The sequence below is a fragment of the Pogoniulus pusillus genome, chromosome 19 (genome assembly GCF_015220805.1).
Source record: "Pogoniulus pusillus isolate bPogPus1 chromosome 19, bPogPus1.pri, whole genome shotgun sequence".
Lineage (NCBI taxonomy): Eukaryota > Metazoa > Chordata > Aves > Piciformes > Lybiidae > Pogoniulus > Pogoniulus pusillus.
Genome location: NC_087282.1, coordinates 3004 through 144744, shown reverse-complemented (window position 1 = coordinate 144744; position 141741 = coordinate 3004). Strand labels below are relative to the sequence as shown.

General features: G+C 51.9%; 1 protein-coding gene and 4 long non-coding RNA genes across 12 annotated transcripts in view; 3 read left to right on the top strand and 2 right to left on the bottom strand.

The window, feature by feature from the left end:
- LOC135183756 (uncharacterized) overlaps positions 1–46447 on the bottom strand; it is a 46791-nt gene extending 344 nt beyond the window's left edge. The window contains exons 1-3 of the long non-coding RNA XR_010305699.1: positions 46209–46447; positions 40255–40433; positions 1–416 (exon numbers count right to left, since the gene is read on the bottom strand). The exon at positions 1–416 is cut by the window's left edge and continues 344 nt beyond it. This is a non-coding gene — a long non-coding RNA (uncharacterized LOC135183756). The remainder of the gene's footprint in view (positions 417–40254; positions 40434–46208) is intronic.
- Positions 46448–56232: 9785 nt separating this feature from the next.
- LOC135183753 (uncharacterized) lies at positions 56233–82115 on the top strand. Of its 7 annotated transcripts, none has more exons than XR_010305694.1 (9): positions 56233–56575; positions 77001–77156; positions 77632–77735; positions 78192–78337; positions 78462–79572; positions 79661–79727; positions 79932–80044; positions 80937–81066; positions 81854–82115. It is a non-coding gene; the product is annotated as an uncharacterized LOC135183753 (long non-coding RNA). The 7 variants fall into 7 exon arrangements; XR_010305693.1 differs by having other exon boundaries at positions 79644–79727; XR_010305692.1 differs by lacking the exon at positions 79661–79727 and having other exon boundaries at positions 56234–56575; positions 78197–78337.
- Positions 82116–84572: 2457 nt separating this feature from the next.
- LOC135183755 (uncharacterized) lies at positions 84573–86370 on the top strand. 2 transcript variants are annotated; one of them, XR_010305697.1, is made up of 3 exons: positions 84573–84820; positions 84998–85185; positions 85286–86370. It is a non-coding gene; the product is annotated as an uncharacterized LOC135183755 (long non-coding RNA). The 2 variants fall into 2 exon arrangements; XR_010305698.1 differs by having other exon boundaries at positions 84574–84820; positions 84998–85156.
- A 9149-nt stretch (positions 86371–95519) lies between these two features.
- LOC135184130 (uncharacterized) lies at positions 95520–126121 on the bottom strand. The gene is made up of 8 exons (XM_064159719.1): positions 126084–126121; positions 97701–98023; positions 97315–97457; positions 96723–96826; positions 96121–96266; positions 95818–95996; positions 95676–95721; positions 95520–95524 (listed from the first exon to the last, which is right to left on the bottom strand). The coding sequence occupies exons 1-8, from the start codon at positions 126119–126121 to the stop codon at positions 95520–95522; spliced, it is 984 nt and encodes a 327-aa protein (XP_064015789.1).
- Positions 126122–127253: 1132 nt separating this feature from the next.
- The window catches only part of LOC135183754 (uncharacterized), a 17429-nt gene continuing 2941 nt past the window's right edge, over positions 127254–141741 (top strand). Inside the window, exons 1-3 of the long non-coding RNA XR_010305696.1 lie at positions 127254–127601; positions 128287–128463; positions 140060–140238. This is a non-coding gene — a long non-coding RNA (uncharacterized LOC135183754). The remainder of the gene's footprint in view (positions 127602–128286; positions 128464–140059; positions 140239–141741) is intronic.

Here is a 141741-nt window from a genome sequence, read left to right as displayed (position 1 = left end):
ACAGTTTAGTGATCGCAATGAATTAAAATAGATAGCAGTCTTTTGGGCAACTGCTGAAGGAGTAACTTTGTCAGCTACTTATGGTAGGTGATACACAATGAAAATGTCAAAGATCTTTACCCTCTGCTCTAATACAGAACACCAGCTTTGATGTTCAGTACACACAAACATAAACAAAGTGAACATTCAGACACTAAAACAAAAGATGTGGGATATTCTCTAACGATCTTGGCAGTTAAAAATCTGTAGAACACTTTGAATACTAAGAGAAATAAGATACATATGAAAATCTTCCGCTTTGCAGTGCTGGGAAGCAGATCCATGTTCTGTACTTCATTACATCCCAACAGGAACTTAAGCCATGAGCGAGAAAAGGGTGGCACCCATCACACACCAGCTGGAGCCATCGCCTCACCCTACCACGGCAGAGAAAAGAGCCTGAAAACCTGTGCTTCCAACGTACTCATGCAGTGACCTGTACACTCCCAGGTCAGGGCAGGATTAAGGTATGTGCATACATATATTTGAAATAGACACTCTGCATCTCTGGTTCTGGACTCTAAGTTTCAGACAGGACAGACACAGAGGGGCTAACACAGGCATCTGACTAACATCAGAACACAAGAAAAACAATAATGCTGGAGCAAGAATGGCCAGAGGCAACAAAAAGCACTGGCTCCACATGCCACAAGGAAAGCTGCTTGCCTCACTGCCCATTTCGAAGCTGCAGCTCTTCTCTGCTGAAAGAGACCACGAAACAGTGTAAAAAACACTGCATGTTAGGCATTTTACACTCAGCCTTTAATTTTAGCATGTTACTGTGTTAAGCAGAACAATGGAAAACACACAATTAAATGCTCACTGTATTTAAAGAGCTCCAGAAAGATCCATTACCTTTGCATGGATAAGAAGGTACTACTGATTTTAACAGTGGTATTCGAATTCCATTTAAGCAATGAAATGCACTGTTTCTTTTATCAGAAAGAGTAATGCCTTCTACTGCTGCAACCCAATCCTGAACACTGTTCAAGGGTAGAGACTTGTGGCTTGTCTAGGACAGCCAAATCTCTCTGACATCCATCTTTCCAACTGAATGGGGCTTAAATCAGATTTCTTTTTCAGCACTCCTACAAAGAGACTGGGCAGAAACAGTGCATCTCCAAAAGAGAGAAGCATGTCAGCAGTTCAGAATATGGGCCAGACCTCATCAAAGATAAAGGAAAATCACTTTCATAGATTCACAGGCCATGCCAACTACCTTCCAAGGAAGTTCACTGGTATCCAAAATATCTCAAAGAAAAAACCCTTGCTGGACTCCTGATCAAGCCAAGCACCTCTTTACACATTACCAAACATTTTCTTCCAGATGGCAGGCAATTGAAACAGGAGATTTTATGTAATACCTGGCTTTTAAACCGTTCCAAACCATGGTTTGATAAGAACTTAAAAGCACAAGAAAAGAGATTATTCACAGTTTAAGAGAACAGAACTAGGCCTGAAAAGAAAATGTGACACAAATACAGGATTGTTTGCAGCATTTCTTTAGTGTCTGCTGACAGCCTGCTTGATTACAGCACTTTTCTTCAGCCAGGACACAGCCACACTCCCAAACGGTTGCGTGCCTCTAATCAATCCATTTTGTGCTCCCCAAGAGAAGAAAAATGGGTGTGAAGTTGGGCTGCAGATTTTTATTAACCTCCACATCACAAACAGGAAAAAAAGCAAAAATATTTGAACTGATAATACTCAACTCCCCGTGTAGATCACACCATCAGAAAAGAAGACTGCAGAGAGAATCCAAAACTTCTAAAATTACCTTGGAAACCCAGATAAAGAATTCCATAAGAGAAACAATTTTCACTTTGCCTAGAATACTGCCCCCTAAGGGAATGGCAACTGGGAAGCACAATTCATAACATCCTACTTAGAATTTGTTGAGACAAAGGTAGCTTTCAAGTGTGGACATCTCAGCACTGTAGGCAAAAATTTACCCCCAAAAGCTCTATTCAGACAGCCAACTACAGCTGAGTCAGGAATTCCTGAGGTGAAAATACAGACAGAAGATTCTGTGACACAGTGGTCTAGGGGACAGGGCACTGTCAGTGATGCCAGGATTCACATCTGATGTTAAAATTGTCTACACACTGTACTTGTCTTTTCAGATATACCCCTATCACCTTCCCTCACAATTAAGATGAATTCCCAATTAGATTTTTATGTAGGCAGTGGAAATGTGCTACTGCAGCTGACAAACTCAGGTACTGGGTACTCATAAGAAGGAGGCAGCACTACACCATGCTCTTCACTACAGCATCTTGGCAGACGTGCACCTTCAGCTGAAGAACCTTCACACCTGTGCAGAATGCTTTTCTCAAGCTCTTCACATGCTCTGAATCCTTCATCTTGGACAATCAGCTGCCATGAGTTACAATTTTCTTACTTGCTGTCTAACAAATCTACATACTATGGGGTTTGTAATTGTCCAGATACATTACATCTTGACTGTGTGCCTGTAAGCAAGCCTGTTGTCAGAAGCACACACAGCACTGTATGTATGCAGCTGGCTTGATGTAAAAAATGAAAAATCAATGTAATGTGCCCCTACTGGAGGCACCTGCAGGTAACATCCAATACAACTGATTAAGTTCTACAAAACAGAAAGTCAATTAAACAGAAAAGGGACATCACAGTACAGCTCCACATTAAATGCTGCGGTAAAGCAAATGGAAGAAATCGTATTTGAGGGTGGCAGAGCACTGGACCACACTGCCCACCGAGGCTGTGGAGTCTCTGGAAGCCCACCTGGAGGTGCCTCTGGGTGATTTAACCTTGGTGATCGTGATCCTGCCCTAGCAGGGGGACTAGATGATCTTCAGAGGTCCCCTCTAACCCCTATCGTTCTGTGATAAAAGCTTACATAGGAGTAGTGGAGGAGGGTAGTAATCTGTATCAATATCAAGATTTATTTTTGCCCCGAAAAGAGTAGAAAAAGACATACACTGTGTACTTATTTTAATTATGCTAAACACTGAAAGAACAACCTTATACGTCACAGCACATCTTTGACACACTTTAATATCAGCCACGTATCCATGGAGTTCCACTGAGACTGAACAATCTGCTACCACTCTATTCCTAGATAATCACAATTTCAAAGATTTCATGACACTTAAGCAACGTAACCAAAACATTATCTAAAACAAAATTAAAATACAGTAAAATTAGCACCACGCACTCTTTAATGTGGCACTTCCTGCAGTCTCTGCAATGCTGGGACTCCATTTTGGTGAATGTTTCCATATAGACTACATGTACAACCCTAAAATTGTAACTGCCATTTTAAAAGGAAGAATGTGATGAAGAAACAAAAGCAAGGGGAGGGAGAAAAAAAATCTTATTTTAATTAGGTCTTGCAGAAGAAATACTATCCTGAATATATCTCTATGAAACAACTACTTCTCAGCTTCCTTTTTCCTGTCTGTCCCTTAAAAGCACGCACCAAACAGAGTCCCATCAGAATAACCTAGTTTGCATAGGAGATGAGCCCAGTAACAACAAATGCCTCTCATTAGCTAGGAACACTTTCAAGAGAGTAAAAAGGTCACAGGTGTTTGCAAACAAGACTATGTTACAGGCTTCTCCAAAAATACAAGATACAACGTCTAGAAATGGTGTTTTTCATTTTGCCATTATCAAAGAAAACTTCAGACAGGAATAAACTTCGGCACACCTCAAAATAAACTCCAAGGCAGCAGGAGCCGAAGAGTCACTTCTGGGTTGTGCAGTTCCCCTGGTGTCTGTGTGACTGCCATGCTGCGTCAGCCTGAGCTTACCTGCGGGGTGATTTACTGAGCTGGAACAGGCTATGTCTAGCTTCCTTCCATCTCTTCTGTAGCTGGGTACTCTTGATTGCTCCCTTCAAGATGCACCCAATCCCGTGGCCACAGAGGGCATTTTTCTGGTGACATTCCTCCATGCAGATTCTTTATTGAAGTTACACACAAAGGGCAAGCACGAGACTGGGACTGATGGTCAATGCACATGGTAGACTCCTGCTACTGAAGCCATGACACAGACTGACAGCTCCAATTCATAACCACTTCTTACCTTCATCTTATTGGCATCCTCTATCACACATCTATTATGCTTTTTAGCTGGGAAACTACTTTAGCCATAGCTTGAAGATGGACCAGAAACCAGTTGATTTGTATCTCCTTGTTTTGAAGCATCCCCATTTGATTTCTGTATTCTGAATGTTTCCTGCTTTGACCAACTATATTCTACAACAGCCTTTCAGAGGTCAGAACAAAAGGCAGAAGAGCTGTAGTCTTGCACAGACTGGACACTGGTAACTGGGTCATAGAAATCCTGTCTGGCCAGTTGCTTGTTCCATTGCAGTCTTGAGCAATCTAAGTAATTACTTGCGCAGATGAGATGAACATTTCACCCTCCTGAACATTAACTTGCGCAGCTGGAAACCACTCTGGCTTTTAACAGAGCAGTTCACAACCACAGACAAACCCTACCATGTGTCAGAACGATGTTGGTGCAGAGCACACCAGAGAATCAATGAAACTGCATTTTTGTGGAGGTCTGGTGCAGCCTCTTGTGTGTGAATGTTGCCACCACCACTGTTCAGGACATAGCATTTGAGTATAAAATAGTTATATTATAAGGCTTCACAATGCTTATTTAGTACCTTGAAATTTGGGATAAAATACGTTCTTTTAACAAACAAACCAACCATTCAAATTGCTTTTGTGTTTAAACTCTGTAAGGAAAGACAGAAAGCACAATTCTATGACACACACATCACTTATTGGAGGAGACCATAAATGGCAATTCCCACATGGTTTTGAGAGCAAGCTGCCTAATGAATAGCAAAGATCTCCTTAAAGGAGGAGAGTCCTGTCTAGCTGTCCTCAGGCACCACTCCTCGCTATGTGGCTATCTCCTTTGCAGTTGCCACCACTCCATCCTCTGAAAGCACAGCAGCGCTTGTCAGCAGCCTAGGTGCAATGTCAGAGATTAGCTGAACTGCGCCCATTGGAGTTAATGGAGTTACCTTCTAAATCCCTACACGCTGCCTGTCAGGGTTTTCTTAAGCAATAACATGCTTGCAAGCTTCCAGTTGTGAAAGGTTTAAAGTAGATGGTCAAGCTTTTTCTTGACAAAATGAAGACTGATATTTCAAACGTCTGCCTGACATTTATTTCCAACAAACGGAATTTTCAAGGGCTTAGTCCAAACAGGATAAGAACAGATTGCATCTTCCAGTAATTTGATGGAGAACTTTACCATAAGAGTAAGACACAGACTATGAGGAACGTTTCCCCGGGTTTCGGCATCCCACACGCACACATGTATCAAGTCCTACTGACACTTTAGCTGCTGTGCACAAAAGAAGCTAGCAGCAGACTTCAGATGAATTAGCTTACTGCCTTCTTGATGAGGAAGAACAAGGGATCTTACCTCTTGGTGTGCATCTACAGAAATTACACTTTCCCTGCTAACTGTAAATCTCTCCTAGCCACATCTAGCAAGTCCATCTGCTTTTACTAAATTTGACTAGGAAATCTTTCTGTGCACGTCATAATTACATATTGATCTTGAATGTATTCTGGCATATACAGATTTTTAACTAGATCTCTGTGGGGCAATCTCTTTATGATAATTAGCAGTTTGGAGAGCTCTGAAATAGTCTCATTACGATAGCAAGGACAACAGACTTTTCAGAACATGTACAGTTGTTTTTTTTCCCCTGTGTTTCAATAAAGGAGTTATCAACACAGTAAACACAGAAGAGAACAAGAAATTGTGTCTATGGCAACCATATTATTTCTCTCTGCTTTGTATATCTATGGCTTTCCAGTAGATTCTAGAATTGACACTTATTTTTCCCGTACCTGAGTCAAATCATATCTCTGAACTATAACAGCATTTCAGAATTGCTACTCACTACAACACTGGGGCTGTGAATTCTCATTCAAAAAGGAACCATTTTTTTCAGGAAGAAAAAAAATTAAAGTCAATCTCTAGTGAGCTAATCACTTCCTAGGAAGTTCCTACTACTGTTGCTGCCAGGCACCAAACTCTGTTACTTACAGCAAACTATTGCAAGAGGGAAAGAAATAAAGCATGGAGTCATTCACTAATCTCCACTGAAAGGTGGGGGGGGGAGGAAGGAAAGACATGACACAAGGTTCTGAGGATGAGCCTGCAAAGATAAGAAACCTGCAATATAGTACTTTAGTGTTGCGGGTTGAAAGCCTAATTGACTGTATCCAGTTCTACTGTTTTAACACTGGGTCTTGAAGTTCTTTAAGCAATGAATTTGCCTCAACAACAGGCATCAGACTCTGGGTTCCCTATGTACATTCTTCCTCCCATGTTCATGCTTAGCTCTACAGACCACAGGGGATGAAATCACATGTGAAATATAACAGACTTAATCTGTGCCGACAGCACTGAGGTCATGCAGATCCAAAGCATTTTTAACATTCTGGAGTTATGCCCACAGATCAACCAGGCAGGGCAGGTGCTACAGGTTCCAGTGCTTCCTGGACAGAACATACCCATTTATACCCACTGCATAACATGCCTGTGGATTTCAGCCTCTGCGGGTTTGGGAGTCGTTACTTTGAAGGAAATAAAGCAACAGCTCTGTATGAACTGTGTTTTTTGAGAAGACAAAATTGCATTGTCTATGTTTCCTCCTAATACACACCTAAGCTCTAAATTTGGTTGTTTGGTTGGTTTTTGTTCCTGTTGGTGGGTATTTTTTGCTTGGTTGGGGAGATTTTTTGGATTTTGTTTGTTTGATTGAGGTGGGTTTACTGGGGTTTTGTTGTAGTTTTTTGATGTAGTGGAGGTTGTCTTTGTTTTTTTCCCATTAACCAGAAAAATGCTCAGTAGTATCTAAACTAAAAGTGATCTGTTCTGGATTCCGTGGGTAAAAAGCTGTCTTTAAGTAAGATCCAGTTTTACTACTGTAGATGCATTTTAGCAGCATATAACAAAGTAATTTTAAGTCTTAAAAATGTTAGTTTTTTCGCAGCTCAGGCTTCATTCATACTTGTCGCAAGAGACTTCCAGCACTGGCATTTAGGATTATGAAAAGAACAATCTGACATAATCAGTAAGACACATTTAAAAGAAGTGTATGTAGGGTACTGCAGGAATGCAAGAATGCATTCTTTTCATGCAGTAATTCAACATCATAAAGCTGCCAACCTGCCATGGGGGCTCTTAACTTGTCATATGTTTGCAATCTATTTTTGGAGAGGTACCGATTTCTAACACTCACTTTCTCCAAGGAATTTTCTAGGGACCACACCAGTACTTTTCCCTGCTCACACTACCAGCTGAGCACAGCTGAACCCCAATTTAGATCTGACATTATAAAAATATGAGAGCCTTTCTGGTGCTTTCAGTTAATGAGTGCTTAAAGGAGAGTATAGGGCAGGAGTTGATGACCTTACCATCTTTCACCACCTCCATTTTGTGTCTTTTCTCTCCCATTAGAAACTCTTTGTCACCTCAGTGTTTTAAAACAAGCCTTCTTTTTTTTGGCCCCTAAATCATACAGAGAATTTTACTATTATAAAGTCTCCTCAGAATTCCCAATACTTCATTAAAAATGACAGTTTAAACCGTTTTAATACTGCACTCCAATCCCCTGTTTACCTCCCTCCTCTCCCAGGTACTGTTTTAAAACATGTTCCTTAATCTAAGATTCCTTTTACATTCCTTAACGAGAAACAGACTGGTCTCTTATCTGTCTTCCACATAAATGGATTAAGTCTCACATGAAGAGAGATCCCCAGGTATGAGCTGGGACTGGAGTGGGAATGAGACTCACCTGCTCCTGACAGCCCAGGCACCAACCTTGTGTTGACTTCCAGTGCAAAGACCCTTTTAACATGTTGCATCTTTTATTCAGCAACTCATTTTCTGCTAAGTATTAAAAGTCAGTAGGGTGTGAGGATTTGTTCCAAGGCTTGCTGCGATATTACTTACACAAAGGAGATGCAGATCATTTCTGCTGAGTAAAGTCATTGAGGATGTCTGAAATTCAAATGCATCTTCCCCCCACCCAGCACACAGAGGTCATGGTGTTTTCTTTATCCTTCTTTCATTGCTTACCCCCAATTCTAGTTTGAGTTGTTTTTCCTCTATGATTTTTATTCTTTCTGCTGTAGCTTCAAAAAATAATCACTGGTAAAAGTATTCACAATAATTTACCTATCTCCAAGAAAATGATGTTTCATCATAACTGGTTTAAGTTTATATTACTATTCTACATACTATTTTCAGGTCAAAATGAACAAGGCTGAGGTATGTTTTCAAGATGAACCACTACCATTTTGGGTAGTTCAGCTTTAGATCAGACCTCTCAAATATGTCGCATACATCTATGTGCAGTGTCTCCATTTCTTTGATGGACGGCTCCGAGAGTAAGACAGCACAATCAGCACCTGTATAGGTAATGACCTCATGTAGTGGCAGATCGATTGGCACAATAAAATCCAAACTTCTTCCAAAGTATATTTGTGGAACTTCTTTCTCACCGATTAAGAAACTGCAAGTTTCCACATTTCTGAGTGGAATCCTATGTGATCATTTTCTCTCTTGAGAATATTCACACTAATGAACAAATCCTCTGTAACAGATTCTACCAGCTCTCACTGACTCACTGCTTTGCAAACTCAGCTGCAAAGGACCCCTCTCTCTTCTACACTATTGGCTCCATTTCAGGTAAACAAAACCCAAGTCTCTTGTGGCCCTGAAAGAGAACCATGTTCAAAGTAGCAAGACTGAAACATCATATGTAAGAATTCTGGTATTATGAATTACACCTGCTTAGACACTAACAAGTCTCACCAGATGCAGGGATCTTTCCATAGCAAGATATGTTGCATTTAAAAAAAAAAGGCAATTTGCAAACATAATGGTAAAAATCCAGACTGACATGAATATTTCACAATACTACATAGCAGCTAAGCAAATTAAACATGACATATCAATTTATTCAATTTATCAGTGTTTTAGTCATTAGTCCTCTTTTCCTGTCAAGCACAGTAATAATGCCAGTGCTAACAGTCAGATTAGAATCAATTACCCTGGTCCTATACTGGCTACTGGAAAATGCAGAGTAAGGAAAATTATCAAAAGGCATCCTTCTGCTCAACCGAATACAGAACAATCTACACATGGAAGATGTACAAGTTAACAGACTCTTACCTGTAAAGCAACTCTTCAACAGATGTCTTGTAACAGAAGTATCACCCGAGTTGCACCATGCTGGCATTCCAGTTTGGTACAGCACACTGCACTATACACACAATACACTAACGCAGCTGCAATGCACACCCATGCCTAACTCACTAAAAATTGTGGCTTGGGCATTCTCCAGGGAGGTGGAATACATGGCTGTGCATGCCCCTGGCTGGACTCAATCTGACCCTACACCCTTCACTTCCTGGAAATCCGTTTTACCTGGTTCCCCATTGTACTGCTGCACTGCACACAAGGCAGTAAGCACCACCACGATGTGCCAGTTCCTTCCAAGACCTGCTGACCTTAGCAGCTGGCAGCTGTAAGGGCAGGAAGAAGAAATAAAGACCTAATCACATCATTATTCTAATATTGCTAGTGCCTTCTCATAGCACTGGAAGTGCCACAAAGGCACAGCAGAAACAGTATGTGGAGGGAAAGCAAGGAGGCATCGCAAAAAGACTAGGGTGATTGAAAAGGCAGTTAGGCACTGAGTAGGCAGAAATTAAAAAAGGGAAAAAGGAAGAGAGTGATCAGAGGAAGAGAAAAAGCAGCTTTAAGTAGTAGTTCCACCAGCATCAAACAGATTGGTAACTGCTGAACTTGGCAATCACAGAAGACTCAGCTGGAATCACCATTCCCTCACCCTTTAGTCTGAAAGCAAAGCATAGCACAGTCCACCATGGGCTGCAGGACAACATAAAATATGTCCCAGCCCTGCAGTAAGCCCTAGCTGTCCAAAGTCCTAATCCAGATGTACCCAGCCACATGTGTAAAAAACAATGCATTATTTTCCAGAAGCCCTAGATTTTGCTTGGAAAGAATACAACCACACTAACATGGCACTGCTAGCAAGCTGGAATTTTGAGTCAGATAAACTTAGAATCACAGAATCAAGCAGGTTGGAAGAGACCTCCAAGAACACCCAGTCCAACCTAGCACCCAGCCCTGGCCAATCAACTAGAGCATGGCACTAAGTGTCCTGTCCAGGCTTTTCTCGAAAACCTCCAGGCACAGTGACTCCACCACCTCCCTGGGCAGCCCATTCCAATGCCAAGCACTCTCTCTGCCAACAACTTCCTACTAACATCCAGCCTAGACCTCCCCTGGCACAGCTTGAGACTCTGTCCCCTTCTTCTGTTGCTGGTTGTCTGGCAAAAGAGACCAACCCCACCTGGCTACAGTCTCCCTTCAGGTAGCTGCAGACAGCAATGAGGTCACCCCTGAGCCTCCTCTTCTGCAGGCTTAACAACCCCAGCTCCCTCAGCCTCTCCTCATAGGGTTTGTGTTCAGGCCCCTCACCAGTCTTGCTGCTCTTCTCTGGACACCTTCCAGCACCTCAACATCTCTCTTGAATTGAGGAGCCCAGAACTGGACACAGCACTCAAGGTGTGGTCTGACCAGTGCTGAGCACAGGGGAAGAATAATCTCCCATGTCCTGCTGGCCACACTGCTCCTGATACAGGCCAGGATTCAATTGGCTCTCTTGGCCACCTGAGCACACTGCTGGCTCATCTTCAGCCTATTATCTACCAGCACCCCCAGGTCCCTTTCTTCCTGTCTGCTCTCAGCCACTCTATCCCCACCCTGTAGTGCTGCTTGGGGTTGCTGTGGCCAAAGTGCAGAACCCCACACTTGGCCTCGTTCAATCTCATCCCATTGGCCTCTGCCCACCCATCCAGCCTGGCAAAGTCCCTCTGCACCTGCAGCAATGCCTTTGGTGTTGGAAGTCACCTACAGCTCCAGGCTCTGGTTACTTGTATTGTCTTAAGTCTCTTGCCAAATGTTGTCCAGTCAGCCAGAATAATTCTTCTACTGTAGATGCTAAGTTTCTAAGCTCAGGAAAGCAATAGGATATATCTTTTGATTTTTTTCTTCTCGACTACTGTTGTGACTCTTCACTCAAACAACAGTGGCAGGAGGGTTGGACTTGATGAGCTCTTTGGGTCCCTTCCAACCCCTAACATCCTGTGATCCTATGAAATCCCATGGAAATTGCCACGTGCCATAAGCTTGCCTGAAATACAGATTCTAGTGAAAAAAAAAAACACCCAAAGACTAGGATCCATTCCTTGAGCAAGCTGACAACACACACACACGTTAGTGTTCCTTAACGTAGTAGATTAGAAAGAATTTCAGTCTGAAGCATATACATTAACTGATGAGCTTAAAAACAACCTTGAAAAATAATCACAAGTTCCATTTTTCTTGTGTTGTCTGATCAGTAAAAAGCATCTTTAAAAATTTATCTCTTATTGCTGCGATGAAGAAAACATGCCTTCGGTGATACCTGATTGCTCCTCCGTTGATAATTATTTGTTCAAACAAACCCAATTTACTTTCAATCCTCTGCTGCCGCCTGCTGCCAAACAACAGGGTGAGAAGCACCAAGCTGGCGCCAGGCACAAGCCAAAGCGAACGCTTTACCCCATGACACGAGGTGCATGACCGTGCTCTTGCGGCGGGGTGACTGGGTCTGATGTATTTCACCTCTCCCTGCAGCCTTCCAGTGTAAGAAGGGTGAGACACACGCTGAAGGTTAACATCCCCCAGTTTCTAAATCTTCAATGCCTAAAGAGATTTCTCCCTAGGGGAGCAGGAAAAAAAAAAAGGAATGGGTTGATTCTATGATTCTATACATCTAATCTGACTGTTACACTTCATTCAGCTTTACCTTTAACACACCTGTAAGCAGCTATAGTGTCCTGGCAGTGTTACCCAGAAATACCTGCAGATGTCACCAAGAAGCATGCAAGGAAAGCAAATCAGCTACAGCACAGTGTAGATCTGAGCTATGAATACCTGTTAGAAATGACACCTCCTAGGTTGGAAGCTTTGCTCTGTAAGACTATATCCACTTCCAGTTTTCCTTTTACTGCCTAAATTAAACTTTCACTAACTCACATGACATTGTTTTCCAGGTCTAAGTGAACTCTTAACACAGAAATGGAAACAAATAAGATGATGAACTCAGTTTTAAGATCAGCAACAGTTCTGATAGCTGCATCTTGCCTCTACTAACATAGTACAAGCACGAAGCCTTACCTTACCTAAGGTGATGACTGTCATTACCACTACTACTGTTATCAGAGGAGGCTCTATCAAAGGCCAGCATAGCTGCAGCACTTGAGCAAGCATCAGCAAATAAAACTGTAAAGTACCAGTGCTTGGGTTTGACAGAAACGGGAGAGGGCTGCTTTGCTTCTGAGGTTTAAAGGTAGTCTCTGTAGACAGGCCAGCAGCAAGAAGTGTGCTGACAGGAGATACAGGGGTAAGGGCACGTGGCCTCCATTACATTAAAATTATAAACTACACGAAGCACATAAAAATACTTCGTGCTGTTAAAATACAGTAGCATCTTCCCTGACTGTGGATGTCACCTTTTAATCCTTTCTGATGCACTGCAAAGTCCGTGGCTGTTTCAGCAGATCACAGAATCACTGAACGGTATGGATTGGAAGGGACCTCCAGAGGCCATTCAGTCCAACCCCACTGCCAGAGCAGAATCACCCAGGAGAGATCACACAGGAACACATCCAGGCAGGTTTTGAAATCTCCACAGAAGACTCCACAACCTCTCTGGGGAGCCTGCTCCAGGGCTCTGTCACCCTCACCATAGAGAAGTGTCTCCTTATCCTGAAATGGAACCTCCTGGGTTTTAGCTTGTACCTGTTGTTCCTATCCCTGGGCACCACCAAAGAGTCTGGCACCTTCATCTTGACATGCACCCCTCAGATATTTATAGCTGTTGATCAAGTACCCTCCCAGCCTTCTCTTCTGCAGACTAAACAGTCCCAGGTCTCTCAGTCTCTCCTCACAGCAGTGATTTCAAGTCCCCAGGTCATCCTCATAGCCTCCTTTGGACTCTCCACCCAATCCCTGTCTCTCTTGAACTGGGGAGACGAAAAATGGACACAACATTCCAGGTGTGGTCTCATCAGGGTAGAAGAGAGGGGAAGAAGAACCTCCCCAGACATGCTGGACACTTTCCTTGCTTCTCTCCAGGACGTCATTGGCCCTCTTGGCCACAGGGGAACATTGAAGAATTTGCTGTCCCCCAGGACTCCAAGGCCTTTCTCCATGGAGCTGCTTTCCAGCAGAAAGCAGCAGGATGACCCCTAGTCTGTACTGCTGCCTGGTGCTGTTTTTTCCCATCTGCAGGACTCTGCACTTGTCCTTATTGGACTTCACGAGGTTCCACTTCTCTCAGTATTCCAGCCTGTCTAGATCTCCTTGGATGGCAGCACAGCCTGACAGAGTGCCAGCCACCCCCACCAGCTTTGAGCCATCATCTGAACAATGACCCAGCTGACTCACACTCAGCGCAGCTGCTGTAAGTTGCTCACGAAGGCAATTTCATTTACTCCTTCAGGACTACTCAAAGGTACAATCATTATGCCCCATAATGGCACAGGTAAGTCTCCACCAATGTTTTAACTGAATGCTGATATAATCTGTCATCGGACTGTGTTTATTTATTTGTTCCTGCATAGGGACAGAGACAAGTTTCATCCCTAATCCATTTTATGACCTGCATCATAAACAGAACTGCACTACTGTGCAGTTCGTCGCCGTCCCTGGAGCTGTTCAAGGCAGGACTGGACGTAGCACTTGGTGCCATGGTCTAGCCTTGAGCTCTGTGGTAAAGGGTTGGACTTGATGATCTATGAGGTCTCTTCCAACCTTGGTGATACTGTGATACTGCCCACTATGAGCACCCAGTCTGTGCAGTGGAAATACAGCAGGACTGCTAACTAACAAATACACAGCAGTAACCCCGTAAAAGTATCAGCAACCCCTTCACTTGTCATCAATTTAGCACCTGCTCTCTCAAGGCACATTTAGTATTACAGTATTCCCCAGAAAACTAGTTTTGTTACTGTGAAAGAGACACTTCACATTCTTCATTCAACCATTCTACTACACAGACAGAATAACTGCAACAAAACCAGGACTGAGTGCACAAGGTGCATTCAGGTGCAGATTTAAGAAGTAAATTTACCCATGAGGAAGCATTATCCTCTCTAGGCTTGCAGAGCTGTACTATTACTCAAATAATCAGAACTGGTAGCATGGACATAAATTAGGGAAGTTTTTTTACTTTGACATTTTAAAGACCATTACAAATATGATTGATGGCTTCAGAAATGAAATAAGTATTCCTTCCTTGGTATGAGGGAGCTGAAGAGGCTCATGTCCATGAGATACATTCATGATAGTAATTTTTGAGAGTGCCTAAGGTAGACTTTAAATATTATTTTATGAGCTGTATGCAATTTGGTTTAGACAAAACTCAATGAATTAAAATAGTTTGTAAATAGAAACATTTTCCAGGATGGACTAAAATCCACCCAAAATCCAAAGGTAAAAAAAGGAGAAGGAGGTGGGAGGAGCTAGGGGAAGACTCAGGCAACCAAGGAAAAAAAAAGTTAAGCTATTCTCCCTATCTTTGAAACAATGATAATTAGGACCAGCTAACACGACCACAGACAAAAGACAACAGTAAAATCTGCCACTGGCCTAATGATGAAGTGTGTGAGAAAAGCCATTAGACTTTATCTCAATTAGGCCCATTAATATCACACCAGTCTACTATGCCCTACAGCTTTCCAGAAAACAAAAAATTAAAGAATCACAGGGATAGCTTCAAAGCTTTTGTGGTCATATAAAAATGCTAGGGAAGAAAGAATGGAGAGATGAGTTTCACTGCTTCAAAAGAAAAGACAGGAAATAGAACAGTCCTCCCGTATATGGAATGCCTCCTGATTGTAAGGAATTCTAGGCCATGTGTTTGCCTCCTATAAACCAAATTTTCTTTTCTTAATGAAGCATTAAGGCAGCCTTTGACAGTCAGACCTGTCCTTGAAGCAAATGAACTAGGAAAAATGTGCAGCAGCATTATTAGCACTTTTCATTTAAATGGAAAAGTGAGGAAAAAAATAATTCGAACTCACTCTGTTCTGCATGATACCAACACACTAACAAATATCTCCACTACAATGCCTTGGACATCCCTGGAAACTTCTTCTGTTACTGTCTTCACAACTGTCAAAGAATTTGATTCACACTGCATAGTTTTCAGTTATAGTATTATTGAGGTGACCCATTTATCCCACCAGAAACCCTGTGAAAGATGACAAAATATTCTTCATAGTATATAAAACAATGCCCCTGATGGTACAGAGGAATCTAAACACAGTCTGCCCAATCAGTTCTCCTCAGCTTCTTGTAACAGTGAAAGTAAGCACAGTGGACATCTAATCACAACCTGAAATACTGAACATCTCAAATAAAAGGGATACAGTATGTCTGATACATAATGAGTTATGCTAAGTAAAGTACAAACATTAATCTCTTAACCTTAATTGCAGACAGAAGATTCAGTGGTACAGCTTTTAACAAATGGTTAACTGGATGGGAAAATAAAATATTTTCTGCCAAACTCGGCTGCACTGACCTTAGAGCTTAAAAGCTTCCATGAATTATTTGGCTTTGGTAATCCCATTTATGCAGAAGTTGCACCACTGTAATACTTAAGCAAAAATGCACTATAATCAGAAATGCATCTCAAGCATCGTCCTATCAAGTCTTTCAACATTCATCCTTCAGCACATATTCATGGTTTGAAGTCTCATTCTAACAATGAAAGAATAAACCCATTTTTAAAGTAACACCGTTTCCTTCTACTTCTTGTCAGAGCAGTGTACTTCTAAAATAAAAAAAACCCTAAAGTTCAATGAAATTGCCTGGCAGGTTGGAAGTTTGAGATCTTTGAGACAATATGGCCATACTTTAATAACAAATAGTAAAAAAAAATTAATGGGGAATTTAATTATTACCACTGGAGAACAACCTATAGATGAAAGTAAAGCATTTCAGCAGGAAAACCTCTTTTTGTGTTTTGCGTCTTCCAGCAAAAGCACTGGGTAGTACAGGCTACAACAGGGGATGTCAGACCAGCCAGTTACAGAAACACATCCCATTACTGCAGCTCCGCCTCGTCACAATACTGCTCCTATCACGGACGGGAGCCACAACCACACCTCTCTGCCGCTGCTTCAAGGAACAAACAGCAAACTACTTATCCACTTAGACTGGTCCAGTGCAACAAGTAAAATCTGAGAGACGCAAAAGAGTGCAAGTGACATGAACTCCCTGCCACAGGCAGAGCAAATACGTGCACACCGGTAAACGGAGTTATTTGGTTGGGAAGTAACTGGCCAAGGCAGGAATTATAAAAACAGAATTATTTTTATTTTCCAAAAAGCCCTGCCCCCAAAACTATAGACAAAACTGGTAGGGTTTTATTTACAGGTTCTAATTTGGTCAGGAATCTTCACAAGGATGCTTATGGACAATTTTAGTAATTTAGGAAAGTCAGAAAATAGAAAAGGCTAAGCTACAACACAGCTTTACCCTACTTACAAATCAGAGGTCCTAGGGAACGGCAGATCTTACTCATGCAGGTGAAGTAGGAGTTTAGAGACAGGCCCTGCTGAATCTCTGCCCCACAACAAAAAGCTCATTTAAATCAGGAACAGGGCACACTGTTTGCACAAACCAACTCCAAGTAAGCAAGATTCTTGTTGGAACATGCAGTGTTTCTATAACATCAACCAGTCACACTTAGCGCACATTTCACACCTTGTAAGAAAACACTAAATAAAATAAAGAGCCTTTCTGGTGCTTACTTGAAAGCAAGTGTTGTGAATTCCTGTAAAAAGTAAGTGCCAGCTGTAAATCTATTTGGAGACTTCGTCCCTGGTGGTAAATCATCATGCAAGGTGTGTGTGGCAGATGGCCCTTGTAATGAGTAAACTAACCAGTCTGTTGGCTCCTTAAGTTTCCAAATAGTACAGGTGGCAAAAGCCCCACATTTGTAAAATCTGCTCTGGCAGTCTTTTCCCCTGTCAGCAAAGCTACTTGTGAATGCTTCTCACTTGGTAATGTACTTGTGAAACAAATCTGCTGGACTGGAAAGACAGACTGGTTTATTAGTCAACGAATGGGAGAGGTTAGAACTCACATAATGTGGAAAAGCTGGAACCACACACTGGGCTTCAAACACTTATTTTCAGAAGCACAGAGAGAGATAAGTTGATTTTTGACAGAGAACACTATGCAATTCAGCTGATGAACAGCAGAACGATAAAAAATGAACTCTACAGCAGCAGTTACCCCATTCCCTCCATCTCAAAGGTTGCTAGGAAATGAGAAATGATCTTCTTAATTTGATTTGCTTAATTTGCTCTAGCAGAATAGGTAAAATCCCCAGCAGCTGAAATTACATATAATGATAGAGCTAGGTAGGATGGTGTGAAAAAGGATTCAGTTAATCCCAATTGTGTGATAAATAGCAGCAGTCACATGGAGCCACGGAGTAATGTCCCTTTCAACCAGAGAAAGGAACTTACTGCTTGAAAATCAGTTCCATGGTGACAGCAAATACACACTTCTGATTCCTGAGCCACACAGCAATTAATGAGGACTGGAGCAATGTGACTCTTATATACATCATCTCCCTCTTTCTTTAAAGTATAAAGTTTGTGAGAAGCAAAATATTTGTCTGGAAACTCTTCTTATCACTTTACAGAAATCCCAGACTAAATATTTTCTGCACCAGTTCAGCAGCACTGGTGACAATACAAAGAGTCATTTGGCAGAACTGGCAACAGGCAAAAGGAATGAATTTCACTGGAGAGGAAGATGTTCTGCATTCTGCCATCTGCATGAGATCTACTAGCATCATTAGCAGACTATGGCACTTTCTCTGTAAAGGAAAAAATAACCTTCCAGAAAAAAATATTATACATCCATCTCTTCATGAATCTCTTTTCATTTGTTTAATACTCTTACAAACTACAGCAATTTCTCCCTACACTAAAATAGATGTGATTTACGTACAGAGTGCATAAACACAAATGGTTATGTACCCACACAATGCTAGACACTGGTTAGAAATGAAAAGCAGCGATTGCATAGGCATAAAGAACACCTAAGCAATGGAAGCTGCCTTGCGATTCTTGTGGAAGTTTGATAGAAAGGCTGTCCTGAAGTCACACAGCCAAGCCACTGCATACAGACAGGCTACAGTGCCTCTATCAGACACAGCACCAACCAATTTTCAGCCTGCAAACACCAGTGCTCTGCATCTGACCCTGCCTTTCCTCAAGAAGCCAGGGACCAAGTACTGCGTGGAGACTTACTGCTCTTGCAAATACAGGTTGTGCCGGGGGAGATATAAGCTGTATGTAAGGAAGATGTTCTTCACAGAGAGAGCGATTGGCATTGGAATGGGTTGCCCAGGGAGGTGGTGGAGCTGCCATCTCTGGAAGCATTCAAAAAAAGCCTGGATGGGGCACTTGGTGTCATGGTCTGGTCGGTTGGACAGGGCTAGGTGCTAGGTTGGACTGGATGAGCTTGGAGGTCTCTTCCAACCTGCTTGATTCTATGATTCATAGCACTTTCACTTCAGTATCTTATACAGAGCTTCAGAAGCTGTCACTTGGTCCCTGTTCCTTGGAGATATATCCTTCCCACATTTAGCCAAGAGACTGGAATCTTATTTTACTCATTTAACACCTCAGGGCAGCATGCCTGTCTGAAAGCAGAGAGGCAAGTCCTGTGGAGGTATCAGAAGGCAGGTAAAGGATACAGAGATGCCATTGACTAGCTCATGACTAAGAAGGACACGTATCAATTCTATGATTTTTTAAGTCACAGCTTATACTGCGCTAGAGAGAAGATTGTGAGTCTAGTTCTTCTATTTTAAAATATGCAAGGAGTGGAAAGCAAATAGAAGGGGCAGGCAGGCATTGATTGCCAGATAGCACTTTGCTGTATTTGAAGATTACCAGGATGTGCCTGTAGTGTCTAATGGGAGACTGCAAGCAGAAAGAAGACAGGAGAATGACAATCTACAAACAATAGGATTAAAGTGCTCTGTGCAGTTAGGACTATAAAATATTTCAATAATCCTTTCAAAGTTGTAATGGAGAAAGAAGTAATTAGATTTCTTAGAGAATCAGAGTGTCTGGAAATGGTATCACTTTCAAAAATGCTATTAAACTTAATGAGCACACAGGTTTGTCAGGAGGGGAGAGGGTTATGTATTTCTTTTTAATCATCTCGGAATACAATTCTCCCCGAGAAAAAAAGCCCAGAACGTTGGTTGTATTGTGTTGTTGATTGCAAGTATAAAGCTAAGCTTTCTACACTCACCACAGAAATTTACAGTAGATTAATGCTTCCAGGCACTACTGTGCCAGACTTAACATCCACTGAGAAACAGTCCCTGTTCCAAGGAGAACGGATTGAAAGTGGGAGTGAGGAAGCTCCATAGGTCAGTCGCAAGTGAGGAACAGAAACAGATTTAATCTGATCTGACTTCTTAGGGTAAAGCTCCATGAAACAACATCAGAATCAGAACAGGCTGTGTTGCTCATTATTAACAATGAGGGAAAGGCAGATAGGGAGAGTTACAACTATGCATATTTACAGTGGTGAGCTGTTAGATCAACTAACCAACTTGCAGATCTTTAAACTCAGTGAGGAGCACATTACAATGTACACAGGAGCCGGAGTAGGAGTTGTTAGGGAATTTCTGAGCCATATCTTATGTAGCAAAATCTCTTTTTAGTAAGTCCAAAGGCAGGTAATAGTTCAGTTGATGTCACCATGCTCCTGACAAACGTCAACCCATTACCGTCTAGTTGCTATCATAGAATGGTTTAGGTTGGAAGGGACCTCAAAGCTCATCCAGTTCTAACTCCCCGCCATAGGCAGGGACACCTCCCACTAGAACAGGTCACTCAAGGCCTCATCCAATCTGGCCTTGAACACCTTCAAGGAGGGAGCATCCACAGCCTCCCTTGGCAACCTGTGCCAGTGTCTCACCAACCTTACTGTAAAGAACTTCTTCCTAACATCCAGTTTCAATCTCCTCTCTGCCAGTTTAAACCCATTCCTCCTCATCCTGCCATTACAAAACTTTGTCCCTCCTCAGCCTCCTGTAGCCCCCTTCAGATATTGAAAGGCCACTACAAGGTTGTTCTGGAAGGCTAACAGGCCTATGAGATGCCCTGACTTGCCCCACCCTTCTGCTGACGGGGAAAGCAAGGCCAGGAGGAAAAGAAAGGCTTGGGCCATTATATCCCCTCCCAAAGTGATAAAACAGGTACCCACAAGGGTTTAGGTAGTTGTTGGTGTCTTGACCAAATAAGGGTGAGCAAGCCCTGGTTTCACCTAATATGGTCAGTTTTGCAAATGCCATTTTGATTGGTGAATCAATGTGGCCAAAGGAGCCTTTGCATTCAGGCAAATAATATAAACTGAGCTAAGTTGCAAGCAGTTGAGCTGCCTCTGCCTGGCTGCCTCTGCCTCTCAGAGCTGCCTCCACCTCACTGCTTTTGGACAACATGTTCTGCTCTGCCTCATGCTTCAGGCTGAACAATGACTACAGTGACACCACGCTAAGGGGTTGTAGTTCATATGACGTGCTTTATGACCCAATACAGTTAAACAAATATTAAACAAAATGACTGATCAAAATAATATTTTGGCAAATGCAAGAGGACATATAATCAGAATGATTCATTATTAGACTTCTAATGACCTGTAATTTGAATGAATCGTTTATACACTTCAAATTATTTATGACTCAGTGCAAAACTGCTCTAAATACTTGGTCGGTTTGTATAAATGACCACAAGTCATGTCAAACACACACTAAAAAAAACATATTCTATAGCTATAAACTTACTCGAGCGCAACAAGAAGTGTTCGGTTTGACATTTTTCTGTCTTTGAAACAAAGCAGAATTCCAGGTAATTGTTACGTGCCAAAACATTTTAGGGTCTGACAACACCACAAGGAGAAAGTAATGACAAAGAAGATTTTGCTGAAGAAAGGGCTGGCAGACAATGGAACGGATCCCAACAGCACAGCAGGAAGAGTAGGGAAGATGGCAGTCAAAACTGAGAAGGAAAACATTCAAAGTAAAAAGAATGTAATTTCATTATGGCAATATTAGAGTAACTTAGCATCCCTGCTAAGCAGCAGAGACTTACTCAAATAAAACCACTAGACTTCCAAAATAATGAAAAAATAATTATTTTTAAAATTTTAGAAAGTACATAGAATATGCTCCTAAATTCCAGACAGTACCATCTGGAAAAGCAGTAAGAAAATCACTTGGGAATATGTTACGGTCTGACATTTTTTTTTCCCCCCAAGAATTGAACTAAAGATTTTCTCTAAGCAGAACCGAAGAAGTGGTTTTGGGGGCACAGCAGCATATGCTCATTGGAGAATATGAGAGCATTTCTGGAAAAAAAAACAGTTAAATCGCTATCTTCTCAGAGGCCTGAGGGAAAAAAAAGCAAAGAGCCACCATTGCCAACAAAAACAAAACAAAACAAAACAAAAACCCCTAAACACTATCAAAACATTGTATCAGCACAGTACCTTCCCCTCCTCTGAGCTCAACTGACTACTACTTACTTCATGAGATCTGCTTCAAAGCTCTGTAAATTAGCTCAAGCTCAACAATAACAAAATCCAAGCAGGATCTTACCTATCATCCTAGGTAATTTCTTATGAATGCTGCTGTCCCAGGTTGAGGCGATAGGGTTAAAAAAATTTCCTGGGACTAGAAGATTGTTATTCAATCCCATAATTCTGCTATCTCTTTATAGGCTGACAACAAGGTCAGTTCGTTCTCCTTTCCTCCTCCTCCTGCCCTGAGTGTGTGGGGGGAGCCAGTTTATGGGGAACATGTGAGCAGTAGGCCTCTTGGGTGGCGGAGGCTTTGGGGAGGGGGAGGATTGGAGCACTGCGGAATGTAGATTTAGTTTTTGGGAATGGGGGAAACTTCAAGGGGGTTTGCCATTGTAATTGCTCTGTAATGTCTATCGCTGTATTCTCTCTCCAAATAGAATTCTGTATTTTCTCTCCAATTTGATTTTGAGAGTTTAATCTCTCTCGTGCTCTCTAAAAAAAAACCAAAACAACCCATGACAGCTGCTCAGCTAAAGCTCTTCACCCACAAGTGTAATAGATGGGTTTCTAGAAACTCATTCTCCCAATGCATGTGCTGTTGCTTTGGAAGATACAGAATCAGTATCTAATTCGTCTCAGGGATGGCTTTGATGGGTCCTGTGAACTGAGACAAAGCTTGCTCGATACCGTTAGGCAAAAGACTGAAAAACCACCAGCATAAAAACAAGTTCCACAAATTACACAAAGCAACTGCAAATCATGAAGACTGAATCCACACTTGTCTAATATTAAATCAAATAGCTCTGAAGATTTTTATCCTGAACGAATCAGAACAATACATTTTTGACTATACTAGGTTACACAGTGAAATAAATTACTACTGTTCTACTGCACTGAAAGTCTAGATGTAATAAAAAAAGTAGCTAATTAACCCATTTATCACAGACACCAACAGGCCAATGGTTTTTGTAATTATCAAGACAATTCAATTTTTGCTTTAGTGTGCATGCTTGTTTGCCCAACTCGATTGGAGATCATCAAAATTACTTACAATACACTGTCTAGCAAGGCATGACAAAATTAGTCTGCTACAACCAATTAATTGAACCTAATAAAGCTTTTAAATTATTTTTGTTTATTGTCATTCCTTTGGGGTTAACGATGTAGCCCCTTTCTTGGCTAGGAGGAATAATTAATATTTTCTTAAAAGAAAATTAGATTTTCAGTGTGTTAAGATACACCAATGACTCTCCCTAATGGGTAAATAGTAAATTATTCTTGAAAGCCAGCACTTAAAACATTAATTTATTTCTCTAATAATGCCCTCTGCCTACATACAGTTGTATGTCTATACTGACAGCATATAGGCAGGATCACATATTATTAAGGATGACTGCCAAACTGCTCCTCAACAAATATGTACTAATTAAAATTAATATTCAGAAATCAATCCCTGTTGTCTTTCCTAACAGAGACCTATCCGACCATCGCTCTGTGAATACAGCTCTATAAAGTTTCATGCCACACTACTTTATTGTAGTTGATTAGCCACAGTCAAAAATAGCTGATAAGTTAATTGCTCTAATAGCAATGTCAATGGAATTAATGTTCAGATATTCAAATGAATTCATGCCTGGAAATTCTAACAGAGTTGCTCAACTCCCTTCTTCTTTCTTAATATTAAGAAAACAATGTATTTACCGGTGTGAATTGTTTTTAATTGTTCACTAATGTCAGCAAAACTCCTACTCTCTACCCCTTAACATTTACTTTCACCTGAAGAACTTTCAGTTTTAGAAGGAGTAGTGTAGTTGCAAATGCAAGACTGCATTTAGAGGCAACATGTATTGATTCAGAAAGAACTGTTGTGGGCACCTTCATACGTACTTCAAAATACTTCAACAAGGGGCAAATGTTCAAAAAGGGATTATCTTCAACAAAACTTCTTCAGTTAGTGTCCAACAGAAACTTCTGATGGAGTGAGTCACCCACATTCAGCTTGATGTCCTCTGAGGATGATAGAATTGGGCAGTCACAAATTATACACCTGGGCAAAGAATTACTTTTATAGCCTTTTAACCCTTTTTTCCTGTGCCTTACAGTGACAAAGCACCACCTGCCAACTCAACATCCTGCACAGCAGGAAAAATACGCTGTACCTTTTTCTTGGCTTGATTTTATTTGCTGCCCTGTTAGGCTTAAACTGGACTGAAAACCATCAATAGGTTCAATTTTAATAACAAACACAGAAGTTAAAACAAAAAATCGTGTTTCTCCCTTAAGACTACAATCCTGTGAGGCAAGATCACAGATTTACTCTGGTCAGCCATAGCAGACTATGCAGAATACAGCATCGTACCTTGACAGCAGGAAGAAGAGCATCAAAACTGTATTTTATGAACTATGACAATAATGCCACATGCAGCAACCACTGGAATGTGGTCATTTCAGTGTTTCTAATGGAAATCTTTTCCAATCCAATGCACCCTGTGATTCCAAACGTCTCTGTTTCTGAACTGTATTGATGTGACCTTACACTTGGAGTATAGTCATGCAGCCCACACTGCATTTTCACTTTGGATATAGACATGCATCAACCCCAGGCAGTGAGTAAAAACTGACGGTTCACCAGCCAAAAGGCACCTGGAGCATGTGCACACAGAGTGTGGAACCTCCCTGAATCGTGACACATCTGGGGCAGGCACACTGTACCAGGAAGTTGCGTTTAAATCAAAAGCAGACCTGTGGCCTGATTTTCTGTTCACACATAAGCTTGAGGAGCTGGAATGCCACCATCACAGCTTTGGCTTTTTTCCTGAATATGGACACTTGAGTGACTGACAAACAACATGGCAAATGCTCTTTTTACAGCATTCAGATCAGCCTCACCCTCCCTCAAGAACTCCTGTTGGCTCAGTTGAGTGAGAACAGAAATGATGACTGGTGTCAGAAAATAGCACACTGGTTTAATCATGAGTCTAGACAAAACTAAGCATTGGGTTTAACTTGGCTAACCACTATGGAACTTTCAACTCTCTTACAAACAGCTCCACACTTCTTCGACCAGCTGCCCCATCCAGTGCCAACACACACTGCCCAGATGTGGAGATGCACTGGGCTCACAGATCAGCCCACGGATATGAGTAAGAAAAGACATTTTACCTTTTTATTGCATTCACACATGCCCTTTCACCCACATATTAGGATCAATACCAGGTTAGAAACGGTGCTGTGAGTTCTTCAAAGACTATGCCAGCAACTAGATGACATCAACATTTCTGTGAAGTTAAAGCTACAGATTTTAAGACTCTTATGCTATGCACTAAAAAGACAACAAGGAAATTGCATTCCCCAAATACAGAATGAATAAGTAGATATATTTACAGCTGTGCAGCTACTTTCCTGAAGACCAGACATGGTAATCCTACTTTTTCCATTCAGAAGCCACTGTTAAATCTACGTATTAGGACCTGGTGTTCATTATCTACTAAGCAAGCCTCCTCTTCAGATTAACTTTCCATTCAGAGTGATTCACTAATGCAGTATTAGTTATTTTTCAGATTCACATTGAGACTCCTAGGTCTAATTCATCATGCCCTCACACCTCCTACAAACCAGATGATAACAAGAATTTTCAGGAAATAAGAAATAACAGAGATGCTGAAAAAAAATTGAACATTTAAGGCTCCTATCGCAAGTTCAGTTTGTAACTTGCAATATAACTACATTATCATTTTATCGCAGCAATATCCTGTTACCTAACTACTGCTTTATTTGTATACTATTAAATGTTATAATTTATGGCTTGAAATATCGATTCTTGCTCACAAGACTTTTCTCCTTCAGTAAATCCCACCTAGGATAACTGTGTCATCAGCAAATGTCATCTTCAGTAAAACGATTCTGCTGTTTTCCACCAACCACTCAAAATGTTGCATAATGGGCTATCCCTTACCACTGAAACAACCCAAAATGACTTATCACAGTATGGTTCAGCAAGAGTTCAGTAATAAACAGAACTACTTGAAAGGAGCCCAGTTTTTAGAAAACAGACTCAAAGAATGTGAAAAAGGTAAGTCTGCCACAAAATTCTGATTTGAAAACTAAATACTTCTTCATTGAAATGAAGACCAAATCAATTTAACTACAAAACAAAACTTCACACTGTTGTTTTGAAGGCATTTGACAAAATTCCACACTCATCATGGCAAGAAAATATCGTGGCAATAGTTTTCCAGTGAAGAACCATTTCACTGTGCTTCTACTGGTTTTGTATTTTAGCTTCTCAAATTCTTCTGCAATCATTGGAGCGTAGCCTGGTTAAACTTTGTGTTATCTGTAGACAGTTGGATTGCTCTTCTCTTAATGCATTTTGCCAAAGCCCTGCTAGAACAGAACGACTTGAAAGAATTCCTGGTAACTGACTAGGCACAGTCAGTTGTCAGCTCTCTCAGAACAGTTTCTTTCCATTAAACTTCCTTCAGAGACTGGTCTCAAAAATTCAAAGCTTGTGAAACAGAACAGAATCTGCATGGGGTTTGAGGTTTATTTTTCCCTTCCCAGAAGGAGGAGTGAAGTGAGAGAGGACTCTATTTGCTCTAACTGCAGAAATCCTACCAATAGCTGAACTTTCTGGAGACAGCTAATGCTCATGGCAAACTGACATCTCTTCTGTGACAATCTTCACCTACATCCCACTGCAACCTCCACGAAAAGACCCAGGTTATTTGCACTGGTCCAGACATGAGAGCCTTAGCTCACAGATTTTTGTTTACATTGCGAAAGTTAATAAAGACAATAAAAATCTCCAAGAGGCTGGAAATCGTTGTTCATACAGACTAACAGCTTCTAGGGCCTCCCTTACAAAGTTTTTCATACTACCCTACATCAGAGAGTGTGAGCAAAAAGGTAGCGATTATCTCTTCAGCAAAGTCCAGGGCACATTAAAGAAGCGTGATTCGTGACCCAACTGACAGCACAGAAGAGTGCATGTGGAATCACTTCTGCTGCTTGGGTTGTGGGCAAACAGTAGGACAGCTGTTCACTTGGAGGTGGGAAACCAATCTTCCTGGGTTTTTTGGGCTTTTTCTAAACTAGAAGGTAAGGTCTTTCATAGAAGCTGGGCTGAGGCTGTTGGATGTGGCTGCCACACTGGTGGGCCACAGAATTCTCTACCCTTCATCAGATGCCCAGCAGCAGAGTCCCCAACGGGCAATGCTAGCACAGGGTACCTTCACTGCCGTAACAACTTCAGAATAAATCCCACATTTCTGTACATTGCAGGATAAGATTAAATGCCCACAATAAACATTTTAAATGTAGACTTCCATAGCTATGATGGATTTGACTGCAACCAGACACCTTTAGAGCTTCCACTGTAACCCGTTACAATCCCAAAACATCTGAAGGCATGAAATTGGTTCTTACTGTCAGAAATCAAGCACCTTATTCATGTCACATTCACTGTTTTTCTTTAAACCCTATCTCAATTCATGGACTAGGGAGCAAACTGCCTTTTTTCCTTGCTGTACTTGAAAGGCCTGCATTTACACAGAAAAGCTTAAAAGCCTGACCATGAAAACAACAAAAATCATTTTTTAAAACAACTGTGATAATAGATACATAGTTCTATAGCTTTCAGTACTTGACATCAATAATCCTGGCAACTTCAACGTCACACTCTAACAAGAAAGCCATGAGTACAAATGATGCGATATTCTCAGCAAAACATTTGCAAAGTGTAAGGAAAGTCTCTGTGCAAGTGAGTTACTGCCTTGTACTAAGTATAACGAGAAATAAATTCAATAATTTGTTTCTTCCATTACAAAGATGTGCAGCAATGAGACACACTGCAGGCAAAAGCAAAGTTTAAGATCTCAATCAATAATGTGCTCCTGCTTTATTGCCTTTCACAAGATATAAAGTCACCTGAGTTATTATAAAATAAGAAATTACTGAGGCTGAAACCCAAAGCAACTTCAATTATACCTTTATTTAGTTATTCTTTCAGGTTCTATTAAAACATTATTGCTGCTTTATTGCCAGTAAAACGGTGTGTTTTCAAGTCTTTATAAGATGCCAAAGGGAGATCTGCATGGGAAACAAGCTGTTTGGTGTTTCCCCAAGAGATGTGTCAGTTATGCTGAGTTCAACAAAAAAAACACATCTGTATAGAGAAGTGTCTGTGCCAGTACATACACTGTGCTGTATTCATATTTAATATTTATAAATATTCATTTGGGAAATTTCCATGCAAATCTCATTAACAGTAGTCTGTTTTCTGTAAATAAGCTTTTAAAGTACAAATCACATTTGGAAGGTTATTACAGCTTTTAAAAGCCATTTTGGCTGCCGAGCCGAGAGAGTGAAAAGCTCCGCGGGGGTTGCTGCCGGGTTCGGTTTTGCTGCTCCGTTCTGCTGCTCTCCGTGGTTCTGAGACACGATAAGGTAAGCAGAGGGGACGGCTGGGCTGTGGTCTCGCGATACAGCGTGAGACTGTGACGGGGCTGGTGACGTCAGCCGCGGGAGATTTAAAATCCCGCCGCGTGCCGCGCCGGCCGCCATTTTGGCTGCCGAGCCGAGAGAGTGAAAAGCTCTGCGGGGATAGCCTGCCTACGGCTGGGAGATTTTTTTTTTTTTTTTTTTTTTTTTTTTTTTTTTTTCTTCCCTCTTTCTGACTGTCAGTATCTCTGTGCACTATGCCTGTCACTCGTGCTACAAAGGGCAGGAGGAGCGTGTGCACACAGACTGATGTGACCTGGGAAAACACAGGAGTCCAGGCCACTGGATGCAGGGAGTGCTACAGCCTCTCGCTTGCTGCTGAAGGGGAGGGGGAGAACGATTGCACCAGGTGTGAGCAGGTGAACTTCCTTCTCACCTTGGTGGCGGAACTGAAAGATGAAGTGGCCGAGCTGAAGGACGAAGTGTCCAGGCTCAGGTCAATAAGGGAGAATGAAAGGGAGCTGGATCTGTGGGTGCAGGCTCTGCAGATCCCCCCTGCTAAGGAATCTGCCCCTGGAAACAGTGAGGGATGGGTGCAGATCCCTGTCAGGGGAAGTAAGGGAAATCATCCCCGGCCCTCTCCTTCTCCTCCTCTGCCCTTGCGCAACAAGTATGAGGCGCTGCATGCAGAGGGTACAGAGGGTGAGAGCGATGAGGATCACCCCACTGAGACATTGCCTAGGGTGGAGCAGTCACCACCAACTGTAGTGACTAGCTCCACAAAAAACAAGAAAAAGAGAAGAGTTGTAGTTGTCGGGGACTCCATCTTGAGGGGGACAGAGGGACCCATTTGTCGTCCCGACCCGTCTCACAGGGAGGTCTGCTCCCTTCCTGGTGCCCGGGTTAGGGACATCACCAGGAGACTCCCAAACCTAATCCAGCCCTCTGATTATTACCCCTTGTTGGTAATACAGGCTGGCAGCGATGAAATTGAAAAGAAGGGGACCAGGGCAATTAAAAAGGAATTTAAAGCCCTGGGGAAATTGATAGATGGGGCGGGAGCACAGGTGGTGTTCTGCTCAGTTCCCTCTGTGGCAAGGGAGTTCACAGAGAGGAATAGCAGAACCTATGATATCAACAAATGGCTGAAGGGATGGTGTGAGCGGCGGCGTTTTGGGTTTTTTGATCATGGGGGAACTTTTACTGCGCCGGACCTGCTGGCTTGTGATGGGGTGCAGTTATCTAGGAAGGGCAGGAGAGTCCTGGCACTGGAGTTGGCAGGGCTCATTAGGCGGGCTTTAAACTAGGTCTGAAGGGGGTGGGTGAGGAAATTACTCTCTCTGAGAAGGAGAGAGATGGAAGGAAACTAAGGACAATTGAATCGAGAGCCCAGCTGAAGTGTATCTACACCAATGCACGCAGCTTGGGTAACAAACAGGAGGAATTGGAAGTCCTGGTCCACCAGGGGGACTACGATGTAGTTGCCATTTCAGAAACTTGGTGGGACGACAGACATGACTGGGCTGTTATACTGGAGGGATATAACCTTTTCAGGAGAGATAGGCAAGGGAGAAGAGGAGGAGGGGTGGCCCTGTATATATTAGAGAGTCACTCCATGCCATTGAGCTAGAAGTGAGGGATGAAGGGGTAGAGACCCTGTGGATTAAAATCAGAGGTAGGACTAATAAATCTGACATCCTGGTTGGAGTCTGTTACAGACCACCCAACCAGGATGAGGGAACAGATGAGATATTTTACAAACAGTTGGAGGCTGTCTCAAGATCTTCAGATCTTGTCCTTGTGGGTGACTTTAACCTGCCAGATATCTGCTGGGAACTTAATTCAGCAGAGAGGAGGCAGTCCAGGAGATTTCTGGAGTGCATGGAGGACAGCTTCATGACTCAACTGTTAAACGAGCCTACTAGGGGTCAAGCTCAGCTTGACCTGCTGCTCTCCAACAGAGAAGGGCTGGTAGGAGATGTGATAGTGGGAGGCTGCCTAGGGTGTAGCGACCACGAGTTAGTGGAGTTTTCAATATACAGGGAGGTAGGGAGGCACCTCAACAAAACCTACACCTTGGACTTTAGGAGGGCAAACTTCAATTTGCTCAAGGAACTTATTTCCAATGTCCCCTGGGCAGCAGTTCTTGAGAACAAAGGGGTCCAGGATGGTTGGACTTACTTTAAACAGGAGCTCTTGAAGGCACAGGAACTGGCAGTTCCCACATGCCGAAAGATGAGCCGCAGGGGGAGGCGACCAGCCTGGATGAGCAAAGAGCTCCTGAAGGAAGTGGGGGAGAAAAAGAGGGTGTATCGCCTCTGGAAGGAGGGGAAGGCTTCTCCTGATGTGTTTAAGGAGGTAGCCAGACTATGTAGGAGAAAAATTAGAGAGGCTAAGGCTCAGCTAGAACTTAGGCTGGCCACTTCCGTGAAATTTAACAAAAAACACTTTTATAAATTTATCAATGCTAAAAGGAAGGGCAAGAAGACCCTCCACTCCTTACTGGACCAGGAGGGGAACACTATAACTGATGATGAAGCAAAGGCAGAGGTCCTGAATGCCTTCTTTGCCTCAGTTTTCAACAGTAAGGAGAGAGGAGGAGGATGCAAATGGCCTCTTAAACTGGGGGATGGGGTCGGGGAGCAGTGTGTTCCCCTGGAAATTCATGAGGAATTAGTTCAGGACCTGCTGAGCCATCTGGACACCCACAAGTCCATGGGACCAGATGGGATCCATCCCAGGGTGCTGAGAGAGCTGGCAGCTGAGCTGGCCAAGCCACTCTCCATCATTTTCCAGCAGTCCTGGCTCACCGGAGAGGTTCCAGGAGACTGGAAAATGGCCAACGTGGTCCCCATCCACAAAAAGGGTCGGATGGAGGAACCTGGGAACTACAGACCCGTCAGCCTGACCTCAGTGCCAGGGAAACTGATGGAGCAGGTTCTCTTGGGGCCAATAACTGCGCACCTGAGGGATGGCAAAGATCTCAGGTCCAGCCAGCATGGGTTTAGGAAGGGCAGATCCTGCCTTTCTAACCTGATCTCCTTCTATGATCAGGTGACCCGCTTGGTGGATGTGGGGAGGCCTGTGGATGTGGTCTATCTGGACTTCAGCAAGGCCTTTGACACTGTCCCCCACAGCAAACTGCTGGCTAAGCTGTCAACCCGCGGCTTGGATGGTAACACTCTGTGCTGGGTTAGGAACTGGCTGGAGGGCCGGACCCAGAGAGTGGTGGTGAATGGTGCCACATCCAGCTGGCGGCCAGTCACTAGTGGTGTCCCTCAGGGATCAGTGCTGGGCCCCATCCTCTTTAACATCTTCATAGATGATCTGGATGAGGGCATCGAGTCAGTCATCAGCAAGTTTGCAGATGACACTAAGCTGGGGGCAGATGTGACTGAGCTGGAGGGCAGAAGGGCTCTGCAGCGGGACCTTGACTGCCTGCACAGATGGGCAGAGGCCAATGGGATGGGGTTCAATAGCTCAAAGTGCAGGGTGCTGCACTTTGGCCACAGCAACCCCATGCAGAGATACAGGCTGGGGTCGGAGTGGCTGGAGAGCAGCCAGACAGAGAGGGATCTGGGGGTACTGATTGATACCCGCCTGAACATGAGCCAGCAGTGTGCCCAGGTGGCCAAGAGAGCCAGTGGCATCCTGGCTTGTATCAGGAGTGGTGTGGTCAGCAGGAGCAGGGAGGTCATTCTGCCCCTGTACTCTGCACTGGTCAGACCACACCTCGAGTACTGCGTTCAGTTCTGGGCCCCCCAGTTTAGGAAGGACACTGAGATGCTTGAGCGTGTCCAGAGAAGGGCGACGAGGCTGGTGAGAGGCCTTGAGCACAAGCCCTACGAGGAGAGGCTTAGGGAGCTGGGGTTGTTTAGCCTGGAGAAGAGGAGGCTCAGGGGTGACCTTATTGCTGTCTACAACTACCTGAGGGGCGGTTGTGGCCAGGAGGAGGTTGCTCTCTTCTCTCAGGTGGCCAGCTCCAGAACAAGAGGACACAGCCTCAGGCTGCGCCAGGGGAAATTTCGGCTCGAGGTGAGGAGAAAGTTCTTCACTGAGAGAGTCATTAGGCACTGGAATGGGCTGCCTGGGGAGGTGGTGGAGTCGTCGTCCCTGGGGCAGTTCAAGGCAAGGTTGGATGTGGCACTTGGTGCCATGGTCTAGCCTTGGGCACTGTGGTAAAGGGTTGGACTTGATGATCTGTGAGGTCTCTTCCAACCTTGGTGATACTGTGATCTCAAGGATTCTTTACTTCTCAAAGGCAAAACTACATTTAAATGCCTACATTCATTGGCTAAATGTGCTACTAGGCACACACTTCAGGCTTTGATGGAGTTCCACTCACTTCTTATCTACAAGCCCCAAACCTGCCTCTCCAAAATGCTTCAGGACAATGGCAAGAACTAATGAACCTGAGCAGTGTATCCACCCTTGAATGCTTTATGCAGTACTTTGGGGGGTTCTGTTCTGTAAGCTAGGTTCTAAGGATCAAGAATTATTTTAATTCATAGTGAAATTCAGACAGACAGATCACAGAGGTATGTTACTGGGTATTGTAAAGACTTCAAGTCTCTTCTGCATATTCAGGGATATGGAGCATATGTCCCACAGCTCTATAAGGTATATAAAGAAACATTCGAGCAGAAGTATTGCTCTCCTTTTGATGTAATTTTTAAGCTAGCCTTTTAAGGCAGTTTATTTTCAACGTGGTTCATGTGGTTCCATGTTTATACTCATGCATTCATTCCAACTAACCAAAACCTTTCTCTTGAAAAACTGAGTACCACAATCCTCCTTCCAAATGAACCCAGACAAGTATAGTGGAAAACTGCTCCCAGCATATTTGAACAAAAATCCTATTTATTCTATAGCCAAGTTTTGTAAGTTCACTCCTGATCACAGAAGCATTTAAGGAGGTAACACGGCACTATATGACAGAAATACACCTTCACGGTTACAACGGGATGAGTATTCCCTGCTCTCTGGTGAAAGCCACTACCTATTAGAAACTAATAAACCACTCATACTTTGGAGATTTCATATTAAAAAAGCCTGAGTGTTTCCCAAAAATATGTCCTAGGAACAACCACAATGAAACCAAAACAAACAAAAAAAAAAACCCCACACCAATACCAAAGAAAAAACGTGTATTTGAAAACAAAACACTGACCCAGACTTTAAAACAAAAGCAACAGACGTATCAAGTCACTGCTTCTTGGTGTTGATGCTATTGTTTTACTTATATAGGAATCAGTTCTAACACAAAAGCAAACACCTGTTAATTCCAAATATTTGCTGAAACTGAAGAATTTATCACACAAGCTATGGCTGATGAGATAGCCACTGTTCCTAAAGAAAGCAGAATGTCTACTAAAGCCCTTTTCACTTTGATCGCAATGGGGAAATAAAAATACTGTGGCTTTTTTAATTACTTCTCTGAGTAATTGCCTTTAGGAGTGTGTATTAAAATCAAAATAATCTAAAAATATGTTTTCATAATGAAATAATTTGTGGTGAATTATGAACATCTGTCCACACACACACACAAAAAACACAGTGATGCAAAATGACTGTTGCACAGTCTGCCAGAGGAGAAAGCAGTTTAGGAGGGACATCGAAATGCTTAGGCGTGTCCAGAGAAGGGCGACGAGGCTGGGGAGAGGCCTCGAGCACAGTCCTACGAGGAGAGGCTGAGGGAGCTGGGATTGGTTAGCCTGGAGAAGAGGAGGCTCAGGGGTGACCTTATTGCTGTCTACAACTACCTGAGGGGTGGTTGTGGCCAGGAGGAGGTTGCTCTCTTCTCTCAGGTGGCCAGCAACAGAACAAGAGGACACAGCCTCAGGCTGCGCCAGGGGAGATTTAGGCTGGAGGTGAGAAAGTTCTTCCCTGAGAGAGTCATTGGACACTGGAATGGGCTGCCCGGGGAGGTGGTGGAGTCGCCGTCCCTGGGGCTGTTCAAGGCAGGACTGGACGTGGCACTTGGTGCCATGGTCTAGCCTTGAGCTCTGTGGTAAAGGGTTGGACTTGATGATCTGTGAGGTCTCTTCCAATCCTAATAATACTGTGATACTGTGAAAACCTTACAAAGTGTACGGCACGAGCTGCTGTGTTTCAGCAGTGATCATTTTGGCTAGGATTACTTGTGATTACTTACAAATGCTTGCTTGGTTGTGGCAGCCCTGGCTGCATCCTCCTCCTGACATTGTTACTTGAGACAACATATCTGCAGCCAGGTCTTGCCCATGCCGTCTACTGTAGTCCTGCTACAGGAGATAAGAGGAAGCCACCAGGAAACCTCTGTATAACAACTGCATAAGTGCTTTCCTTTATTAATCACAAGAAACTGCCAAAGTGCCTTGTGGCAAAAACTGGAAATGTCCAGACGAAAAATTTGGTTTTCGTGCAACTCGTCTTTCTCATCTGAAACCTGAGGTGCATTGTGATGTCTCTCTCGTGGCTGCACAGCCTCTTATGATTCAAAAGTCTCTGACACACTTTTAGAGTTGTAACATAGTATAGCATAAAATTACCTTATAAGGCCAGACACTGATTTGTGCCCTAACATCATAAAACCTATTGTTATATATACAAAATGGCAATTTTTCAAAAGTGAGAAGAATGACACAAAATGAAAGCTGTATTTCAGTGTGGCTCTCAAATAATATGGCATTGCTACTTACTTAAGCAGCACCTGACCAAGTTGACTAGACTGTTCCCCAAAGAGGCACAGTTCCTCAGGCATGGTCTGTAAAATAACTTTATATTGAGATCCAGAGTCAGTCCTGGAAAATACACTGGACTTAAACTTATATTGCAGTAGATGCACCAGTCGGAATCAGAGACAAGTGCAATTCATGTGGCCAACAGAGCCACACTGCAGGTGCAGCGCTCAGCTACAACAGAACACTCAGTTCTACAATCACAGAGGTTACAAATACCAAAATCCTTTGCAGACAAATCTCTGCTCCTACTTACCAATAGCTCAATGTCTCTCAGCTGTCTGTGAACAACTCTATAGGTCTTCTTCATTAATATGAGTTGTTAGATACTATCAATGAGAATTTCTACAGCTATATGAATTTCCTTAGCTGTTTGCCACTTCTATGTTAAATATTAGCTACCACCAATCCAGGTTATTCCTTGAATATGTCTTCCCACAACATTTTCCCTTTACAACAAAAATTAAATGAGCAAGAAATTCTTGCAACTCCTGATTACTATTGTTTGTAGAGAAAAGCTTAAGGAAGAAACATGAGCCTGAAATCACAATTACACACAGTTACAGCAGCCCAAGCTGTACAAAGTGCAAAAAATGCCCAAGTTCAAAAGCCTAAATGCACAATAAAACAGTATAAAAGTTTTAGGCTGCTTGCCTTATAAGAATCACCTATTTTAATGAAATAAGAATTGAGCGATTATTTTAATGATGAAGCAGCATCTCTGGCATGGATAAAAATGACATTTAGTCTCCAGCTTCGTGAGAACAATCGAGCAAACTTAGGCATGCAACCCAGCATTCTAACGAGCTGTAAACGACAGACAGTAAGTTTATAACAGCTAATAACAGTTTAAGTGATACATTTAGAACAAAAAAGCAAGGAAAAACATCCTGCATGTATTCTGTCACAAACGGTTTTGTTAGGTAGGCAAATGTGTCGCACCACCACCCTGTTTGCATTGGCTCAGGAAAGTAAAGAACACTGGGCCCATTTTAGCAATTCAGACCTGCTTTATTTTCCAAAAACCCGCTAGCTGTAATATCTAGAGAGAAATATGGCTAAAAACCCCAACAAACCATGACTAGGACTATCTATGTTTAATTTCTTGCTTGTGAAATTATAAAAGCACAGCACAGCGCTTTGCTGTATATTTACAGCTAATTAAGATTATGCACCTGAGCTAGGTTAGGCACTTGCTGAAATGAATGAAGGGCATTCTTCGGCACAGAAGGGTTCGCAGACTGAATCTCTGAGATCCAGAAATAGCACAAAAGCCCATCTGGGGTCTCGGACTGAGATTTATCAGACTGTATAGTCTCTCTGTTTCTGTGCAATTCTTGACTTCTCACAGCAAGAGGGAGAAGCAATCCTCAACTAAAATGAAATTTGAAATAGGCAAGCCATAGCAATGGAAGAAATGTTGGCCTCTTAAAGAGTTGCAGGTCTCATTTCCTGCTGTAGGGTATTTCTGGAACAAATGGACTTTACTTAGGGAGTTAGACATCTGGAAAAACACAGAATTTCAATGTACATGCTTTAGAGGCATGTCTCTCCAAGTCTACAGTGATGATGAGTAAAACATCACCAGTTTGGCTGTCCTCACACTCCCAACCATGGACACCAAATCACATTCAGCTGGCCTTCACCACTATTTAACACCAGAAGCAATCATTCCAGTTCAGCTGTGGACTGCTAGATCTATCTCTCTAACTTCATTACCAACATATAGAATATAGATAAACATTTAAACAGCAACTTCATTAATAGATCCACATATTCATATGAACCTATTGAATTAAGTGACTTTCCTTTGTGTATTTTCCTAGTGTGAAGAGATCTAGACCTCTACTGGCATTACAGACATTTAAATTCCTATGATGTTAAAAATAAAACATGCTTTTGTTGAACTTTGTGCTCAATGAATACATTTGCTCATTTAATGGCAAAAGGTGTCAAGCTAGACTGGAAAAGATCACAGCAGAAAACTCCATGTCCAGATACTACGTAAATAAAACATCTAGCTCAGAGTCTTTGAACTGAAATTAATTGCAGCCTGGAAGAACGATTTGCATTTGCTTTGCCTCTTTCCTTCTCTTCCATTTGTGCAGAACCACATCTAAGACAGGGCACTAGCTAGACAAACCTCTGGTCTCAGCCATTACGACTGTTCCTATGTTCTAGACTTTTCTTTGTTCCGTTTCAAAAGGTAAATGAAAGACTTAGATGGCCAAGCCTTGAACTCTAGGGACTAACACAACGTTTCGCACATAAATCTGGAGCAGTAATTTCCTGCTCGAGTAAGATAGAGACTGGACAACTTCCAAGGGCATCACGAATCACAGGATTGGTGTTTGGAAAGGACACTGAAAATCATCAGCTCAGAAATGGACTGAAGTGACAACCTAGCTCTAAGTAACGCATTCTGTATCTTCTTTATGCAGAGCCATGGTACCAGATGCAATCAATTGTTTCACAGACGTGAGACTACATGAGGTCATCTTTGAAAGTGAGCATAAATTGATGGATTCAACAGGCATTGTATAGGAAATGGCTACTGTACTGTATGAAAAATATGATGCAGAATAAAGACTTTAAATAGGCCAAAACTAAACATTTTTAATCAAATGGAGAATCAATGCAACTCAAGCATTAAATCACTCTCATTTTTTCCAATGGTAGTTTTCCTACCAAAGTAAATGGTTGTATTAGAAGCAAATCCTAGGAAAACTGTTTCAGTGTGATGATTGTGCTGCTGAAGTAAAAGAATAAAATGGTTCTTGCAATAAACTCCTGATGAAAGTAAGAAAGAATTTGTCTCTTGTAAGATCTGTGTCTTTCAAAATTCAGGTACAATGGGCATCTTTCAAAACAGTGGTGCACGAAAGTCTGTTTCACAGGATTGGAATATTCAGATCGTGTGGCTCAAATGATTATCAGATGTATATCCAACAGTTGAGAAGCAAAACCAAGTTCTCAGATCCAGTATACTCATAAGGAGATCTGCACCACAGGTGGACTGATTTCTTATAGCACAGGCCTAAATAAACACCCTTGAATGCTTTTCTCTGACGAAAAAAACCCAACCAAGGAAAAAAAAAGAAGAGAGGAAGAGAGTCAATGTCAGTCTGCCTGTCTTGTCGGTCTCATTATGTATTCATGTGGGTTTCAGCTGGATACATTTGAGAACACTATGTGAGCAACCTAAAACACACACAAAATTATCAAAATGTGTAAATGTTCACCAAAAAAATTCCCACCCAATCTTATTATAAGGTTACTAAACTGTTGTATGATTGGATACAATGTCCTTTTCCTGCCCTTCCTGCTCTGATATGAACTCTACTGTCTTCAACTAGAAAAGATCGTCTGTAAAGTTACAGGTCCTGTACTTCGATCTCGTATTCTCCAAGTAAGAAGTATCCACTGAATAATCGCACACATGCTCCATGTGTAAAACACTAGCAATGCAGTCAACCTTCACATCAAACGTATTCCTGGCTGGTGCCACTGCCACCTCTTCACAATTCCTGGTTTATTTTTGGTACTGGGTCTACTGAAGTAACAACTGTTTATCAAAGAAATCATAAGCAATAAATCTTAATGTCACTGGTTTTGTTCTGTCTCACCTTAACAGAGAAATATCAACTCACTGAAATTCATTATCCAGAAATCCTTGCCTACTGAAGCCACTTCAGCAAAAAAGCCAAACAAAATGAAAAAAGACAAGCAGTATTTGTCAAACAAGTTTTCAGATGCTTTATCACAGCAAGGTCAGTTCCAGTGAAGACACGTGCCCCAGTTGTATGCTTTGTATTTAGAAAGCCTGAAATCCATTTATATCAACACACAGCGCCATTTCCCATGAGCTGAGAACTAACAGCCCATGATGCTAGTCTTAGTATTTCTCACAAGGGGAGCATTCAGAAGGCAACAGCATTCACTTCATAGAAAATACTGTGATTAACACAGACTAAAACTTTCCATCATTTCTCTGCTTCAATATGGTCACGTTGTTGCAGTTCATTTCATTTTGTACTTTGAGTTTCCATTAATTAAAAAAACAAACTTTACAGCACAACACACCAAGAAAGTGTAATATGCAACTGGAAAATGAACACTTTCCAAAGAGTTATAAAATGCAGCCAGATAGCATTGAGTAATTTTTAAATAGCAACAGGCACAAGCAGGTCTGCAGAACACCCATTTACCTACTAGAAATGATTTTAAAGTCTCCTGCTAACTGGGGTGAAATTTGACCAAGTCACTGCCAGGTGTATTTCTTCAGACTGGTCTGAAGATTAGCCTCCATCTGATCACCTAGAGTACTTCAACGAGTTCATAGACTCCAAGTGGGCAAGCTGCTAGTGGTAGACACCAGGGAACACATATCCATAGAGACAGAAGCAGTGAAGAATTAATTAGACATGGATGAATGTTTCTCTTATAACTCCCATTTGCATTTTCAAATAATTTTGCACATGATGAATCTACAGCCCCTGCAGATCAGCATTTCATACTTAATGGATTAAGAATTTAGAGCAATCTAAAGGCTTATAATTAAGGTTAATAAGGTCCATGGTCTACTGCAGCCCCTCTCCTTCAAAGTAAATAACTGTGTTCATACTGATTTATACTACAGTTTTCATTTCACTAGTAAAAATAGCATCTTATAATCTATGCAAACATTCTTTTAAACCTGTAGGTTCTGCTAGCCACACCTGTATTATTTGAAACTCTGGATTTTAACCAATGAGAATTGGTTGAGACCTTCAGACACAGATTTTAATACATCTGTGTACAAAACACATTTGCTTTGATCTGAAGGAAGCCTGCATTTGGATGTAAACAGGTAATTTTGCTGACTAACATTGCAAATTAAAGATTTGATGGAATTCAAACTTAGTAATAAGGAACAAAAAGCACAAAGGCCTCCTAAACACTTGATCTAATAAGGCAAGCAAAATTAATTCAGTGTCTGGAAGCCCAATTATTCACAATCACCATACGCATTAGTTTCTTTCCTGGGACTCTTTCACAAGCAGGCTCCTGCCAGACCCTTGTGAACATGTGTCCCTTCCCAGCACTTTCTACTGAAGTTCAGAATAGTCTCATTCACTTTATTTTAGATTAGGTTTTCCCAAGAATCTCTCCTTGCAGCTCCAGAAGGCTTTGCAAGGACCGCAAGAGCTTTGGAGACGTGTTAGCTTGTGCAACAGAGGGTTAATTCTTGAGGATTTGGAAAGTTACACAGGAACAACTTCAGAAGGGCTACTAGCCCTGTCTTTATGATCAGTGCCATTACAAGCAGTCATTTACTGACCTGACAGGCAGGGTAGGTCTCAGGTTCCAACACAGTTGGCTTTGGCTGTGGTCTCTAGTGACTCATGTAGCTCAAGAGCTGTCAGCACTGGTTGTGACAATGGCTTCACAAGCTGGCATTTGGTGCCTGACAGCAAACAGCCTTCTTGGCAGTCGAGGTTGGGCAGCAGCCGTCTCCACCTGAGCACAAAGAAGGAGGGAGCTGAGAAGGAAACACAGAAAGATTCCCAACAAGCAGACCCCAAGCCCAGGAGCCCTTGCCTTGCAGCCCTCTCAACAAAGGCCTTGCCTCGCTGAGTGCCAGCTGAACAGCTCTGCCAGGCCTCTGGCACTTCACGAGGCAGAGCCAGAGCACCAACCAGCACAGACTGCAGGGATATTTCGCATAACTCTACCCGCACTGCTAAAATGTGGCTAAACTCTGGGTCACTGGACTCCAAAGCACCTTTGGGACAAACGAGCAAACCCCTGCTCCATACCTACACATTTATGTGTGCATGTATCTATCTGTCTCAACACAGTCATATTTATGGGGCGTTCCCTTTTCCCTCTAGTTAGATTTTGAGTTTATGAAGTGGAGGATACAGACAAACTATAACTTCCCTTCAGAAACAAGCCAACTGCAATCAGAAAGATCAGAAAGCTTATTTCAGATTACTATTCAAGTAAAATGCAAATCTACAAACTTACAATACACAACCAAGATTGTATTTGCAATGTATTTAAGCATTAGTGGAGGTTAAAGGTTAACTATGTTGTACTTACCAAACCTGTCAGTGTAATGAGCTAGCACCCTTTGAATATGCTTTACATTATGTTCTCCTTGGTTTGCAGCTTATAAAGCACAATACTATTAGCAGATCTGTTAATTTAAGAAGAATACCAGGGCTAATTATATCAGAATTGTTACATTGCTGAGAAAAGTTACCAAAGTCAGCAGTTGTTCTTTTCCACGCTCCCAGCAAATACCAGGATGGCATCTCCTGAGGAGCAATTAGCTTTGTCAGGGCAGCTGAATTCAAACACACAAAGATGTCGTTTTTCCGTATTAAGAAACATAATGAATAAAGAAATTGTAGCAAGTTGTCATAGACTACCAATTACTGTAGTAACAATCTATTTCTCCCAAAGCTCAGGGGAGGGTCTTCACAACATCGCGGTGGAAGAAGAAAACATTGTGCCGATTCTTAAAGCAAAAGGGAAGCCAAATGCCAGTGCCGTTACTGACCGGCTGAGCACGAATACAACAGAAACACAACATTGATTTATACGCTGCAAAAACTGGCATCAGACCAAAATCACTCACAGCCAAAGCTTTATACTTATTCTACATTCAAAGACACACAACAGCAGTGACTGGGGTGATGGCAAAATGTCTGTCACAACACCACATAAGCAAGCTCCATACTGAATCATAAAATACCAATGGTATTTCTTGCCAAGGAATAGCATCTTGTCTCTCCTCAGCAACATTCCTGTAAGGGTTCTAGTATGTTTTCTGTTTATGCAAAGCAAAGCTATACAGAAGCTTGAATGTGAAAAAGTTCTTATCTACCCAGGTAGTTCTTGCATGCTAACTACTGTGACATCCATCTGTCTAATACTAATAGTCTCTGATCCTGTTGCCAAGTCCTTATTAAAATCACAGTCATTAAGGCTATTAAAAATCCCAGGCAAATCCCTAAAAGATTTCTTACCAATCTAAAACAATGGAAGCAGTCTCCATCGCTGCACGATTCACTAGCAGTTAGGCAACACTGCAGCTTCACAAGTGGTCGCTCTTGCAACTAAGCCTTGCATAGAGGGTTTTCTTCTACTAACAGTACTATCATCAAGGACTGAGCAGAACTACATCTTTGGAAAAGTTGAAGCATTTATTCCACATTTCTCATCACTGATAACATCTCACAGCAAATTAAACTGATGCATGTTTATAGATAGCTGAGCACGGAAAATGACTGTAAACGACTGATAGTGTTGGTAGTATTTGTTGGTATCCATCTTTTACACAGATCATTCTTACCTGACACAGCTATGTTATCACAAACTCCAGGAAACATTACTATTGAGCTGTCAAATGTCAGTGCCTGCATTTGCAGCCCAGATTACTTAGCTGCTGGAAGCTGCAAATACACTCATTCAGTTACAGCCTTTCATAAATGCAAGGGAGAACCATGAAGGAATTATTCCATCTTTTGCATGCAGTAAAGTAGACAATTCCTGTTAGGGTACTCATCCTTTAGGATTACAGTTAATACAGAGAGAATTACTAACTCAGTGTAAGTAAGAAAATAGGTCTGGAATGGCTATCAAAAACAGAGAAGTATCAAATGACTTTTAAAGAACCATGGAAACTAGTTTTTAAAGAAACTCAAATAAATGCTACCACACTTTCATTTAAAATTATTTACCAAGTGTTTCAGATCTGCATTTTCATCTTTTTGGCAGCACTTGGGTTTTAATGCACTAAAGTACTGCTGCTAATTTAAATTACCTTTGAAGACGACAGTCCAGACTACAGCTTGAATGTCTGTTAGACATCAGTAATCCTAGATAGGATTCACTTGATCTCTATGTGGGCTTGGAGAAACAACCATGCTAAACAAGTCACTTGTTCACTGTGTCCTTTGCTGGAGAATCAAAAGCATGCTGAGCCAGGCCACATGCCACCCCAGTTTCTATAAACAGTTGTCAGCAAGAAGTAAAACTTCAGTTGTTTTAAAAGTTCATTTCTAGACTTGTTTGAAGATGGTTAGCTTATGAGCACTCACCAATTTGTCTTCTGTTATTCTCCCCACACTGGGCTCTTAGGCAGGGCACTAGGCAATTCAGTTCTTCCCCACAGCCCTCACAACTTTTTGCACGTCCATATGTTGTCCATGCAAGCTGACTCCAATAGCTAAGCACTGGGCCAGAGAAGCCATTTATTTGTGGCCTGCAGTCCAAAGGAATCAAGTATGCACATCCATCTAGAACTCACTTGGAGTTCTGCAGCAGAACAGGTACATAAACACTCAAGAACTGAAATTTGGTTTATTTCTGAAGGAATCAACATCCTGCAAATGAGTATCAGCCAAGAACAAATAAATACTTTCCTGAAGCAGAAAAATACACTCCAATGAAGGTGGTTCTGGTAATTAGTCTTTGGTCTCTCTCTCTCTCAAAACCAGGCTTCCTAACTTGTGTAGTTACCATTCTACATTACACTGGTAAGTTACTAGCAGGCAGGGGTGGAGTCTGTTGTGTTCACAAGACATTTCCTCTTTTATGAATGAACACTGCCTCTTTTTGATTACAAATATGATTCTACATCTTTAATCCTACATTACTTGTAGATAATTTATATTTCTCAAACAAGGACACCAGTAATTGGGAATGTCAGCAGATGGTTTCAGAGAAGCATATCAGATTCAAATCATAAACAAAAGAACACCAAAGAATATCCAGTTCCAAGAAACAGAAAGCTGACTGCCCTGAATGAAGTACACCATGCACACACGTTAACTATTCCACTGGCTTATACCATGACACACCTAACAACAGCCCTGCTTAGCTGCCTTAGAAAACACCAAACGGTGCTGTCAGACAAAAAAAGGAACGTGAACTAACCTCACCACTTTGTCTCTAAAAAGACAATACATTTTTTTCCCCACCAGCAAATGCTATTTGAAACAAAGGGCAAGATGCTAGATGTGATACTTGAAAACATCCTTTATCACAGAATGTCAGGAGCTGGAAGGGACCTTGAAATATCATCCAGTCCAACACCCCTGCAGAGCAGGATCTCCTATACCAGATCACACAGGAACATGCCCAGGCAGGCCTTGAGTATCTTCTGAGAGGGAGACTCCACAACTCCCCTGGGCAGCCTGTTCCAGTGTTTCGGCACCCTCACAGGGAAAACATTTTTCCTTATGTCTCCGTGGAACTTCCTATGCCACAACTTCCACTCACTGCCCCTTGTCCTGTCATTGGGCATCACCAAGCAGAGCCTGGCTCCATCCTCCTGGCACTCACCCTTTACATACTGACAAACATGAATGAGGTCACACACACATGATCACACAGAATGTCACGGGTTGGAAGGGTCCCAAAGAGATCACCGAGTCTGTTTGAGCCAGATTTCTAGCTCAGACATAAAAATTATTCAGAACAGAGAAACTTAGAAGCTCTGAGTGAAGAGGTGAACATTCTAGGCCTAGGCCACAGAATGGCAACAATCGATAAGTTAATATAATTTCACTGGAGTATCAAGTGCTTTATGTCTGGAAGCAGAGCTTGGACTTTCCCCTTGCTGCTTCTGCTGCACCCATTGCTATCTTTCCCCGCCAATGTTTTGGCTGCTGCTGCTTTTGCTGCTTTGCCACCGCTTGACCCCTTCCCCATCATCCTTAAGGTTATTATATTTCTGCAGTAGTTTCTTCTCCTTATACTGTTATATTTAAACAATAAGAAATACAATTTCATTTTCCCCTGACTTTCCAAAAATCCGTGTTAAAGTGAGTTTATTCTACTGGGAGAGTTAGGATCCATCCTAACCCAGGACAGAGTCCAACCCCCCTGCCAGTGCAGGACCATACAGTCTAGCCCAAGTCACACAGGAACACATCCAGACAGGTCTTGAAAGTCCCCAGAGAAAGAGACTCTGGGGAGAGTCTTTCTGAGGAGCCTGTTCCAGTGTTCTGTGACTCTTACAGTAAAGAAGTTTCCCCTTGAGTTGAGACGGAACCTCCTGCGCTGCGGCTTACATCAACTGCCCTTGTCCTATCCCAGGAAGCAAGTGAGCAGAACCTGTCCCCCCTTCTCCTGACACCCATCCCACAGTCACCCCATAGTCACTCTTCTCCAAGCAGCACAACTCCATCTCCCTCAGGCTCTTCTCCTAACAGAGATGTTCCATTCCCTTTGTCATCTTTGTGGCTCTGTGCTGGACTCCCAAGCAGTTCTGTGTCCCTCTTGAAATGGGGGGGGGGCCCAGAACTGGACACAGTACTCCAGATGCAGCCTTACCAGGGCAGAGTAGAGGGGCAGGAGAACCTCTCTTGACCTACTAACCACAGCCCTTCTGATCCACCCCAGAATGGCACTGCCCCTCCTGGCCCTGAGCGCACATAACTGGCTCATGGCCAACCTCCCTTCCACTAGGACCCCCAAATCCTTTTCCCCTTCGCTGACTTCCAACAGGTCAGTCCCCAAACTATCCTGATCCCTTGGGGCTGTTCTTTCCCAGGTGCCAGACTCTACCCTTGCTCTTGTTGAATTTCTTTCTGTTTCTCCCTGCCCACCCCTCCAGCCTGTCCCAGTCTGGCTGAATGGCAGCACAGCCTTCTGGTGTGGCAGCCACTCCACCCAGTTTGGTGTCATCAGCAGACTTGCTGACAGTGCCCTCTGTGCCCTCAGCCTGGTTGTTGATGAATATATTGCTCAGAACAGGTCGCAGTACTGACCCCTGAGGGACTCCACTAGTCATAGGCCCCAACTAGACTCCATCCCATTGACCACAACTCTGGCTTCTTTCCTTCAACCAGTTCCCATTCACCTCACTCCCTGATCCTCCAGACCGGTGTGGCCTGCAGTACAAAGCACAGACCTGCCGTTTGGACAGAAATGAAATCTCCTCCTACATTCAGAAATGGAATCTCCTTCTGCAGTTGTGTTTCCCCCTCCCTTTGAAAGTTTTTTTTAAAGAGAGACGACAGAGATTAAACTCTCAAATCAAATACAGAATTCTATTTAGAGAGAGAGAAACACAGCGACAGACATTACAAAGCAATTATCACGGCAACCCCCCTTGAAGTTTCCCCCATCCCCAAAACACTAAATCTACATTCCGCAGTGCTCCAATCCTCCCCAAAGCCTCCGCCACCCAAGAGGCCTACTGCTCACATGTTCCCCATAAACTGGCTCCCGCCACACACGCAGGGCAGGAGGAGGAGGAAAGGAGAACGAACTGACCTTGTTGTGACGTGGTGAATAGTCCTAAAGGGCGTAAAAATGGGCTTAAGCACGTCCTGTCTGCTTTACCTGCCCGTCTGCAGTGCAGCCAGAGGCGGGAAAACAGGACAAAAGAACCGCAGGCAGCTTCGTCTCTTTGCCTGCGAGGGGTTTCACGGGGACCGCGCCCCTGTGCCGCGGCAGGCGTATGCGCCCCATGCCATGGAAGACAACAGCCTGTGGGTTCTTCCATTTCTGTGTCTGGGTGATTGTGTGGTCAACGAGAGCATTAGCCTCGGCCATTACGCTGTAATTGGGGGTGAACAGGGAAAAGGTGCCGGTGTGTTCACTCACTCCTCGCTGCTCTGCCGCTCGCCCGCCCGCCGCCTCGGCCGCCTCGGCCGCCTCAGCCAGCAGCGGATTCTCACTGCGCGGCCCACGTGGAGTTTGCCACAGGACTTCTGCTGGATATTTTCCTGCCTATGTGTTGGGCCACAGACTTCAGGACTAGTGAGTAGTCTCCATGCTTTGTTCGAGTTGCTAAAGGATTTTAATCAGCCTCACAGCGGCGAATGGAGCCGCCGGGCTCTCTATCGAAGGCACTTTCTGAAACCAGTCAAAGTTCCACTGTGCGCAGACATTCTGTGACAAGTTCTGCTCACCGCATCCCAGACCTCGCGTGGAGAGCTGCAAATACGTTTGGGGGAATTATTTTGGGTATAGTAATAGATATTTCGTAACTTTCAAATCTGCCTCATTGCATTTCACCCCCAAACTCGGATTTCAACTAGCCCCGTTTACAACATGTGAGTCTATAAAGAGATAGCAGAATTATGGGATTGAATAACAACCTTCTAGTCCCCAGAAAATTTTTTGACCCTATAGCCTCAACCAGGGACAGCCTCCCTTGCAGACAGACCTTCTGCAAAGTCTTCACAGCACAACGCTTCATTTCCAAGACTCGTTCTCCCTACCCACAGTTAAATCCCACCCGCCAGTAAAGGTAGGGAGAACGAGTCTTGGCTCGGAGATACAGCTGCAAACATGCATTTTCATTGCTTAGGAATGCTAAAACCACAGAGAAAAGGCATAAAAGTCAGTTGCCCTAACTGTGGTCTGTTTCAATTTGTACTGTAGACTGTAAGAGTGGGACACTTTGACAAGACACTGTTCAGCCACAGATTCTACATTTACTCTGTAACAACAGAAAAAGAAAAAAACAATCCATTAAAGTATCCTCCAGGACATGCAGAGAAACCTACAGACTTAACATATCTAATAACTAAGACTCTCATACACTCATCAGAATCAATGCATGGCATTAAAAAAACTCACAAACACTTTGAAAAACTACAGAAGTTGTTAAAATGGCTTCTGTAGAAAACTTCAGGGCTCAGTATCATATTCCCAAACCTATGAAATTCCAAACATTTTATCTTAAGTTTGCATATAAAGTGCAAGTAAACATACTGCTGGGGTTTGCTTATTTCCTTATAAAATATGAAGTATTCAGGTCCTTGTTCAGAAATACTCTTAATTGTGAAGCACATTAATGGTCCTGCTATTCCACGGTGAATTCTTGTAGGTTGTGCAGAACGCATAACACTCCAAAACTGCAAAAATAAGAAATCATGTGTACATCTGCTTATAACAGAGAAGTACAAAATAGTTTTGACACAGTAAACCAACTTGTAGATTTAACTCTTCATAGTATTTAAAAGACATTCCAGCAAAATAAAAAAAAAAAGGAAAAAAACAATGAAATTGCATTACACTGTACTTAAAGCTCAACAGTACAAGATATTTAAACAAAGTTCCCACGACAGAGGAGTAGCTAGACAGATTATTCAGTACAGCATTGAATAAACTTTTAATAACTTCTTAAATGCATGCTTTGAGACATAATAAAATTACCTCCTGGCATTAGAAAGACATTTACCTGACGTGTAGATAATCGACAACTGCCTATTCCACAAAGACAGACATGTCTGCTATGGCTGATTCAGACTTATGCTTTCCCCCCCTTATCTATTACAAGAGTTATTCTAGCTGAATCCACTAAAGAAAAAAGTTATTTATCTGAAACATAATAGCGGTAAATTTCTAAATAACAAGATGGGGAAAAAATATATAGGCTGGATAGGTTGGGTGGGTTTGGGCTTTTTTGTCAGCTGGTTGAGAGGTCTTTGGTTGTTTTTCTGTTATGCCTAAGAGGTAGCACTGTGGTGCAATACAATAGAAATAACTCTTTGTAAATGTTTTTTCTGAAAATATTAATTAGCAAAAGAACATCTCCCTGACTCACTACACCTTAAGGTAGTAAATGTGTTTCCAAAGATACTGAACAAAACACATCAAAGCCTGAACCGTCCTGAATAGCAGGAGGTAACTCGAAAAAGTAACTATGATGAAGATCTGTTTTGTAGTCTGTACCCAGCACACAGAGATTAGGCTCTGCTTCTGTTCTGCCAACTTTGTCTGATGCAGCTATGAAAATGTGTCACACGTTCTCATGATAGCTCAGCTGCTCTATTTGATGTGTCAGGTTATCTGATGCAAAAATAGGAACGCAAAAACCTGCCTATGAAAGTTCCCACTCCTCCCTGCCTGCAAGTGTACCTTGCTCTGGGCTCTTTGTGATCAGCTTAACTCTCTAAAAAAAACAAACCCAGCAAAAATTTGCAAGGCTCTATGCTATTTTAGAAGTTGTCATCCCTCAGAATGGTCTAGCAAGCCCATTCTGGGAAAATGAAAAAGGTGGAATTGCCCAGCTGGCCTCAGAAAGCAGTAATTTTCCAATCGTTAGTTTTTATATCTACACATTGGGGAAAGAGTCTAGAATAATGGATTCATCTCTTCTCCAATTATTTCTTGTATTAATGACTGCTCTTAAAGGAAATGACAGGCAAGTGTCTTCAAATCTGCAATTGGCCAGCAAGCACTTAAAGAGTGAGGAGAACTGGAACAGCCAGGAAAGACAGCAAGAGTTGGGTAAAGGGAAGCAGCACTTGCTCGAGAACATTTGTCCACACAGTATTGTGTTCATGGAATTCTAACTACCACAGAAGGCTTTAAATTATTTTTCCTTATGATGGAAAAATATGAACGTTTACTTCTCTGAAATGTAACAAAATATGACACCAAGTTACTTCTCTGAAGACTCTCAAATAGTTTTTGACAGCATGTAAGAGAACTGCTATTTATTGCAAGGCCAAAGATACTGTCTACTTTGGCCTCCAACAGCAGAACACAACTCCTGAAGCTTTTTAAGGCTAAATACTCCATTTAACATAAAAAGTGAAGCGCCTGTTACAAGGTGCTTCAAGCACCATTAACATAAAACATCATCAGTCACTTAAAATAAAACCCATAAATGGAATCCAAAATCTTAATACCTTCTACTCAGTTGAGGGGTGGCAAAGCATTCTTCCGTCCCATCCAGTAGGTCCAAGTAATAGAAGTCTTCCAGCCTAACGTCATCACGTTGAAGTCCTAATTCACAACTGCTTTTAGTAAGCACTTAAATCTGTGGGACAGCTGCATCTACATGAGGAGTACGGTTCACTGGGGAAGCCAAATTCAGTCATAGAAGTGAGGAAAAAGAAAAGGCACATGTAATAAAACTGTAAGAGCCTTATTTGATGTCAGACACCATTCTACAAAACTTTCCTTGTTGTATATGGGTGCTCCAAAAAAGAAAAAACAACAAATACACACCTTGTTTGATTATGCTATTTGCAGCACTAACATACAGAGCTCTACAAAGCTTCTCCCTTCAGTATTTACCACAGCGTAAAGCATTTTATTCTGGAGTAGAGGCTGCAACATGACTCCCACTGTTGAGTTTCATGAAGGAAAACAATAGTTGTGATGCAATTTGCTGCTAAGATTATGATCACAGAGCTATTTATGTTTACTCCTGGTTCCATTTTTAACTTAACTCTCTTGAATATGCTATTACTGTCACTTTTTGCAACTATAAAAATCGTCCTTCTTTACTGACAGATCATTTTCATTAATTCCTTAATACTTTCCATCCCAAGAAGAGTCCCAGGGGAAGGCTTGTATAACATTGAAAGGGAGCCCTTAGCTTTAGAATATTGCTTGAAAACATACAGAATGTGTAGGTTTTATCTGGCTACTTAGCTATGTTAAAAAGATCATCAGCATTGAAGAAAATACATACAGATTTAGCAGGCTACAGTACCACTCAAACTGATGTTAAAATGCCAGATGACACAAGTAGCCCACACACTAAATGGATCAGCGGCTTGATAACAAGAAAATTGACTTCACTTTTTATCTAGAGTCCAAGAGCCTTCACCTTCAGTCTCATAATAGATGCTTGGAGAACTACTGGTTTTTTTCTTCCTTTCTTTTTAAAGGTCATCTGTTTTCTCCTTCCAGGTTCTAAAATCAGAAGGTAGGAAGTTGTATAGAGAAAACAGTGCAGGCTGGACAGAGATTGAGGAAGTAACACACACTACACAATGATGGAAATCACGCCAGTTCCCCTCTGTCTCCAGATCTCCTTTCTTAGCACAACACCTTAGATGCTATTCTTCACTCCCAGTTGGAATGGCTGTACTCCCCTCAGCTTCAGAGAATGGCAATATAGGTGCCAACAGTTATTTCACAGGGTCAATAACATAATTACACCATAGGGGTACTCCACTCATTGTGTTACATCCAGAAGACAATCTCTCAGACAAAGAAGTTGCTGCTGAGGGCAGGACCAAGCTCATTCTGTATTGATTAGAAAAGAAGGCAGGCCAGTAAGTACAACAGTCTTGGAGAGAAACATGTAATGTAACAGATGATGTATGATCATATTAAATCGCATTTACCACCTATTTATATCAATTATTTTAAGTTATATTTTCACTTTCAAATGCTGAGGTTTTCTTTCCCCTTGTCAATTTCTTTTAAATCTGATAGGACTTAAAGACTATTTTCTCTGCATTGGTTACGAGCTCTCATCAGCTTCCAAAGACAAATTACTGCTTTGGTTGGCACTGGTTACATCCTGATATAATTATTTCTACTATCTGGCAAGCACCAAAACTCAACTCTCCAGGCAGAGTTAAAATGAGGACTCTGCCAGTCCAGGAAAGAAAACAAAGTCACCTGGATCAAGAAATACACTACTTTATGAGAAAAAATTCCTATTCCTGACTGCAGAGCTAATCACCGGTTTGCTGTTTCCCATTAAAATCAGAAGGGAAACATCTTCTTCCTTTTAAAAGTGGCATACTACACATGCAGTGGTAGCACTAATGAAGACTAGGGCTTCTCTTACTGCTGCTACATGCTAAATCCTTTCAAACACTGATCAAAATGAAAAGAAAAAGGCTGAAGTTTAGTTTGCTAAACGTTTTCTGTGATTCACTCAGTTTCTTTCTTGTGCTCTAAGGAACGCAACTGGTGCTATGCACATTGTATTAAATGCAGGGAAGATAATACTACAGATTCAGTACAGGTTCTGCAGAAAATTCACGGCTCCAGGGAAATTTTAACAGTTGTTATAGATGCAGAGGTTACAGTGTGATCACCTAATGTTCAGCATTGTGGAAGAGGTAAATGTTAACAGTGAAACACAAGGCTATATCCTGACTGTTTTTACCTTCAGCATTGCTCTCTGGAAACAGAAGCTATTGTGTCTGTACACTGAACATCCGTTGGCAGAAACTGTGCATCCATCACACCACTAGGGCAGGAAAGTGATGCTTATATTGTCACCATTCTCCCTGTGTTTCAGCACATCCTTGCCACATTATTATGCTGGGACAGTTAGCTTTAATTCCCTGACTGAATTTCTTGTCTCCCTATCAGTGAACCACAGAGTCACAGAATGTCAGGGGCTGGAAGGGACCTTGAAAGCTCATCCACTCCAACTCCCCTGCAGAGCAGGATCACCTATGCCAGATCACACAAGAACATATCCAGGTGGGTTTGGAATTATCTCCAGAGAGGAAGACTCCACAACGCCCCTGGGCAGCCTGTTCCAGTGTTCTGGCACCCTCACAGGGAAAAAAATTCCTCCTTGTGTTTAAATGAAATTTCTTATGCCTCAGTTTCTACCCACTGCCCCTTGTCCTGTCATCAGGCATCACCCAGCAGAGCCTGGCTCCAGCCTCCTGGCACTCACCCTTAAATCAATTCTTTAAAACATTAATTTTCTTTCCAAACACGAAGTTCAGGTTTGTCTATTTATGGTGCAAGTTCCTCCTCAATCATGTTTTGAGACCTGGAAAAAGCATTCCAACATGATTACTTTCTACAAACAAAAGTGATTTCATTCCATTCTTCTCTGGAATCTTTCTTCAGTGAACCGTCCAACTTTGTAACCAACTTTTCTCTTAAGCTCCTTTATAAAAGAATACAATCAGCTTCTGGCAACTTACAGAATGGTAACTGTTGGCATTTTATATGAAGGAATAATAAAATTGAAACAGACCTCAACACCATACATCATCATTAAGAGTGTATTAAAAAACAGCTTATCTCGGAGAAGAAAAAAAGAAGAAACATTCATGTTTTTGAAAATCCTGTGCTTCTGAGGATCAGAACCTCGAGAAGATATAGAATGCATTAGCTGGCAGACCTGTAGTATTACACAGGTACCTTGTTTCATATGAAACACATGTTGCTGAGATAGCCTCATTGGTCATTGCATGTGCTCAGTGGACCGACATGTTTTGTGTCATCCTTTTTTAATGGAGAAGAGAGAGAATATATTTAGCAATTCTAAATGTTGCTTCTATAATGTCTTCTAAACCTACTGTTTGCATATTGTTGCAATCAACGTCTTTTGACATAATTGATTAAACAGTGCCATCCAGTGGTGCTTCCACTTTACAAAGACATGTTAACACAAAATTCTTATGCATGCAACTGCAGAGAATTCTTGATGATATTATTTTGGCATCTTAGTTACAGAAACAATAGCAAGCACTGCTCAGTGCCCTTTATAAGCAGTGCAGGAGGAGCCCATCCCCATGCTGGGCCCATTGTGGGCCAAGGGATCCTCCACCTGGCATCCCAGGTGAGTGCGCACGGGTGAGCACCGGGTGCGTGGTGGAGGGTTTCAAAGGCCGGGGGGCCTGGCTGGCCCCCTGGCTAGCTAGGGCCACCTTAGGGCTGGGCTACTGACCCACTGCAGCATCCACCTTAGCTTAGAGGTAAATACAAAATGAGATCCTGCAGTGCACAATTACCTTAGCCTGTTTCTGTTTGCAGAAAGCAGGAGTCAGCCACCTGCCACCCATCCCCTCCTGACCCCAACCCCAGAAACCCAAAGCAGCACTTGGCACAGGAGGTCTCTCGTGTTGCAGTCTCAACTTCAAGCCCTGGAATACTTTGCTTCAGCCAGCAGCATGGGGTTGGATACCAACAGCAGAGTCGACTTAACCTGTGACTAAGTGAACTTTAAGTGTTCTGACTCTACAGTGGAACCTGATAAAGAAAGATGTGAATGGAAGCAGGCTCTGACTGCTCTGTGTAACTGATGAGAAGCTTTCTGAAGGAGGTGAATTTGTTTTACAGCCCTTCCCTCAGCTGGTTACAGATCTTCAAGGTAGCTGCTGGTGCAGTGTCTGTTGGAGACTGTTAGCCACTCTGAAGGAGGGAGTTAGTGGAGCATCATAGGAACATGTAGAGAGATTGGTCAGGAAAAGGCATTTGTGTTACCCTTTTGAGTCATTTGAGTCACTTTTATTGTAATCCCATGGCTGAGAGCAGGACTCCTTTGTGTCCAGGGTTAAAATCTTCAAGGAGAAACAGTGCCAAGGCTCTGAATTGATTGGGACTTGGTGCTGCTAGTTACAATGTAGGACAGTTAAGGCAGTCCTGTGTTTTGTGATTTGCCTTTTTTCCTACCGTTCTAGTTTTGGCTCGGGCTAGTGTGAAGTGTCTCTGGAACGAGGTCCTTGTGGTCCCTTCTGACCCTGACTGATTCTGTGATTCCAGCAAGCAGCTTTTGACTTAAAAACCCCTGAGGTCACTGCAGCACCTCTCTATGGAATAAAAGAAAGGGATTTTGCTGCACTGCTGAGAACTGTTTCCAGCTCTGAGCCTTTGTTGTTGTGGTTGTTTTTGGTTCGTGTTTATAAACAGCAGTAGCTAAGCAATCCTCTCTGAGCTATGGACCAGAATCTGCTGCATCCTGTGCAAGAAGCAGATCCCAGTGTGATCTGGTGCAGCTGTAGCACTTCCTAACTGCTAGGTTTGGGAGGAGGGCATGTGTCTCAGTCGTTTCTGAGCTGTGATAGCAATCAGGTGTCTGCTTAAGTCTGGACCCTCTGCCACGTGCTGCCACGTTCACCAGATCTTTCTCCCGGCTTCAGGGAGAGAAGGAGTGTCCAGCTCCCAGAGTGGGTGTCAGAAGCGATGTGAAGTGAAAGGGGTTTGCTGAGGTCATGTAGGAAGTTGTGTGAGGGAATCTGGCAGTTTGGTTTTTGATTTCTTCAGTCTCTAAAGTTTTTCTTGGAGCAGCTTCACTGCAATCCTTTTAAATGCACAGAGTATCAGCACAGGCCCTTTTAGACAGTCCTCCAGCTTTGCTGCAGGTCCCTTTCAGATACTGCAGCGTAGCTGGAAAGTCCTCACCAATATGGCGCTCAGCGCGACGGGTTGGTGTGACGTCACCAATATACGCCGAGAGCGACGGTCTGGAAGTGACCTCACTAATATGGCGATGAGCGCGGCAGGCGGGATGTGACCTTTCCAAGATGGCGCCGAGCGCGACGACCTGGCTGTGACATCATCAATAGGGCGCCGGAACGCCGCAAGCCGGCGGTGACCTCACCAATACGGCGCTCAACGCCGCGGTCCTGGCGCTGCCCGCAGCAAGCTGGCAGTGCCCTCACCGAGTCGCCACCGCTCGCCGCAGGTTGGCAGTGACCCTCTGCAAGCTGGCGCCGCCCCCCGTGAGCTGGCACCGCCCGCTCCTAGGCTGGCAGTGCCCTCACCACGACGGCGCCGCCGGCAGCGCAGGCTCGGCGGTGACCTCACCAAGGTGGCTCCGGGGGCGGTTCCCGCCGCCCCTCCCCTCTCGCATGCGCAGAGCGCTCAGGCCAGGCCGCAGGGAGGGGCGCAGGGGACAGAGCCACTCTGAAGGCTGCCCGGGGGGCGTCTGGGCCCCGGAGGTGGTGAGTGGGGGTCGGGGGGGGAGGGGAGAGGTCTGTGTGGGGTGGGGGTCGCCGCTGGGGGGGGGGGCGGGGATCAGTGGGGGAAGGGCCTGGAGCGTCCCCAGTGGCCTGGAGGGGACAGGGAGGGGAGGAGGGGGAGGGGCAGGGACGCATACCCGGGGGGAGGGACGGGGCAAGGGCCTGGTTTTGGGGAGGGCGTCCTGAGGGGTCAAAGTTGGGGGAAAGGCCGCGGGGCCTGGGCCTGGGCCTGGGCCTGGGGAGGGTGGGAGAGGCTGAGGCCTGCTGGGGGGGGGGGCGAGAGGCCTGGGAGGGGTTTGGGGGTCCCTAGGGGGGACCTGGGGAGGGATTTGGGGGTCTCTGGGGTGGAGTCTTTGGGGGGGACCTGGGGAGGGATTTGGGGGTCTCTGGGGGGGGGTCTTCGAGGGGGACCTGGGAAGGGATTTGGGAGTCTCTGGGGGGGGTCCTTGGGGGTCTCTGGGGGGATCCCTGGAGGGTTCTTTGGGGGGACCTGGGGAGGGATTTGGGGGTCTCTGGGGGGGGTCCTTGGGAGGAGTTTGGGGGTCCCTGGAGGGCTCTTTGGGGGGGACCTGGGGGGTCTTTGGGGGTCTCTGGGGGAGGGTCTTGGGGAGGGGTTTGGGGGTCCCTGGGGGGGGTCTTTGGGGGTGTCCTTGGGTTGGATTTGGGGGTCCTTGGGTGGCTTTGGAGGGGTCTTGGGGAGGAGTTTGAGGGTCCCTGGGGGGGACAACCTGGGGAAGGATTTGGGGGGCCTTATTGGGGGGCCCCTGGGAGAGATTTGGGAGGGGTTCTGGGGGTCTCTAGAAGGGTCTGGGGCTGTGCTAGAGGCTTCTGGGCTCATCTGCAGTGAGCCTGGGGGCCCTCGAAAGGGTCTGGGGACAGGTAAAATGGGCCTGGGGTAATGCAGCAGGGTTCAGGGGCATCAGAAGGGGCATTGTGGGCATCTAAGTTGGCCTGGGGTCCTCTGGAGGTTGCCTCCCTCTTTCTGTCTCTGTTGTTTGTGCCTGGGTGAGAGTTCTCTGCTGTGTTTGTTCTCTCTTTTTGCAGGGAGCTGAACTGCTTTGCCCCAGCCCAGCTGCAGATCTGCACTCAGCCTCAGCCCCAAGCCCTGGCAGGGTGGGATGCTTTGGTACCAGGCCGTGGAGCTGTTTGAAATGCAATTGCTGCTTGCAGCTGGTTCAGAAATGGATTTCCTGTGGCTGTGGGGGCAGAAATGTCTCTGTGGTGAGTTGGTGCCAAGTGCCAGCCTTGCTTAAAGCCTTCTCTTAGGCCTTTCAGTGTGCTGATGGTTGCAGAGGAGAAGCTCAGGGTGTGAGGGAGTGAAAACTGAAGGGGGTGTTCAGGTGTGGGGAGAGGCCTCTGCCCTGGAGAGGCTGCTGGGCAGTGCTGCTGCAGCTAAGGTCTCCCTCGGGGAGCTGTTCCACTCAGGGGCACTCTGGGGGCACTGTGCAGGAGGTGGCAGCCAGAAGGCAGAGCTGTCTGGGCCTCGTTGCTGTGCTGGCCAAAGCAGGTCACTTGTGCAGCTGTGCCACTTGCTGCTCAGGGCTGTGCTTGGGCAGAGAGGCAGCTGTGCCAGCAGCCTGTGCTGCAGTGGAGTTGGTGCTGGTGCAGTGCAGCCTTTGCAGCTTGGCTCTGGGCTGATGGCAGTGGAGCCCCAGAGGCAGCGGTGCCAGGGCAGCTCAGCAGGGGCTGGGCTAGGGGCCGAGGCTGTGCTGCCTGCAGAGGCTTTTGTGTGCCTGTGTCGGGGTGGATTTAACATCCTTTTACTGCTGGGATGTGCTCCTGCTGCTGCCTTTCTGCTGCCCGGCTGGGAGGGGTCCAGAGGGACTGGGAGACACCAGGAGGGATTGGGAGGAGACTGGGAGGGCATTGGGATGGAGTGGGAAGGGATGCATGAGGGACTGGGAGTGAATGTGAGTGACTGGGAGGGGAATGGGTAGGGCTGAAGGGGGTTGGGAGGAAATGGGAGAGGACTGGAAGGGACTGGGACCGAGAGAGACTGGGATGGACTGGGGAGGGGCTGGGAGGGGAATGGGATGGAGGAGGAAAGGACAGGAATGGGAATGAAGGCAATTGGGAGGGAACTAGGAGAGGACAGGGCCAGACTGGGAGGGATTGGGATGGATTCAGTGGAAGTGGGAGAGACTGGGATTGGGAGGAGACTGGGAGGGCATTGGGATTGAGTGGGAGGAGTGGGATGGACTGAGAAGGGCCTGTGAGGGGATTTGGAGGCACTGATGGGAACTGGGAGTGGAATGGGAGGGACTGGGAAGGGACTTGGAGAGGCTGAGAGAGACTGAGCCAGACTGGGAGGTGTTTGGGAGGCAGTGAGAGGGATTCAGTGGAACTGAGAGTGACTGGGAGGGATTGGGAGGAGAGGGAGGGGTCTGGGAAGGCATCAGGGATGGCCTGAAGGGATTGGGATGGGGAAGGCCTGGGAGGTAGTGGGAGGGGACTGGGAAGGGGCTGGGAGGGGAATTGGAGGGACTGGGAGAGAGTGATAGGGGATTGGGAGTTACTGAGGGGACTGGAAGGAGACTGGGATATGCTGGGAGATAGTGGAATGGACAGGGAGGGATTGTGAGGGGCTGGGTGGGACTGGAAGGGGACTGGGAAGGACTGAGAGAGACTGGGCTGGACTGAGAGGGGACTGGACTGGCAATGGGAGGGAGTGGGAAGGCATCTGGAAGGGATCAGAAGGAATTGGAAGAGACTGAGAGGGAATTTGGCATGGGAGGGTATTGGGAAAGGCTCTGGGGGGATTGCAAGAGACTGGGATGGACTGGGAAGGAGTGGGATGGACTGGAATGGGAGTGAGAGGTGTCAGGGAGGGGAATGGGACTGGGAGGTCCTGGGATGGGACAGGAAGGAGAATGGGAGGGACTGATGGGAACAGGGAGAGGAATGGGATGGACTTGGAGGGACTGGGGAAGGACTTGGAGAGGCTGAGGCTGAGCCAGAGCCAGACTGGGAGGGGTTTGGGAGGCACTGAGAAGTACTGGGAGGGAGTGGGAAGCCTGCAGAGGGACTGGGAGAGAGTGATAGGGGATTGGGAGTTCCTGGAGGGGACTGGAAGGGGAATGGGATATACTGGGAGGTAGAGGAATGGACTGGGAGGGAGCTGGGTGGGACTGATGGGGACTGGGAGGAAATGGGAGGGGACTGGGATGGACTGGAAGGGATTGGGAGAGAGTGAGAGGGGATGTGGAATGAATTTGGAGAGATTGGGAGAGACTGGAAGGGATTGGGAGAGAGTGGGAGGAATTCAGAGAGACTGGGAGGGACTGGAGTGGAGTGGGAAGGAGTAAATGAGTGACTGGGAGGGATTGGGAGAGACTGGGAGGGGATTGTGAGGGACTACTTGGAACTGGAAGAGGAATGGGATGGTCTGGGAGGGACTTGGAGAGACTAAGCCATACTGGGAGGGGTTTGGGAGACACTGAGAAGGACTAGGAGGGGACCAGGCTAGACTGGGGGGGGATTCAGAGGAACTGGGAGGGATTGGGAGGAGACTGGGAGGGAGTGGGATGGAATGGGAAGGGATTGAGGAGGGACTGGGAGCGATTGTGAGTGACTGGGAGAGCCATGGAGGGGAACAGGAGGGGCAGATGGGGAGTGGGATGGGATTGGGAGGGACTGGCGAGGAATGGGAGGAGACTGGGAAGGGACTGGGAGGGGATTTGGAGGGACTGGGAGAGAGTGATAGGGGATTAGGAACTGATGGAGGGGACTGGAAGGGGACTGGGATATACTGGGAGCCAGTAGGATAGACTGGGAAGGATTGGGAGAGGACTGGGTGGGAGTGATAGAGACCTGGGAGGGACTGGGAAGGGACTGGGAGAGACTGGGAGGGGACTGGGATGGACCTGGCAAGAACTGGATTGGGACTGGGAGAGGACTGTGAGAGAACTGGGATGGGCCTGGAAGGGACTGGGAAGGACTGGGAGTGTGAAAGTACTGGGAAAGGAGTGGAATGGGATTGTGAGGGACTGGGAGTGGGTGGGATTCAGAGGAACTGGGAGAGAGTTGGATGGACTGGGAAGGGACCTGGGAGAGACTCGAGGGGACTGGGATGGACTGGGAAGGGGACTGAGGTGGCATGGAGGGGTATGGGACTGGGAGGTACTGCGAAGGGACTGAGAGGGCAATGGGATGGACTGGGAGGAACTGGTGTGGAACTGGGAAGGGGGGGGAAGGCCAGAGAGAGAATGGGAGGGGAATGGATTGGACCTGGTTAAAGACTGGATTGGGACTGGGAGAGGACTGGGAGGGTATTAGGAGAGGCCTGGAAGAGTCTGAGAAGGACTGGGATGTACTGGGAAAGGCCTGGAATGGGATTGTGAGACTGGGAAGGGATTGGGATAGACTGGGAGCTAGGGGGATGGACTGGGAAGGATTGGGAGGGGGCTGGGTGGGAGTGATAGAGGATTGGAAGGAAATGGGAGAGGACTGGAATGGGACTGGGAAGGGACTGGGATGGACCTGGTAAGGACTGGATTTGGACTGGGAGGTACTGGGAGAGGATTGTGAGGGAACTGGGATGGGCCTGGGAGGGACTGAGAAGGACTGGGAGGGGACTGAGAGGTGGCAGGGAGGGGACTGGGCCAGGGAGAGGATTGGGGGGAATGGGAAGGGGTTTGGAATGGATTGGGACTGGGAGGGGACTGGGCCAGAGTGGGAGGGGAGTGGAAAGGTAGTGGGAGGGTGTGCAAGGTAGTTGGAGGGCACTGGAAGGGACTAGGAGGGGATTGGGATGGACTGGGAAGGGACTGGTGAGGATTGGATTGGGACTGGGAGAAGCCTGGAAGGTACTGAGAAGAAGTGGGAGGGGACTGGGATGTACTGGGAAAGGAGTGGGATGGGATTGAAAGAGACTGGGGTGGGACTGGGAGGGGGTTGTAGGGAGTGGGTGGGATTCAAAGGAACTGGGAAGGACCGGGAGGAGACTGGGAGTGGGGTGGACTGGGAATAGACCTGGAAAGGAGAGGGTGGAACTGGGAGGGGACTGCGAGGGATTGGATGGGACTGGGAAGGGGCCTGAGAGGTGGCAGGGAGGGAAGTGGGACTGGGAGGTACTGGGATGGGATAGGGAGGAGATTGTAAGGGACTCATGGGAACTTGTGGAGAAATGGGAGGGAATGGGAAAGGACTGGAAGGGGACTGGGATATACTGGGAGACTGTGGGATGGACTGGGAAGGAGGATTGGGTGAGGGCTGGGTGGGACTGATAGGGGCTTGGGAGAGACTGGGAGAGACTGGGATGGACCTGATGGCGACTGGACTGAGACTGGGAGGCACTAGGAGATGACTGTGAGGGAACTGGGAAAGATCTGGAAGGGACTGAAAAGGACAGGGAGGGGAGTGGGATGTCCTGGGAAAGGAGTGGAATTGGATTGTGAGAGACTGGGCTGGGACTGGGAGGGGGCTGAGAGAGAGTGGGTGGGACTGGGAACAACTGAGCTGAACTGGGAGGGGACTGGGAAGGGGCCTGAGAGGTGCCAGGGAGGGGAATGGGACTGGGAGGTAGTGGGATGGGGCAGGGAGGGGAATGGGAGAGACTGATGGGAAGTTAGAAAGGAATGGGCTGGACTTGGAGGGAGTGGGAGGGGATTGGGAGGGAATGTGATGGGGTCTGGAATGGATTATGAGTGACTGGGAGGGCACTGAGCCAGAGTGGGAGGGGATTGGAAGGGATTGGGATGTACTGGGAGCTAGTGGGATGGACTGGGAAGGATTGGGTGAGGCTGGGTGGGACTGGGAGTGGATTGAGAGGAACTGGGAGAGGTTGGGAGGGACTGGAGTTGGACTGAGACTGGGAGGGGACTGAGGTGGACCTGCTAAGGACTGGATTAGGACTGGGAGGAAAATGGGAGGGGAGTGGAAGGGACAGAGAAGGACTGGGAGGGGAGTGGGATGTACTGGGACATGACTGGAGTGGGATTATGAGAGACTGGGAAGGAGACTGAGAGGTGGCAGTGAGGAGAATGGGTCTGGGAGGGACAAGGATGGTAATGGGAGGAAGTGGTGGGAACTGGGGGAGGAATGGGATTCACTGGGCTGGAGTAGGAGGGCATTGGGAGGGAATGGGAAGGGATCTGGAATGGATTGTGAGTGACTGGAGGGGACTGGGCCAGAGTGGGAGTGGACAGGGAAGATACTGGGAGGGGAATGGGCAGGCAGCGTGAGGGTGTGAAAGGTAGTTGGGGTGGCCTGGAAGGCTCTGGGAGAGTATTGAGAGGGAGTGTGAGGGGACTGGAAGGAGACGGGGATATACTGGGAGGTAGTTGGATGGAGTGGGAAGGATTGGGTAGGGCTGTGTGGGACTGATAGGGGATTGGGAGGAGATTGGAAAGGGCTGGGAGGGGAGTGGGATGTGTTGGGAAAGGACTGGAATGGGATTGTGAGAGACTGGTAGGGGATTGGGAGGGAGTGGATGGGATTCAGAGCAGCTGGGAAGGGCTGGGAAGGACTGGGAGGGCATTGGAATGGACTGGGAGGGAGTGGGATGGACTGGGAAGGGATCTGGGAGTGAGTGGAACTGTGAGGGGATTGGGAAGGTAGTTGGAGGGGGCTGGAAGGGACTTGGAGGGGATTGAGAGGGAGTGGGAGGTGACTGGTAGGGGACTGGGATATAGTGGGAGCTGGTGGGAGGAACTGGGAATGATTGGGAGGGGGCTGGGTGGGAGTGATAGAGGACTGGGAGGGACTGGAATGGGACTGGGAAGGGACGTGGGGGGACTGAGAGAGACTGGGAGGGGACTGGGATGGACCTGGTAAGGACTGGATTGGGACTGGGAGAGGACTGTGAGGGGACTGGGAGAGGCCAGGAAGGGGCTGAGAAGGACTGGGAGGGATTGGGTAGGACTGGAGTGGGATTGTGAGAGACTGGGAGGGGACCAGGAGGGATTGGGTAGGACTGGAGTGGGATTGTGAGAGACTGGGATGGGACTGGGAGAGGATTGGAGAGAGTGGGTGGAATTGAGAGGAACGGGGAAGGACCGGGAGGAGACTGAGAGGGCATTGGAATGGACTGGGAGGGAGTGGGATGGTGTGGGAAGGGATCTGAAGGGATCTGGGAAGGAGCAGAAGTGGGAGGGGACTGTGGGGGATTGGGTGGGACTGGGAAGGGGCCTGAGAGGTGGCAGGGAAGGGAATGGGAGGGACTGATGGGAAGAAGAAGAAGAAGGAGGTAGAGTGGGAGGGGATTGGAAAGGAATGGGAAGGGATCTGGAATGGATTGTGAGTGACTGGGAGGGGACTGGGAAGAGACTGGCAGGGGAATGGAAAGGTAGTGTGAGGAGGTGAAAGGTAGTTGGGGTGGCCTGGAAGGGACTGGGAAGGCATTGGGAGGGAGTGGGTAGGATTCAGAGGAACTGGGAGAGACTAGGAAAGACTGAGAGGAGACCAGGAGGGCATTGGGATGGACTGGGAAGGGATCTGGGAAAAAGTGAGTGGAACTGTGAGGGGACTGGGGGGGATTGGGTGGGACTGGGAGGTGCTGGGATGGGACAGGGAGGGGAATGGGAGAGACCGATGGGAAGTGGGAGAGGAATGAGATGGAGTGGGAGGGAGTGGAAGGGGACTGGGAGGGAAGGGAAAGGGATCTGGAATGAATTGTGAGTGACTGGAAGGGGACTGGGATATACTGGGAGCTAGTGGGATGGACTGGGAAGGATTGGGATGAGGCTGGGTGGGAGTGATAGAGGACTGAGAAGAAGTGGGAGAGGACTGGGAGGGAACTGAGATGGACCTGGAGAGGACTGGATTGGGACTGGGAGAGGTCTGTGAGGGAACTGGGAGAGGTCAGGAAGGGCCTGGGAGGGGAGTGGGAGGGATTGAGAGGAACTGGGAAGGACTTGGAGGAGACTGGGAGGGCATTGGGATGGAGTGGGAAGGGGCCTGAGAGGTGTCAGGGAGGAGAGTGGCCTGGGAGGGCATTGGGAGGGAATGGGACGGGATCTGTAATGGATTGTGAGTGTCTGGGAGGGGACTGGGGCAGAGTGGGAGGGTGTGAAAGGTATTTGGGGTGGCCTGGAAGGCATTGTGAGGGACTGGGAGGGGACTGGGATGTACTGGGAGCTATTGGGATGGACTGGGAAGGATTGGAAGGGGGCTAGGTGAGACTGGGAGGGGATTGGGAGGGAAGGGAAAGGGCTGGGAAGGGGAATGGGAAGGGGCTGGTAAGGACTGGATTTGGATTGGGAGAGGCCTGGAAAGGACTGAGGAGGACTGGAAGGAGACCAGGAGGGATTGGGTAGGACTGTGATGGGATTGGGAGGGACTGGCGAGGCGTGGGAGGAGACTTGGAGGGATTGAGAGGTAGTGGGAAAGGATGAGGGATGGAGTGGAGGGATTGGGAGGGACTGGGATGGCCTGGGAGGGGATGTGGAGGGCCTGGGAGAGAGGGATAGGGGCTCGGGAGTTAGTGGAGGGGACTGGAATATAGTGGGATGGAGTGGGAGAGATTTGGAATGGATCTGGAATGGGTTGTGAGTGGAATGGCAATAGAAAGGGACTAGGAGGGAGTGGGAGGGGACTGGGAGAGGACTGAAAAGGACTGGGAGGGCAGTGGGATGTACTGGGAAAGGAGTGTAATGGGATAGTGAGGGACTGGGAAGGGATTGGGAGTGAGTGGGTGGGATTGAGAGGAATGGGGAGGGAGTGGGATGGAGTAGGATGGGCTGGGAAGGGATCTGAGAAGGACTGAGCTGAACTGGGAGAGGACTGGGAAGGGGCCTGAGAGGTGTCAGGGAGGGGAATTGAATGTGACTGTGTGGGGATTGGGAGAGACTGGGATAGACTGGGAGGGATTGGGAGGGCATTGGGACGGACTGGGAGGGAATGGGATGGAGCGGGAAGGGATCAGGGATGGAGTGGAGGGATTGGGAGGGACTGGGATGACCTGGGAGGGGATGTGGAGGGAGAGAGGGATAGAGGCTTGGGAGTTAGTGGAGAGCACTTGGATATACTGGAAGATAATGGAATGGAGTGGGAGAGGATTGGGAGGGAATGGAGAGGGATCTGGAATGGATTGTGAGTGACTGGGAGAGGACTGGAATGGCACTAGGGACTGGGAGAGACTGCGAGGGGACTGGATTGGGGCTGAGAGGACTGGAAGGGACTGGGAGGGGAGTGGGATGTACTGGGCTGGAGTAGGAGGGCATTGGGAGGAAATGGGAAGGGATCTGGAATGGATTGTGAGTGACTGGAGGCGATTGGGCCAGAGTGGGAGCAGACTGGGAAGGTAGTTGGAGGGGCCTGGAAGGGCCTTGGAGGGGACTGAGAGGGAGGTGACTGGAAGGAGACTGGGATATTCTGGGAGCTAGTGGGATGGACTGGGAAGGACTGGGAGGGAGCGGGGTGGGAGTGATAGAGGACTGGGAGGAAATGGGAGGGGACTGGAGTTGGACTGGGAAGGGACTGGGAGGGGACTGAGATGGACCTGGTAAGGACTGGATTGGGACTGGGAGAAGACTGTGAGAGAACTGGGAGAGGCCAGGAAGGGATTGGGAAGAACTGAGAGGGAAGTGGGAGGGATTGAGAGGAACTGGGAAGGACTTGGAGGAGACTGGGAGGGCACTGGGATGGAGTGGGAGTGGGATGGAGTGGGAAGGGGACTGGGAAGGAGTGAGTGGGACTGGGAGGGATTGGGTGAGACTGGGAAGGGGCCTGGGAGGTGTGAGGGAGGGGAATGGGCCTGGGAAGTCTTGGGATGGGACAGGGAGGGGAATGGGAGGGACTGATGGAGGTGGGATCGGATTGGGAGGGACTGGCGAGGCGTGGGAGGAGACTTGGAGGGACTGAGAGGTAGTGGGAGGGAAGTGGGAAAGGATGAGGGATGGAGTGGAGGGATTGGGAGGGACTGGGATGGCCTGGGAGGGGATGTGGAGGGCCTGGGAGAGAGGGATAGGGGCTTGGGAGTTAGTGGAGGGGACTGGAATATAGTGGGATGGAGTGGGAGAGATTGGGAATGGATCTGGAATGGTTGTGAGTGAGTGGAATGGCAATGGAAAGGGACTAGGAGGGAGTGGGAGGGGACTGGGATGGAGCTGGAAAGGACTGAAAAGGACTGGGAGGGCAGTGGGATGTAGTGGGAAAGGAGTGTAATGGGATAGTGAGGGACTGGGAGGAAATGGGAGGGGACTGGAGTTGGGCTGGGAAGGGACCGGGTTGGACTGAGAGAGACTGGGAGGTGACTGGGATGGACCTGTAAGGACTGGATTGGGACTGGGAGAGGAGTGCGAGGGAACTGGGAGAGGCCTGGAAGGGGCTGGGGAGGACTGGGAGTGGGAAGGAGTGGGATGGACTGGGAAGGGATCTATGAATGACTGAAGTGACTGGGAAGGATTGGGTGAGGCTGGGAAGGTGCCTGAGAGGGGAATGGGACTGGGAGGTCCTAGAATGGGACTGGGAAGAGAATGGGAGGGATTGATGGAAGTGGGATGGGATTGGGAGAGAATGGGAAGGGATCTGGAATGGTTTGTGAGTGACTGGGAGGGGACTGGGAGGCAATCGGAGAGGAGTGGGAGTGAGATGTACTGGGAAGGGAGTGGAATGAGGTTGTGAGAGACAGGGATGGGACTGGGAGGGGTTTGGGAGGGAGTGGGTGGGATTCAGAGGAACTGTGGGAGACTGGGAAGGATTAAGCGGAACTGGGGGGGGGACTGGGAGGGATTGGGTGGGACTGGGCAGGGGCCTGAGAGGTGTCAGGGAGGGGAATGGGCCTGGGAGGTGCTGGGATGGGACAGGGAGGGGAATGGGATTGACTGAGATGGAGTGGGAGGGGACTTGGAGGGAATGGGAAGGGATCTGGAATGGATTGTGGGTGACTGGGAGGGGACTTAGAAGGGACTGGGAAGGGAATGAGAAGGAACTGGGAGGATCTGAAAGGTAGTTGGAAGGGACTGGGAGGGACAGAGAGAGACTGAAAGGAGACTGGGATGGACCTGGTAAGGACTGGATTGGGACTGGGTTGTACTGGGAAAGGACTGGAATGAGAGGGCTTGGAAGGGGCCTAGATGGGAACTGAAAGTGATCCTAGGAAGAACTGGGAGGGATTGGGAGGTGGTCTGGGAGAGACTGGAGCAGGATTGGGCAGGGACTGGGATGGGATTAGAGAGGGGCTGGGAGAGGTCTGGGAGGGAACTGGAAGGCACTGCAGAGGAATTGGGAGGGACTGGGAAGGATTCGGAGAGGTCTGGAAAGGAACTGGGAGGGACTGGGAGGGGGCTTGATGGGACTGTGAATCTTACCTGGAGGCACTGGGAGCTGCTCTGGGGGCGCTGGGAGCCTCCACTGTGCCCCTGCTGCCGTTTGGTCTCCCTCCCCCCTCCCTCCCTCCCGGCGCTGACAGAGCAGGAGGGCCAGAGCCACACTCTGATTGGCCAGTGGGGCTCGGGCAGCAGCGCTCCCATTGGCTGCGCTGGGCCAGCCCCCCAGTTTGGGAACAGTGCGTCCCAGTTCGGGACCAGCCCCCCCAGTTTGGGAACAGTACATCCCAGTTCCGGACCAGCCCCCCCAGTTTGGGAACAGTGCATCCCAGTTCGGGACCAGCCCCCCCAGTTTGGGAACAGTGCGTCCCAGTTCGGGACCAGCCCCCCCAGTTTGGGAACAGTGTGTCCCAGTTCGGGACCAGCCCCCCCAGTTTGGGAACAGTGCGTCCCAGTTCGGGACCAGCCCCCCCAGTTTGGGAACAGTGTGTCCCAGTTCGGGACCAGCCCCCCAGTTTGGGAACAGTGCGTCCCAGTTCAGGACCAGCCCCCCGAGTTTTGTTCCAGTGCGTCCCAGTTTGGGACCAGCCCCCCCAGTTTTGTTCCAGTGTGTCCCAGTCTGGGACCAGCCCCCCCAGTTTTGTTCCAGTGTGTCCCAGTTCAGGACCAGCTCCCCCAGTTTGGGAACAGTGCGTCCCAGTTCGGGACCAGTCCCCCCCAGTTTAGGAACAGTGCGTCCCAGTTCGGGACTAGCCCCTGCCAGTTTGGGAACAGAGTGTCCCAGTTTGGGACCAGTCCCCCAGTTTGGGAACAGAGTGTCCCAGTTCGGGACCAGTCCCCCCAGTTTGGGAACAGTGCGTCCCAGTTCAGGACCGGTCCCTCCAGTTTAGGAACAGTGCATCCCAGTTTGGGACCAGCCCCTCCCAGTTCGGGAACAGAGTGTCCCATTTCGGGACCAGCCCCTCCCAGTTTGGGACCAGCCGTCCCAGTTTGGGACCAGTGCGTCCCAGTTCGGGACCAGTCCCCCCCAGTTTTGTTCCAGTGTGCCCCAGTTTGGGACCAGACCCCCCCAGTCTGCGACCACTCCCCTGCAGTTTGGGTTGAGTGTGTCCCAGTTTGGGCCCAGTTTGCCCCAGTTGGGGTCCAGTTCCCTCCCAGTCCCTTCCATTCCCCTCCCACTTCTGTTCCAGTCCCTCCCACTCCCCATCCAGTTCTTCCCAGTCGCCTCCAGTCCCTCCCAGTCTTTGCCGGTTCCCTCCCACACCCTCCCAGTTTCCTCGCAGTTCCTGCCCAGTCCCATCCCAGTGCTTCCCAATTCCATCCAGTACCTCCAACACACCTTCATGTCCCCTCCCAGTCTGTCCCAGTCCCTACCACTTCAGTTCCAGTCCCCAGCCCTCCCCTCCCAGTCCCTCCAAATCCCTTTCCAGTACCTCCCAGTTCCCTCCCAACTCGCTCCCAGTCCCTAACAGTTCTCTCCTACTCCCTCCCAATGCCTCCCACTTCCTTCCCAGTCCCCCGCCCAGTCCCCTCCCATTTCCATCCCACAACTTCCCAGGCCCTCCAAATTCTATCCCAATCCTTCTCATTTCCCTCCCAGCCCCTCCCAGGGAGCCTGACTGGGAGGGACTGGGATGGAACTGGGTGTGACGGGCAGGGATGGGGCACAGGGTGCAGCCTGTGAGGGATTGTCAGGGACTGGCAGGGAACTGGTAGGCACTGGGAGGGAACTGGTTGTGACTGTGTGGGGATAGGGAGAGACTGGGAGGGATTGGGACGGACTGGGAGGGCATTGGGACGGACTGGGAGGGAATGGGATGGAGTGGGAAGGGATCAGGGATGGAGTGGAGGGACTGGGATGGCCTGGGAGATGTGGAGGGAGAGAGCGATAGGGGCTTGGGAGTTAGTGGAGGGGACTGGGATATACTGGGAGATAGTGGAATGGAGTGGGAGTGGATTGGGAGGGAATGGAGAGGGATCTGGAATGGATTGTGAGTGACTGGGAGAGGACTGGAATGGCACTAGGGACTGGGAGAGACTGAGAGAGGACTTGGATGGACCTGGAAAGGACTGGATTGGGACTGGGAGGGAAATGGGAGAGGATTGGAAGGGACTGAAAAGGACTGGGTGCGGAGTGGGATGTACTGGGAAAGGAGTGGAATGGGATTGTGAGAGAGTGGGATGGGACTGGGAGGGAATGGGTGGGATTCAGAGACACGGGGAAGGAGTGGGATGAGTGGGAGGGAGTGAGATGGACTGGGAAGGGATCTGGGAAGGAGTGAGCTGAACTGGGAGAGGTCTGGGAAGGAGCCTGAGAGGTGTCAGGGAGGTGCTGGGATGGGACAGGGAGAAGAATGGGAGGGACTGCTGGGAAGTGGGAGAGGAATGAGATGGAATGGGAGGGAGTGGCAGGGGCTTGGGAGGGAAGGGAAAGGGATCTGGAATGAATTGTGAAGTGACTGGAAGGGGACAGGGAGGGGATTAGGAGGGAGTGGGAGGTGACTGGAAGGGGACTGGGATATTCTGGGAGCTAGTGGGATGGACTGGGAAGGATTGGGATGAGGCTGGATGGGAGTGATAGAGGACTGGGATGGGACTGGGATGGGACTGGGAAGGGACTGAGAGAGACTGGGAGGGGACTGAGATGGACCTGGTAAGGACTGGACTGGGACTGGGAGAGGACTGTGAGGGAACTGGGAGAGGCCAGGAAGGGACTGGGAGGGGAGTGGGAGGGATTGGGTAGGAACTGGGAAGGTCTTGGAGGAGACTGGGAGGGCATTGGGATGGAGTGGGAAGGGGCCTGAGAGGTGTCAGGGAGGAGAGTGGCCTGGGAGGGAATGGGAAGGGATCTGTAATGGATTGTGAGTGACTGGAAGGGGACTGGGCCAGGGTGGGAGGGTGTGAAAGGTATTTAGGGTGGCCTGGAAGGCATTGTGAGGGACTGGGAGGGGACTGGGATGTACTGGGAGCTATTGGGATGGACTGGGAAGGATTGGAAGGGGGCTGGGTGAGACTGGGAGGGGATTGGGAGGAAATGGGAGCAGACTGGGAGGGACAGAGAGAGACTGGGAGGGGATTGGGAGGGAAGGGGAAGGGCTGGGAAGGGGAATGGGAAGGGGCTGGTAAGGACTGGATTTGGATTGGGAGAGGCCTGGAAAGGACTGAGGAGGACTGGAAGGAGACCAGGAGGGATTGGGTAGGACTGGAATGGGATTGTGAGAGAGTGGGAAGGGATTGGGAGTGAGTGGGTGGGATTCAGAGGAACGGGGAGGGAGTGGGATGGAGTGGGAGGGAGTAGGATGGGCTGGGAAGGATTGCGCTGAACTGGGAGAGGACTGGGAAGGGGCCTGAGAGGTGTCAAGGGAGGGGAATTGGACTGGGAGGTGCTGGCATGGGCCAGGGAGATTTGGAAAGGATTGTGAGTAACTGGGAGGGGACTGGGCAGGTGGTGGGAGGGTGTGAAAGGTGGTTGGAGTGGCATGGGAGGGGACTGGGATATACTGGGAGCCAGTAGGATGGGCTGGGAAGGATTGGGAGGGGGCTGGGTGGGACTGATAGAGGACTGGGAGGAAATGGGAGAGGACTGTGAGGGACTGGAGTTGGACTGGGAAAGGACTCATCCCAGTCCCCTCCCAGTCCTCAGTCCCTGCCAGTCCTGTCCCATTCCTTCCCAGTCCTCTCCCAGACCGTCCCAGTCCCAATCCAGTCCTTCCCAGTCCATCCCAGTGTCTCCCAGTATGCCCCATTCCCCTTCCAGCCTAGGGTGATTGTGAGTGAGTGGGAGAGGCAGGGAGGGGAATGGGAGGGAGAGCTGGGAAGTGGGATGGGATTGGGAGGGACTGGCAAGGAGTGGGAGGAGACTGAGAGGGAAGTGGGAAAGGATGAGGGATGGAGTGGAGGGATTGGAAGGGACTGGGATGGCTTGGGAGGGGATGTGGAGGGCCTGGGAGAGAGGGATAGGGGCATGGGAGTTAGTGGAGGGGACTGGGATATACTGGGAGATAGTGGAATGGAGTGGGAGTGGATTGGGAGGGAATGGAGAGGGATCTGGAATGGATTGTGACTGGGAGAGGACTGGAATGGCACTAGGGACTGGGAGAGACTGGGATGGAGCTGGAAAGGACTGGATTGGGACTGGGAGAGGATTGGGAGGGAAATGGGAGAGGATTGGAAGGGACTGAAAAGAACTGGGTGCGGAGTGGTATGTACTGGGAAAGGAGTGGAATGGGATTGTGAGTGAGTGGGATGGGACTGGGAGGGGTTTGGGAGGGAGTGGGTGGGATTCAGAGGCACGGGGAAGGAGTGGGATGAGTGGGAGGGAGTGAGATGGACTGGGAAGGGATCTGGGAAGGACTGAGCTAAACTGGGAGAGGACTGGGAAGGAGTCTGAGAGGTGTCAGGGAGGGGAATGGGCCTGGGAGGTGCTGGGATGGGACAGGGAGGGGACTGGGAGGGACTGCTGGGAAGTGGGAGAGGAATGAGATGGAATGGGAGGGAGTGGAAGGGGCTTGGGAGGGAAGGGAAAGGGATCTGGAATGAATTGTGAGTGACTGGGAGAGGACAGGGAGGGGATTAGGAGGGAGTGGGAGGTGACTGGAAGGGGACTGGGATATTCTGGGAGCCAGTGGGATGGACTGGGAAGGATTGGGATGGGGCAGGGTGGGGGTGATAGAGGACTGGGATGGGACTGGGAAGGGACTGGGCGGGACTGAGAGAGACTGGGAGGGGACTGAGATGGACCTGATAAGTACTGGACTGGGACAGGACTGTGAGGGAACTGGGAGATGCCAGGAAGGGACTGGGAGGGGAGTGGGAGGGATTGAGAGGAACTGGGAAGGCCTTGGAGGAGGCTGGGAGGGCATTGGGATGGAGTGGGAAGGGGCCTGAGAGGTGTCAGGGAGGAGAGTGGCCTGGGAGGGCATTGGGAGGGAATGGGAAGGGATCTGGAATGGATTGTGAGTGACTGGGAGGGGACTGGGCCAGAGTGGGAGGGTGTGAAAGGTATTTGGGATGGCCTGGAAGGCATTGTGAGGGACTGGGAGGGGACTGGGATGTACTGGGAGCCAGTGGGATGGACTGGGAAGGATTGGAAGGGGGCTGGGTGAGACTGGGAGGGGATTGGGAGGGAAGGGGAAGGGATGGGAAGGGGAGTGGGAAGGGGCTGGTAAGGACTGGATTTGGATTGGGAGAGGCCTGGAAAGGACTGAGGAGGACTGGAAGGAGACCAGGAGGGATTGGGTAGGACTGGAATGGGATTGCGAGAGACTGGGAGGGGATTGGGAGGGAGTGGGATGGATTGGGAAGGGATCTGGGAAGGAGTGAGTGGGACTGGGAGGGATTGGGTGAGACTGGGAAGGGGCCTGAGAGGTCTTGGGATGGGACAGGGAGGGGAATGGGAGGGACTGATGGAAGTGGGATGGGATTGGGAGGACTGGTGAGGCATGAGAGGAGAATTGGAGGGACTGAGAGGTAGTAGGAGGGAAGTGGGAAAGGATGAGGGATGGTGTGGAGGGATTGGGAGGGACTGGGATGGCCTGGGAGGGGATGTGGAGGGCCTGGGAGAGGGGGATAGGGGCTCGGGAGTTAGTGGAGGGGACTGGGATATCCTGGGAGATAGGGGGATGGAGTGGGAGAGATTTGGAATGGATCTGGAATGGATTGTGAGTGAGTGGAATGGCAATGGAAAGGGACGAGGAGGGACTGACAGAGTGGGAGGGGACTGGGATGGAGCTGGAAAGGACTGGATTGGGACTGGGAGAGGACTGGAAAGGACTGAAAAGGACTGGGAGGGCAGTGGGATGTAGTGGGAAAGGAGTGCAATGGGATAGTGAGGGACTGGGAAGGGATTGGGAGTGAGTGGGTGGGATTCAGAGGAACGGGGAGGGAGTGGGAGGGAGTAGGATGGGCTGGGAAGGGATCTGGGAAGGACTGAGCTGAACTGGGAGAGGACTGGGAAGGGGCCTGAGTAGTGGCAAGGGAGGGGAATGAGACTGGAATGTGCTGGGAAGGGACAGGGAGGGGATTTGGAAAGGATTGTGAGTGACTGGGAGGGGACTGGGCAGGTGGTGGGAGGGTGTGAAAGGTGGTTGGAGTGGCATGGGAGGGGACTGGGCTATACTGGGAGCCAGTGGGATGGGCTGGGAAGGATTGGGAGGGGGCTGGGTGGGACTGATAGAGGACTGGGAGGAAATGGGAGAGGACTGTGAGGGACTGGAGTTGGACTGGGAAAGGACTCATCCCAGTCCCCTCCCAGTCCTCAGTCCCTGCCAGTCCTGTCCCATTCCTTCCCAGTCCTCTCCCAGACCGTCCCAGTCCCAATCCAGTCCTTCCCAGTCCATCCCAGTGTCTCCCAGTATGCCCCATTCCCCTTCCAGCCTAGGGTGATTGTGAGTGAGTGGGAGAGGTAGGGAGGGGAATGGGAGGGAGAGCTGGGAAGTGGGATGGGATTGGGAGGGACTGGCAAGGAGTGGGAGGAGACTAAGAGGGAAGTGGGAAAGGATGAGGGATGGAGTGGAGGGATTGGGAGGGACTGGGATGGCCTGGGATAGGATGTGGAGGGCCTGGGAGAGAGGGATAGGAGCATGGGAGTTAGTGGAGGGGACTGGGATATACTGGGAGATAGTGGAATGGAGTGGGAGTGGATTGGGAGGGAATGGAGAGGGATCTGGAATGGATTGTGAGTGACTGGGAGAGGACTGGAATGGCACTAGGGACTGGGAGAGACTGGGATGGAGCTGGAAAGGACTGGATTGGGACTGGGAGAGGACTGGGAGGGAAATGGGAGAGGATTAGGGATGGAGTGGAGGGATTTGGGAGGGACTGGATGGCCTGGGAGGGGATGTGGAGGGCCTGGGAGAGAGGGATAGGGGCTTGGGATTTAGTGGAGGGAATTGGGATGCAGAGGGAGGGAAGTGGAAGGGACTGCAAGGGAATTGGGAGGGACTGGAGGGATTCGGAGAGGTCTGGAACGGGCCTGGGAGAGGACTTGTTGAGACCGGGACCCGTACCTGGAGGCACTGGGAGCCATCTGGGAAGCACTGGGAGCCATCCTGGGAGGACGGGGAGCCATCCTGGAGGCACTGGGAGCCATCTGGGAAGCACTGGGAGCCATCCTAGGAGGACGGGGAGCCATCCTGGAGGACGGGGAGCCATCCTGGAGGCACTGGGAGCCATCCTGGGAGGATGGGGAGCCATCCTGGAGGCACTGGGAGCCATCCTGGAAGCACTGGGAGCTGAACTGGGAGCCGCCATTGTGTCCCCTGCCACCATTTTGTCTCTCTCCCTCCCTCCCTCCCTGACGCTGTGAGGGGAAAGAGCGGGAAAGCCAGGCTGCGCTCTGATTGGCCAGCGGGGCTTAGGCGGGAAGCGCTCCCATTGGCTGCACTGGGCCCAATTCCCCCACTTGGTGTGCACTTTGGGCCCAGTTCCTACCAGTTTGGGCCCAGTTTGGGACCACTTCCATCCCAAGCCCTCCCAGTCCCCTCCCATTTCCATCCCACTGCCTCCCAGTCTCTACCAGTCCCCTCCCATTTCCATCCCATTGCCTCCCAGGCCCTCCAAATTCTATCCCAATCCTTCTCATTTCCCTCCCAGTCACTTCCAGGGAGCCTGACTGGGAGGAACTGGGATGGAACTGGGTGTGACCTGCAGGGATGGGACACAGGGTGCAGACTGTCAGGGATTGTCAGGAACTGGGAGGTAATTGGTAGGCACTGGGAGGGAACTGGTTTTGACTGTGTGGGGATAGGGATAGACTGGGAGGGCATTGGGACAGACTGGGAGGGAATGGGATGGAGTGGGAAGGGATCAGGGATGGAGTGGAGGGATTGGAAGTGACTGGGATGGACAGGGAGGTAGGGGGAGGGGAGTGGGAGCTTCTGATAGGTACTCAGAGGGGCCTGGAAGAGTCTGTGAGGGGATTTGGAAGGACTGGGAAGGGACTGGGAGGGGACTGGGATATGCTGGGAAGAATGGAAGGAACTGGGACAGGACTGGGAAAGAATTGGAGGGGATTTGTGAGACTGGGAGGAGATGTGGGAGGGGCTCGAGGTGGACTAGGATGGAAATGGGATTCACCAAGAGGGATGTGAGAGGGAACTGGGTAGGAGTGGGAGAGACTGAGGGGGACTGGAGAGGAACTGGGAGTGACTGGGAGGGAGTGTGAGGCAATTGGGAGGCACAGGGAGGGAACCGATTGGGAGAGACTGGGAGGAACTGAGTGGAACTGAAAGGCCCTTGGGGGCAACTGGGAGGGACTGGGAGAAGATCTGGGGGTTACTAGGCAGGACGGGGAGGGGAACTGGGAGAGACTGGAAGTGACTGGAAGGGGATCTGGGAGGGACTGGGAGGAACATAAGGAACTGGGACGAGACTGGGAGGGACTTAGAGGGGATTTGTGAGAGGCTGGGAGATGTGGGAGGGACTGGGAGGGAACTGGGAGGGACTTAGGTGGAAATGGGATGGGCCAGGAGGGATGTGAGAGAGAACTGGGTAGGACTGGGAGGGACTGGAGGGATTTGAGAGGGATTGGGAGGAAACTGGGACTGCGGAGGAATTGGGATGTAGAGGGAGGGAAGTGGAAGGGACTGCAAGGGAATTGGGAGGGACTGGGATGGCCTGGGAGGGGATGTGGAGGGCCTGGGAGAGAGGGATAGGGGCTTGGGAGTTAGTGGAGGGAACTGGGATGCAGAGGGAGGGAAGTGGAAGGGACTGCAAGGGAATTGGGAAGGACTGGAAGGATTCGGAGAGGTCTGGAACGGGCCTGGGAGGGGACTTGTTGAGACTGGGATCCGTACCTGGAGGCACTGGGAGCCATCTGGGAAGCACTGGGAGCCATCCTGGGAGGACGGGGAGCCATCCTGGAGGCACTGGGAGCCATCCTGGAGGCACTGGGAGCCATCCTGGAGGCACTGGGAGCTGAACTGGGAGCCGCCATTGTGTCCCCTGCCACCATTTTGTCTCCCTCCCTCCCATTTCCATCCCACTACCTCCCAGTCTCTACTAGTCCCCTCCCATTTCCATCCCACTGCCTCCCAGCTCCCCCCAGTCCCCTCCCATTTCCATCCCACTGCCTCCCAGTCTCTACCAGTCCCCTCCCATTTCGATCCCACTACCTCCCAGTCACCTCCCAGTCGTTCCCAGTCCTTCCAGGGATGGAAGTGTCGGGGACTGGGAGGGGATCTGCAAGAGACTGGAACTGACTGTGAGTTGATATGGGAGGTACTGGGATCGGGTCTGGGAGAGACTGAGAGGGACTGGAAGGGACGGTGGAGGAATGGAGGGGTCTGGGATCGGGTCTGGGAGCGACTGGGAGGGACTGGAAGGGACGGGGAGGAATGGAGGGGTCTGGGATCGGGTCTGGGAGCGACTGGGAGGGACTGGAAGGGACGGGGAGGAATGGAGGGGTCTGGGATCGGGTCTGGGAGCGACTGGGAGGAACTGGAAGGGACGGGGAGGAATGGAGGGGTCTGGGATCGGGTCTGGGAGCGACTGGGAGGAACTGGAAGGGACGGGGAGGAATGGAGGGGTCTGGGATCGGGTCTGGGAGCGACTGTGAGGGGATGGAAGGGACGGGGAGGAACGGAAGGGACTGGGATCGGATCTGGGAGCGACTGGGAGGGACTGGAAGGGATGGGGAGGAACGAAAGGGACTGGGATTGGATCTGGGAGCGACTGGGAGGGACTGGAAGGGATGGGGAGGAACGAAAGGGACGGGGCGGGGATCTGGGCGGGACTGGGAGGGATAGGGACGGGGCTGGGATCGACTGGGAGGGGTTTGGGAGGGACTGGGCCGGTCCGGGCGGTATCTGTGTGGGCCTGGGAGCAGAGGAGAGCATGGGAGCCATCCTGTGAGCACTGTGCGTTGTCCTGGAGCACTGGGAGGTACTGGGATCCATACCTGGAGGCGCTGGGAGCTGAGCTGGGAGCGCTGGGAGCCGCCACGGAGCCCCCTGCGGCCGTTTTGTCTCCCTCCCCCCTCCCTCCCGGCGCCGTGAGGGGAAAGAGCGGGAAAGCCAGGCCGTGCTCTGATTGGCCAGCGGCGTTTGGGCGGGAAGCGCTCAGCCTCTGCGCTCTGGCAGGCTCTGGGGGGTCTCACTCTGGGTTTCGGTGTCCCCTTTGGCTCGGCCCCCCCAGCCACGGCTCCAGGGGTCTGGGGGTATCGAAAGGGCCTTTGGGGGCATCTAAAGGCGTCAGGGGTGAGCTGGAGGGGGTCTGCGGGTATCTAAAGGAGGCCTGTGGCCATGTAGAGGGGTCAGGGACCCTCGCAAAGGGGTCCGTGGGCACCTAGAGTGGGTCTGGCGAGATGCAAAGGTGGAGGCTGTGCTTGCTGTGCAAGGCTGCTTGTGTGTGTGTGCTTTAGGTGTGGTTTGCTCTGGGGTGCAGTCAGTGTGTGCTGCTGTCCAGCCGAAGCACTGCAGAGCTGCTGCTTCTCCTTGCAGCACACGCTCAGAGGACAGGTCCCTGGACTGCAGTGCTGCTCCAATGGCCTGTGGTGGCTGCAGGCAGCCGCGGCCCGGGGAGCCCAAGACTCAGCGTGTGGAAGGGTTGGGAGCAGCCCTGGGTGCCTGCAAGGATTCGGGAGGTGAGCTGAGCAGGTGAGATGGATCTGAGACACCTTTCAGAGCAGCTGCTGTGAGTATCTGGAGTCTTCCTGCAGCGTTGGTGCAGTTAAAGTAGAGAAAGCAGCTCTGGAAGGTTTGTGCTGCATCTTCCATCCAGCTGCGTTCTGCAGCCCCTGGGAAGGTGTTGGTGGGTAGAGCGCATCTGTGGGAGGTGTGAAGGGAGCTGGGGGTCTGTCTGCCTGCACAGGGAGAGCTCAGCTGTCTCTGCTCGTCACAGTGCTAGAGAGCAGCTTTCAGAGCTCCGCAGCGTGCTGGAGCTGCTGCAGGAGGATCAACTGGTGTCTGCCTCCCAGACACAGGGAGAGCAGCGTGGAGCCTCCTCCTGTCTGCTTCGTCCATGTGGCAGCTGTCCTGGCACTTGTCATGCCAGTGGAGTAACTGAGCCATGCCGAGAGAGGGGAGGAAATGCAAAGCAGTGGCCCTGAGACAAATCTCACTCTTCCCACAGGCCCGAGCAGGTCTGAAACCCTGCCACGGAGAGGCACTGGCACCGCAGCAGTGCCTGCATTTCAGCAGCTGCCCATCGGAGCTAAGCACAGCCTCGGCTCAGAGGTGAGGGCATGGCTGTGAGAGTGCAGCTGTCACCAGCACCTGCTCCTCTCCGTGCTCCAGTGGGGCCAAACGTTTCAGATCCACCGCTCCTCTGGGGACTGCAGCACTGAGGACTAATTTGAGGGTGGGTTTGTGTTGGGTTGGTTGGTTTGGGTTTGGTTGTTTTTTTCCCAGGTGCCAAAGCATCTGGGCCGTCTCTGATCTCACTGATCCCTTTTCTGTCATAAATGAAGCTTTACCAAAAAAGTTACAGTCGTGTCACTACCAGCCTGATCTGCATGGCTTGAGCAGCCACTCCCAAAGAGCAAAGCCTTTGTCAGGGCTCTCGGAGCAGCTCGTTTGTTGTGTGTGTGAAAAAGGCAACCAAGTGTCAGGGGTTGTCTTTCCCATCTTCTGGTGGGGTGCTCTGACGTGCTTTATTTCTGTCTGGCTGTCGCTGGTACGTGTCCCTGGCAGCTCAGGAGCATGTCTGCTGGGCAGTGCTGGGGGCCAGGCGTCCCTCCTGTGTGTGCATGGCCCACATGGCAGCACCCTGCAGTCAGAGCTGACTGTGTGCACTGGAGGTGGAGTGTTGGAGTGGGATCAGCTCAGAGCTCTGCAAGGTCAGTGCATGGCAGTGGAAAATGAAATGCTTTGGCAGTGTTTTTACTGGGGGCATAGGAGCGTGCCCACACCTTCACAGTGTGAGTAACTGAGCTTTGTCCTTGGTTGTTTCACTCTTGGCAGGTTTGCACTTTGCTTTCCACTCCACTGGCCAAGCCAGCCAGATGTGCAGCAGCAGCAGGATGGGCACGAGGGCCCCAGCTGCTGCGGTGAATCCGTCAGCACGGACGCTGGTGCCGCTGCAGCCTGGCCCTGCAGCCTGGCAGGGTGATCTCCTTTGGCTCGGCTCCTGTGGGCTCCAGGTAGGGTTTGTCTGTGTCTGCCAGGAGGGAAGGGTTGAAAAGGAGATTGCTCAGTCCGAGCTCTGACCTAGTAGCTGAAGATTCTGTCCAATGCAGATGCTAACAGAGCAGCTGGATGAGCAGAAAGCCTCTCTTGCAAATGGCTGTGGAGTGCTTCTCTCTGTTCCCTGCTGCTGGGAGGTGCTGACAGGTTAGAGTTAGTGGAGGGGTGTGAAGAATTTGCAGGGATCTCTAAGGGTCTGCAGACCCCTTTGAAAGGTCTGAAGTTGTCTGTAGATGTCTCTAGGGCACTGCAGGGGTCTGCAGGGGTCTGCTGCTACGGGAGGAGTGGGCTGGCGGAGCCACGCCCCCCGGGCTGCGGAGCCACGCCCCCTCCCTGGCCTTTCTTGCCTGGCTCTGGTTGCTGCCTGTTTATTTGCATAGCCACACCCCCGTCCACTTGCTGTCTAGTCCCCGCCCCTTTCTTTCTGAGCCACGCCCCCTTTCCTGTTCTGTGTCTGGTCCCCGCCCCTTTTCCTTAGCCACACCCCCTCAGTGCAATGCCTATTCCCTGCCCATCCATAGCCACGCCCTCTCCCCATGCTGTGTCTAGTCCCCACCCTTTCCGTAGCCACGCCCTCTCCCCATGCTGTATCTAGTCCCCATCCAGCCTGGAGTTGTGCTTGGGATTGTGCCCACCCAGGTGCAGGACCTTGCACTTGGCCTTGATGAATGCCATGAGGTTGGCCTGGGCGCACCTCTGCAGCCTGCCCAGTTTGTAACTGGGGCTGTAAAGAATGGTTATGCATTGCCTGTGCTTCTGATTTCAGGAGAGTCCCATTTCATTCTTGATGCTTTCTTTAAGAGAGGCATACAACTGAGCTCCCTCAGAGAAGCAGCATGAAGTGCATGAAGGATGCTGGCTGCACTCAGTACAGACAAGGCACATTGGAGTAGGTTAACAAGATGCTTGACATTTGCCCTTAATGGTCATTGTCTTCAGATGCATCATTCGGGAGTGAAGTTGCTTGGCATTTGCAGTTGACTACTTCTTCTCTGGCCTTTGGAGTGAAGGAAGGGAAAAACCAGAGTTGAAGACGTCAGCTCTGTAAGTTTTCTCTGGGTGATCAAAGCATGCACAACATCCTGTGCTTGTGCTCTGGAAGATTCTAGGAGCTTCACAGGGACTCAGGGAGCACAAGTTCTGGATTTCTGTGGGCTGTCTCTAGATGAACACCTGAGTGCAGTGAATCTAAAAGCAGCTGTCTCTCATTTGAAGTTAAAGTGATGTGACTGATCTGGTGCTTTATAGGTGCCAAAAAGGAGACCTTCTTCACCTGCTTCTCCTGTGCAAGCTCTTCTGTCTGTCTGCTGAGATGTTTCTGCCTGTTTCTCTGGCAGAGAAGTGTTTGCTGTTTTGGCTGGGTAAGTAGGAGATTTGTTTTGTTGATTTGCTTTGTTTTGTCGCTGAATACTTGGTGCAGCTGGCCTCAGATGCTGTTTGTTCACAAAGGACACACTACTGTGTGATTGGTGGGCATAGAAGCAGTAATTGCTGACAGAAGCACGCTTGTGACCTTGGCTGTAAATTCATGAACAGGCATTACAGTGTTTCTGTCTCTGCAAGCCAAAGTACTCTCATGCTGAAGAACTTCTTCCTCAGATCCACTCTGAGCAGCCCTGCTCTCCCTCAGCTTCAAACCATTCCCCTTGCCCTGTCTTTAGACACCCTTATGGAAAAAGTCCCTCTGCAGCCTTCCTGCTGCAGGTTCCCTTCAGGTACTGGGAGGTAGCTTTAAAGTCTCCCTGGAGTCTTGTCCCCTTCAGGCTGAGCAGCCCCAGCTCCCTCAGCCTATCCTCTTAGAAGTGCTCCAGCCCTTGGCTCATCCTCGTGGTCCTGCTCTGAACTGGTTCCAGCAGTTTTTCGTTCTTCAGCTGGACTGTGGCCATGTGGAATGTTTTGGGTTGTGCTTTTGCCTTTGCATGCTGAAAGACTTCCTGTGTTACCTTAGTAGTACGTTTCATGTGCAAGGTTCCTGTCTGTGATCTCTTGCTGCTGGGGAAGTCATGAGCTACCTGTGGGGGTGTGAAATGCAGTAAGCTTCCATCGCGTTGCCTGCACGGATGTGAGGGGACAAAGTACTGCTGAGAAGCTTTTTTGTACCATTCTCTTCCCCCTTCCCCTCTTGCCTTTAAGGGAACACACACAGGGAGAAGCTTACTGAGCGCCCTCTGACATGCTGTAGGAATTCTTTGCTTTGCAGTGTTTTACACTGTGGCTCTTCAAACCTGTAACCCATCTGCTTTCCATTGCCAGCGAGCTGACCATCCGTACTACCGTCACCTTGAATGCCTCCAACCAGCAGTGTTTGCTGCCAGACAGACACCTGGAGAAGACAGAGGACATGGTTAAGGTCATGAAGGATATCTTGGATGGTGCTGCTGAAGTAAGTCTTTGTTGTGGCTTGAGATATATTGGTTGGTGTTTGGTTTTTCCCCCCTTAGCTGCGGTGGCTCTGATTGTTACGCCCTGTGATTTATCTTCCTGTCCTGGCTGTCTTCCCGTGCTGGGTGCTGGCAGTGAATACGTGGTGAGGAGTGCTTGGGGTGTGCCATCCTTTGCTGTTCTCACTGTGGGAACTCCAAGAGCCATGGAATGGGTGCGTTATGAGTGATGCACAATTAATAACCAATATTAATGTTGGTGTCCAGGCAAAGGTTGTTAATAGCTACAACCAACCTGTTTCTTATCATTCAGTCTCTGCAGAAAGCTGATTGACAAGGTTCAAAGCACACAGCTGGGGTATTTGTACACTTAGAATCATGGAATCAGCCAGGTTGGAAGAGACCTCCAAGCTCATCCAGCCCAACCTAGCCCCAGCCCTCTCCAGTCAGCTAGGCCATGGCACTAAGTGCCTCATCCAGGCTTTTCTTGAGCAGCTGCAGGGACGGCGACTCCCTAGGCAGCCTCTGTGGTCTGAGAGTAGAGCAGCAACTTGCTGTTAGTTTGCTGTGATGGTCTCAAACAACTGTGGGAGAGTTTGGCATGAGCCTGTTGGAATGCTTAGCCTTACTGGAGGAGCTGGGAGCGTCTGGGCAGCATGAAATGCAAGAGCAATTGCTTTTCACTTCCTTCTTAAGGGACTTAAGGGTTGGGAGGTCTGAAGAATGAACTGTTGGGATCATAACTGCAAAGTGTCAGCAGTTTTGACATGGTTCCATTTGACATTGCAGGCACAGGCTGGTGATGGACTTCTGCAATGAAGCAAGAGAGTCATCTATGAGGCCAAGGCTGCTGTAATGGTAGAGTTCATTGCTTATTCAGTGAGGTGATGCTCTTGTCAGTCAAGAAGGACTTAGTTGCAGAGGCTTTGGAAATGCTTTGATGTAAGCTTGTTGCTATGCTGTGCCTAGTGTATCTATTGTCACTATTTAGAACTAGGCTTAAACCAAATGAACTTCTGGATTAAAACAGCCAATCATGTCTGCCACAGTTCTAACTGTTCCACCTGCATGAATTTCACATTTTTCACTCTGCTGTTAGTCTGACATATTTTAAGGGACAGAATCATGAAAATCCAACCTCTTTTCCTTGAGCTTTTTGCCATCGCTTCAGAGGTTCTTTTGTGTTCTGAGCAATGTTTTGGTTTCAGTCTGTCCCAGTCCTCTGTCAGCCTCCCAGACAAGAAATCTCTCCTCCTGTTGAGGTGGCACAGCTCCTGTTGTTACTTGTCCTATTGCTGGGCACCACCAAACAGCACCTGGCACCTTCCTGCTGACACCTGCCCCTCGGAAATGTATAGACGTTAATGAGATGCCTTCTCAGCCTTCTCTTCTCCACACTGAGCAGCCCCAGGCCTCTCAGCCTTTTTTCCAACCCCACCGTGTCCCACCCCCTCCTCTCTTCCCCCCTCCCTTCCTTCCCCTCCCTATGTCCCCTCCCCTCCTCTCTTTCCCCTCCCTATGTCCCCTCCTCTCTTTCCCCTCCCTATGTCCCCTCCCCTCCTTCCCCTCCTCTCTTTCCCCCACCATGTCCCCTCCCCTCCTCTCTTTCCCCCACCATGTCCCCTCCCCTCCTCTCTTCCCCCCACAATAACAAGAGCCACACCAGAAGCCAGAGAGCAAAGGGCACAGGTGGCACAATGATGCTGCAGTTACTCCAAGTGTTGCTGCCAGGCTGCACCAAGAGGAAGGGAGATGCTGGCCCCAAGCAGGTGCAAGGACTCCACAGAGGAGCAGCTCCAAGCCAGGGAGCATCTCCTCAGCTCTGGGGGCACTCATCCTACCTGCACTCACCCTACCTGCACTCACTGCAGGCTCCTCTTGGGTGGCTAAATCAAATTGCCACAGAGCAGCTGTGGCAGCTCCAAGTGGAGCTGCAAATCATTTTGGCTGTGAAAAAAAGGAGCCTGAAAAGCAAAGGAAGCCTCTGGAGGCCTGGGGAAATGGCTGCACTGCCACAAGCTCAGCCAGGGCAGCTTGAGGCTGCACACACAGGCCACTGACACACTGGGGCCGCTTTTAGGACCTCCCTGCAGGCAGCAATGAGCTCTGCCCTGAGCCTCCTCTGCTGCAGGCTGCACCCCCCCCAGCTCCCTCAGCCTCTCCTCACAGGGCTCTGCTCCAGGCCCCTCCCCAGCCTTGCTGCCCTGCTCTGGACACCTTCCAGCACCTCAACAGCTCTGTTGAGTTGAGGAGCCCAGAACTGGACACAGCACTCAGAGGGTGCCTGAGCAGTGCTGAGCACAGGAGCACAAGAACCTCCCTTGTCCTGCTGGACATTTAAAGTACTCAGATATAAGATAATTCAGTGGCTTCAGCACCTTCTGCACCAGAGCAGGAGGTTACAGTCAGCACCAGGCCACAGGGATGCAAGAGCCTGAAAAAACAAGAGAGGAGGAGGGCAGGAAGCAGAAAAGCAAACCTATGTCATGGGGGAACAGCAAAGCTGCAAGCACAGCTTTAAGCACAGCATACCAAGGAGGAAGAGAAATCCCAAGCAGAGGAAAGGGGAAGAGTGGCTTAAAGAAAAGCAAAACCACCCCACAAAGGGGACAGCCAAAACACCACCCCACAAAGGACACAGCCAACCTACCACTGCAAAGGGGATCAGCCCCCTCCTGGGGCAGCTTAAAAAGGGGAGTGGGCAGGGCTGGCAAAGTGGCCCCAGCTGGGCTGGGAGGAGACTCCAACAGAGCCCAGCTGCTGTGGGGTTAGGGGAGGGGAAAGGGGCAACATGGTGCACGTGGGGTGGAAAAGGAAGGATGTAGAGAGGAAGATGATGGGGATGTCTCTGGCACGATGACATCTGCCAGATGTGGAGCTGCGTTTCACACCACTGCTCCATCACTGCTTGTGGGCAGTGCCCATTGTACAAGCACTCACATGGGGGCTGCTTTCCCCTCCCCGCCCTTTTTGCCTTTCCCTACCCTATGCCAACACAGCACTTGGGCATTCAGTCTGCAGATGCAAAGGAAAGATCAAGCTGGAGAACCCGTTCCAGAGGTTCTGTGGGACTCTGAGGAAAGGGCACTGGGCAGAACTGGGACTGATTTTAGAACTGGCTGCCTGGAAAAACACCCTTTGAAGAGTGAAGCCTTTTCTCCTCCAGGACTAGAGCAAGGGGACACAGCCTCAAGCTGTGCCAGGGCAGGTCTAGGCTGGATGTTAGGAGGAAGTTCTTGGCAGAGAGAGTGATTGGCATTGGAATGGGCTGCCCAGGGAGGTGGTGGAGTGGCTGTGGCTGGAGGTGTTGCAGCCAAGCCTGGCTGGGGCCCTTAGTGCCATGGTCTGGTTGCTTGGCCAGGGCTGGGTGCTAGGTTGGACTGGGTGAGCTTGGAGCTCTCTTCCAACCTGCTTGATTCCATGATTCTAAGGAGATCTCCCATGTCCCACCCTAGCTGGAAAACATCTCTCATGTGCCAGTCTGGTGGGATGCTCTCTCCATGAGGCTTTGGGGTTTGATTTGTTTGATTTCCCATCTGGCTTTTAGCCAAATCTCTCCCTGGTCAGATTTGGTGGCTTTGTTTGATTTTCACTCCTCCCACCCCTGCAGCACCTGAGGCCAATTGAAGTCTCCTCCCACCCCAGCTGTGGCCACTTTGCCCTCCCTGCTCAGTGCCCTTTATAAGCAGTGCAGGAGGAGCCCAGCCCCAAGCTGGGCCCATTGCGGGCCAAGGGATCCTCCGCCTGGCATCCCAGGTGAGTGCGCACGGGTGAGCACCGGGTGCGTGGTGGAGGGTTTCAAAGGCCGGGGGGCCTGGCTGGCCCCCCGGCTAGCTAGGGCCACCTTAGGGCTGGGCTACTGACCCACTGCAACATCCCCCTTAGCTCACGGGTGCTAAGTCTGTGTTGCTACTGAGGCTGAGGTTTCTCTAGGAGGTTGGATCCTCGAAGGCTTTGCTCTGGGTTCTGCGATGGATGTGAACGTGGAGCAGGAGCACCAACTGGAGCTGGTAACGGACCAGGATCCTCCAAAGTTTTGCTCTAGGTTTTGCGATGGATGAGACTGTGGAGCAGGAGCACCAACTGGAGCTGGTAATGGAACTGGCAACGCAGCAGAAGCGGTAACGTAGGGTGGAGAGGAGGAGGAAAGCATCAGGGCCCGCCCGGGGGAGGCAGCAGCGGTTTGTTTGCTCGCTCTAACAGGAGGTTTGTGTTTTGCAGGGCTGGCTGGAGGAGAACCTATGTTGGAGCTGCGTTAAGCTGCCCGGGGGCAGGCAGCGCTGCCAGGACCCTGCCGGACACCCGCACAGGCTGTGCCCCGCCCCAGCAGGAGCTTTTATTGTCCTGCTGCAAGGAGGCTCTGGGTGCAGCTCAGAGCTGCCTTGCACCGTCTGAAGGGGCTCTCCAGGAAGGAGTCCCTCAGCCTGCTCTCAGCTCTCCTTCAGCTATTGAAACGTAGCTCTAAGGTCTCCCTAGAGCCTTCTCTCCAGGCTGAGCAGCCACAGCTCTCTCAGGCTGCCTTCACAGCAGAACTTCTGCCATCCTCTGCTCATGTTTGTGGCCTGCTCTGGAAACCCTCCAGCAGGTCCCTGTCTCCCTTGTGTTGGGGGTGCCCCAGAGCTGGCCACAGCAGTCCAGGCTGAGGTCTCCCCAAAGCAGAGGGGCAGATGGTTCACAAGCACAGACACAGCAGGCTTCCCAACGACCTTCCCACACTGCAGCTGCAGGTTTCAGTCAGATCCTTTTAGTATCAAAGCTGAGAGTTGAGGGCTAAGGCACCAGCAGCACTGTCCTTCGAGCCAGAGAAACAAACACCAAATGAAATGAGACTTCTCTTAACTGCAGTTCAATTGCCCAAGCCAAGCACTAGGACAACAACCATGCAGATGAATTGGATGACTTGAAAAGCCTTAACAGCTTTATGAGGCTACTCCAACACAGTGACCAGTTACAAACTGCTTCCCTGTGGAAGCATTTTCGCTTCCAATGTTCTCCAAGCACCTGATTTTTCACACAGACCCTTTCCTCTGTGGCCCCATAGGTATTCATTAATTAAAGGAAGATCTTTGCTTTTCAGGAAGAACAATAAGAGAGATTCATTGGTCTAAAAAATCCTTGCAGCTTTCCTCTTGGATTGTTGAAGCTGTAATGAATGCCAAGTTTCTGGCCAGGTGAGCTGGGTTTAAGGCAAGTGTTGATGAACACAAACAAATGACAAAGCTGCTCCCAAAATGTGCCTCAGCTGAAAGCACAAAGTGATGCCTACGTCTGTTTGTTCCCTCCTTACCTGCTGGTCGTGACCCTAACTACAGACCCTCTGCCTGCACTGCCTAACAGGCTCAGCAGTGTCAGAGCAGAGAGGCAGACACAGGCTTTCAATGCACACCAATGGCTTGGGCTGCAGCTCTGTTGAGCCCAGGGTTTAATCCTCCCTGCCTGGCCTTTTCCACCTGTGAAAGCCTTCAGCTTAGCCTGCAGCTCCTTCTGGTCACATCTCCAAAGCAGAGGGAAGCCTCAGGTTAAGAAATGCTGGCAGCACTCAGGCAGAAAGCAACCTGAGTGAGAGGTATCTCCTGATGCTAGGTTGGGCCGGATGAGCTTGGAAGTCTCTTCCAACCTCCTTCATTCTATGGTTCATACAATTGTCAGGGCTCGAGGATCATCCAGCTCCAATCCCCCTGCCTCAGGCAGGGACACCTCACACTATATCAGGTCCAGATGTGAAACTCTCATAAGTTAACAGAGCTCGTGCAAGAGAAGAAAAACTCATCCCTCAATACCAGTATTTCTATGTAAGTTTTGTAACATGGACAATCCAAGCAGGTTTCATAGTGAAGAAGACCTCTTTTATCTCCCAGTAATATTTCTAACTGCTTATCACAGTGGGAGAGTCCTGGATGGGCAATGTCTCTCTGAAGTTTCCCTCTAAGATTGCACTTGGCTGACACTGCAGGTTGTGGGTAAAGACTTCTTAGTGTTAGGTCTGATCTTGCTTTCTTTACCAAAACGTCTGAGCACAGAAGTGTTCCACTCACTTGACAAGAAAACTGTTCAGCTGTTCAGTCTGGAGAAGAGAAGGCTCTGAAGAAACTTATTGTGGCCTTGCAGTTTCTCAAGGGGGTCTAGGAGAAAGCTGGAAAGGGTTGATTAGTGCTAGGTTTAGGGGGAATGGATCCAAACTAGAGGAGGGGAGATGTAGATTGGATGTTAGGAAGAAGCTCTTCAGCATGAGGGTGGTGAGACACTGGAACAGGTTGTCCAGGGGGGTCGGTGGAAGGCTCATCTCTGGAATAAGGTCACCCCTGAGTATCCTCTTCTCCAGGCTGCACACCATCAGCTCCTTGTTTCTTGGACACTGAATGCCTAGACCAGAGAAGTGAAATTGCAGGCTGCTGAAGGCAGACATTGCTTTAGCTGTGTGTTAATAAAGTGCCAGGCAAAAACAAAGACTTCTAAGCTCATCCACTCCAACCTATCACCCAGCCCTGTCCAATCCCCTGGACCCTGGCACTCACCCCCCAAGTTACCCATTGATGTCACTTGGCCCTGGTACAAACAAACAACACAACAGTTTATTGCTTGGTTCTCATTTTAAAGGGTAGAGACTAAAGCTACAAATTGCCTGAATTTGGGAATGCTGCTAGAAGCTGGTGTGTGAACAACTGTCTGTAGCCTGAGATTCCCTCTGCATCCACCTGTAACTGCTGATCACTTACAGTGCAAGTGCTGAGGCAGCCAGTGCCAAACACACATCTCACAGCACAGCAACACCGAGGGAGTGTGGAAAGCTGCTGTGTGACCCCTGAGTGGAGTCCTTGTTCTGGTGGAACCTGAGGTCACCTGTGAAAGGTGTTCTTCTGTACAGCAGGAGCTGTTGTTTCCATGCTTCCAGCACTCCAGGCAATGCATCCTTCAGATCGTTTTAGCTCACTACGAGTTAGGACTTGGAGGTTTTGCTGTCATGCAGACGCCAGCACTGGATGTGTCCATCTCCAGCAGTGACAAAGTAACTGCTGCCATAGATCACAGAATCATAGAATGGTCTAGGTTGGCAGGGACCTCAAGGATCATCCATTTGCAACCCCCCACTAGAGCAGGTTGCTCAAGACCTCATCCAACCTGGCCTTAAACACATTCAGGGAGGAAGCAGTCCCAACCTTTCTGGGCAACCTGTGTCAGTGTCTCACCACCCTCACTGCAAACAGCTTCCTCCTAACACCCAGTCTAAATCTCCCCTCTGCCAGTTCAAACCCATTACCCCTCCTCCTGTCGTTACAAGACCTTGTCAATAGTCCCTCCCCAGCCTTATTGTAGGCCCCCTTCAGATACTGGAAGGCCACTTTAAGGTCTCCTTGAATCCTCCTCTTCTCCAGACTGAAGAGCCCTGACTTTTGTAGCCTGTCCCCATAGCAGAGCTGCTGCAGCCCTCTGAGCATCTTTGTGGCCTCCTCTGGACTCACTCCCTCAGCCCTCTGAGGAGGACACAGCTGTTCCTCTGCTGGAGCCTTTGCTGCACACCTTGTCCTGGCTGCATTTTGCCCTCTCAGGAAATGTGCACAAGTAGGCTCTCTACATAACTTCTCTGATAACCAAACCCAAGCAGTTATGATGCAGAACTGTGCAGCCTATACTTAGGCAAGTGTGTGCAAGCCTTGGCTGGGCTCCTCTCCTGAGTAGGACCAGGACAAGGGGCAATGGGTGGAAGCTGGAGCATAGGAGGGTCCATGTGAACCTTAGGAAGAATTTATCCCCTGTGAGGGTGACAGAGCACTTGAACAGCCTGCCCAGGGAGGCTGTGGAGTCTCCCTCTCTGGAGATGTTCAAGCAGTGTCTGAATGAGTTCAGTATAGCCAAGACAAATGGGCCTGTGGAGGCAGAGGAGCCAGTCTGAATGGCAGCTAGCCAAGCTTGGCCAGATTAAGGGAAGCCATAGGCTTGCTTTACCTGAACCTGGGAGCAGCCTAGGCCTTGCACAAGGCAGGCCCAAGCTAAGTGTGTGTATCTTGTTTAGCACAGGGTGTAAAGAAGTCTGGGCAGCCCAGAGTCCTTGGAGTCAGTGGCTCTAGGTCCTTTGTCCTCTTTCGCACAGTTGCTTCTCCCCACAGCAGAAGGAGGGAGAACAGAAAACCATGCCTGGGCAAGCCAGTGCATGTATAAGCCTATTTTGGCCTATCAGGCCTGCCACAAGTTCAGCTTTCAGTTGGAAGGTTGCTTTCAGCTGAATTAACAGACATTTGGGAGAAGCTGAAGTGTTCTGCTCTTTAATTCCGCTTACTTAAATCCATTCTAAAGCCACTCCACACAGCCTGGCAACAAAAAAAGCAAGCCACACACTCACCTAAGAAGCCTCACATTTGTCCTTGCCTGTGGATGTGACCATCCCTCTGTTTGAGCATAAGATCCTTTACTGAATCCCTTACTAACTGATCCTGGGTTACCTATTAACAAGGGTCTAGGTTATGGCTCCCCTCTTCTCTGCTCCAGTGATGCTACATGCGAGTGCATTGCTGGGATCCTCAGTTCACAAGGCAATGGACTAGAGAATGACACATTCTGTGCTTGTGCCATCCACAACCACCCTGGAGGTGTTCAAGGCTAGGTTGGATGAGGCCTTAAGTGACCTGTTCTAGTGGGAGGTGTCCTTACCTATGTCAGGATGTTGGAACTGGATGATCCTTGGTGTCCCTTTGAACCTAAACCATTCTATGGTTCTAAATAGTGGAGGGCTCAGAACAAAGCTCATTTCTTTGGTAGCACAGAGCTTGTGCATAGCAGTGTGCAAATATAACCCTGATGACCCAAGTGATCAGACCCAACTAAAATGAGTTTCAAGTGTCTTGCCAAATAGGTAGTATCTGCCATAGTTAAGACCTTTGAAGTGTGTGCAACCAGAGCCAGATAACTACTTTTTTAACCAGATAGAGATTAGGTTCCTATTTTGTCATTGGAAAACTGAAATCATAGAATCAACCAGGCTGGAAGAGAGCTCCAAGCTCATCCAGCCCAACCTAGCACCCAGCCCTGCCCAACCAACCAGACCATGGCACTAAGTGCCCCAGCCAGGCTTGGCTTCAACACCTCCAGGCACAGCCACTCCACCACCTCCCTAGGCAGCCCATTCCAGTGGCATAATCATAGAATCATAGAATCATCCAGGTTGGAAGAGACCTCCAAGCACATCCAGTCCAACCTAGCACCCAGCCCTTGCCAGTCATCTAGACCATACTATACTATACTATACTATACTATACTATACTATACTATACTATACTATACTATACTATACCTATACTATAACATAGCATTAGATTACATTACATTTTCTTCTATACTTGATTTTTGTCTCTCAAAATATTAATTTAAGATAGATTTTTTTTTCTATACTTGATATTATTTTTATTCCTCAGAATAAGAACTTCAGATAGACTAAAATATTTTTTTTCTATACTGAATGTTATTGTCTGTTTCTCACAATAGATATTTAAGATAGATTATTTCTTTTCTATACTGGATATCAACTTTTATTTCTCACAATAGATATTTAAAATAGGTTAAACTATTAATGCTTTTTCTACACTTGATATTATTTTTCTCTCTCTCAGAATAGTAGCTTCAGATGGATTTAAATATTTTTTTTTTCTATACTAGATATTATTTTCTGTTTCTCACAATAGGTATTTAAGATACATTCCAATATTAATGGTTTCTTCATACTCTTTTTGTTTGTTTCTTAGAATAGGGATTTAAGATTAAATTTAATTTAGACTAAAATACTATTTTTTTCCTATACTGGGTATCATTTTCTGTTTCTCACAATAGGTGTTTAAGATACATTCCAATATTAATGGCTCCTCTGTACTCCTCTGTTTGTTTCTCAGAATAGGAATGTAAGACAGATTAAAATGCTATTTTTTCTATCTTGGATATTACTTTCTATTTTTCACAATGGGTGTTTCAATTAGATTCAAATAATAATGTTTTCTCTATACTTTTCTTCTTGTGTTTCTCAGAATAGGAATTAAAGATGAAACTTAGCTTAAATTTAACTTAGATTAATATCCACTATAGAAAAAAATAGTATTTTACTTTCTATTTCTCACAGTAAGTATTTAAATTAGAAGAGGAGACAGCAGTGCCCAGGTGGGCAGCAGAGCCAATGGCATCCTGGGCTGGCTCAGGAGCAGTGTGGGCAGCAGGACAAGGGAGGTTCTTCTGCCCCTGTGCTCAGCACTGCTCAGGCCACCCCTGGACTGCTGTGTCCAGTTCTGGGCTCCTCCATTGCAGAGAGATGTTGAGGTGCTGGAAGGTGCCCAGAGCCCCTGCTGGGGAGGGGCCTGGAGCACAGCCCTGTGAGGAGAGGCTGAAGGAGCTGGGGGGTTGCAGCCTGCAGCAGAGAAGGCTCAGGGCAGACCTCATTGCTGTCTGCAGCTGCCTGCAGGGAGGCTGTAGCCAGGGTTGGGGTTGGGCTCTTCTGCCAGGCAGCCAGCACCAGAAGAAGGGGACACAGCCCCCTTCTCTCCTGGCAGAGAGAGTGATTTGCATTGGAATGGGCTGCCCAGGGAGGTTGTGGAGTCTCTGTGCCTGGAGGTGTTGAAGCAAAGCCTGGATGGGGCACTTAGTGCCATGGTCTGGTTGCTTGGCTAGGGCTGGGTGCTAGGTTGGGCTGGCTGAGCTTGGAGCTCTTTTCCAAACTGCCTGATTCTCTGTTTCCATGAAATACTGCAGTGCTTGTTAAATGCTTTGTTCCTGTGGTGAACATACAGGAGAAAGAAGTGTGAAGACATTAAGAGCCTCACATTCAACTCAGGGTGTAAATACTATAGTTACTTAGCCTGCAGATAGATATTACTGTGAGGCAGAAAAACTCCTTAGTGATGGGAGGAAAACGGGCAGAGTGACCACCCACACAGGGAGGCCCTGATTAGCCTACCTGGGTACCGGAGCCCACACCCTCCCCTTAAATCTAACCTGCCCACCTGCGAGTGGCTGGGCTCCGGGTTAAATAGAGCCCGCCGGGCGCTGGGGCAGGTCAGACCGGGCTGCAGGGGGCAGGAGAAAAGTCATACTTCTCTCTGAGCTGCTCTCGGCCAGGCTGCCTCCTCTGACTCTCCTTCGTTCCTGTTTTCTTTGCTTACTTCCCTTTTGTTTCCTTTGCTTACTCCCCTTTTCTTCTGTTTCCTTGCCTACCTTCCCTTCTCTTTCTTTGTCTTACTTCTCCTTCTCTTTCCTTGCTTTACTCCCCTTCCCTTCTCTATCCTTGGCTTACTCCTCTACCCCTTCTCTGTCTGCCTTTCTTTCGCCTTGCCTTACTTTCTTTGCCTTCACTTCCCGTGCCTTGCTTCCCATCGGAAGGAAGGAAGGTCCTACGTTACTTAGTACCGTTCTTTAACAGGATCGTGTCTTCGGAACCTAAGGAAGGAAGGGGAAGGACCCTCCCGTCCTACTTTACTTTGATGTTCAGGTGAGTGCCGCGCTAAGGGTCCGACCTTCCCACTTAACCTACGCCCCGGGACCGAGTGCGCCCCAGGGGATGGGTCCCTTCCTCCCTCGTTCCCCCTGACTGCCCTAGGGGCGCTCCGCCTGCTCCGCTACAAGCAGCAGGTGCAAAGTGTAAGCAGCTGAGGGGGAGGCTCCTACCGCCCGAGCTGGCACAGCTGCCCCTCCCCGGGGCGTGGCCAGCACCCTGGCCCCGCCTCCTGCCGCCCCCTCCCCAGGTGCAGGGGCTCAGCCCAATCCCGCTGCCTCTGTACCCCCTGTAAAAGCAGAGGAGCCTCCTCCTCGCTTCCCTTTCGCCCTCCCTGCCTCCATCGCCCTCCCGCGCCCGCTGCTCTACGGCTCGCTACGCGCCCCGGGCCCCCGGGGGCAGTCGGGACCTTCGCCTAGGCTCCGCTCGCAGGTATCTGCCTTTTCACCCTCTCCCTGTGCTTTCTCTGCAGCTCCCCTACCCTGAAAGCCTTCTCGCTGCCGCTCGAGTTTACCTGCTCGAGGGAAGGGAGATGCATTTGGGTGAGTCTTACCTCTACGTCTAATTCCCTTCCCTTGGACAAAAGCTGGGGAAGAGGGAAAGGCGCCCCAGAAACTGGGATTGCTGCTACTGACTACGTGGGGGGCTCTGGGAAACTGGAACTGGACCTGACAGAAGTAATTGGTTAGAAACTGGAAGTGCTTCTGTTTTCTACAGGGGGCTACGGTGCACTAACTCTTACCCCTGCAGGAGCCGGGCTGGGAGCAGAGACCGCACCCCGGGGAGGATGAACGCACTGCACCTGCCGGCTGGGTGACAACTCCTGCAGTGAGTCCTACCCGCGTCCTTACTTACACTTTTCGCCTGCTTCTTGTAGGAGAAGAGAGAGGAAACTTCCAGAAAGCTGAGCCCCCCTATGATGCGGGACAGCCACTGTACAGCCCCAAAGAGAACCTTCCTGCCGCGAGATCGGGTGAGGGGGGGTCGGTAGCGGCGTACACTTAGGTGTAGCGTCTGCCCCAAAGTGCCCTTAAGGCAGAAAGAAAGGTTCCAGTGACTTAGGCAGCACTCGGAATGAGGGGATAGGCTAAGTGGGAAGATCGCACCCCTTGCACAAGCACTCGCCTGAACATCACCAGCACACCTAGTAAAGTAGAAAGGGAGAATCCCCTTCCTTCCTTCCCTAAGTTCCACACACACATGGCACTGCATGAGAAAGGCACTAAGTAAGGAAAAATAGGATTTATGCCTTGCCCTGCCCCTGCTTTGCCTTGCCTTGCCTTGCCCTGCCCCCCCCCCCCCCCTTTGCGTTGCCTTGCCTCCTTTGCTTTCCTGTCAATAGAAGATCAGACCATAACCACACCACCACCTGCAGTAGGTAAAAAGCAACTTTATTGCCAAAGCTGAGTTCTTGTCAGGGGTTTCTCCTTCCAGGGTGCGATGGATGTGGTGATTGTCCTAAAGAAAAGGTAAGAGACAACACAAAATGCCTCCTGAGCACATGGGGCTGGGCTGCAGCTGCTCTAAGCTCGGGAAGACGTTCTTTCCAGGGAGGGAAGTGAGGCACTGACACAGGCTGCCCGGGGAGGCTGTGGAGGCCAGAAGCACACAACGTCATCTTTGATCACTCTGTGCCTCTGTCCTCCACAACCTCCCTGAGGGTGTTCAAGGCCTGGCTGTGTGAGGAGGTTTACGTAGAACAGTTCCTAGGGAGTCCTTTGTAACTTACAGCTTTGTGTTCTTACCTTGGCCTAATTCAGTCACTCTTCTCTTTCTCTACCAGGTGCCTACAACTTTTATAAGCAGAGGAAAGCCCTGGGCAAGATGCAGAGCTCACCATGCAGACGTCTGGGCTAAGCTCTTATTGGCATGCACATCCTTCCTGAGTTATTCTGGGGAGAAGGAATTGCTTTGGCTGTGTGCTTGGGGCTTCTCCTGGACTGACTTAAGAAAAAGGGTTGCAAATGTTAGCCCAGTGCCTCTGCCTCCCTTACTCCAACAAACGATTGCAAATGCTGCCTGCTCTCATTTGCCCTACACATTCTGTCTGAGTGAGTGTTGAGATGATTCTGGCCCTTTGCCCTGCACAGAGGAAAACTGAGGCACTTCTGAGGGGGATTCTTGGAAGCTTTCATATTTTCTACACAGCAAACCAGACATAAAGGTCCAGCACCTCAACATCTCTCTGCAATTGAGTGGCCCACAACTGGGCACAGCACTCAAGGTGTGGCCTGAGCAGTGCTGAGCACAGGGGCAGAAGAACCTCCCTTGTCCTGCTGCCCACACTGCTCCTGAGCCAGCCCAGGATGCCATTGGCTCTACTGCCTACTGGGGCACACTGCCGCCTCATCTGCAGCACCCCAGTACCCCCAGGGCCCTCTCTTCCTGGCTGCTCTCAGCCACTCTGGCCCCAGCCTGTAGCACAAGTTCTCTTACAGTCACAGACAGCCTGAAAAGAACAAAAGGGATGAATTATTTACTTGCTGAGCTTCCCTCTGTGCATCTGATCATGGATCTTAGCTACTTCCCCACAACCTCCCTGGAGGTGTTGAATACCACCTTGGATGAGCCCTGTAGCAACCGGGGCTGGTGAAAGATCTCCTCCCCCAAGGCAGGGAGTTAAAGTGGCTGAACTTTAAGGTCCCTTCCAAGCCAAACCGCTCTTTGCACCTATGGCTCTATATATGGCCATAAGTAGCAGTGGGATTGTTTTAGTGGCAACTGTGTACATCTAAGTGCATTCCTCTACTGCTCCTGTTTCGCTCACTGCGGCTGTGTAACTCACAGAACACACACAATTCTCTACAGAATCAGCCCCTGACTGCCATGTTTGCAAGCAGGAGCTTTTCACTGCACTTTGGCAACCACTTCACTATGACATAAGCCAGCTTAGCCTTCACAGAGTCAGATCACCACCACTGCAAGCCTGGGTGCTTTTTGTGCCACCCATGACCACATGCAGCTCTGCTATGAACTGGCTCAGGGAAATCATTAACCTGCGGGGAGGAGAGGGGAGAAGAGCAGAGAAGGAGAGGAGAGAGAAAAGAGACAAGAAGAGAAGGTAGAGGGGAGGAGAGAAAAGAGGAGAGGGGAGGAGAGAAGAGAACACCTCCCAGCAGCAGGGAACAGAGAGAAGCACTCCACAACCATTTGCAAGAGAGGCTTTCTGCTCATCCAGCTGCTCTGTTAGCATCTGCATTGGACAGAATCTTCAGCTACTAGGTCAGAGCTCGGACTGAGCAATCTCCTTTTCAACCCTTCCCTCCTGGCAGACACAGACAAACCCTACCTGGAGCCCACAGGAGCCGAGCCAAAGGAGATCACCCTGCCAGGCTGCAGGGCCAGGCTGCAGCGGCACCAGCGTCCGTGCTGACGGATTCACCGCAGCAGCTGGGGCCCTCGTGCCCATCCTGCTGCTGCTGCACATCTGGCTGGCTTGGCCAGTGGAGTGGAAAGCAAAGTGCAAACCTGCCAAGAGTGAAACAACCAAGGACAAAGCTCAGTTACTCACACTGTGAAGGTGTGGGCACGCTCCTATGCCCCCAGTAAAAACACTGCCAAAGCATTTCATTTTCCACTGCCATGCACTGACCTTGCAGAGCTCTGAGCTGATCCCACTCCAACACTCCACCTCCAGTGCACACAGTCAGCTCTGACTGCAGGGTGCTGCCATGTGGGCCATGCACACACAGGAGGGACGCCTGGCCCCCAGCACTGCCCAGCAGACATGCTCCTGAGCTGCCAGGGACACGTACTAGTGACAGCCAGACAGAAATAAAGCACGTCAGAGCACCCCACCAGAAGATGGGAAAGACAACCCCTGACACTTGGTTGCCTTTTTCACACACACAACAAACGAGCTGCTCCGAGAGCCCTGACAAAGGCTTTGCTCTTTGGCAGTGGCTGCTCAAGCCATGCAGATCAGGCTGGAAGTGACACGACTGTAACTTTTTTGGTAAAGCTTCATTTATGACAGAAAAGGGATCAGTGAGATCAGAGACGGCCCAGATGCTTTGGCACCTGGGAAAAAACCAACCAAACCCAAACCAACCAACCCAACACAAACCCACCCTCAAATTAGTCCTCAGTGCTGCAGTCCCCAGAGGAGCGGTGGATCTGAAACGTTTGGCCCCACTGGAGCATGGAGAGGAGCAGGTGCTGGTGACAGCTGCACTCTCACAGCCATGCCCTCACCTCTGAGCCGAGGCTGTGCTTAGCTCCGATGGGCAGCTGCTGAAATGCAGGCACTGCTGCGGGGCCTGTGCCTCTCCGTGGCAGGGTTTCAGACCTGCTCGGGCCTGTGGGAAGAGTGAGATTTGTCTCAGGGCCACTGCTTTGCATTTCCTCCCCTCTCTCGGCATGGCTCAGTTACTTCACTGGCATGACAAGTGCCAGGACAGCTGCCACATGGACGAAGCAGACAGGAGGAGGCTCCACGCTGCTCTCCCTGTGTCTGGGAGGCAGACACCATTTGATCCTCCTGCAGCAGCTCCAGCACGCTGCGGAGCTCTGAAAGCTGCTCTCTAGCACTGTGACGAGCAGAGACAGCTGAGCTCTCCCTGTGCAGGCAGACAGACCCCCAGCTCCCTTCACACCTCCCACAGATGCGCTCTACCCACCAACACCTTCCCAGGGGCTGCAGAACGCAGCTGGATGGAAGATGCAGCACAAACCTTCCAGAGCTGCTTTCTCTACTTTAACTGCACCAACGCTGCAGGAAGACTCCAGATACTCACAGCAGCTGCTCTGAAAGGTGTCTCAGATCCATCTCACCTGCTCAGCTCACCTCCCGAATCCTTGCAGGCACCCAGGGCTGCTCCCAACCCTTCCACACGCTGAGTCTTGGGCTCCCCGGGCCGCGGCTGCCTGCAGCCACCACAGGCCATTGGAGCAGCACTGCAATCCAGGGACCTGTCCTCTGAGCGTGTGCTGCAAGGAGAAGCAGCAGCTCTGCAGTGCTTCGGCTGGACAGCAGCACACACTGACTGCACCCCAGAGCAAACCACACCTAAAGCACACACACACAAGCAGCCTTGCACAGCAAGCACAGCCTCCACCTTTGCATCTCGCCAGACCCACTCTAGGTGCCCACGGACCCCTTTACGAGGGTCCCTGACCCCTCTACATGGCCACAGGCCTCCTTTAGATACCCGCAGACCCCCTCCAGCTCACCCCTGACGCCTTTAGATGCCCCCAAAGGCCCTTTCGATACCCCCAGACCCCTGGAGCCGTGGCTGGGGGGGCCGAGCCAAAGGGGACACCGAAACCCAGAGTGAGACCCCCCAGAGCCTGCCAGAGCGCAGAGGCTGAGCGCTTCCCGCCCAAACGCCGCTGGCCAATCAGAGCACGGCCTGGCTTTCCCGCTCTTTCCCCTCACGGCGCCGGGAGGGAGGGGGGAGGGAGACAAAACGGCCGCAGGGGGCTCCGTGGCGGCTCCCAGCGCTCCCAGCTCAGCTCCCAGCGCCTCCAGGTATGGATCCCAGTACCTCCCAGTGCTCCAGGACAACGCACAGTGCTCACAGGATGGCTCCCATGCTCTCCTCTGCTCCCAGGCCCACACAGATCCTGCCCGGACCGGCCCAGTCGATCCCAGCCCCGTCCCTATCCCTCCCCGTCCCGCCCAGATCCCCGCCCAGTCCCTTCCGTTCCTCCCCGTCCCTTCCAGCCCCTCTCAGTCGCTCCCAGATCCGATCCCAGTCCCTTCTGTTCCTCCCCGTCCCTTCCAGCCCCTCTCAGTCTCTCCCAGATCCTATCCCAGTACCTCCCAGATCCACTCACAGTCAATTCCAGTCTCTTGCGGATCCCCTCCCAGTCCCCGACAGTCTGCACCCCACACCCTGCCCCTGCCAATCGCACCCAGTTCCATCCCAGTCCTTCCTAGTTCAGTCCCAGTTCCTCCCAGACCCTCTTAGTTCCCCTCCCTGGGAGTGACTGGCAGGGAAATGGGATGGAATCCGGAATGACTGGGAACGACTCGGGGGTGACTGGGAGGTAGTGGGATGTAAATGGAAGGGGACTGGGGAGAGCTGGGAGGTAGTGGGATGGAAATGGGAAGGGACAGGTAGAGACTGGTAGGTAGTGGAAAGGAAATGGGAAGAGACTGGGAGGTAGTGGGATGGAAATGGGAAGGGACTGGTAGAGACTGGGAGGCAGTGGGATGGAAATGGGAGGGGACTGGGTGGGCTTGGGAGGGAAGTGGTCCCAAACTGGGAGAAACTGGGCCCAAACTGTTAGGAACTGGGCCCAAAGTGCACACAAAGAGGGGGAATTCTTCCCGCCTAAGCCCCGCTGGCCAATCAGAGCGCAGCCTCCCTTTCCCGCTCTTTCCCCTCACAGCGTCAGGGAGGGAGGGAGTGGGACAAAATGGTGGCAGGGGACACAATGGCGGCTCCCAGTTCAGCTCCCAGTGCTTCCAGGATGGCTCCCAGTGCTTCCCAGATGGCTCCCAGTGCCTCCAGGATGGCTCCCAGTGATTCCCAGATGGCTCCCAGTGCCTCCAGGTATGGATCCCAGTCTCAACAAGTCCCCTCCCAGGTCTGTTCTAGACCTCTCGGAATCCCGCCCAGTCCCTCCCAATTCCCTTGCAGTCCCTTCCACTTCCCTCCCTCTGCATCCCAATTCCTCTGCAGTCCCTTCCAGTTTCCCGCCCAGTCCCTCTCAAATCCCCTCCAGTCCTACCCAGTTCCCTCTCACATCCCTCCTGGCCCATCCCATTTCCATCTCAGTCCCTCCCAGTTCCCTCCCAGTCCCTCCCACATCTCCCAGCCTTTCACAAATCCCCTCCAAATCCCTCCCTGTCTCATCCCAGTTCCTTATGTTCCTCCCAGTCCCTCCCAGATCCCCTTCCAGTCACTTCCAGTCTCTCCCAGTTCCGCTCCCTGTCCTGCCCAGTAACCCCCAGATCCTCTCCCAGTCCCTCCCAGTTGCCCCCAATGGCCTTTCAGTTCCGCTCAGTTCCTCCCAGTCTCTCCCAGTCCCCAGGCAGTCCGAATCGGTTCCCTCCCTGTGCCTCCCAATTGCTTCACCCACCCTCCTAGTCACTCCCAGTTCCTCTCCAGTCCCCCTCAGTCTCTCCCAGTCCTACCCAGTTCCCTCTCACATCCCTCTTGGTGCATCCCATTTCCATCCTAGTCCACCTCCAGCCCCTCCCAGTCCTTCCCACATCTCCTCCCAGTCTCTCACAAATCCCCTCCGAGTCTTTCCCAGTCCTGTCCCAGTTCCTCCCATTCTTCCCAGCATATCCCAGTCCCCTTCCAGTCCTAATCCAGTACTTAACAGGTCCATCTCAGTCCCATTCGAGTCCCAGTCCTCTCCCATTTCCTCCCAATCCACTCCCAGTCCCACCCAGCCTCACCCAATCCTTCCCAGTCCATCCCACTAGCTCCCAGTACATCACAGTCCCCTTACAGTCACCTCCCAAGTCCCTCCCAGTCCCCAGTCCCCTCCCACTCCGACCCAGTCCCCTCCCAGTCTCTCACAATACCATTCCTCTCCTTTCCCACTACATCCCACTCCCAGTCCCTTCCAATCCTCTCCCATTTCCCTCCCAGTCCCAATCCAGTCCTTTCCAGCTCCATCCCAGTCCCCTCACAGTCTCTCCCAGTCCCTAGTGCCATTCCAGTCCTCTCCCAGTCACTCACAATCCATTCCAGATCCCTCTCCATTCCCTCCCAATCCACTCCCACTCCATTCCACTATCTCCCAGTATATCCCAGTCCCCTCCACTAACTCCCAAGCCCCTATCCCTCTCTCCCAGGCCCTCCACATCCCCTCCCAGGCCATCCCAGTCCCTCCCAATCCCTCCACTCCATCCCTCATCCTTTCCCACTTCCCTCTTAGTCTCCTCCCACTCCTTGCCAGTCCCTCCCAATCCCATCCCACTTCCCAGCTCTCCCTCCCATTCCCCTTCCTGCCCCTCCCAGTCACTCACAATCACCCTAGTCTGGAAGGGGACTGGGGCATACTGGGATGGACTGGGACGGTCTGGGAGAGGACTGGGAAGGAATGTGACAGGACTTGGAGGGACTGAGGACTGGGAGGGGACTGGGATGAGTCCTTTCCCAGTCCAACTCCAGTCCCTCACAGTCCTCTCCCATTTCCTTCCAGTCCTCTATCAGTCCCACCCAGCCCCCTCCAATCCTTCCCAGTCCATCCCACTAGCTCCCAGTATATCCCAGTCCCACGCCACTCCAACTACCTTTCACTACCTGCCCAGTCCCCTCCCAGTCACTCACAATCCTTTCCAAATCCCCTCCCTGTCCCATCCCAGCACCTCCCAGTCTCATTCCCCTCCCTGACACCTCTCAGGCCCCTTCCCAGTCCTCTCCCAGTTCAGCTCAGTCCTTCCCAGATCCCTTCCCAGCCCAACCTACTCCCTCCCACTCCATCCCACTCCCTCCCCATTCCTCTGAATCCCACCCACTCACTCCCAATCCCTTCCCAGTCCCTCACAATCCCATTACACTCCTTTCCCAGTGCATCCCACTGCCCTCCCAGTCCTTTTTAGTCCCTCTCAGTCCTCTCCCAGTCCCAATCCAGGTCCATCCCAGTCCCCTCCCACTCTGTCAGTCCCTCCTAGTCCCTTTCTATTGCCATTCCACTCACTCACAATCCACTCCCAATCTCTCCCGCTCCATCCCACTATCTCCCAGTATATCCCAGTCCCCTCCACTAACTCCCGAGCCCCTATCCCTCTCTCCCAGGCCCTCCACATGCCCTCCCAGGCCATCCCAGTCCCTCCCAATCCCTCCACTCCATCCCTGATCCCTTCACACTCCATCCCATTCCCTCCCAGTCTCCTCCCAATGCCCTCCCAGTCTATCCCAGTCTCTCCCAATCCCCGCACAGTCACAGCGAGTTCCTTCCCAGTCCTTACCAATTACCTCCCAGTCCCTGACCGTCCCTGGCAGTCTGCACCCTGTGCTCCATCCCTGCTGGTCACACCCAGTTCCATCCCAGTCCCTCCCAGTCAGGCTCCCTGGGAGTGACTGGGACAGAAATGAGAAGGACTGGGATAGAATTTGGAGGTCCTGGGAGGTAGTGGGATGGAAATGGGAGGGGACTGGGTGGGCTTGGGAGGGAAGTGGTCCCATACTGGGCCCAAACTGGTAGGAACTGGGCCCAAAGTGCACACAAAGTGGGGGAATTGGGCCCGGTGCAGCCAATGGGAGCGCTTCCTGCCTAAGCCCCGCTGGCCAATCAGAGCGCTGGGACACATTGGAACAAAACAGAGCGGGGCTGGTCCCGAACTGGGATACACTGGAACAAAACTGGGAGGGACTGGTCACAGACTGGGACACACTGGAACAAAACTGGGGGGGGCTGGTCCCGAACTGGGACACACTGGAACAAAACTGGGAGGGACTGGTCCTAGACTGGGACACACTGGAACAAAACTGGGAGGGACTGGTCCTGAACTGGGACACACTGGAACAAAACTGGGAGGGACTGGTCCCAAACTGGGACACACTGGAACAAAACTGGGGGGGCTGGTCCTGAACTGGGACACACTGGAACAAAACTGGGAGGGACTGGTCCCAAACTGGGGGGGCTGGTCCCGAACTGGGACGCACTGTTCCCAAACTGGGGGGGGCTGGCCCAGTGCAGCCAATGGGAGCGCTGCTGCCCGAGCCCCGCTGGCCAATCAGAGCGTGGCTCTGGCCCTCCTGCTCTGTCAGCGCCGGGAGGGAGGGAGGGGGGAGGGAGACCAAACGGCGGCAGGGGCACAGTGGAGGCTCCCAGCGCCCCCAGAGCAGCTCCCAGTGCCTCCAGGTAAGATTCCCAGTCCCATCAAGCCCCCTCCCAGTCCCTCCCAGTTCCCTTCCAGACCTCTCCGAATCCTTCCCAGTCCCTCCCAATTCCTCTGCAGTGCCTTCCAGTTCCCTCCCAGACCTCTCCCAGCCCCTCTCTAATCCCATCCCAGTCCCTGCCCAATCCTGCTCCAGTCTCTCCCAGACCCCCTCTCAATCCCTCCCATTCTGTCCCAGTTCTTCCTAGGATCGCTTTCAGTTCCCATCCAGGCCCCTTCCAAACCCTCTCATTCCAGTCCTTTCCCAGTACAACCCAGTCCTCACCCAGTCCCAATCCAGTCCTTAAAAGGTCCATCCCAGTCCCCTCTCAGTCTCTTGCTGTCCCTCCCAGTCTGCTCCCATTTCCTCCCAATCCCCTATCAATCCCACCCAGCCTCACCCAAACCTTCCCAGTACATCCCAGTCCCGTCCCAATCCCTCCCAATCCCCTCCCACTTCATTCCAGGGTCTTCCAACTACCTTTCAGACTATCTCAGTCCCTTTTCATTCCCTTCCCAGTCGTTACTAAGTCCCCGCCCACTCCCTCCCACTCCGGCCCAGTCCCCTCCCAATCAGTGACAATCCATTCCAGATCCCATTCCATTCCCTCCCTGTCCCAGCCCACTCCCTGTCAGTCAATCCCATTCCCTCCCTGGCCCCTCCCACTCCCTGTCAGTCAATCCCATTCCCCTAACTGTCCCTGCCCACTCCCTGTCACTCAATCCCATTCCCTCCCTGACCCCGCCCACTCCCTGTCAGTCAACCCCATTCCCTCCCTGTCCCAGCCCACTCCCTATCAGTCAATCCCATCCCCTCCCTGTGCCCGCCCACTGCCTGTCAGTCAATCCCATTCCCTCCCTCTCCCCGCCCACTCCCTGTCAGTCAATCACATTCCCTCCCTCTCCCCGCCCACTCCCGGTCACTCAATCCCATCCCCTCCCTGTGCCCGCCCACTCCCTGTCAGTCAATCACATTCCCTCCCTCTTCCCGCCCACTCCCTGTCAGTCAATCCCATTCCCTCCCTGTCCCCGCCCACTCCCTGTCAGTCAATCCCATTCACTCCCTGTCCCCGCCCACTCCCTGTCAGTCAATTCCATTCCCTCCCTGTCCCAGCCCACTCCTTCTCAGTCAATCCCATTCCCTCCCTGTCCCCGTACACTCCCTGTAAATCCCATTCCCCTCCCTGTCCCCGCCCACTCCTTCTCAGTCAATCCCATTCCCTCCTTGTCCCAGCCCACTCCCTGTCAGTCAATCCCATTCCCCTCTCTGTCCCCGCCCATTCCCTATCAGTCAATCCCATTCCCTACATGTCCCCGCCGACTCCCTGTCACTCCCATTCCCTCCCTGTCCCCACCCACTCCTTGTAAGTCAATCCCATTCCATCCCTGCCCCCATCCCCTATCAGTCAATCCCATCCCCTCCCTGTCCCAGCCCACTCCCTATCAGTCAATGCCATGCCCTCCCTGTCACCGCCCACTCCCTGTCAGTCAATCCCATTCCCTCCCTGTCCCCGTCCACTACTTGTCAGTCAATCCCATCCCTTTCCTGTGCACGCCTACCCCTTGTCAGTCAATCCCATTCCCCTCCCTGTCCCCGCCCACTCCTTGTCAGTCAATCCCATTGCCTCCCTGTCCCTGCCTACTCCCTTTCAGTCAATCCCATTCCCTCCCTTTCCCCCCCCACCCCTTGTCAGTCAATCCCATCCCCTCCCTGTCTTTGCCCACTCCCTGTCAATCAATCCCATTACCCTCCCTGTCCCCGCCCACTCCCTGTCGGTCAATCCCATTCCCTCCCTGTACCCGCCCACTCCATGTCAATCAATCCCATTCCCTTCCCTGTCCCTGCCCACGCCCTGTCAGTCAATCCCATTCCCTTCCCCTTCCCCTGCCACTCCCTGTCAGTCAATCCCATTCCCTCCCTGTCCCCGCCCACTCCCTGTCAGTCAATCCCAATCCCCTATGTCCACGCCCACTCCCTGTCAGTCAATCCATTCCCTCCCTGTCCCCGCCCACTCCCCGTCAGTCTATCCCACTCCCTCGCTATCCCCGCCCACTCCCTGTCAGACAATACCATTCCCTCCCTGTCCCTGCCCATTCCCTGTCAGTCAATCCCATTCCCTCCCTGTCCCCGCCCACTCCCTGTCAGTCAATCCCAATCCCCTATGTCCATGCCCACTCCCTGTCAGTCAATCCATTCCCTCCCTGTCCCCGACCACTCCCCGTCAGTCTATCCCACTCCCTCCCTATCCCCGCCCACTCCCTGTCAGACAATCCCATTCCCTCCCTGTCCCCGCCCATTCCCTGTCAGTCAATTTCATTCCCTCCCTGTCCCCGCCCACGCCCTGTCAGTCAATCCCATTCCCTCCCTGTCCCCGCCCACGCCCTGTCAGTCAATCCCATTCCCACTCTGTCCACGTCCACTCCCTGTTAGTCAATTCCATTCCTTGCCCGTCCCCTCCAACTCCCTGTCAGTCAATCCCATTCCCCTCTCTGTCCCCTCCCACTCCCTGTCAGTCATTCCCATTCCCCCCCTGTCCCCGCCCACTCCCTGTCAGTCAATGTCATTCCCCTCCCTGTCCATGCCCACTCCGTGTCAGCCAATGCCATTCCCTCCCTGTCCCCGCCCACTCCATCTGTCAATCCAATTCCCTCCCTGTCCCCACCCATTCCATCAGTCAATCCCATTCCCTCCCTGTCCACTCCCACTCCCTGTCGGTCAATCCCATTCCCTCCCTGTACCCGCCCACTCCATGTCAATCAATCCCATTCCCTTCCCTGTCCCTGCCCACGCCCTGTCAGTCAATCCCATTCCCTTCCCCTTCCCCTCCCACTCCCTGTCAGTCAATCCCATTCCCTCCCTGTCCCCGCCCACTCCCTGTCAGTCAATCCCATTCCTCTATGTCCACACCCAGTCCCTGTCAGTCAATCCCACTCCCTTCCTGTCCCCGCCCACTCCCTGTCAGTCAATTCCATTCCCTCCCTATTCCCGCCCATTCATTTTCAGTCAATCCCATTCCCTCTCTATCCCCACCCACTCCCTGTCAGTCAATCCCATTCCCTCCCTGTCCCGGCCCACTCCCTGTCAGTCATTCCCATTCAATCCCTGTCCCCGCCCACTCCCTGTAGGTCAATCCCATTCCCTCCCTGTCCCCTCCCACTCCCTGTCAGTCAATCCCATTCCCTTCCCCTTCCACTCTCACTCCCTCTGTCAATCCCGTTCCCTCCCTGTCCCCGCCCACTCTGTGTCAGTCAATCCCATTCCCCTATGTCCACGCCCACTCCCTGTCAATACCATTCCCTCCTTGGCCCCGCCCAGTCCCTGTCAGTGAATCCCATTCCCTCCCTATCCCCGCCCATTCCTTGTCAGTCAATCCCACTCCCTCCCTTTCCCCGCCCACTCCATCAGTCAATCCAATTCCCTCCGTGTCCCCGCCCATTCATTGTCAGTCAATCCCATTCCCTCCCTATCCCTGCCCACTCCCTGTCAGTGAATCCCATTCCCCTCCCTGTCCCCGCCCACTCCCTGTCAGTCAATCCCATTCCCTCCCTGTCGCCGCGCATTCCCTGTCAGTCAATTCCATTCCCTCCCTGTCCCCGCCCATTCATTGTCAGTCAATCCCACTCCCTTCCTGTCCCTGCCCACTCCCTGTCAGTCAATCCCATTCCCCTCCCTCTCCCCGCCCACTCCCTGTCAGTCAATCCCATTCCCTCCCTGTCCCCGCCCATTCATTGTCAGTCAATCCCATTCCCCTATGTCCATTCCCACTCCCTGTCAGTCAATCCCATTCCCTCCCTGTCCCCGCCCACTCCCTGTCAGTCGATTCCACTCCCTTCATGTCCCCGCCCACTCCCTGTCAGTCAATTCCATTCCCTCCCTGTTCCCGCCCATTCATTGTCAGTCAATCCCATTCCCCTCCCTCTCCCCGCCCACTCCCTGTCAGTCAATCCCATTCCCTCCCTGTCCCCGCCCACTCCCTGTCAGTCAATCCCATTCCCCTCTCTCCACGCTTACTCCCTGTCAGTCAATCCCATTCCCCTCTCTCCACGCTCACTCCCTGTCAGTCAATCCCATTCCCCTCCCTGTCCCCGCCCACTCCCTGTCAGTCAATCCCATTCCCCTCTCTCCACGCTCACTCCCTGTCCGTCAATCCCATTCCCCTCCCTGTCCCCACCCATTCCCTGTCAGTCAATCCCATTCCCCTCCCTGTCCCCACCCACTCCCTGTCAGTCAATCCCATTCCCCTCCCTCTCCCCGCCCGCTCGCTGTCAGTCAATCCCATTCCCTCCCTGTCCCTACACACTCTCTGTCATTGAATCCCATTCCCCCCATGGCGCCGCCCACTCCCTGTCAGTCAATCCCATTCGCTCTCTGTCCCCGCCCACTCCCTGTTAGTCATTCCCATTCCCTCCCTGTCCCCGCCCAATCCCTGTCAGTCAATCCCATTCCCCTCCCTGTCCCCGCCCACTCCCTGTCAGTCAATCCCATTCCCTCCCTGTCCCCGCCCACTCCCTGTCAGTCAATCCCATTCCCCTATGTCCACGCCCACTCCTTGTCAGTCAATTCCATTCCCTCCCTGTCCCTGCCCACTCCCTGTCAGCCAATGCCATTCCCTCCCTGTCCCCACCCACTCCATCAGTCAATCCAATTCCCTCCCTGTCCCCTCCCACTCCCTGTCAGTAAATCACATTCCCCTCCCTGTCCCCGCCCACTCCCTGTCAGGCAATCCCATTCCCTCCCTATCTCCGCCCACTCCCTGTAGGTCAATCCCATTCCCTCCCTGTCCCCTCCAACTCCCTGTCAGTCAATCCCATTCCCTCCCTGTACCCTCCCACTCTATGTCAATCAATCCCATTCCCTTCCCTGTCCCTGCCCACGCCCTGTCAGTCAATCCCATTCCCTTCCTCTTTCCCTCCCACTCCCTGTCAGTCAATCCCATTCCCTCCCTGTCCCCACGCACTCCCTGTCAGTCAATCCCATTCCCCTATGTCCACGCCCACTCCCTGTCAGTCAACCCCATTCACTCCCTGTCCCCGCCCACTCCCTGTCAGTCGACCCCACTTCCTTCCTGTCCCCGCCCACTCCCTGTCAGTCAATTCCATTCCCTCCCTGTCCCCGTGCATTCATTTTCAGTCAGTCCCATTCCCTCCCTATCCCTGCCCACTCCCTGTCAGTCAATCCCATTCCCCTCCCTGTCCCCGCCCACTCCCTGTCAGTCAATCCCATTCCTTCCCTGTCCGCGCCCATTCCCTGTCAGTCAATTTCATTCCCTCCCTGTCCCCCCCATTCATTGTCAGTCAATCCAATTCCTTCCCTGTCCCCGCCCACTCCCTGTCAGTCAATCCCACTCTCTCCCTGTCCCCGCCCACTCCCTGTCAGTCAATCCCATTTCCTCCCTGTCTCCGGCCACTCCCTGTCAGTCAATCCCATTCCCTCCCTGACCCCGCCCAGTCCCTGTCAGTCAATCCCATTCGCTGTCTTTCCGTGCCCCCTCCCCATCACTCAATCCCATTCCCTTCCTCTTCCCCTCCCACTCCCTGTCAGTCAATCCCATTCCCTCCCTGTCCCCGCCCATTCCCTGTCAGTCAATCCCATTCACTCCCTGTCCCCACCCACTCCATCAGTCAATCCAATTCCCTCCCTGTCCCCGCCCTCTCCATCGGTCAATCCAATTCCCTCCCTGTACCCACACACTCCATCAGTCAATCCAATTCCCTCCCTGTCGCCACACACTCCCTGTCAGTAAATCACATTCCCCTCCCTGTCCCCGCCCATTCCATGTCAGTCAATCCGATTCCCTCCCTGTCCCCGCCCACTCCCTGTCCGTCAATCCCATTCCCTCCCTGTCCCCGCGTACTCCCTGTCAGTCAATCTCATTCACTCCCTGTCCCCGCCCACTCCCTGTCGCTCAATCCCATTCCCTCCCTGTACCCGCCCACTCCATGTCAATCAGTCCCATTCCCTTCTCTGTCCCTGCCCACACCCTGTCAGTCAATCCCATTCCCTTCCCCTTACCCTCCCACTCCCTGTCAGTCAATCCCATTCCCTGTCAGCCAATGCCATTCCCTCCCTGTCCCAGCCCATTCCCTGTCAGTCAATCCCATTCACTCCCTGTCCCCGCCATTCCCTGTCAGTCAATGCCATTCTCTCCCTGTCCCCACCCACTCCATCCGTCAATCCCATTGCCTCCCTGTCCCTGCGCACTCCATCTGTCAATCCCATTCCCTCCCTGTCCCCGCCCACTCCCTGTCAGTCGATTCCACTCCCTTCATGTCCCCGCCCACTCCCTGTTCGTTCAATCCCATTCCCTCCCTGTCCCCGCCCACTCCCTGTCAGTCAATCCCATTCCCTCCCTGGCCCCGCCCAGTCCCTGTCAGTCAATCCCATTCCCTCCCTGTCCCTGCCCACTCCCTGTCAACCAATGCCATTCCCTCCCTGTCCCCGCCCATTCCCTGTTATTCAATCCCATTCCCTCCCTGTCCCCGCCCATTCCCTGTTATTCAGTCCCATTTCCCTCCCTGTCCCCGCCCACTCCCTGTCAGTCAATCCCATTCCCCTATGTCCACGCCCACTCCCTGTTAGTCAATTCCATTCCCTCCCTGTCCCCGCCTACTCTCTGTCAGTCAATCCCATTCCCTCCCTGTCCCCGCCCATTCCCTGTCAGTCAATCCCATTCCCCTACCTGTCCCCGCCCACTCCCTGTCAGTCAATCCCATTCCCCTACGTCCACGCCCACTCCCTGTTAGTCAATTCCATTCCCTCTCTGTCCCCGCCTACTCCCTGTCAATCAATCCCATTCCCTCCCTGTCCCCGCCCATTCCCTGTCAGTCAATCCCATTCCCTTCTCTGTCCCCGCCCACTCCCTGTCAGTCAATCCCATTCCCTTTCTGTCCCCGGCCACTCCCTGTCACTCAATCCCATTCTCCTCCCTGTCCCTGCCCACTCCCTGTCAGCCAATGCCATTCCCTCCCGGTCCCCGCCCACTCCCTGTCATTCAATCCCATTCCCTCCCTGTCCCCGCCCATTCCCTGTCAGTCAATCCCATTCCCTCCCTGTCCCCGCCCACTCCATCAGTCAATCCAATTCCCTCCCTGTCCCCACCCACTCCCTGTCAGTAAATCACATTCCCCTCCCTGTCCCCGCCCGTTCCATGTCAGTCAATCCCATTCCCGGGTCCCCGCTCACTCCCTGTCAGTCACTCCCATTCCCTCCCTGTCTCCGCCCACTCCCTGTAGGTCAATCCCATTCCCTCCCTGTCCCCTCCAACTCTCTGTCAGTCAATCCCATTCCCTCCCTGTACCCTCCCACTCTATGTCAATCAATCCCATTCCCTTCCCTGTCCCTGCCCACGCCCTGTCAGTCAATCCCATTCCCTTCCTCTTCCCCGCCCACTCCCTGTCAGTCAATCCCATTGCCTCCCTGTCCCCGCCCACTCCCTGTCAGTCAATCCCATTCCCCTATGTCCACGCCCACTCCCTGTCAGTCAACCCCATTCCCTCCCTGTCCCGGCCCACTCCCTGTCAGTTGACCCCACTCCCTTCCTGTCCCCGCCCACTCCCTGTCAGTCAATTCCATTCCCTCCCTGTCCCCGCCCATTCATTGTCAGTCAATCCCATTCCCTCCCTATCCCTGCCCAGTCCCTGTCAGTCAATCCCATTCCCCTCCCTGCCCCCGCCCACTCCCTGTCAGTCAATCCTATTCTTTCCTTTCCCCGCCCAAACCCTGTCAGTCAATTTCATTCCCTCCCTGTCTCCGCACATTCATTGTCAATCAATCCGATTCCCTTCCCTGTCCCCGCCCACTCCCTGTCAGTCAATCCCATTCCCTCCCTGTCCCCGGCCACTCCCTGTCAGTCAATCCCATTCCCTCCCTGTCCCCGGCCACTCCCTGTCAGTCTATCCCATTCGCTCTCTTTCCGTGCCCACTCCCTGTCACTCAATCCCATTCCGCTCCTTGTCCCCGCCCACTCCCTGTCAGTCAATCCCATTCCCTCCCTGTCCTCAACCACTCCATCAGTCAATATCATTCCCTCCCTGTCCCCGCCCACTCCATCGGTCAATCCAATTCCCTCCCTGTCTCCACCCACTCCATTAGTCAATCGAATTACCTCCCTGTCGCCACTCACTCCCTGTCAGTAAATCACATTCCCCTCCCTGTCCCCGTCCATTCCATGTCAGTCAATCCCATTCCCTCCCTGTACCCGCCCACTCCATGTCAATCAGTCCCATTCACTTCTCTGTCCCTGCCCACACCCTGTCAGTCAATCCCATTCCCTTCCCCTTTCCCTCCCACTCCCTGTCAGTCAATCCCATTCCCTCCCTTTCCCTGCCCACTCCCTGTCAGCCAATGCCATTCCCTCCCTGTCCCCGCCCATTCCCTGTCAGTCAATCCCATTCCCTCCCTGTCCCCGCCATTCCCGCTCAGTCAACCCCATTCTCTCCCTGTCCCCACCCACTCCATCAGTCAATCCCATTGCCTCCCTGTCCCTGCCCACTCCATTAGTCAATCCAATTCCCTCCCTGTCCCCACCCACTCCCTGACGATCCCATTCCCTGCCTGTCCCCGCCCACTCCATGTTAGTCAATCCCATTCCCTCCCTGTCCCCGCCCACTCCCATTTAGTCAATCCCATTCCCCTCTCTCCATGCTCACTCCCTGTCAGTCAGTCCCTTTCCCCTCCCTGTCCCCGCCCACTTCCTGTCAGTCAATCCCATTCCCTCCCTGTCTCCGCCCATTCCCTGTCAGTCAATCCCATTCACTCCCTGTCCCCAACCACTCCATCAGTCAATATCATTCCCTCCCTGTCCCCGCCCTCTCCATCGGTCAATCAAATTCCCTCCCTGTCCCCACCCACTCCATCAGTCAATCCCATTCCCTCCCTGTCCCCGCCCTCTCCATCGGTCAATCAAATTCCCTCCCTGTCCCCACCCACTCCATCAGTCAATCCAATTCCCTCCCTGTCCCCGCCCACTCCCTGTCAGTCAATCCCATTCCCCTATGTCCACGCCCTTCCCTGTCAGTCAATCGCATTCCCTCCCTGTCTCCGCCCACTCCCTGTCATTCAATCCCACTCCCTTCCTGTCCCCGCCCACTCCCTGTCAGTCAATTCCATTCCCTCCCTATCCCCGCCCATTCATTGTCAGTCAATCCCATTCCCTCTCTATCCCCGCCCACTCCCTGTCAGTCAATGCCATTCCCTCCCTGTCCCCGCCCATTCCCTGTCAGTAAATTTCATTCCCTCCCTTTCCCCGCCCATTCCCTGTCAGTCAGTCCCATTCCCTCTCTATCCCCGCCCACTCCCTGTCAGTCAATCCCATTCCCTCCCTGTCCCCTCCCACTCCCTGTCAGTCAATCCTATTCCCTCCCTGTCCCTGCCCACTCCCTGTCAGTCAATCCCATTCCCCTATGTCCACGCCCACTCCCTGTCAGTCAATCCCATTCCCTCCCTATCCCCGCCCATTCATTGTCAGTCAATCCCATTCCCTCTCTATCCCTGCCCACTCCCTGTCAGTCAATGCCATTCCCTCCCTGTCCCCGCCCATTCCCTGTCAGTCAATTTCATTCCCTCCCTTTCCCCGCCCATTCCCTGTCAGTCAGTCCCATTCTCTCTCTATCCCCGCCCACTCCCTGTCAGTCAATCCATTCCCTCCCTGTCCCCGCCCACTCCCTGTCAGTCAATCCCATTCCCGCCCTGTCCCCTCCCACTCCCTGTCAGTCAATCCTATTCCCTCCCTGTCCCCGCCCACTCCCTGTCAGTCAATCCCATTCCCCTATGTCCACGCCCACTCCCTGTCAGTCAATCCCTTTCCCTCCCTGTCCCCGCCCAGTCCCTGTTAGTCGATTCCGCTCCCTTCATGTCCTGGCCCACTCCCTGTCAGTCAATTCCATTCCCTCCCTGTCCCCGCCCATTCATTGTCAGTCAATCCCATTCCCTCCCTGGCCCCGGTCAGTCCCTGTCAGTCAATCCATTCTCTCCCTGTCCCTGCCCACTCCCTGTCAGCCAATGCCATTCACTTCCTTTCCCCGCCATTCCCTGTAACTCAATCCCATTCTCTCCGTGTCCCCACCCACTCCATCAGTCAATCCCATTCCCTCCCCGTCCCCGCCGACTCCATCTGTCAATCCAATTCCCTCCCTGTCCCCACCCACTCCCTGATGCTCCCATTCCCTCCCTGTCCCCGCCCACTCCATGTCAGTCAATCCCATTCCCACTCTGTCTACGTCCACTCCCTTTCAGTCAATTCCACTCCCCTCTCTCCACGCTCACTCCCTGTCAGTCAATCCCATTCCCTTCCTGTCCCCGCCCACTCCCTGTCAGTCAATCCCATTCCCTCCCTGTCCCCGCCCTCTCCCTGTCAGTCAGTCCCGTTTCCCTCCCTGTCCCCTCCCACTCCCTGTCAGACAATCCCATTCCCTCCCTATCCCTACCCACTCTCTGTCATTGAATCCCATTCCCCCCATGGCGCCACCCACTCCCTGTCAGTCAATCCCATTCCCTCCCTGTCCCCGCTCACTCCCTGTCAGTCGATTCCACTCCCTTCATGTCCCCGCCCACTCCCTGTCAGTCAATTCCATTCCCTCCCTGTCCCCGCCCATTCATTGTCAGTCAATCCCATTCCCTCCCTATCCCTGCCCACGCCCTGTCATTCAATCCCATTCCCTTACCCTTCCCCTCCCACTCCCTTTCAATCAATCCCATTCCCTCCCTGTCCCCGCCCACTCCCTATCAGTCAATCCCATTCCCTCCCTGTCTCCGCCCACTCCCTGTCAGTCGATCCCACTCCCTTGTAGTCCCCGCCCACTCCCTGTCAGTCAATTCCATTCCTTCCCTATCCCCGCCCATTCCCTCTCAGTCAATTTCATTCCCTCCCTGTCCCCGCCCATTCCCTGTCAATCAGTCCCATTCCCTCCCTGTCCCCTCCCACTCCCTGTCAGTCAATCCCATTCCCCTATGTCCACGCCCACTCCCTATCAGTCAATCCCATTCCCTCCCTGTCTCCGCCCACTCCCTGTCAGTCGATCCCACTCCCTTGTAGTCCCCGCCCACTCCCTGTCAGTTAATTCCATTCCTTCCCTATCTCCGCCCATTCCCTGTCAGTCAATTTCATTCCCTCCCTGTCCCCGCCCATTCCCTGTCAGTCAATCCCATTCCCTCCCTGTCCCCTCCCACTCCCTGTCAGTCAATACCATTCTCTCCCTGTCCCCGCCCATTCCCTGTCAGTCAATTTCATTCCCTCCCTGTCCCCGCCCATTCATTGTCAGTCAATCCCATTCCCTCTCTATCCCCGCCCACTCCCTGTCAGTCAATCCCATTCCCCTATGTCCACGCCCACTCCCTGTCAGTCAATCCCATTCCCTCCCTGTCCCCGCCCATTCCCTGTCAGACTATCCAATTCCCTCCCTGTCCCCGCCCACTCCCTGTCAGTCAATCCCATTCCCTCCCTGTCCCCGCCCACTCCATGTCAGTCAGTACCATTCCCTCCCTGGCCCCGGTCAGTCCCTGTCAGCCAATGCCATTCCCTCCCTGTCCCCGCCCACTCCCTGTCAGTCAATCCCATTCACTTCCTTTCCCCACCATTCCCTGTCACTCAATCCCATTCTCTCCCTGTCCCCACCCACTCCATCAGTCAATCCCATTCCCTCCCTGTCCCCGACGACTCCATCTGTCACTCCAATTCCCTCCCTGTCCCCACCCACTCCCTGACGATCCCATTCCCTCCCTGTCCCCACCCACTCCATGTCAGTCAATCCCATTCCCACTCTGTCTACGTCCACTCCCTGTCAATCAATTCCATTCCCCTCTCTCCACGCTCACTCCCTGTCAGTCAATCCCATTCCCTCCCTGTCCCCGCCCATTCCCTGTCAGTCAATCCCATTCACTCCCTGTCCCTGCCATTCCAGGTCAGTCAATCCCATTCACTCCCTGTCCCCAACCACTCCATCAGTCATTACCTTTCCCTTCCTGTCCCCGCCCATTCCAACGGTCAATCCAATTCCCTCCCTGTCCCCACCCACTACATCAGTCAATCCAATTCCCTCCCTGTCGCCACCCACTCCCTGTCAGTCAATCCCATTCCCTCCCTGTCCCCGCCCACTCCCTGTCAGTCAATCCCATTCACTCCCTGTCCCCGCCCACTCCCTGTCAGTCAATCCCATTCCCACCCTGTCCCCGCCCACTCCCTGTTGGTCAATCCCATTCCCTCCCTGTACCCCCCCACTCCATGTCAATCAATCCCATTCCCTTCCCTGTCCCTGCCCACGCCCTGTCAGTGAATCCCATTCCTTTCCCCTTCCCCTCCCACTCCCTGTCAATCAATCCCATTCCCTCCCTGTCCCCGCCCACTCCCTGTCAGTCAATCCCACTCTCTATGTCCACGCCCACTCCCTGTCAGTCAATCCCATTCCCTCCCTGTCCCCGCCCACTCCCTGTCAGTCGATTCCACTCCCTTAATGTCCCCGCCCACTCCCTGTCAGTCAATCCCATTCCCTCCCTGTCCCCGCCCACTCCCTGTCAGTCGATTCCACTCCCTACATGTCCCCGCCCACTCCCTGTCAGTCAATTCCATTCCCTCCCTTTCCCCGCCCATTCCCTGTCAGACAATCCAATTCCCTCCCTGTCCCCGCCCACTCCCTGTCAGTCAATCCCATTTCCTCACTGTCCCCGCCCACTCCCTGTCAGTCAATCCCATTCCTTCCCTGTCCCCTTTCACTCCCTGTCAGTCAATCCCATTCCCTACCTGTCCCCTCCCACTCCCTGTCAGTCAATCTCATTCCCCTATATGTCTCCGCCCACTCCCTGTCAGTCAATCCCATTCCCCTCCCTGTCCCCGCCCACTCCCTGTCAGTCAATCCCATTCCCTCCCTGTCCCCACCCATTCTCTGTCAGTCAATCCCATTCCCTCCCTGTACCCGACCACTCCCTGTCAGTCAAACCCATTCCCTTCCCTGTTCCCGACCACTCCCTGTCAGTCAATCCCATTCCCCTCCCTGTCCCCACCCACTCCTTTTCTGTCAATCCCATTACCTTCCCTGTCCCCACCCACTCCCTGTCAGTGAATCCCATTCCCTTCCCTGTCCCCGCCCACTCCCTGTCAGTCAATCCCATTCAGCTCCCTGCCCTCCCCCTGACAGTCAATCCCATTCCCTCCCAGTGCACGCCCACTCCCCTGTCATTCAATCCCATTCCCCTCCCTGTCCCCGCCCACTCCCTCTCAGTCAATCCCATTCCCCTCCCTTTCCCCCTCCACTCCCTATCAGTCAATCCAATTCCCTCCCTGTCCCTGCCCACTCCCTGTCCGTCAATCCCATTCCTCTCTCTGTTCACGCCCACTCCTTGTCAGTCAATCCCATTACCCTCCCTGTCCCCGCCCACTCCTTGTCACTCAATTGCATTCCACTCCCTGCCTCCGCCCACTACATGTCAGTCCCTCTCAGTCCTCTCCCAGTCGCAATGCAGGTCAATCCCATTCCCCTCCCACTCTGTCAGTCCCTCCTAGTCCCTTTCTATCGCCATTCCACTCACTCACAATCCACTCCCAATCTCTCCTGCTCCATCCCACTATCTCCCAGTATATCCCAGTCCCCTCCACTAACTCCCGAGCCCCTATCCCTCTCTCCCAGGCCCTCCACATCCCCTCCTAGGCCATCCCAGTCCCTCCCAATCCCTCCACTCCATCCCTGATCCCTTCACACTCCATCCCATTCCCTCCCAGTCCGTCCCAATGCCCTACCAGTCTCCTCCCAATGCCCTCCCTGTCTATCCCAGTCTCTCCCAATCCCCGCACAGTCACAGCAAGTTCCTCCCAGTCCTTACCAATTACCTCCCAGTCCCTGACAATCCCTGACAGTCTGCACCCTGTGCCCCATCCCTGCTGGTCACACCCAGTTCCATCCCAGTTCCTCCCAGTCAGGCTCCCTGGGAGTGGCTGGGACAGAAATGAGAAGGACTGGGATAGAATTTGGAGGGCTTGGGAGGTAGTGGGATGGAAATGGGAGGGGACTGGGTGGGCTTGGGAGGGAAGTGGTCCCAAACTGGGCCCAAACTGGTAGGAACTGGGCCCAAAGTGCACACCAAGTGGGGGAATTGGGCCCGGTGCAGCCAATGGGAGCGCTTCCTGCCTAAGCCCCGCTGGCCAATCACAGCGCAGCCTGGCTTTCCCGCTCTTTCCCCTCACAGCGTCAGGGAGGGAGGGAGGGAGGGAAGGAGACAAAATGGTGGCAGGGGACACAATGGCGGCTCCCAGTTCAGCTCCCAGTGCTTCCCGGATGGCTCCCAGTGCCTCCAGGTATGGATCCCAGTCTCAACAAGTCCCCTCCCAGTCCCATTCCAGACCTCTCGGAATCCCGCCCTGTCCCTCCCAATTCCTCTGCAGTCCCTTCCAGTTTCCCGCCCTGGGACACACTGGAACAAAACTGGGTGGGGCTGGTCCCGAACTGGGATGCACTGGAACAAAACTGGGAGGGACTGGTCCCAGACTGGGACACAGTGAAACAAAACTGGGGGTGACTGGTCCCAAACTGGGACACACTGGAACAAAACTGGGGGTGACTGGTCCCAAACTGGGACACACTGGAACAAAACTGTGTGGGGCTGGTCCCAGACTGGGACACACTGAATCAAAACTGGGGGTGACTGGTCCCAAACTGGGACACATTGGAACAAAACTGGGAGGGACTAGTCCCAGACTGGGACACGCTGGAACAAAACTGGGAGGGACTGGTCCTGAACTGGGACACACTTGAACAAAACTGGGAGGGACTGGTCCTAGACTGGGACACACTGGAACAAAACTGGGAGGGACTGGTCCCGAACTGGGACGCACTGTTCCCAAACTGGGGGACTGGTCCCGAACTGGGACACACTGGAACAAAACTGGGGGGGCTGGTCCCAAGCTGGGACACACTGTTCCCAAACTGGGGGGGCTGGTCCCGAACTGGGACGCACTGTTCCCAAACTGGGGGGGCTGGTCCCGAACTGGGACGCACTGTTCCCAAACTGGGGGGGCTGGTCCCGAACTGGGATGCACAGTTCCCAGACTGGGAGGGGCTGGTCCCAAACTGGGATGCACTGGTCCCAAACTGGGGGGGCTGGTCCCGAACTGGGACGCACTGTTCCCAAACTGGGGGGGGCTGGCCCAGCGCAGCCAATGGGAGCGCTGCTGCCCGAGCCCCGCTGGCCAATCAGAGCGTGGCTCTGGCCCTCCTGCTCTGTCAGCGCCGGGAGGGAGGGAGGGGAGAGGGAGACCAAACGGCGGCAGGGGCACAGTGGAGGCTCCCAGCGCCCCCAGAGCAGCTCCCAGTGCCTCCAGGTAAGATTCCCAGTCCCATCAAGCCCCCTCCCAGTCCCTCCCAGTTCCCTTCCAGACCTCTCCGAATCCTTCCCAGTCCCTCCCAATTCCTCTGCAGTGCCTTCCAGTTCCCTCCCAGACCTCTCCCAGCCCCTCTCTAATCCCATCCCAGTCCCTGCCCAATCCTGCTCCAGTCTCTCCCAGACCCCCTCTCAATCCCTCCCATTCTGTCCCAGTTCTTCCTAGGATCGCTTTCAGTTCCCATCCAGGCCCCTTCCAAACCCTCTCATTCCAGTCCTTTCCCAGTACAACCCAGTCCTCACCCAGTCCCAATCCAGTCCTTAAAAGGTCCATCCCAGTCCCCTCTCAGTCTCTCGCTGTCCCTCCCAGTCTGCTCCCATTTCCTCCCAATCCCCTATCAATCCCACCCGGCCTCACCCAAACCTTCCCAGTACATCCCACTAGCTCCCAGTACATCCCAGTCCCATCCCAGTCCCTCCCAATCCCCTCCCACTTCATTCCAGGCTCTTCCAACTATTTTTCAGACTATCCCAGTCCCTTTTCATTCCCTTCCCAGTCGTTACTAAGTCCCCGCCCACTCCATCCCACTCTGGCCCAGTGCCCTAACCGGTCAGTCACAATCCATTCCAGATCCCAATCCCATTCCCCTCCCTGTCCCCGCCCACTCCCTGTCAGTCAATCCCATTCCCTCCCTGTCCCCGCCCACTCCCTGTCAGTCAATCCCATTCCCCTCCCTATCCCCTCCCACTCCCTGTCACTCAATCCCATTCCCTCCCTGGTCCCGCCCACTACCAGTTAGTCAATCCCATTCCCTCCCTGTCCCCGCCCACTCCCGTGTCAGTCAATCCCATTCCCTCCCAGTCCCCGCCCACTCCCGTGTCAGTCAATCCCATTCCCTCCCAGTCCCCGCCCACTCCCAGTCAGTCAATCCCATTCCCCTCCCTCTCCACGCCCACTACATGTCAGTCCATCCCATTCCCTTCCTGTCCCCGCCCACTCCCACTCAGTCAATCCCATTCCATACTAGTCCCCCCCACTCCCTGTCAGTCAATACCATTCCACGCCCTGTCCCCGCCCACTCCCTGTCTGTCAACCCATTCCCTCCCTATCCCTGCCCACTTCCTGTCAGTCAATCCCATTCCCTCCCTGTCCCTGCCCACTTCCTGTCAGTCAATCACATTCCCTCCCTGTCCCCGCCCACTCCCTGTCAGTCAATCCCATTCCTTCCCTGTCCTCGCCCACTCCTTGTCAGTCAATCCCATTCCTTTGCTGTCCCCGCCCACTCCTTGTAAGTCAATCCCATTCCCCTCCCTGACCCCCCCGTTCCTGTCAATCAATCCCATTCCCCTTGCTGTCCCCACCCACTCCTTGTCAGTCAATCCCATTCCCTTCCCTATCCCCCCCCATTCCCTGTCAATCAATCCCATTCCCCTCTGTATCCCCGCCAACTCGGGTCAGTTAATCCTATTGCCCTCTCTGGCCCTGCCCACTCCCGGTCAGTCAATCCCATTCCCCTCCCTTTCCCCACCTACTCCCTGTCAGTGAATCCCATTCCCTCCCTGTCCACGCCCACTCCCAGTCAGTCAATCCCATTCCCCTATGTCCACGCCCACTCCCTGTCAGTCAATCCCATTCCCTCCCTGTCCCTGCCCACTCCCTGTCAGTCGATCCCACTCCCTTCCTGTCCCTGCCCACTCCCTGTCAGTCAATCCCATTCCCTCACTGTCCCCGCCCATTCATTGTCAGTCAATCCCATTCCCTCCCTATCCCCGCCCACTCCCTGTCAGTCAATCCCATTCCCTCCCTGTCCCCGCCCACTCCCTGTCAGTCAATCCCATTCCCACTCTGTCCACGTCCACTCCCTGTCAGTCAATTCCATTCCTTCCCTGTCCCCGCCCACTCCCTGTCAGTCAATCCCATTCCCTCCCTGGCCCCGTCCAGTCCCCGTCAGTCAATCCCATTCCCCCCCTGTCCCTGCCCACTCCCTGTCAGCCAATGCCATTCCCTCCCTGTCCCCGCCCACTCCCTGTCAGTCAATCCCATTCACTTCCTGTCCCCGCCATTCACTGTCAGTCAATCCAATTCCATCCCTGTCCCCGCCCACTCCCTGTCAGTCAATCCCATTCCCTCCCTGTCCCCGCCCACTCCCTGTCAGTCAATTCCATTCCTTGCCCATCCCCTCCCACTCCCTGTCAGTCAATCCCATTCCCTCCCTGTCCGCGCCCATTCCATGTCAGTCAATCCCATACCCCTCCCTGTCCCCTCCAGCTCCCTGTCAGTCAATCCCATTCCCTTCTCTGTCCCCGCCCACTCCCTGTCAGTCAATCCCATTCCCTCCCTGTCCCCGCCCATTCCCTGTCAGTCACTCCCATTCTCCACTCTGTCTCCACCCACTCGCTGTCAGTCAATCCCATACCCCTCCCTGTCCCCTCCAAATCCCTGTCAGTCAATCCCATTCCCTCCCTGACCCCGCCCATTCCCTGTCAGTCAATCTGATTCCCCTCCCTGTCCCCGCCCACTCCCTGTCAGTCAATCTCACTCCCCTGTCTCCACGCTCACTCTCTGTCAGTCAATCCCATTCCCCCCCTGGCACCGCCCAGTCCCTGTCATTCAATCTCATTCCCTCCCTGTCCCCGCCCACTCCCTGTCAGTCAATCCAATTCCGTCCCTGTCCCCGCCCACTCCCTGTCAGTCAATCCCATTCCCTCCCTGTCCCCGCCCACACCCTGTCAGTAAATCCCATTCTCTCCCTGTCCCCGCCCACTCCCTCTCAATTCCATTCCCCTCCTGTCTCCACCCACTCCCTGTTAGTCAATTCCATGCCCTCCCGGACCCCGTCCACTCTCTGTCAGTCAATCCCATTCCACTCTATCCCCGCCCACTCCCTCTTTGCCAAAACAATTCCCTCCAAGTCCCCGCCCACCCCCTGTCAGTCAATCCCATTCCCCTCCCTGTCCCGGCCCACTCCCTGTCAGTCAATTCCATTCCCTCCCAGTCCCTGCCCATTCCCTGTCACTCAAGCCCATTCCGTCCCTGTCCCCGCCCACTCTCTGTCAGTCAATCCCATTCTCCTCCCTGTCCCTGCCCACTCCCTGTCAGTCAATCCGATTCCCCCCCTGTCCCCAGCCACTCCATCAGTCTATCCAATTCCCTCCCTGTCCCCACCCACTCCCTGTCAGTAAATCACATTCCCCTCCCTGTCCCCGCCCATTCCATGTCAGTCAATCCCATTCCCTCCCTGTCCCTGCCCACTCCCTGTCAGTCAATCCCATTCCCCTATGTCCACGCCCACTCCCGGGCAGTCAATCCCATTCCCTCCCTGTCCCCGCCCACTCCCTGTCAGTCGATCCCACTCCCTTCCTGTCCCCGCCCACTCCCTGTCCGTCAATTCCATTCCCTCCCTATCCCTGCCCACTCCCTGTCAGTCAATCCCATTCCCCTCTGTCCACGCCCTCTCCCTGTCAGTCAATCCCATTCCCTCCCTGTCCCCACCCATTCATTGTCAGTCAATCCAATTCCCTCCCTGTCCCCGCCCACTCCCTGTCAGTCAATCCCATTCCCTCCCTGTCCCCGCCCACTCCCTGTCAGTAAATCCCATTCTCTCCCTGTCCCCGCCCACTCCCTCTCAATTCCATTCCCCTCCTGTCTCCACCCACTCCCTGTCAGTCAATTCCATTCCCTCCCAGTCCCTGCCCATTCCCTGTCACTCAAGCCCATTCCCCTCCCTGTCCCCTCCCACTCCCTGTCAGTCAATTCCATTCCCTCCCTGTCCCTGACCACTCCCTGTCAGTCATTCCCATTCCCTCCCTGTCCCCTCCCACGCCCTGTCAGTCAATCCCACTCCCCTCTCTGTCCCCGCCCGCTCGCTGTCAGTCAATCCCATTCCCTCCCTGGTCCCTCCCAGTCCCTGTCAGTCAATCCCATTCCCTCCCTGGTCCCTCCCAGTCCCTGTCAGTCAATCCCATTCCCTCCCTGGTCCCTCCCAGTCCCTGTCAGTCAATCCCATTCCCTCCCTGTCCCTGCCCACTCCCTGTCAGCCAATGCCATTCCCTCCCTGTCCCCGCCCATTCCCTGTCAGTCAATCCCATTCACTCCCTGTCCCCACCCACTCCATCAGTCAATCCCATTCCCTCCCTGTCCCCGCCCACTCCATCAGTCAAACCAATTCCCTCCCTGTCCCCGCCCACTCCCTATTAGTCAATTCCATTCCTTGCCCATCCCCTCCCACTCCCTGTCAGTCAATCCCATTCCCTCCCTGTCCCCGCCCATTCCCTGTCAGTCAATCCCATTCCCCTCCCTGTCCCTGCCCACTCCCTGTCAGTCAATCCCATTCCCTTCTCTGTACCCGCCTGCTCGCTGTCAGTCAATCCCATACCCCTCCCTGACCCCTCCAACTCCCTGTCAGTCAATCTCATTCCCTCCCTGTCCCCTCCAACTCCGTCAGTCAATCCCATTCCCTTCTCTGTCCCCTCGCACTGTCAGTCAATCCCATTCCCTCCCTTTCCCTACCCAGTCTCTGTCAGTCAATCCTATTCCCCCCCTGTCCCCGCCCAGTCTCTGTCAGTCAATCCCATCCCCTCCCTCTCCCCGCTCACTCCCTGTCAGTCAATGCCATTCTACTCCCTGTCCGTGCCATTCCCTGACAGTCAATCCCATTCCCCTCCCTGTCCCTGCCATTCCCTGTCATTCAATCCCATTCCCCTCTCTGTCCCCGCCCACTCCTTGTCACTCAATCCCATTCCCCTCTCTGTCCCCGCCCGCTCACTGTCAGTCAATCCCATTCCCTCCCTGTACCCGCCCACTCCATGTCATTCAATCCCATTCCCTTCCCTGTCCCTGCCCACGCCCTGTTAGTCAATCCCATTCCCTTCCCCTTCCCCTCCCAATCCCTGTCAGTCAATCCCATTCCCTTCTTGTCCCCGCCCACTCCCTGTCAGTCAATTTCATTCCCTCCCTGTCCCCGCCCTTTCAATGTCAGTCAATCCCATTCCCCTCTGTCCACGCCCACTCCCTGTCAGTCAATCCCATTACCTCCCTGTCCCCGCCCATTCCCTGTCAGTCAATCCTATTCCCTCCTTGTCCCCACCCACTCCCTCTCAATCCCATTCCCCTCCATGTCCCCGCCCACTCCCTGTCAGTCAATCCCATTCCCTCCCTGACCCCGCCCACTCCCTGTCTGTCAATCCCATTCCCTCCCTGTCCCGGGCCACTCTTCCCAGTGTCCGTTCTGAGTCTCTCCTTTTCCAGAGTCAGTCCCTTCCTTTCTGACTTCCTTACCAGAGAAAGGCTACTTTTTTTTCCCGTGGTGTGAGCAGGAATCCATGGAAGGTCTGGAGTGGGCTGCAGGCTTGTGTAGAGGTGCAGTGGAGGCTGTGGGTGTGTGTAGAGGTCTCAGGGGTGTGGAGAGTTTGCAGGGGTCTGTAAGGGTCTGCAGAGCCCTTGGAAAGGTCTGAAGTTGTCTGTAGATGTCTCTAGGGTGCTGCAGGGGTCTGCAGGCACCTCTTAAATGTCTGGAGGGGTCTGTAGCTGTCTGTAGAGGTCTCTAGAGCTTTGTAGAGGAATGTGGGTGCCTGCAGCTGTCTCTAGGGGGGTGTGGAGGTCTGCAGGCACCTTTCAAATGTCTGGAGGGGTCTGCAGAGCTCTGTCAGGGTCTGTAGATTTTGGCAGGGTTCTGTAGGAGTCTCTGGGCAATTTTAATGGTGTGGAGGGGTCTGCAGGTGCCTGTTGAGCTTTGTCCATGTCTGTGGTGGTGTGTAGGTGAGTGTGGGTGTCTGCAGAGGTGTGAAGGGGTCTGTAGCTATTTGTCAAGGTCTGAGAGAGTCTGCAGAGGTCTGTAGAGTTGAGTAGGTGTTTGGAGATTTCTGTGTGGGTCTGTAGGTGCCTGCAGGCATCAGTGAAGGCTCTGGAGGGGTCTGTAGATGTGTGCAGGGGTCTGTTAAATATCTGGAGGGGTCTGGATGGGTGTGGGGAGCTCTGTAGGGGTCTGTATGTGTTTGCAGGCAGCTGCAGGGGTCCGTAGATGCCCGTAGGGATTTGCAGGGCTCTGTTAGTTCTCTGCAGAGGTCTGCCTGGGTCTGGAGGTGCCTTTTAATGGGTCTGTGGAGGTCTGGAGGGCTCTGCAGTGGGCTGCAGTGGTCTGTTAAAGGTGTGGAGGGGTCTGTAGGTGTCTGCATTCAGTGAAGGAGTTCTTTGGCTCCAGGACACTTTTGTCCAGTGTCTCTAAAGTGTGACTGTCCCAAATGAGATAGAGGTGCACTGGCAGCGTGTTTGCAGGTGGCCCCAAGCTGAGTGGTGCTGGAGAGCAAGCAGAGGGGCAGGATGGCATCCAGGAAACACCTGGGCAGGCAGGGGAGCTGGGCCCAGGCGAAGCTTGTGAGGTTCCAGGAGAGCAAGGGCAGGGTGCTGCGTGTGGGCGGCAGGAAGCCTGCCTGTGCCTGCGGGCTGGGGGCGGAGGCGATAAAGAGCAGCCCTGGGGGTGCTGGGGAGGAGCTGAGTGCGAGCACATGGTGTGAGCTTGCAGGCCAGGAGGAGCCTGTCGGTGTCTGCAGGGCTGTGCAAGCAGCTGTAGGAGTCTGCCCAGGTCTGTAGGTGTCTGCAGGGGTCTTCTAAAAGGCCTGGAGGCTTTTCTGAGTGTGCAGAGGTGTGCGGGGGTCTGGAGGCATCTGTAGGTACCCTTAGGGGCCTGGAGGGCTCTCTGGAAGTCTGTGGAGCTCTCTGGGTGTCTGTGGAGGTGGTTCGGGGTCTGTAGAGGTGTCTGTGGTGCTGTAGATGTCTCAAAAGGCTGTGAAGGTCTTGAGGTGCCTTGCAAAGGTCTCGAGGTGTCTGTAGGGGTCTGCATGGTTCTCTGGCAGTCTGTAGAGGTCTGTGGGGGTCTCTAGGGGCCTCTTAAAGACATGCAGGGGTCTGCAGGGCTCTATGGAAAGGTCGGGAGGGGTCCCTAGAGGTCTCTAGGAGGCTGGAGGGGTGTGCAAGTGTCTGTAGCATTCAGCAGGTGTGTGGAGGTTTCTGTTCTGGGCCCGCAGGTGTCTGCAGGCATCTTGTAAAGGTCTGCAGGGGTCTGTGGAGCTCTGTCAGGCATCTGTTAAGTGTCTGCAGGAATCCATTGAAGGTGTGGAGGGGGCTGCAGGGCTCTGCAGAGGAGGCTGTGGCTGTGTGTAGAGGTCTTAGGGGTGTGAAGAGTTTGCAGGGGTCTGTGAGCGTCTGCAGAGCCCTTGGAAAGGTCTGAAGTTGTCTGTAGGAGTCTGGAGATGTCTCTAGGGCACTGCAGGGCTCTGCAGGGGTCTGCTGCTGCGGGAGGAGTGGGCTGGTGGAGCCACGCCCCCTGGGCTGCGGAGCCACGCCCCCTCCCTGGCCTTTCTTGCCTGGCGCTGGTTGCTGCCTGTTTATTTGCATAGCCACACCCCCTGTCCCCTTGCTGTCTAGTCCCCGCCCCTTTCTTTCTGAGCCACGCCCCCTTCCCTGTTCTGTGTCTGGTCCCCGCCCCTTTTCATTAGCCACGCCCCCTCCATGCACTGCCTATTCCCCGCCCATCCATAGCCACACCCTCTCCCCATGCTGTGTCTTATCCCCGCCCATCTATAGCCACGCCCTCTCCTCCATGCTGTGTCTAGTCCCCGCCCATCCATAGCCACACCCTCTCCCCATGCTGTGTCTTATCCCCGCCCATCTATAGCCACGCCCTCTCCCCATGCTGTGCCTTGCCCCGCTCCCTCGGCCCCGCCCCCGCCCCACAGTAACTAATAAAATGGTGACAGATTTGGAGCTTCCTTTGGAGGAGGAGTTTAGGAGGTGGCTGCTGATTGGTGGACTGTGGTCTATTGTTCTGCCTCCCTCATTTGCATATATTTGAATATCAGGCTCTGCCTTTGAGTACCTTGGAGATGTGTTGGGGGTTGGGGAGGGGTTACCGGGAGGGTCAGCAGCTGATTGGTGGATCCTGTGGGGGCTGTGGGAATGGTCACCCCTGTGCCCCGCCCCCTCATTTGCATAAATGAAGGCAGGGTCCACCTGGCGGAGTTTGGTGCTTTATTGGGGAGGGGGGGAACTGGTTAGGACGGGGAGGGTCAGCAGCTGATTGGTGCGTCCTCTGGCGTGGGCGGGGCCTGCCCCTGCCCCGCCCCTCCGAAGCGCTCGATGGTCTCCAGCACAGCCCCAGCAGCTCCAGGAAGGAGGAGACCTCCCCCCGCAGGCCTCCAGCCCCCCGGGAGACCCAGAGCCTGCGGGGGGAGGGCTCAGGGACCCTCAGACCCACCCAGGGACCCCCCAGACCCTCCTAGGGACCTCCAAGGGACCTCCAGACCCGCCCACTAGCCTCCCAGAGACCCCCACTCACCTCCTTGTATGCCCCTACTAATCCCCCAGTCCCTCCCCGTCCCCGCCCAGCGCCCCCCAGTGCCCACTCAGGCCCTCAGCTTGTCCCCGCAGCACTGCAGCCTGGCTTGGGGGCGCTGCTGAGGACCTCACCCTGTCGCCACCGCTCGCCGCAGCCTGTCAGTGGCCATCTGCAAGCTGGCACTGCCCTCACCGAGTGGGCACTGCCCTCACCAAGATGGCATTGAGCGCGACGGGTTGGAAGAGACCTTACCAATATGGCACCGAGCGCGACGGACTGGAAGCGACCTCACCAATATGGCGCTCAGCGCGACGGTACGTGTGACTTCACCAAAATGCGCCGAGATCGACGGTCTGGAAGTGACCTCACTAATATGGCCATGAGCGCGCAGGCGGGACATGACCCTACCAAGATGGCGCCGAGCGCGACGGTCTACCTGTGACATCATCAATAGGGCGCCGAAGCGCCGCAAGCCGGCGGTGACCTTACCAATACGGTGCCCAACGCCGCGGTCCTGGCGCTGCCGGCTGCTAGGCTGGCAATGCCCTCACCAGGTCGCCACCGCTCACCACAGCCTGGCAGTGACTCTCTGCAAGCTGGCGCTGCCCTCACGGAGTTGACATTAAGCTCACCAAGTTGGCACCGAGCGGCGGCAAGCCGGCGGTGATCTCACCAATATGGCGCCGAGCGCGAAGGTCTGCAAGAGCCCTCACTAACAAGGGGAGAAGCGCGACAGGCTGAATGTGACCTTACCAAGATGGCGCCGAGCGCGACAGTCTCGCTGTGAACTCGTCATGCGGCGCCGAAAACACCGGAGCCGGCGGTGACCTTACCAATGCGGCGCCGCGGGCTGCCGCTGCCGGCAGCAATCTGGCACTGTCCGCGGCAGGCTGGCAATGCCCTCACCGAGTTGGCACTGCACACGGCAGGCTGACAATGCCCTCACTGAGTCGCCACCACTCACCGCAGGCTTGCAGTGGCCCTCTTCAAGCTGGCACTCCCCTCACCGAGTTGTAGTGACCTCACCAAGATGGCGCCGAGCGCGACAGACTGTAGGTGACCTCACCAATATGGCACCGAGAGCGACAGACTTTCTGTGACCTCATCAATACAGCGCCGAGCGCGACTAGTTGGAGTGACCTTACCAATATGGCGCCGAGCGCGACGGGCTGGAAGTGACCTTTCCAAGATGGCGCTAAGCGCGACGTGCTGGCAGTGACCTCGTCAATACGGCGCCGAAACGGCCCAAGCCGGTTGTGACCTCACCAATATGGCGCTGAACGCCGCGGTCCTGGCGCTGCCCGCAGCAAGCTGGCAATGCACTCCCCGAGTCGCCACCGCTCACCGCAGGCTGGTAGTGACCCTCTGCAAGCTGGCGCCGCCCCCCGTGAGCTGGCACTGCCCGCTCCTAGGCTGGCAGTGCCCTCACCACGACGGCGCCGCCGGCAGCGCAGGCTCGGCGGTGACCTCACCAAGATGGCGCCGACGTCCCGCCTGCGACGCTGACCTCACCAAGGTGGCTCCGGGGGCGGTTCCCGCCGCCCCTCCTTTCTCGCATGCGCAGAGCGCTCAGGCCAGGCCGCAGGGAGGGGCACAGGGGACAGAGCCACTCTGAAGGCTGCCTGGGGGGCGTCTGGGCGCCGGAGGTGGTGAGTGGGGGTCGGGGGGGGGGGGGAGAGGTCTGTGTGGGGTGGGGGTCGCCGCTCGGGAGGGGCGGGGGGCAGTGGGGGGAAGGCCTGGAGCGTCCCCAGCGGCCTGGAGGGAACAGGGAGGGGAGGAGGGGGAGGGGCAGGGACATATACCCCGGGGGGGGGGGGGGGGGGGGGGGGGGGGCAAGGGCCTGGTTTTGGGGGGGGGGGGTCCTGAGGGGTCAAAGTTGGGGGCGAGGCCGCGGGGCCTGGGCCTGGGGGGGGTGGGAGAGGCTGAGGCCTGCTGGGGTGGGTGGGAAAGGCCTGGGAGGGGATTGGGGGTCCCTGGGGGGGACATGGGGAGGGATTTGGGGGGCTCTGGGGGGGGGTCTTCGAGGGGGACCTGGGAAGGGATTTGGGGGTCTCTGGGGGGATCCCTGGAGGGCTCTTTGGGGGGGACCTGGGGGGTCTTTGGGGGTGTCCTTGGGTTGGATTTGGGGGTCCTTGGGTGGCTTTGGAGGGGTCTTGGGTCTGGGGACAGGTAAAATGGGCCTGGGGTGATGCAGCAGGGTTCAGGGGCATCAGAAGGGGCATTGTGGGCATCTAAGTTGGCCTGGGGTCCTCTGGAGGTTGCCTCCCTCTTTCTGTCTCTGTTGTTTGTGCCTGGGTGAGAGTTCTCTGCTGTGTTTGTTCTCTCTTTTTGCAGGGAGCTGAACTGCTTTGCCCCAGCCCAGCTGCAGATCTGCACTCAGCCTCAGCCCCAAGCCCTGGCAGGGTGGGATGCTTTGGTACCAGGCCGTGGAGCTGTTTGAAATGCAATTCCTGCTTGCAGCTGGTTCAGAAATGGATTTCCTGTGGCTGTGGGGGCAGAAATGTCTCTGTGGTGAGTTGCTGCCAAGTGCCAGCCTTGCTTAAAGCCTTCTCTTAGGCCTTTCAGTGTGCTGATGGTTGCAGAGGAGAAGCTCAGAGTGTGAGGGAGTGAAAACTGAAGGGGGTGTTCAGGTGTGGGGAGAGGCCTCTGCCCTAGAGAGGCTGCTGGGCAGTGCTGCTGCAGCTAAGGTCTCCCTCGGGGAGTTGTTCCCCTCAGGGGCACTCTGGGGGCACTGTGCAGGAGGTGGCAGCCAGAAGGCAGAGCTGCCTGGGCCTCGTTGCTGTGCTGGCCAAAGCAGGTCACTTGTGCAGCTGTGCCACTTGCTGCTCAGGGCTGTGCTTGGGCAGAGAGGCAGCTGTGCCAGCAGCCTGTGCCACAGTGCAGTTGGTGCTGGTGCAGTGGAGCCTTTGCTGCTTGGCTCTGGGCTGATGGCAGTGGAGCCCCAGAGGCAGCGGTGCCAGGGCAGCTGAGCAGGGGCTGGGCTAGGGGCCGAGGCTGTGCTGCCTGCAGAGGCTTTTGTGTGCCTGTGTCGGGGTGGATTTAACATCCTTTTACTGCTGGGATGTGCTCCTGCTGCTGCCTTTCTGCTGCCCGGCTGGGAGGGGTCCAGAGGGACTGGGAGACACCAGGAGGGTTTGGGAGGAGTCTGGGAGGGCATTGGGATGGAGTGGGAAGGGATGCATGAGGGACTGGGAGTGAATGTGAGTGACTGGGAGGGGAATGGGTAGGGCTGAAGGGGGTTGGGAGGAAATGGGAGAGGACTGGAAGGGACTGGGACTGAGAGAGACTGGGATGGACTGGGGAGGGGCTGGGAGGGGAATGGGATGGAGGAGGAAAAGACAGGAATGGGAATGAAGGCAATTGGGAGGGAACTAGGAGAGGACAGGGCCAGACTGGGAGGGATTGGGATGCATTCAGTGGAAGTGGGAGAGACTGGGATTGGGAGGAGACTGGGAGGGCATTGGGATTGAGTGGGAGGAGTGGGATGGACTGGGAAGGGCCTGTGAGGGGATTTGGAGGGACTGGGAGAGAGTGATAGGGGATTGGGAGTTACTGAGGGGACTGGAAGGAGACTGGGATATATTGGGAGATAGTGGAATGGACAGGGAGGGATTGTGAGGGGCTGGGTGGGACTGGAAAGGGACTGGGAAGGACTGAGAGAGACTGGGCTGGACTGAGAGGGGACTGGACTGGCAATGGGAGGGAGTGGGAAGGCATCTGGAAGGGATCAGAAGGAATTGGAAGAGACTGAGAGGGAATTTAGCATGGGAGGGTATTGGGAAAGGCTCTGGGGGGATTGCAAGAGACTGGGATGGACTGGGAAGGAGTGGGATGGGCTGGAATGGGAGTGAGAGGTGTGAGGGAGGGGAATGGGACTGGGAGGTCCTGGGATGGGACAGGAAGGGGAATGGAGGGACTGATGGGAACAGGGAGAGGAATGGGATGGACTTGGAGGGACTGGGAAAGGACTTGGAGAGACTGAGACTGAGCCAGACTCTGAGGGGTTTTGGAGACACTGAGAAGTACTGGGAGGGAGTGGGAAGCCTGCAGAGGAACTGAGAGAGGCTGAAAGAGGATTTGGAGGGAGTGGGAGGGGAATTAGAGGGACTGGGAGAGAGTGATAGGGGATTGGGAGTTCCTGGAGGGGACTGGAAGGGGAATGGGATATACTGGGAGGTAGAGGAATGGACTGGGAGGGAGCTGGGTGGGACTGATGGGGACTGGGAAGAAATGGGAGGGGACTGGGATGGACTGGAAGGGATTGGGAGAGAGTGGGAGGGGATGTGGAATGAATTTGGAGAGACTGGGAGGGACTGGAAGGGATTGGGAGAGAGTGAGAGGGGATGTGGAATGAGTTTGGAGAGACTGGGAGGGACTGGAAGGGATTGGGAGAGAGTGAGAGGGGATGTGGAATGAATTTGGAGAGACTGGGAGGGACGGGAAGGGATTGGGAGAGAGTGGGAGGGATTGGGAGGAATTCAGAGAGACTGGGAGGGACTGGAAGGGATTGGGAGAGAGTGGGAGGAATTCAGAGAGACTGGGAGGGACTGGGGTGGAGTGGGAAAGAATAAATGAGTGACTGGGAGTGAATGGGAGAGACTGGGAGGGGATTGCAAGGGACTACTTGGAACTGGAAGAGGAATGGGATGGTCTGGGAGGGACTTGGAGAGACTGAGCCAGACTGGGAGGGGTTTGGGAGACGCTGAGAAGGACTAGGAGGGGACCAGGCTAGACTAGGGGGGGATTCAGAGGAACTGGGAGAGATTGGGAGGAGACTGGGAGGGAGTGGGATGGAGTGGGAAGGGATTGATGAGGGACTGGGAGTGATTGTGAGTGACTGGGAGAGCCATGGAGGGGAACAGGAGGGGCAGATGGGGAGTGGGATGGGATTGGGAGGGACTGGCGAGGAGTGGGAGGAGACTGAGAGGTAGTGAAAGGGAAGTGGGAAAGGATGAGGGATTGGGAGGGACTGGGAGGCAGTGGGAGGAGACTGGGAAGGGACTGGGAGGGGATTTGGAGGGACTGGGAGAGAGTCATAGGGGATTGGGAGCTGATGGAGGGGACTGGAAGGGGACTGGGATATACTGGGAGCCAGTAGGATAGACTGGGAAGGATTGAGAGAGGACTGGGTGGGAGTGATAGAGAACTGGGAGGGACTGGGGAGAGACTGGGAGGGGACTGGGATGGACCTGGCAAGAATTGGATTGGGACTGGGAGAGGACTGTGAGAGAACTGGGATGGGCCTGGAAGGGACTGGGAAGGACTTGGAGTGTGAAAGTACTGGGAAAGGAGTGGAATGGGATTGTGAGGGACTGGGAGGGAGTGGGTGGGATTCAGAGGAACTGGGACAGAGTTGGATGGACTGGGAAGGGATCTGGGAGAGACTCGAGGGGACTGGGATGGACTGGGAAGGGGACTGAGGTGGCATGGAGGGGTATGGGACTGGGAGGTACTGCAAAGGGACTGAGAGGGCAATGGGATGGACTGGGAGGAACTGGTGTGGAACTGGGAAGGCGGGGGAAGGCCAGAGAGAGAATGGGAGGGGAATGGGTTGGACCTGGTTAAAGACTGGATTGGGACTGGGAGAGGACTGGGAGGGTATTAGGAGAGGCCTGGAAGGGTCTGAGAAGGACTGGGATGTACTGGGAAAGGCCTGGAATGGGATTGTGAGACTGGGATGGAACTGGGAGGGGATTGGGAGGGAGTGAGTGGGATTCAGAGGAACTGGGAGAGTCTGGGATGGACTTAGAGTGGGCTGGGCTGGGAAGGGATCTGGGAAGGAGTGAGGGGACTGGGAGGGATTGGGAAGAGGACAGAGAGCTGTCAGGGAGGGGAATGGGACTGGGAGGTACTGGGATGGGACAGGGAGGGGAATGGGAGGGACTGATGGGAAGTGGGAGAGGAATGAGATGGCCTGGGAGGGGATCTGGAACGGATTGTGAGAGAGTGGGAGGGGACTGGGAAGGGATTGGGATAGACTGGGAGCTAGGGGGATGGACTGGGAAGGATTGGGAGGGAGTGATAGAGGATTGGAAGGAAATGGGAGAGGACTGGAATGGGACTGGGAAGGGACCGGGATGGACCTGGTAAGGACTGGATTTGGACTGGGAGGTATTGGGGGAGGACTGTGAGGGAACTGGGATAGGCCTGGAAGGGACTGAGAAGGACTGGGAGGGGACTGAGAGGTGGCAGGGAGGGGACTGGGCCAGGGAGAGGATTGGGGGGAATGGGAAGGGGTTTGGAATGGATTGGGACTGGGAGGGGACTGGGCCAGAGTGGGAGGGGAGTGGAAAGGTAGTGGGAGGGTGTGAAAGGTAGTTGGAGGGCACTGGAAGGGACTAGGAGGGGATTGGGATGGACTGGGAAGGGACTGGTGAGGATTGGATTGGGACTGGGAGAAGCCTGGAAGGTACTGAGAAGAAGTGGGAGGGGACTGGGATGTACTGGGAAAGGAGTGGGATGGGATTGAAAGAGACTGGGATGGGACTGGGAGGGGGTTGTAGGGAGTGGGTGGGATTCAAAGGAACTGGGAAGGACTGGGAGGAGACTGGGAGTGGGGTGGACTGGGAATAGACCTGGGAAGAAGAGAGTGGAACTGGGAGGGGACTGTGAGGGATTGGATGGGACTGGGAAGGGGCCTGAGAGGTGGCAGGGAGGGAAGTGGGACTGGGAGGTACTGGGATGGGATAGGGAGGAGATTGTAAGGGACTCATGAGAACTTGTGGAGAAATGGGAGGGAATGGGAAAGGACTGGAAGGGGACTGGGATATACTGGGAGACTGTGGGATGGACTGGGAAGGATTGGGGGAGGGCTGGGTGGGACTGATAGGGGCTTGGGAGGGACTGGGAGAGACTGGGATGGACCTGATGATGACTGGACTGAGACTGGGAGGGACTAGGAGATGACTGTGAGGGAACTGGGAAAGATCCGGAAGGGACTGAAAAGGACAGGGAGGGGAGTGGGATGTCCTGGGAAAGGAGTGGAATTGGATTGTGAGAGACTGGGCTGGGACTGGGAGGGGACTGAGAGAGAGTGGGTGGGACTGGGAACAACTGAGCTGAACTGGGAGGGGACTGGGAAGGGGCCTGAGAGGTGCCAGGGAGGGGAATGGGACTGGGAGGTAGTGGGATGGGGCAGGGAGGGGAATGGGAGAGACTGATGGGAAGTTAGAAAGGAATGGGCTGGACTTGCAGGGAGTGGGAGGGGATTGGGAGGGAATGTGATGGGGTCTGGAATGGATTGTGAGTGACTGGGAGGGCACTGAGCCAGAGTGGGAGGGGATTGGAAGGGATTGGGATGTACTGGGAGCTAGTGGGATGGACTGGGAAGGATTGGGTGAGGCTGGGTGGGACTGGGAGTGGATTGAGAGGGACTGGGAGAGGTTGGGAGGGACTGGAGTTGGACTGAGACTGGGAGGGGACTGAGGTGGACCTGCTAAGGACTGGATTAGGACTGGGAGGAAAATGGGAGAGGAGTGGAAGGGACAGAGAAGGACTGGGAGGGGAGTGGGATGTACTGGAAAATGACTGGAGTGGGATTATGTGGGACTGGGAAGGAGACTGAGAGGTGGCAGTGAGGAGAATGGGTCTGGGAGGGACAGGGATGGTAATGGGAGGAAGTGGTGGGAACTGGGGGAGGAATGGGATGCACTGGGCTGGAGTAGGAGGGCATTGGGAGGGAATGGGAAGGGATCTGGAATGGATTGTGAGTGACTGGAGGGGACTGGGCCAGAGTGGGAGTGGACAGGGAAGATACTGGGAGGGGAATGGGCAGGCAGTGTGAGGGTGTGAAAGGTAGTTGGGGTGGCCTGGAAGGCCCTGGGAGAGTACTGAGAGGGAGTGTGAGGGGACTGGAAGGAGACTGGGATATACTGGGAGCTAGTTGGATGGAGTGGGAAGGATTGGGTGGGGCTGTGTGGGACTGATAGGGGATTGGGAGAAGATTGGAAAGGACTGGGAGGGGAGTGGGATGTGTTGGGAAAGGACTGGAATGGGATTGTGAGAGACTGGTAGGGGATTGGGAGGGAGTGGATGGGATTCAGAGCAGCTGGGCAGGACTGGGAGGGCATTGGAATGGACTGGGAGGGAGTGGGATGGACTGGGAAGGGATCTGGGAGTGAGTGGAACTGTGAGGGGATTGGGAAGGTAGTTGGAGGGGGCTGGAAGGGACTTGGAGGGGATCGAGAGGGAGTGGGAGGTGACTGGTAGGGGACTGGGATATAGTGGGAGCTGGTGGGAGGAACTGGGAATGATTGGGAGGGGGCTGGGTGGGAGTGATAGAGGACTGGGAGGGACTGGAATGGGACTGGGAAGGGACGTGGGGGGACTGAGAGAGACTGGGAGGGGACTGGGATGGACCTGGTAAGGACTGGATTGGGACTGGGAGAGGACTGTGAGGGGACTGGGAGAGGCCAGGAAGGGGCTGAGAAGGACTGGGAGGGATTGGGTAGGACTGGAGTGGGATTGTGAGAGACTGGGATGGGACTGGGAGAGGATTGGAGAGAGTGGGTGGAATTCAGAGGAACGGGGAAGGACTGGGAGGAGACTGAGAGGGCTTTGGAATGGACTGGGAGGGAGTGGGATGGTGTGGGAAGGGATCTGAAGGGATCTGGGAAGGAGCAGAAGTGGGAGGGGACTGTGGGGGATTGGGTGGGACTGGGAAGGGGCCTGAGAGGTGGCAGGGAAGGGAATGGGAGGGACTGATGGGAAGAAGAAGAAGAAGGAGGTAGAGTGGGAGGGGATTGGAAAGGAATGGGAAGGGATCTGGAATGGATTGTGAGTGTCTGGGAGGGGACTGGGAAGAGACTGGCAGGGGAGTGGAAAGGTAGTGTGAGGAGGTGAAAGGTAGTTGGGGTGGCCTGGAAGGGACTGGGAAGGCATTGGGAGGGAGTGGGTAGGATTCAGAGGAACTGGGAGAGACTAGGAAAGACTGAGAGGAGACCAGGAGGGCATTGGGATGGACTGGGAAGGGATCTGGGAAAAAGTGAGTGGAACTGTGAGGGGACTGGGGGGGATTGGGTGGGACTGGGAGGTGCTGGGATGGGACAGGGAGGGGAATGGGAGAGACTGATGGGAAGTGGGAGAGGAATGAGATGGAGTGGGAGGGAGTGGAAGGGGACTGGGAGGGAAGGGAAAGGGATCTGGAATGAATTGTGAGTGACTGGAAGGGGACTGGGATATACTGGGAGCTAGTGGGATGGACTGGGAAGGATTGGGATGAGGCTGGGTGGGGGTGATAGAGGACTGAGAGGAAGTGGGAGAGGACTGGGAGGGAACTGGGAGAGGTCAGGAAGGGCCTGGGAGGGGAGTGGGAGGGATTGAGAGGAACTGGGAAGGACTTGGAGGAGACTGGGAGGGCATTGGGATGGAGTGGGAAGGGGCCTGAGAGGTGTCAGGGAGGAGAGTGGCCTGGGAGGGCATTGGGAGGGAATGGGAAGGGATCTGGAATGGATTGTGAGTGACTGGGAGGGGACTGGGCCAGAGTGGGAGGGTGTGAAAGGTATTTGGGGTGGCCTGGAAGGCATTGTGAGGGATTGGGAGGGGACTGGGATGTACTGGGAGCTAGTGGGATGGACTGGGAAGGATTGGAAGGGGGCTGGGTGAGACTGGGAGGGGATTGGGAGGGAAGGGAAAGGGCTGGGAAGGGGAGTGGGAAGGGGCTGGTAAGGACTGGATTTGGATTGGGAGAGGCCTGGAAAGGACTGAGGAGGACTGGAAGGAGACCAGGAGAGATTGGGTAGGACTGTGATGGGATTGGGAGGGACGGGCAAGGCGTGGGAGGAGACTTGGAGGGACTGAGAGGTAGTGGGAGGGAAGTGGGAAAGGATGAGGGATGGAGTGGAGGGATTGGGAGGGACTGGGATGGCTTGGGAGGGGATGTGGAGGGCCTGGGAGAGAGGGATAGGGGCTCGGGAGTTAGTGGAGGGGACTGGGATATTCTGGGAGATAGTGGAATGGAGTGGGAGTGGATTGGGAGGGAATGGAGAGGGATCTGGAATGGATTGTGACTGGGAGAGGACTGGAGTGGCACTAGGGACTGGGAGAGACTGGGATGGAGCTGGAAAGGACTGGATTGGGACTGGGAGAGGACTGGGAGGGAAATGGGAGAGGATTGGAAGGGACTGAAAAGAACTGGGTGCGGAGTGGTATGTACTGGGAAAGGAGTGGAATGGGATTGTGAGAGAGTGGGATGGGACTGGGAGGGGTTTGGGAGGGAGTGGGTGGGATTCAGAGACACGGGGAAGGAGTGGGATGAGTGGGAGGGAGTGAGATGGACTGGGAAGGGATCTGGGAAGGACTGAGCTAAACTGGGAGAGGACTGGGAAGGAGCCTGAGAGGTGTCAGGGAGGGGAATGGGCCTGGGAGGTGCTGGGATGGGACAGGGAGGGGACTGGGAGGGACTGCTGGGAAGTGGGAGAGGAATGAGATGGAATGGGAGGGAGTGGAAGGGGATTGGGAGGGAAGGGAAAGGGATCTGGAATGAATTGTGAGTGACTGGGAGGGGACAGGGAGGGGATTAGGAGGGAGTGGGAGGTGACTGGAAGGGGACTGGGATATTGTGGGAGCCAGTGGGATGGACTGGGAAGGATTGGGATGGGGCAGTGTGGGGGTGATAGAGGACTGGGAAGGGACTGGGAAGGGACTGGGCGGGACTGAGAGAGACTGGGAGGGGACTGAGATGGACCTGATAAGTACTGGATTGGGAGGGAAGGGGAAGGGATGGGAAGGGGAGTGGGAAGGGGCTGGTAAGGACTGGATTGGGATTGGGAGAGGCCTGGAAAGGACTGAGGAGGACTGGAAGGAGACCAGGAGGGATTGGGTAGGACTGGAATGGGATTGCGAGAGACTGGGAGGGGATTGTGAGGGAGTGGGATGGATTGGGAAGGGATCTGGGAAGGAGTGAGTGGGACTGGGAGGGATTGGGTGAGACTGGGAAGGGGCCTGAGAGGTCTTGGGATGGGACAGGGAGGGGAATGGGAGGGACTGGTGGAAGTGGGATGGGACTGGGGGGACTGGTGAGGCATGGGAGGAGACTTGGAGGGACTGAGAGGTAGTAGGAGGGAAGTGGGAAAGGATGAGGGATGGAGTGGAGGGATTGGGAGGGACTGGGATGGCCTGGGAGGGGATGTGGAGGGCCTGGGAGAGAGGGATAGGGGCTCGGGAGTTAGTGGAGGGGACTGGGATATACTGGGAGATAGTGGGATGGAGTGGGAGAGATTTGGAATGGATCTGGAATGGATTGTGAGTGAGTGGAATGGCAATGGAAAGGGACGAGGAGGGACTGACAGAGTGGGAGGGGACTGGGATGGAGCTGGAAAGGACTGGATTGGGACTGGGAGAGGACTGGAAGGGACTGAAAAGGATTGGGAGGGCAGTGGGATGTAGTGGGAAAGGAGTGTAATGGGATAGTGAGGGACTGGGAAGGGATTGGGAGTGAGTGGGTGGGATTCAGAGGAACGGGGAGGGAGTGGGAGGGAGTAGGATGGGCTGGGAAGGGATCTGGGAAGGACTGAGCTGAACTGGGAGAGGACTGGGAAGGGGCATGAGAGGTGGCAAGGGAGGGGAATGAGACTGGAATGTGCTGGGAAGGGACAGGGAGGGGATTTGGAAAGGATTGTGAGTGACTGGGAGGGGACTGGGCAGGTGGTGGGAGGGTGTGAAAGGTGGTTGGAGTGGCATGGGAGGGGACTGGGATATACTGGGAGCCAGTGGGATGGGCTGGGAAGGATTGGGAGGGGGCTGGGTGGGACTGATAGAGGACTGGAAGGAAATGGGAGCGGACTGTGAGGGACTGGAGTTGGACTGGGAAAGGACTCATCCCAGTCCCCTCCCAGTCCTCAGTCCCTGCCAGTCCTGTCCCATTCCTTCCCAGTCCTCTCCCAGACCGTCCCAGTCGCAATCCAGTCCTTCCCAGTCCATCCCAGAGTCTCCCAGTATGCCCCAGTCCCCTTCCAGACTAGAGTGATTGTGAGTGAGTGGGAGAGGCAGGGAGGGGAATGGGAGGGAGAGCTGGGAAGTGGGATGGGATTGGGAGGGACTGGTGAGGAGTGGGAGGAGACTGAGAGGGAAGTGGGAAAGGATGAGGGATGGAGTGAAGGGATTGGGAGGGACTGGGATGGCTTGGGAGGGGGTGTGGAGGGCCTGGGAGAGAGGGATAGGGGCATGGGAGTTAGTGGAGGGGACTGGGATATACTGGGAGATAGTGGAATAGATTGGGAGTGGATTGGGAGGGAATGGAGAGGGATCTGGAATGGATTGTGACTGGGAGAGGACTGGAATGGCACTAGGGACTGGGAGAGACTGGGATGGAGCTGGAAAGGACTGGATTGGGACTGGGAGAGGACTGGGAGGGAAATGGGAGAGGATTAGGGATGGAGTGGAGGGATTTGGGAGGGACTGGATGGCCTGGGAGGGGATGTGGAGGGCCTGGGAGAGAGGGATAGGGGCTTGGGAGTTAGTGGAGGGAATTGGGATGTCGAGGGAGGGAAGTGGAAGGGAGTGCAAGGGAATTAGGAGGGACTGGAGGGATTCGGAGAGGTCTGGAACGTGCCTGGGAGAGGACGTGTTGAGACTGGGATCCGTACCTGGAGGCACTGGGAGCCATCCTGGGAGGACGGGGAGCCATCCTGGAGGCACTGGGAGCCATCTGGGAAGCACTGGGAGCCATCCTGGGAGGACGGGGAGCCATCCTGGAGGCACTGGGAGCCATCCTGGAGGCACTGGGAGCTGAACTGGGAGCCGCCATTGTATCCCCTGCCACCATTTTGTCTCCCTCCCTCCCACCCTCCCTGACGCTGTGAGGGGAAAGAGCGGGAAAGCCAGGCTGCGCTCTGATTGGCCAGCGGGGCTTAGGCGGGAAGCGCTCCCATTGGCTGCACTGGGCCCAATTCCCCCACTTGGTGTGCACTTTGGGCCCAGTTCCTACCAGTTTGGGCCCAGTTTGGGACCACTTCCATCCCAAGCCCTCCCAGTCCCCTCCCATTTCCATCCCACTACCTCCCAGTCTCTACCAGTCCCCTCCCATTTCCATCCCACTGCCTCCCAGTCTCTACCAGTCCCCTCCCATTTCCATCCCACTACCTCCCAGTCTCTACCAGTCCCCTCCCATTTCCATCCCACTGCCTCCCAGTCTCTCCCAGTCCCCTCCCATTTCCATCCCACTACCTCCCAGTCTCTACCAGTCCCCTCCCATTTCCATCCCACTGCCTCCCAGTCTCTCCCAGTCCCCTCCCATTTCCATCCCACTACCTCCCAGTCACCTCCCAGTCGTTCCCAGTCCTTCCAGGGATGGAAGTGTCGGGGACTGGGAGGGGATCTGCAAGAGACTGGAATTGACTGTGAGTGGATCTGGGAGGTACTGGGATCGGATCTGGGAGAGACTGAGAGAGACTGGAAGGGACGGTGGAGGAACGGAGGGGTCTGGGATCGGGTCTGGGAGCGACTGTGAGGGGCTGGAAGGGACAGGGAGGAACAGAAGGGACTGGGATCGGATCTGGGAGAGACTGAGAGGGGCTGGAAGGGACAGGGAGGAATGGAGGGGTCTGGGATCGGGTCTGGGAGCGACTGTGAGGGGCTGGAAGGGACAGGGAGGAATGGAGGGGTCTGGAATCGGGTCTGGGAGCGACTGTGAGGGGCTGGAAGGGACGGGGAGGAATGGAGGGGTCTGGGATTGGATCTGGAAGCGACTGGGAGGGACTGGAAGGGACGGGGAGGAACGGAAGGGACTGGGATTGGATCTGGAAGCGACTGGGAGGGACTAGAAGGGAAGGGGAGGAACGTAGGGGTCTGGGATCGGGTCTGGGAGCGACTGTAAGGGGCTGGTACGTGTCCCTGGCAGCTCAGGAGCATGTCTGCTGGGCAGTGCTGGGGGCCAGGCGTCCCTCCTGTGTGTGCATGGCCCACATGCCAGCACCTTGCAGTCAGAGCTGACTGTGTGCACTGGAGGTGGAGTGTTGGAGTGGGATCAGCTCAGAGGTCTGCAAGGTCAGTGCATGGCAGTGGAAAATGAAATGCTTTGGCAGTGTTTTTACTGGGGGCATAGGAGCGTGCCCTCACCTTCACAGTGTGAGTAACTGAGCTTTGTCCTTGGTTGTTTCACTCTTTGCAGGTTTGCACTTTGCTTTCCACTCCACTGGCCAAGCCAGCCAGATGTGCAGCAGCAGCAGGATGGGCACGAGGGCCCCAGCTGCTGCGGTGAATCTGTCAGCACGGACGCTGGTGCCGCTGCAGCCTGGCCCTGCAGCCTGGCAGGGTGATCTCCTTTGGCTCGGCTCCTGTGGGCTCCAGGTAGGGTTTGTCTGTGTCTGCCAGGGGGGAAGGGTTGAAAAGGAGATGGCTCAGTCAGAGCTCTGACCTAGTAGCTGAAGATTCTGTCCAATGCAGATGCTAACAGAGCAGCTGGATGAGCAGAAAGCCTCTCGTGCAAACGGCTGTGGAGTGCTTCTCTCTGTTCCCTGCTGCTGGGAGGTGCTGACAGGTTAGGGTTTGCAGGGAGGCAGATCTCGCGGAGCAGGGCTGAACTCACTGTGCAAGGACACTGCACAATCCAGTGTGGATCAAAAGCGAGTGACAACTTTATTTAGTAGCCACACGCTTATATGTGTTACAGATAATTTATGCATACATGTAAGAAGCTAAATGGCTGAATCCCTAAATACCCCATTTGCTCTGCTTGAGTTGTCTGCTGACTCGTCAAGGACAGTGCCTCCCTGGCTAGTTATATTAAATGCTGCCTTTGTTTATTCAATATGTCTTTGTTTCTGTGTGGCCTAGCACAGCCTTAATTTAGTTCCATATACTCATCCTGCTTGCCCACTTCTAAGTCATGTCCATTTTCCTTTAGCCATTCTGCAACAAGGGTTAGTGGAGGGGTGTGAAGAATTTGCAGGGATCTCTAAGGGTCTGCAGACCCCTTTGAAAGGTCTGAAGTTGTCTGTAGATGTCTCTAGGGTGCTGCAGGGGTCTGCAGGCACCTCTTAAATGTCTGGAGGGGTCTGTAGCTGTCTGTAGAGGTCTCTAGAGCTTTGTAGAGGAATGTGGGTGCCTGCAGCTGTCTCTAGGGGTGTGTGGAGGCCTGCAGGCACCTTTCAAATGTCTGGAGGGGTCTGCAGAGCTCTGTCAGGGTCTGTAGATTTTGGCAGGGTTCTGTAGGAGTCTCTGGGCAACTTTTAAAGGTGTGGAGGGGTCTGCAGGTGCCTGTTGAGCTTTGTCCGTGTCTGTGGTGGTGTGTAGGTGAGTGTGGGTGTCTGCAGAGGTGTGAAGGGGTCTGTAGCTATTTGTCAGGGTCTGAGAGAGTCTGCAGAGGTGTGTAGAGTTGAGTAGGCGTTTGGAGGTTTCTGTGTGGGTCTGTAGGTGCCTGCAGGCATCATTGAAGGCTCTGGAGGGGTCTGTAGATGTGTGCAGGGGTCTGTTAAATATCTGGAGGGGTCTGGATGGGTGTGGGGAGCTCTGTAGGGGTCTGTATGTGTTTGCAGGCAGCTGCAGGGGTCCGTAGATGCCTGTAGGGATTTGCAGGGCTCTGTTAGTTCTCTGCAGAGGTCTGCCTGGGTCTGGAGGTGCCTTTTAATGGGTCTGTGGAGGTCTGGAGGGCTCTGCAGTGGGCTGTAGTGGTCTGTTAAAGGTGTGGAGGGGTCTGTAGGTGTCTGCATTCAGTGAAGGAGTTCTTTGGCTCCAGGACACTTTTGTCCAGTGTCTCTAAAGTGTGACTGTCCCAAATGAGATAGAGGTGCACTGGCAGCGTGTTTGCAGGTGGCCCCAAGCTGAGTGGTGCTGGAGAGCAAGCAGAGGGGC

What these genes read in the sequence shown, in the direction of transcription:
- LOC135184130 (XM_064159719.1), bottom strand. Translation starts at nt 126,121, where the DNA reads ATGGCCACTGACAGGCTGCGGCGAGCGGTGGCGACAGG. An exon ending in TGCCTGCAAGGATTCGGGAG is followed by an intron (nt 96,827 to 97,314) that starts GTGAGCTGAGCA and finishes CTCTTCCCACAG; the next exon opens with GCCCGAGCAGGTCTGAAACC. An exon ending in TCAGCTCAGAGCTCTGCAAG is followed by an intron (nt 95,997 to 96,120) that starts GTCAGTGCATGG and finishes CACTCTTGGCAG; the next exon opens with GTTTGCACTTTGCTTTCCAC.